Source organism: Cheilinus undulatus, linkage group 11, assembly GCF_018320785.1.
Source record: "Cheilinus undulatus linkage group 11, ASM1832078v1, whole genome shotgun sequence".
Lineage (NCBI taxonomy): Eukaryota > Metazoa > Chordata > Actinopteri > Labriformes > Labridae > Cheilinus > Cheilinus undulatus.
Window position 1 is genome coordinate 39,586,857 of NC_054875.1, and position 118,870 is coordinate 39,705,726.

General features: G+C 38.1%; 6 protein-coding genes across 8 annotated transcripts; 3 read left to right on the top strand and 3 right to left on the bottom strand.

The window, feature by feature from the left end:
* The first annotated feature begins 264 nt into the window (after positions 1-264).
* LOC121517773 (transmembrane protein 198-like) lies at positions 265-14,784 on the top strand. The gene is made up of 5 exons (XM_041799791.1): positions 265-399; positions 3,220-3,531; positions 11,527-12,102; positions 12,226-12,347; positions 12,976-14,784. The coding sequence occupies exons 2-5, from the start codon at positions 3,378-3,380 to the stop codon at positions 13,123-13,125; spliced, it is 1,002 nt and encodes a 333-aa protein (XP_041655725.1). The 5' UTR covers positions 265-399; positions 3,220-3,377; the 3' UTR covers positions 13,126-14,784.
* A 1,616-nt stretch (positions 14,785-16,400) lies between these two features.
* Positions 16,401-26,815, bottom strand: LOC121517345 (matrix metalloproteinase-19-like). Its single transcript, XM_041799046.1, has 10 exons — positions 26,769-26,815; positions 25,171-25,291; positions 21,670-21,758; positions 21,434-21,564; positions 21,114-21,326; positions 19,202-19,447; positions 19,016-19,114; positions 17,496-17,660; positions 17,238-17,365; positions 16,401-16,640 (listed from the first exon to the last, which is right to left on the bottom strand). Exons 1-10 carry the CDS (start codon positions 26,813-26,815, stop codon positions 16,401-16,403), a joined length of 1,479 nt encoding a protein of 492 aa, XP_041654980.1.
* Positions 26,816-30,371: 3,556 nt separating this feature from the next.
* Positions 30,372-35,359, bottom strand: pym1 (PYM homolog 1, exon junction complex associated factor). 2 transcript variants are annotated; one of them, XM_041798541.1, is made up of 4 exons: positions 35,089-35,359; positions 31,893-32,041; positions 31,685-31,778; positions 30,372-31,366 (listed from the first exon to the last, which is right to left on the bottom strand). In XM_041798541.1, the coding sequence occupies exons 2-4, from the start codon at positions 31,945-31,947 to the stop codon at positions 30,841-30,843; spliced, it is 675 nt and encodes a 224-aa protein (XP_041654475.1). In that variant the 5' UTR covers positions 31,948-32,041; positions 35,089-35,359; the 3' UTR covers positions 30,372-30,840. The 2 variants fall into 2 exon arrangements, with proteins under 2 accessions (XP_041654475.1, XP_041654476.1); XM_041798542.1 differs by lacking the exon at positions 31,893-32,041.
* A 1,526-nt stretch (positions 35,360-36,885) lies between these two features.
* On the top strand, positions 36,886-72,552 carry spats2 (spermatogenesis associated serine rich 2). Its single transcript, XM_041799358.1, has 13 exons — positions 36,886-37,018; positions 42,986-43,275; positions 46,279-46,358; positions 49,889-49,997; positions 50,539-50,588; positions 50,831-51,053; positions 51,420-51,599; positions 51,737-51,872; positions 58,732-58,790; positions 63,901-64,010; positions 64,268-64,370; positions 68,069-68,217; positions 68,323-72,552. Exons 2-13 carry the CDS (start codon positions 43,251-43,253, stop codon positions 68,572-68,574), a joined length of 1,476 nt encoding a protein of 491 aa, XP_041655292.1. The 5' UTR covers positions 36,886-37,018; positions 42,986-43,250; the 3' UTR covers positions 68,575-72,552.
* A 4,112-nt stretch (positions 72,553-76,664) lies between these two features.
* Positions 76,665-91,788, bottom strand: pan2 (poly(A) specific ribonuclease subunit PAN2). 2 transcript variants are annotated; one of them, XM_041799442.1, is made up of 26 exons: positions 91,690-91,788; positions 90,951-91,256; positions 90,373-90,542; positions 90,115-90,235; positions 89,921-89,998; positions 89,348-89,618; positions 88,234-88,579; positions 85,679-85,775; positions 83,541-83,660; positions 83,310-83,429; positions 83,082-83,210; positions 82,677-82,876; positions 82,386-82,534; positions 82,169-82,275; positions 81,964-82,062; positions 81,762-81,850; positions 79,952-80,093; positions 79,712-79,849; positions 79,527-79,586; positions 79,343-79,433; positions 79,105-79,262; positions 78,778-78,921; positions 77,980-78,159; positions 77,749-77,842; positions 77,004-77,195; positions 76,665-76,880 (listed from the first exon to the last, which is right to left on the bottom strand). In XM_041799442.1, the coding sequence occupies exons 2-26, from the start codon at positions 91,236-91,238 to the stop codon at positions 76,846-76,848; spliced, it is 3,618 nt and encodes a 1,205-aa protein (XP_041655376.1). In that variant the 5' UTR covers positions 91,239-91,256; positions 91,690-91,788; the 3' UTR covers positions 76,665-76,845. The 2 variants fall into 2 exon arrangements, with proteins under 2 accessions (XP_041655376.1, XP_041655375.1); XM_041799441.1 differs by having other exon boundaries at positions 76,992-77,195.
* A 15,749-nt stretch (positions 91,789-107,537) lies between these two features.
* Positions 107,538-113,728, top strand: ormdl2 (ORMDL sphingolipid biosynthesis regulator 2). The gene is made up of 4 exons (XM_041800423.1): positions 107,538-107,607; positions 109,769-109,942; positions 110,196-110,347; positions 113,021-113,728. The coding sequence occupies exons 2-4, from the start codon at positions 109,769-109,771 to the stop codon at positions 113,154-113,156; spliced, it is 462 nt and encodes a 153-aa protein (XP_041656357.1). The 5' UTR covers positions 107,538-107,607; the 3' UTR covers positions 113,157-113,728.
* Positions 113,729-118,870: the final 5,142 nt, after the last annotated feature.

Sequence of the window (118,870 nt, forward strand, 5' to 3'; positions counted from 1 at the left end):
TTACAAAAGAAGATTAATTCAGATTATTTAGAAAAGCTCCAGAAGGGAAATGTAAAGGGTGAAAACAAGGTCATCAGTCATATCTCTTCACCTTAAAGCGTCTTTAACCTGCAGGAGAAGTGCCACTCTGCATGAAGTAAAGCTGGGAGGTGATGATGCAGACACAGAGGATCATGGAGAGTGAGAGCTGAGCCCTCAGCTGGCTCGGCCTTGGACTTGGCAGCAGATGGTCTCTCTCTCAGACTCTGGCGTCAGCTGCTCACATGCAGTCGGACGCTGAGGTTCACAAAGGGAAGCACACATTCACACTCCTGACAGCTCGCACCAAGTTCACTCTACTGGAGTTTAACAGACGACCACCTGAAGATCCTTATTCCCTGAAGATATGCCTCATTCCAGGTAAGCTGCAGATACACTGTTTTACTTCAAATGCTCTCATTTCTTAGAGATGTATCACAGCTGCTGTCGTGCATTTATTTAGGATGATACAAATGAAGTTCAACTGAAAGAAAAAACCTGCAAACAAATGTATAAGGAGTGAATTTGGCAGCTTTTCCTCCTGCACAGAACTTTCTCTTCAGTTTCATCAGTTGGAAAGTGTGAGTGTTTGTAGATTTAACGTTCACTTTAACAAAAGGACAGCAGTGCTTGCTAAAGCTCCTTTAATTCTATTTGCTGAGTGCAGGATCTGCCTGAACAGATTATAAAGGTCTTCACAGTAAACAAACACTGCAGAGAGATGGCAGTAGTGTGGGCCAGTATGATAAGAGTGTTTAAACATGCTTCATGCCTTTACACAAGACTATTTTTAGTCTCTTTCAGTTATGTATATATACATTTATTTATTAACCCTATTCTAAAAAATGCATTATTCTTTAAATAAAATCTCATGTGAGGAGTTTGTGGTTGTTAATGACATACTGAAATGAACTCTAATGCCTCTATATGACCTACAAAAGTCAGATCAACAGAGAACATCAACAGATTATCAGAGAGAGCCTGATTATCTCCTTTAAGTTATTTTATACCCATGTTGCAGGGTAGGTGTCTAACAAGGCAATACACCGCTCACTGCCAACAGAGTTTTGTCATTTTGCTCCATAGGACAGGAAACAGATTCAGATTTCAGAGTGAGAAAGAGAGGGGAATAACGTGCAGGAAAGGGGGTCAGACTTAAACCTGCACAACCTGACTGCCAAGTTTAATTTTGATCTACTTCAACAACATTTAAATAAAGTAGATTTCATTTTTTGGTCAAAATACCTGGCTCACACACGGACAGAAAGAGAAATTTTCCTATTTTGTCCTCAGTGCATCAAAATCAGAATGATCCAAAAAATTTTGACAGTCTGGCTGCAGACCCCAGATCTCAGACGCCCTCTCTTGCAGACTACTACAGTGAGACGCCACCTCTGTCAGGACGGAACTGACATAATTTGTCAGAGCAACATATTTCCCATTTTAGATTTTTTAAAATTCAAACAAATTCTGTCAGTTTTTTAAATGACCTCATAGAAAACATTGCAGACTAAGCAACATTTCATCACTGAAACAGCAGGGGAAAAAAAGTAAGAGGTCTAAAATGAGATAAAATTATGTATAGACCTGTTATGAAAATGGCTTGCTTTAGCTTTGTTAGCTTTAGGTAAAGCTAAAGTAGCTATGCTAGTTATGTAGTTGACTTTACAACATAAGCCACTGTAGCTATGGTAGCTTTAGCAATGTGAGCTTTAGGAAACAAAGCATAAGATAACATAGCTAGCATAGCTAATATTGCTTCCTTAGCATTAGCTTTATCTACGTTAGCTAAGCAGCTGCAATGCCTACATAGCTAACAAAGCTTTGTTAGCTTCATTATTAGCAATGTTAGCTTCGGTAGAGTGATTTCATAAAGAACAACCTTTATTCCTGCAAGCAGACTGTTGACTGAGCTTAACATTTTATAATCAGGTTTTGCAGATCAGATTTTTGAATTCTAACTTTTGGTATTCTTACGGTTACCTTAACCCTTAACCCTAACTGGAAGTCTAATCCAATTTTATTTTGAAGGTTTTGGTGTTTATTTCCACACTGACAGAGACTCTGTTTGACAGTAGTTGTCTGAGCAGTAAGACCGCCTTGTAAATTCCACATAGGAGCTTTAAAAAATATTGAAGACTTGGGTCTTAGTAGATATCTGCAACTTCATCACTCTAACCCTAATCCAGTGGCAAATATTGCCCCCTTTACTTTGTTTACTATTCTAAATATTTTAATACAAATTAATTTTATCACTGAAAATGATGAGTACATAAATAATGTGTGTATAGGCTAAGACTTAAAGCAATAAAAGTGCCCCTATTTCATCAGCTATGCAATAACAATCAGAACTCAATATTTCTATATGATCTGTACTTTGAGGCTGGTTTGCAGGCTTCTCGTAGCTCTTTTTTGCATCTCAGTATGGGAAATTTGCTTTCTTAAGTACTTGAAATAGTCACTTTTGAGATCTTATAAAGTCCTGAAGAATAAAAGAGGATTAACAGTGAATGTTTACACAGGAATGAAACACCTAAAGGATGCTGAAGTGTCAGCTTGGACATGTTAAGTGAAATAAGATGGTAAATTTATGCTATTATTTCCTGTATGTGTGCACACCATCCTTACATGGGTCATCACCCAGTCATAAAAAAGTCTGGCCCTGATACTGAGGATATTTTGATGATCACGTTCTATGATATGATTTAATATCTAAATGCAGGTTATTATGATGCAGAGGAGCATATCAGTATTTTAGTTTTCGTGCCATTACTCTAGAAAGAGTACTTTTTGACCACTTTCTTAGGTCTTGTTAGTGCTAATTGTGAGCTGTTTGTTTTCATTACATTGTCCAGTAAACAGATTACAAAAGCACATGCTCAGAACAATGAGACCATGTGAGGATGGCACAAAGCCACCAGGTCATTTCCTCGTCTGTATCCTGCTCTGGAACCAAAACAGAGCAGGAAAGAGAGACACTAAAGTCAGAGGAGATCCCCAGCTTCCTTCTCTGGTTCCTGAATATGGGAAAGAGCAAAACCCCCTTAGACATCCTCATAAATCTAAAATAATAAAAATGTCTTAAAATGAATCATATTTTGAGGAATCACTTCTCATGAGAGCCATTAACATGATGATTAATAATATTGAAGTTGGCAGCAGATTTTATGGAGTCATAGCAGCTTTTTGTCTTTTTTGCAGGTGCACAACAGGAAACGGTTTAACACAAGTTCTTCATTCAGGAGCTTCCTCTCTCCCTGAGCAAAACATGCGGGACGCCATGTTTCCCAACCATCAATGAACAAAGCCGATTCCAAAGACAAACAACTGCACAACAATAGAAGCAATAATCCTCCAACATGGCAGTCACTTCATTCAATGTTACTGAGGAGCCAGAAGCTGGATTAGCTGAGGTGGACATATGTGCACTTGAGATAAATACCAAGCGGGAAGTCATCCCATCTTTTGTCTGTTCCGTTTGCCTCTCACTGGGACTCATCTACTGCTTTTTTGGTATGTATGCATGAGCTGATGTTAAATGTGCATCTTCACAGGTTACATGAGTGGTCCATCATACTCCCTGAGCGGCCATTTTTTCCTCTTACGTCATGCTAGGTGGAGGAAGCTAAAGCAATGCTGTTTTAAAGTTCTGCTATCATTAAACGGCTAACCATTAGCAACTAAACAAGACGTTTTTTGTAAACATCATTTGGCCAGTTAAGAAAAAACCCAACATATGTTAGCTACCTTTAAAAACAGCTAACATTTAGCAACTTTCTAGCTAATATGAAGGTTTGACAGTGTTACATGATACGACTGGAAATCCTTGAATTTTGTTTTGAATAAGTGTAGCCAGCTTCTTGTTATATTGTAAACCATTGATACTCACTGGCGGCTCTTGAGCCACATGTGGCTCTTTTGTGATGATTTGTGGCTCTTCTATGTTTAATTTGAAATATTATTCCCCAGAAAACCTTAAAAGTGGAAACTTTGACATCAGAAATTACCCATTAATCATCAAATTAATCAGTTTGTTTCTAACACTTGCAGGTTTTAATGGTCAAACTTGATTGTCAACCTTTATTTTTTCTCTCTCTATTTCCATTGCCATTATTTGCAATTTTGTTGTCCTTTTTTAATGTTTTTTTGCCACTTTTAATCAATTTCTGCTGCTTTTAGTCCATTATTACCACTCTTGTAGCAGCTTTTTGACCATTATTGCCACTTTGTATCCCATTTTAACAATTTTTCATCAGCTTTAGACACTTTTTTCTGCTTCGTTGCAATTTTTTGCCCATTTAAGCTGTCTGTTACCATTAAATGCCATTTCCCCCCATTCTCCCCACCTTTTTACAGCTTTTTTGCCCATTTTAGCCACTTTTCACTCATCTTTTGCAGCTTTTTGACCACCTGTAACTTACTTCTTGTGACTTTGCATCCATTTTTGCCAATTTTTACCCAGTTTTCTTCATTGTATGCCTATTTTGCCCCTTTAACCCTCTTTTTGCCACTTTTTTGCCACTTTTTGACCATTTTTGCCACCTTTCACTTATTTTCATTGCCACTTTAACCCATTTTTGCCACTTTTTCACCATTTAGATTGTGGCTCTTTCAAAGGCATTTTTTCAACATTGTCTCTTTGGTTTAGCAGCGTTGAGTAACTCTGTTGTAAATGGTAATGTTAGCTGATAGTGGTTGGATGCTAATGCTAGTCCAGCTGTTTCACAACAGATGCTAAGTGTTTATCAGATGTTTTTCACTGAAATATAACTGCATGTTGCCTCTGACTTAATAAATTGTTTATTTATTTGCTGATCAATCAAAAAGCTGTTTAAAGCAGCAATTAATCAAATTCTGCATGCTTATACAAGATTACAACATTGTAGCATTTGGGCTAACTATGTTGAGCTTGACCTAACTCTAAAAACTGATGAACAACTGAAAATATAATTTATACCGAAAATTCAACAAGACATTTTCCCATATTTGAAGGTAAATTAACATACTGAGCTATGCACAGTAGCTAACATTAGCATTCCAGCCACCTCCTAGCTACTATAGCAATTTCAAAGTGTCACAGTTACAAGAGGAAAGCCATACATTTGTTGATTTTTCATATTTGTATAAAAATATAAAAATAACTGTTAGCTAGGTGGTTACTAAGTTGTAGAAATCAGTTTTCCTTGATGTAAGGCATAAAAAATAAAGAATCAGGCAAGTCATCTAAATGCTTTCCATTAGCAACTCAGCAATTTTTTAGTTGAAATTCGGAATATATGAACATACTGTTATTTTAAATATGCTAGAACATTTTTGATAAAAGTAGTTAAATTTTGGACATTGCGAAATAACATTACCTCCCTGATGTCGTACAGACATGTACAATAGTTTTGGGCATGCGGGGCGCTAAGGATTTATCAAGGGGCCCATTGTGGCATAACTCAGGGGGAGAGGGGGGGACATGTTGGCACATATGTGTCATTTGGCAAGGTCAAGCTCAGCAGCAGTTCTTTTGTCCAGGCATTTTCACCCCTGTTGATATGTCTGGAGGCATGTTGGAGCCCCCAACTGGGGGCTCATGGCACCCTAGGCTGAGGATACATCTACCCCTTACTCTGCTCTAAAGGTGTGGACTTTATTGGAGTGGACGCTATTTTATCAACAGATTATTTTCCGATGCCCCTGGTAATATGCATATACATCTAGAGGACGACTGGGATTGTGTCGATCCTCCTTCCCACCCAATGGTGCCCTCAGGCATGCCATTTAACGCTCTACTTAAGCCTCAGTTTTGGCCCAAACATGCCTTAAACTTCTGCACAGTACTATAAATGTTTAATAGTGTCACAAGAGAGATATCATTTTATTTCCGTTGCCCCATTGTATAAGCATTAGCAAGGAAGCACTTAGATGCTAGCGTTAGCCGGATGAAAGCTATCCAAACTTAAGATACAAATCTTGAAATGTGGCTGTTTTCACTGGAATATTTATTATGCATTCAATATACAGCTCCTGTTAGATTGTGAAGCTATGAAGTTTAAGCTCATCTTCATTTTCTCAGTTTTGTAACCTTGAAAGCAGTTAGTGCATAGGCTATACATGCACATTTAAGTCAAGCTATGCTTGTAGGTCAAGTAGAAGATTTGATTTGATTACTGTCTTTGTCCCGGTGACCATCGTCAGTGAGAAAATCTATTTATTGAAAGAAGATGTTAGGCTCTGCTGCAGTAGATTGTTCTGTGTTCCCTTTTAACTAGTTGCTGTGGACCATCTTTCAGTTGACCTTGCTAACAAGTTAGCAAGCAGCTAGCAGTTTGCATGTGGAGTGGTGAAATGGATGCAATGGATACATCTCTGCACATTTCATACATACTCTTTGCTTTAATTTGAGTACATATGAGATGACTGATACCTCTAGCTTATGGTGATATCCAAAGGCAGATGATAATACAACAACTGCTATGCCTAGTATTTATGGTCTTCAACTTCCAGGTCAAAACCTGGCATGGAAACGAGCATGCACTGAATGTCAAGTCCATTCTGACTGAGATACGCACATGCAAAACAGTTTAATATTCAACTGACTAACATGTTTGCAGACATGCTAACAGTTTACTTTTAGTTAACACAATGTCTTGTTGTATACCTGCATATAAACATCCTGAGTGATACAGCATCGTTTTTTATAGCTGCTTTTCAGCTTCGACAGCCAAACAGCCCCTGTGTGAAAATGGTGCATTAAGGAGCGTAACAGGTACTTAAAGTCACTTTTCCTGCATGTGCCTGCTGTCAGTGTTTTCACAGTCATGTTTAATTAGCTCACCTGACAGCTTAAAGTACCAGAGGCAGGTGTCTGGATGCTGCCAGGGAGTTAGTGTGGATAAGCTGGAGGAGGCAGATGGGATGTCCAGTGTTTGATGCAACACGGACAGCATTAATGAAGCTCCACCTGTTGCTCTGTCTATCAATTCACTGCTTTCACTGACGGCAGCTCATGATGTGTTTGGTAAGATGATGTGGGTGAGAAAATGCAATAAAAGACAGCACATGGTCTCATTACAGCCACTGTTTTCACTGAGAAAATATGTGGACACAAATCCAATAAACACAAACTGTGAGTGTGATTGTGAGGAGTTTGTACTTTGCTCCCAAAAACATGTGACATTATACAAACAAACATGCTGCCAAAGGCTGCGTTCCCACTAACTCTCACAGTGTTAGTGCTGCCTCAGAGGACTTTTAGAGATGTCAATAAATAAAAGTTTGAAGGAAAACAGCATTACAGTGGTGCAGTTGGATTGTTATCGTTAAGTTGTTTGATATTGAAGGAAGGTGCTCTCTCTGCTAATGTTGCATTAAGATACTGTATGTGTACAGGAGATGTGGGAGCGAGATATGAATTCTGGAGCAAATCCTCTTGTGTTTCAGAAAATTGTGAAGGTTCAACTTCTTTAAGGTCAACCAGGCAGATCAGGGTGTTTTCAGTCAAGGAAGTGCCAGTGTTGGCATTCGGCTACCATGCATTTTAGTTGATAATTAGGCTCTGGGTGTATTTGAGTGCCAGAAATGTAAGAGGAAGTTAAAAAATTGAATCAGTTTACTTACCTAAAATATGAGTGACTCTGTCAAATGAAGTTATTCACCCCGAGAGTGCTCTCTAAGAAAGGAATTTGTGAAGACCGTACTGAAAGAGGCATTTTCCATGCACAGGTAGTGGTCTTACAGCACTCTGACCTACAGTTTGGAGCTGTCTGTAAGGGTGCCTCTGTCTGCTTTTTCATCAAAATGTCCAAATATATTCATCAGACCACACAAAGAGGCATTTACAAAAACGCTTTCTGTTTTTAACATCTCATTCTGTTAAAAGCCACGCAGTAATACTGAGATTTCAAGTTTTCGAAACTTTCTGTATACAAAATGTGCACTACACTGGTTGACACCAGTGTTAATTTCGTCGACTAAAACTATGACTAAAAATGTTCGTCGACAGCCTTTTTTTCCATTACAAAAACTAGACTAAGAGTAACAAAAATGGATCTGTGATGACTAAAACTGACAAAAACTGAGTTTAGTTTTCATCAAGATGACTAAAACTTGACTAAAATGTAATGTAGTTTTTGTCGGACATTCAAAATCTGTCAGATTTCTCTACTGTGGGTAAATCTGTCAAAAAACAATCCAGCGGTAGCTATTCTGCCTCTCAGCAGTAGAAAGCAGGGACCCCAGGTTTGGCAGCGTGTATAGAACACACTACCATGGTTTGGTAGATTAAGGCAAGAGATTAAATGCTTGGACTAAAAGTAAAGACTAAAATGTGAGGACTTTTTGTGGAATAAAACTAGACTAAAATTAAAAATAGCTGCCAAAATTAACACTGATTGACTCACTGATTCCTAACTGTGAGGCTCTCCTATAGGTTGATGAGATCACTGAGCAAGGCAGTGTGGTACTCACCGTGTCTGAGCATGTGAACTAAAGTCAGAGTCTTTCAGCTCCTGCAGTCGCATGTTGATATGTCCTTGGCAGGACATGTAAATGGGTATGGATGCATTTGAATGGGATTATCTAATACTGATTGCCAATTCTCCGTAGCAACCTCTGCCATCAGTGTAAGAATATGGTGTGAAAGGGTATGAATGGGTCAGTCTGACCTGCAGTGTAAAAGTGCTTTGAGTAGTCAGATGACTAGAAGTTCAAGTCCATTTACCGTGATGGCCAGAGACATCGATTCTTTTTTTGGGTATCATTGGCAAGATTGTGTGTTTAATGTTGACGTCCTCAGAGGAGGGGGGATGGGAAGGGCCAGCTTGTCAGGAGCAGCTGCATGCATTGTGGAGGGGTAAGCTGATACCTGAGATGGGGCCTGGGCCTGATGCAGATCTGGAGGATGGCCATCAGGAGGCTTAGAGCAGCACAGGTTAATGCAGCGAAGTGCTGATTCAGCTGCTCTACCTCACCTGACAGTGAATTTGTGGATTGGAGTATTTATTTAGCACCAGCACCAACTGAGTGCCACGCCACTTCAGCTATTCTGGTGAGGATGGAAGCAGATGGGACAGATCATGTGATGTCAGATGCTCAAAGTCTTTATGTCCTCATGTAATGTTGTTAGTATACTCCTGCCAGTATATTTAGAAATAAACAAATAAATTAAAATCAATATTTAAGCTGAATAACTTTGTTCCTGAAACCTTTCTGGGAAGTGTGATGTAAAGTGAATAGTATATAAACAGTGCCAGCATACAGAAAGTGGACCCAAATGTCATACATCCTATATAAAAGCAGGTGGCACTCTCGTAACTTCTGACAATCAACTGTTAGCAGTTTGTAAGATTTCTGTGGCTTAATTTTCACTCTGGGTTTATTTTAAGAGTTCTCAAATGCAATATTCATCTTATGATAATGTTGTTATGATAATACATGTCTGCAGGCCTCAGTATGAAAAATAGCACTTAGTAAAAAATTTGCAATCATTGCAGATGTTAATACTTCACATAATCAAGACAACAAAGATTGACTGAAAACAGGACTCTGTATTTTAAAGGTACAGGTGTGATATTTAGTTTAGTAGCATTTAGCTGAACAAACCTAGTAAACAATTTTAGAATAATATTTGTTTAAATTGGAATTTAATCACCTAAATAGATGAAATTGTTTCTTATTAAAGGATAATAAAACATAGATATCTTAATTACACTAACTTCACTAATTGCCACAGTTTCTACAACAAGTGAGCATTGCAATCTAGAGTTTTAAATGTTGCTAATATTCCCAATTTTACACACTGCACCTTTAAGATGAATGTTAAGTTGAACTTTAAATTTAGCTTTAATTAATTTTGAACATTTAAAAAAGTGATCACACTAACAAAATAATCTCTTGAGAAATTTACAAAAAACAACCCTGAAAAGCACAAAACAAAGAAAGTCAATAAACTGTTCTGGAAACGAGTGGGAGGAGGTATAATCGAATCAAATCCCACCTTTCTCTGCTAGTCTGATTCATAACAGTCCAGCTCCCTAGATTATGAAAATTCAAACATCAATTAAATGTATTTAATTGTGTAAATATATAGGAAATACAGTATTGAAAGAAACAAACACCAGATAACCGTTACACAAGGGCTAAATCATAAATAGAATCTGGGTTACATTTGATAAATTTCATACATTTTTTGTTCACAAATCAGTTTAACCACAGTTACACAGATTAATAATGTCAGTAATACTGGCATACTGGAAAAAAGATTTTTGTCTTTTTTGTCATTTTTGGTCCTTTTTTTCCATTATTTTTTCATCATTTTTTTCATTGTCTTTATTTTTTCCATTTTTTCATATTTATTTTGTCAATTTCCTCATTAAAATGTTTCTTCATTTTCTTGCAATTTTTCATATTTTTTAAAAATAATTTCTTTCATTCATTTTTTGTCATTTTTTCGACATCCTGCCATCATTTTTAAAACCACAGCTGTCCAATCACCTTGCAGGATTTCTGCTGCAATCAGTTGTTAAAAAAAAAAGGCACTTAATTTGTTTTTTGTAAATCTGTTCACATAATAGACTTAATGAGAAAAGCATAAATGCTGGAAAACAACAAATAACAAAGAAAGACTGATCTGTATTTAGATTAAAAACTTGTGCCAAAATCAAAAAGAGCTTTATTACCTCCGCCAAGGAGGTTATGTGATCGGCAGGGTTTGTTAGTTTGTTTGTTTTTTTGTTAGTTTGTTAGTTTGTTAGCAACATAACTCAAAAAGCTATGGACAGATTTTGATGAAATTCTCAGGAAACGTCAGAAGTGCCAGAACTGATTAGATTTTGGGAGTGATCTGGATCACCGTCTGGATCCAGAAATTTTTTAAAGGCTTCTTTACTATTGGGAGATAGGGCTAATGGCGGAGGTCCGCGCTCTCCCAAGTGCTTTTCTAGTTTTGAAAGCTGAGCTTGTGAATTTCCACTCACCAACCATTACATTGGTACACCTCCTCAACTGCTCATTACATGACTTTAAGTGATTTTAAAAGGCCCATGGTTGTTGGTGGTCTGGCAGGCATTCATGTTTGTTCCACCAAATTCTTCCCCTACCATTCAAACCTCAGAGCAGAAATCAAAACTCATCAAACCAGGCAACATTTTTCCAATCTTCTTTTGCCAAAATTTTGATGTGTTCATGGGAACTGTAGCCTTAGTTTCCTGTCCGTAGCTTACAGGAAGGGCTGTAAGGGCTGTGCTCCCAGAGAGGGTTGTAACAAGTGATAGATTGAGTTTTTGTTGTCTTTCTATGTGCTGGTAATTCTCCTTTAACCTCTGACATCAACAAAGCATTATGACCTGGAGAGCGGCCACTCACTGGATATTTTCTCTTTTTCTCACCATTCTCTGTAAACCCTAGATATGGTAACACAGAAAATCTGCCTGTCTGTGTTTTAAAGTCAGATTTTTTATTTCATAAGGATTTTCACACTCTACCAAACTTTGTTGTCTTAGTAACTTTTACTCCACCTTTCAGGTTACCGCTGCTTCAAGATGGTCATGTTCTTCTCTGGCTTCATGTTCAGCTCTGCAGCCATTCTCCTGTTTTACCACAAGGAGCCTGTGCTGGATGTGAAGCTAGGAGTAGAGACGAAGGCGGGGATCGGGCTGGGTGTGGGTGTGCTCTGCGGCCTGATGACCATGTTGGTGTCCACGCTGGGACTCCTCTTCAGCGGCCTGCAGCTGGGCAGCCTGCTCTGCCTCCCCCTCCTGGTGGTTCTTGGACAGTTTTACAGCCTCACTCCGGTGTGGGTGCCTCTCAGTGCCTTGTTGGCTGCTGGTATCGTGGCTGCCGTGTTCACTCTACAGTGGCAGAAACTGTTCACCATCATCTACACATCTGTGCTGGGAGCCACCGCTGTGATGCTCTGTGTGGATTACATGATGGGAACTTTCATGCTGCCAGATCAGGTGTATGATCTCCTTTGTCAAGCTGCCCCACAGCAGCTGTGCTGGTTTAACTGGGCCATCACTGGGATATGTCCTGCTTTGAGTCTGATAGGTGTGTTGGTCCAGTGGAGGTTTACTGCCAGAGGAGCGTCACACATGGACGGTGGGTTGAATTCAGTCTTCTGATGCTTTCAAACTAAAGCTCTTAGAGCTCATCACTCCCTCTATGCTCTTTATTTTCTTATTTTTGTTCTCCACTCCACTCCTCTCCATTTTCCACTAGCAGATAAAAAACACAAGAAACATGTGAAGAAGTACAGATGCAGAGAAACCAGGGGAAGACCTCGACCATACCGACAACGTAGACCTCCACTGCTAAAGCGCTATGCTGGGGACGTCCTGGCACCAGTGAGTGACTAAACATTGGCAATAAATGTTTTAATTTTTTCTCTGATGGTGTGAAGAATAGCTTTATGGTCAAGGCAGGTCAAGGAGAAACATGTTCATAACTTCATCTGTGAGGAGAGCCTACAAATACACATGCAAGCATAGATACAGGGAGAGGCCTATGAAGTTAAGGGTTTAAAGGTCATATATTATGCAAAATATACATTTTTAGGCTTTCCTTGCAAAAAATATGTGTCTCTGGCCTGTCCACAATCCCCTCAAGAATCAGAGAAAAAGTGTAAGTGGTTTTAAAGTAATACAACAGGCACTGATGCTGGTTGCTCTTAAGTGATGATGATAGTATTAAATTTTGTTGGACTTGTGGTAAGATCTACAGTATCTAAGATCTATCTATCTATGTTTTATAAAAGATGATAGCAAAGCAATACTGCATGTAAATAATAATGTAATTTGACATTTTAAACCGTCTCTTCTGATGTTACAGTAGAAGATAAAATGACTATGGTATGTTTCTCACAGCATCTTCTCAATAATTGTCCACCAAAGTGATTCCTGACCCGCAGAACGTCATGTTTGTGTGTTTTCATTCTGATAGTCGGTGCGGTAACATCTCCTGTCTCCCTCTCAGAGTTATCTCCGGAGTCTTCAGGAGCGCCAGATGGGAACAGGCTCCTCCACCAGCAGCGTCAGCACCATCACACACAGGCTGATAGACTTTGATTATGAGACGGGCTCCATGGTGCCTCTGACTTCTGCCTCGCCTGTGTTTAGCTTCTAAAGGAACAAGCATCTTATTTTTAACTTTTAAATAAAGACTCAGTTTAAATGTTCGCTCTCTACAGAAACAATTCACCTTGCTGTTATGAATCCACTCTAACCAGCTCCTTTGGATAATCTTCTGCATGCATGAGCTAGGATTTTAAGACACTTGGAGATTATCCTCTTAATGATGACAACACAAAATAAGAAAAACATGCAGTCATCAGTGCCCTGATTACCCTCCTCTTCAACAGTGTAACTCACAAACACTTTGTGTTTCAGTATTCAGATGTTTTGTTTTGTACAGCGGCGTGACAATCTTTGAATCTACAATTATCACTGAATGTACATGAGCTTAGTTTGGGTTGTAAATAAGGAATGCGTACCAACACGAGCAATAAATTATATTTTTAAAAAATCAGATTAATAGGAATTGTTGCACATAAAAACAAATAAACTTCCGATTTGGCAGGAAGAGGAAAGCTTAGCTTTTTTTGGGGTGTTGTCTTATTTTGATGTCTGTGGAAGTGGAATATTCAAAAAAATTGTGCATTTTTTTTTAGGAGGGAAGTGAATCAGCAGTGGCATAGTGGCAGCATGTAAGTGCTTATAATGTTTTGGTTCAAGCTAATATACACTACCTGACCACTTCATTCGGTACACCTGTCCAACTGCAAAGATCATAATCAGCAAATCCATATACCAGGAGTTTTTAACTAGTTTTGAAGTAGATCAAAATCAATACTGATAACTATATGTGGCCTATTTAAGCAAACCAGACTACAAGGAAATTGATAATGTCTGTTTCATGTCTATTTTTGTTTAAATGTTGATAATTACAGCTCACAAAAATCCACTATCTAGAAATATTACATCACAAAACACCACTTAAAAAAGGAATTATAATACAGAAATGTTGACCTCCTGGAAATTCTGTTCGTGTATGTACTTAGTACTTGGTTGGAGCTTTTTTCACACAATTTACTCCATCTATGCAACGCAGCATGGAGGTGATCAGTTTGTGGCCCTGCTGGGTTGTCATGAAGCCCAGGTTGCCCAGATTGCAGCATTCTGCTTATCTGTATTGTTGAGTCTGGTGTCTCATCTTCCTCTAGAGATTCTCTATGGGATTCACGCCAGACCAATTGACAGACCAATCAAACACAGTAGTACCAGGGTCAGCAGAACCAGTTTCAGGTTGTTTTAGCTTCACTGTGGGCAGGTGCCAAGTCCTGCTGGAAATGGAAATCAGTATCTCCTTAAAGACTTTCAACAGATTGAAGCATGAAGTGCTCTAAAATCTCCTGCTAGACTGCTGACAGTGTTGACTCTGGACTTGATAAAGCACAGTAGACCAACAGCAGCGATGACATAGCACCCCAAACCTTCACTGACTGGAAACTGAAAACACCGGACTTCAAGCACCTTGGATTCCATGCCTTTCAGACCTTCTTTCAGACTCTGCAACCTTGATTTACCAATAAAATAAAAATGTACTTTCAACTGAAAACAGGATTTTGGACTACTGAGCAACAGTCCAGATCTTTTTCTCTTTAGCCCAGGTGAGACGCTGATGATGTCTGTGAATCAGGAGTGAACAAGACACTTGTGGTCCATTTCCTGGACCTGTCTGTGTGGTGCCTCTTAATCCACTGACTTCAGCCTCAGTCTACTCCTTCTGAAGCTCCCCAGAGTTCTTGAATCTTTGTTTTACAGTCCTCTGAAGGCTGAACTCCCTGTTGCTTGTGCAACTTCTATTGTTCTCTTCCAGTCAACTTAACATTAAAATGCTTTAAAGCTCACATATTATGCAAAACTCACTTTTTTAGGTTTTTCAAACAAAAATATGTGCCAAGAATCAGACTCCCACCCTTTCTCCACATTTGAGAAAATGTGTACTGTATCAAGCTGTTCTCAGATTTTCCCCTCATGATGTCATGTGGGGAGTTAGCCCCACCCCCAGGTTTGGTTGGTCCTCCCTGCTTTGAAAAAAGTTCTTCCTCCTCTCCTGATCCTGATCCTGATCCTGAGAGCAACATCCATTAAGCCACATCCATTTCCTGAGAGGGGTGTGGTCAGGAGCAGAGTCAGACAGCTCATTAAAATTTAAAGACACCGACACAGAAACAGCTCGTTCTGAGCTGGGCTGAAACAGAGTTTTTAGACATGCAACAATCCAGGACTAGAGAGTTTTTCAGCAACAAACTTCACAGGCATGTTTGGGGACCTCTGTGACCAATATAAACTTAAATATGTGACCTTTAATACAGCCTATCAGTGATTGTCCTTCAGATGTGAGTGAAGTCAGCAGTCTTCCCCATGATTGTGGTTGTGTACTGAACCAGAGTGAAAGAATGAAGCCTTGGGAAACCTTCGCAAATTGGACTTGCCCACAATATTCTAACATTGTGGGATAGTGGATTTTGGATTTTTGTGAGCTATAAGCTTTAATCATGAAGATTAAAACAAAAAAGTCTTGACTATGTCAATCTGTATGATATGACTCTAGAATATATGGAAATTTAACTTCCTAAAGTAAATCATAGGAAAAAAATGAACTTTTACATGATATTCTATTTGTACAGATAAATCTACATCTGAAAACAGGACTAGGTTCTTAAACATTTGTTCAGCTTTTCTTCAGCAGTGGAGTTTCTTGCTGTCAAAGATTTCTCAATGTTCTATTTTAGATGACAAATATCTGTATAAGGCCTGTCAGCAAGTGCAACAAAACAAACAAGGGAGTCAGATGTCAAGGAAAAACTGATTTTCCCTGGTAGAAGGTCTAAATTCCCAAACAGAGAAACATGTTTGTGTGAATCACTGCTATATATAAGCTTTAATACCACTGAAATTCCATACAGAAAGACTTTTTTTAGATAGTAATAACAAAAATACCAATGCCTGGATTCCACTCAACTTTTCAGCTCAAGGTTCTTGTACTGTGCGAACCGGCTCACTGTCATTGTTCACTGTTAGACTGAAATACAACAGAGCAATTATTGTTTACAGCACCTTTATTTTACCTACTATGAGAAGTCAAAATGCCTGAAAGGATGTGTACACTGTGTTTATTTTAGGACTATCAGGCCCTTCATCGGTGGATAAAACATCAAAATTTATAAAATCAAAGTTTTTCCTATTCCACTGCATGTATGTAAACAGTAGCACTGACTTGCCACAAAAAAGCATACTTAAGGGAGGGTTTCAAACAAATAAATAAACATGTCTCATTATTTAATCAACTGGATCAATAGGATGGTTTGTGTTGAATCTCTGCTGCCCTCTGCTGGTTCAGTCATCACAGTACATCCAGCGTGTGGCTGTGCTCTGAGGATACCCCTTATCCACAGCTTGATGGCTTGGGTTGATGCGCCAGTACTCAGAGCCTTTGAACATGTAGATGTAACCGTTTGTCCACGTGAAAGAAGCATCAATGTTGCTGGGCAAACCTGGGAACAGTTTACTAAGAAGTTTTGGATATGAGCTGAAGTCTGTTGGGGTAATTTCATCCCACTGCCAGTACACAGAGCCCTGAAATGACAAGATCATTACTGACAGGAAAGACATTTGGCAGAATGAAGTCTCAAAATCTGTCCAAACAGAAAAATCCTATGGAAGCCTATAACAGCATGGTTGTATTTACATTTTTAATGCAATTATCTTAGGATCATAAGTCAATTAGTTTGTTTAAAATATTTGTGTGCATTTGATTCAGCACTTTTAGAAGATAAAAGAAATTTCATGTGTAATCCAAGATTATTAATATGCGACATTTTCTGGATCAGGAATTGAAATAATGGAGATTAAGAATGATGACTGAGCATTCATGATTGCTTTCATGAATTTAGTGGTGGATTCATAACTGAATTTTAACTGCAGTTAAGTCTGATGGGTCAGTCAGGAATGGTTGTTTACTGGTTTGTCAATTTCAGATTTAAACGTGTTCTAGTGTCAAGATTATTGATGTTGGCGGTTTAAAAATCCTGATTTTGAGACCTAATTTTTGTTATCTTGCGAAAGCAGGCCTCAGTATCTTGAAGTAACAACGTTGTTTACTCTGACTGCATAGTATAGGTTTAAAAAATGTTTATGAATAGCTGTACTCGGCTGCCATACTCTTGCACTTACTTTGATAAAAATAAGTTTTTGGTTCCTGTTGTAGTAAAAAGCCGTGTCAATGTTAGCGGGGATATTTGCCAAGGGTCTGGGGAAACCCTTGTCAAGTTTGAGGTTGCTGTATCTCCAGATTTTGTCTCCTGTGAAGTAAGTGGACAGGCAAAAGTTTTCTTTACACCATGTGAAAGTTTTTAGAACATTTTAACATGCCACTATCCTGTTAGCATTGTTCATCGCACATGCTTAAAGTGAACTTTGAAATGAAGCCACCTTTCAGAAAGTAGGTCTTTCCAGTCCGCTGAGAGTGAACGGCTGCATCGAGGTCCCCTGGCAACTCCTTCCACTGAGCAGAGATCAGGACCGGAGATCCTGCACCATGGCTGGATAACGTCCATACATAATGACCACTGAACACATACGTCTTACGCAGAATTCCTGCAGAGACATAACACAGGAGAAAACACAGATAAGTACAGACACTTCTTCCTGTTGAGGATGATGCCAAACTAATATTAGATTAAAAGATTTTTGCAATGATTTTTGGCTTTGTCTGTGTTTATCTAAGCAATACAAAAGGAATGACAACCTTAACCGGTCTCCAAACACCACAACATAATTTGTTTTAGTTTGTGTAATGCTGGAAACATGACAACTGCAGGATTTTTTTTTTAACTTCTCACAAAAGTTTACTCTGACCCAAGGATGAACAACTCAGTTTTTGAGGTTGGAGGTCAAAGGTCAGTATAATTGAGCCTCAAGTTCATCTCTTACTAGCAAACATAAACCTTTAAGAACTCTTTGAGGGATTTATTTCATAATTAGCACAAATGTCCACCTTGACAAACTGATGAACTGATAGGATTTTGGAGGCCTTACGTCACAGGTGAAGCTCCTTGAACCCCATGATCACCCCTTTCTTGCGTACAAGGGTTTTCCTCAAATTTGCACAAATGCCCTTGTTACATTTTGGAGGTTAAATTTCAGATGTAAAGTTCATTATCACCCCTTTTGTGAATGTAATAGCCTAAGAATGTTTTAAAGGATTTGGTTCAAACTTTTTTTACACAAATGTCCACTCTCAGTGATGAACAGATTTGATTTTAGAGGTACAAGGTTAAGGTTAAAGGTCACATATTATGCAAAATACACTTTTCAGGCTCAGAAAATGTGTGCTGTAACAAGCTGTTCTCAGATTTTCCCCTCATGATGTCATGTGGGGATTTAGCACCGCCCCCACGTTCGGGTGGCCCTCCCTGCTTGGAAAAAAGTTCCGCCCTCCTCTCCTGATCCTGATCCTGATCTGGAGAGCAACATCCATTAAGCCACATCCATTTTCTAAGAGGGGCGGAGTCAGACAGTTCATTAAAAATTAAAGTTATAGACACAGAAACAGCTCGTTCTGAGCAGGGCTGAAGCAGAGAGGTTTTTAGACATGCAAAAATCCAATACTGGAGTGTTTTTCAGCAACAAACTTCACAGGCATGTTTTTGGGGCCACTGGGACCTGTAAAAACTTGTCTTAAAAGGGTAAAATATGTGACCTATCACCACCCTGGCCCTTCTTCTTGAGCCATCACTGTTCCCTTACTGTCCTGCAATTCTATCCTTAACGCAGAGGTTCACTGTAAAAGCACCAGGTGGCAGTTCTAGTTACTAATACCCCATTGAAATGTAAAATTTTGGTATCCTGAAAACCATATTACCATCAAAACTGAGTAATGTCTGAATATAATTAATTAACACTATATAAATGCATGCTTTTATATACTGTATAGTCTAATCTGAGTTTACCCAACATTGCAGCATCCAGAGTGGCCTTGCAAGGATCTGGAGCTCTCTGCGGCCCTGACAGACCTGGATTTCTGGATGGAGGAGTTCCTTTTGGCTTTCCTGAGGAGAAACAAAACCACATATTAGAGTTGTTTATGTTTTTAAGTTTAAAAAAAACCTCTTTGAACAATGATATTCTGCCTCTACCATATATCTTCTGGATCCCCTGTATATCATCAGGATGTAGCTTGAAATTCGTGCGGTACCCGCTGTACACAGGACCCATTAGAGCGGTGTGGTACTGTGAGTGACCCAGACCCAGAGCGTGGCCGATCTCATGGGCTGCAACTATCCTCAGGTTGGAGCCGTATGTCTTCCCCTCTGTCCACATTTCATCTTGGTCGAAATGCACAAGTCCTGACTCAGGAGCATCAGCATGGGCTAAAACATGACCTGAAAAATAAAAGACGGGCATCTTATTTAACAGACATATCACATTTGTAGACCATGTATTTATGTTTTTTAGACACTGTTGTGTGTATAGTCGCTTCTTCTCCTTTCACATGCCAGTGTATGTTTGAGTTTTGTCCAGTACACCACGGCCCAAGGCAAACTTCCCCCAATAAAGTATATCTTACCTTAACTTATCTTATCTTATCATTTATTTGTTGAAAAGTTCAAGAAATAGTTACACATAAATACTGCTGTGGAATAAGGGAATAGCTTATGGGCCCTATTACAAGTTTGCATACATATTTTGGAATTCAGACAGGCCGTCATCACTAATGATAATCCAGCCATACATGGCGCCTCTGTCAGAACGTAAAGGACGTAATTTGCTCCTACAGCATTTTACTTTTTTTTCTAATTCAACTTTATTCACAAACAAAGTCTAAGTTACATTCATGAAATAACCACTATGCAAACATTAGAGACTAAAATAAAACAGAGAAAAGGTCAGGTGTCTAGTAAGGCATTAAATTATGAACAGACCCATTATAGAAGTATACTAGTTACATGAATGGGGACTCACTTTAGCTATGTCAGCTAACATAGCTTCAGTTGCTATGTAGCTAATGTGACTAATACATAAGCCAATGTAGCTAAAAGAGTATAGCTAGCGCTAATTAAGCCAAAGTAAGCTACTGTTTGTGTAACTACTTCTAAAACAAGTCTCAACATAGCATAACTTAGCACAGGTAATGTAGCTTTGTTTTCCTTAGCTTTAGCAAAATTATTTGTATAGCTATTTAGCCTATGTAGTTTACATAACAAACATAGCTTCAATAGCTTTAGCCTTGGCTACACTACCTATGAAGCTTTCGAAGCTAATGTAGCTTTGTTAGCTTTAGATTTAGCTATGTGAGCTACATAGCTAAGTTATCTTTGTAGCTAACATAGCTTTGTTAGCTTAAGCCTTGGTTATATTATCTGCCTAGCTTATAACGCTATCATAGCTTTATTAGCTTTGGATTAACCTATGATAACTGCATGGCTACATTATCTACATAGCTAATGTAGCTTTGTTAGCTCTAGTCTTAGCAGCATTAGCTGCGCTAGAAGGATTTCATGGAGGACAACATTTTTTCCTGTAAGTCAACTGTTTACTCAGCTTGATTAAATGTTTTATTTTGATTTAACAGGTCAGGTTTTTTACTTTTTAACTTTTGGTGTCCTAACCTTTACCTAAAATTAACCCGGAAGTTTAACCTGATATTATTTTTTAAGCTTTTAATATGTATTTCTGTTCTGACAGATGCAGTGTCCCACCGTAGTCTTCTTTAGCCTGACTGTCTTGTAAATTTTGACTCAAGGATAAACTGAATTTATTGAGGTGGTACAAGGTCAAGATCAGAAACCGCTATCCCCTCTCTGCTCTACCCACCACTGCACTTTCACCGGCCAGTAATTGTTTACCTCATGAAGGAGTCTCACTAGGTGGTAGCTCTTGTTTTTATACTCTACTTATTTCACTGTTGTTTTTCTATTCCTTTTAATTCTTAACAGGGATCTGTTTGCCCCCTCTCAGTACAAATGTGATCAGAAATGACAATAAAACCTCCTTGAATCCTTAGAGATTATAAAACTTTTCAGAGACATTCATTGTTAGTGCCCCTACCTCTCCCATCAAAGGGAACAGGACACGACTTGTCCTTTCTGTGAAAAGAGATTCTGATGTCTGCTCTTCCCTCCTGCAGCTCCTTAAATTTCAGAGGTGTCACATCACTCCAGTACTTAAAAGCACTCTGGATGGCCAAACGTGTCTTTCCTTTACCAAGGTCAGGAGCGTAATTATAGACACGGTAGGTCAGCACCTTCTTACGCCAGTAACCTTTGGGAAAAAAAAAAAAAAAAAAAAAAAAGAATTTCAGTGAGATTTTCTAAGAGTTCTTGCACAAATTCAACCAAGAAAACTGCAGTAAGACTCCAGTTGCTCACCCAAAACTCGATATTTGAGAGATCTGCCTGTGAAGGAGTCTTCTACACCACATCGAGGTTTGTTCATCATGGCCAGAGTGGCTGAGTCCAGTTTTCCTGATATTTTCAGGTTTGTTGCCCTCTGAAATATTCTGAAATACAAAGAAAAAACTAAAAATTAGTAGGCAAGTGTAGAGAAAAGGTAAGAACAGCAGAGAGGATTTGTCAAATAGGGGGAAACGTTAGGATATGGTCACCTGAGGGCTTCAGCTATCTCCTCAGGTGGGGGGGGTTTGGCTCTTCTGTCCAGTGGGATGTGCAGGTAACCATACTTCCTTAAATACGCCTAAAGAAAAATAATAATTGTAACAGCAGAGGAATGAATGTTCAGGTTAGACCTGTTCACAAAAGTAATGACTGAACCCTTTCCCTTTATCTTAAAGTTTACAAAATCACAGCAAAGCATTTCAACAGAAAATAGTGAAAGAAAAAAGATCATTAAATTTCCTGTCTTTCATAGTTAAATAGAACACTTTTAATATGCTGCTGTTGGTTGAGGTGAAGTTTGAAAAAATGATTTTATAATCCTGATTGGTTATATTTACAGCTAAGCAAATTTCAAACTGTTTCTGATTTTTTATTTTTGTAAAGCTTTGTATATAAAACAGCATCATGTCTTTGGAAAATGTATGCAAGTAGATTGTAAATGGGCTTGAGCTTGTAGCACTTTAGGGCACTGATGGGGAGGATGTTATTTATAATTTCCATCAGTTTAAACTATTCCCGATCACAGACCTTTATACACTTCCACACACCTCTGACTCAGCAGTTGGAGCAGTTTGGGGTTCAGTGTTTTGCCCAAGGACAGCAGGACCTCCCGGCTGAGAGATGGCAGACTCTGTCACTGTTTCACAGCCAACCCATTATTGTAAGAGTGCATAGTCTATAATTCATTAAAGTTAAACAAATCAACATGTTTGACGTGGTCCCTATACAAATAAAATAAATAAAAATCACCATCTTACAAGACGCAAAGCTTGCAGAAGAGTTATCTGTAGCACCTAAAAACCATCCAGACAAAACTATGCTTAATCTAAACAGCTAAATACAACAAAGAAATGTCTTAATAGTTTGTCTCATCTTACTTGTGCTGCTTTGAACCCAATGGATAATTGATGCTAAGAATGTATGGCCTAAGTCCAAAATCACTGTTAGTTATTCTTAAGTGAATCTACAAGCTTTAACTTGAGCTGCTATCATTATTATCAGTCCTTCACATTTATTATTATTATAGTTTTAAGTTAATATAATAACCAGCGAGGTTTCTGCTAAGTATGATGGATTGGCCAGATTCCACATCTGCCATCAGGCAGAATCGTGATGCATGGCCACTGCGGTCCTTGTAAATAATAGCGTGGTCCAATAAGAATCCACCTGAAAGAGCCAACTCCCAGTCTAACAGCCAACCACCTATAGAACGAAGACCATCTATAGATAGATGTAGAAAAACACCAAACAATACATGCAGCACAGAATCAGGATGGTATCCTTTACTCAACAAAATACTAAAAATGCATTTTAATTTTATACTTGTCTAAAAAAAGGCAAGCTGGACATAGCCCATAACAAAATCCTGACCTTCAGAGAGTGCCCCCTTCAGACAGCTGGTGCAGAGACTGGCAAGAATTGACCAAAAAAAACAAAAAAACTGGAATGCTATTTGTCCTTCAATAGGGGATAGGCAGTTGCAAGCTTAAGGATTGTGAGTGATCCATGATTGAGGAAATGTGAGAGAACGCTACAGACAAAGCTGGATGCTAAAGAAGACAGACTGTGAACCCACTGCAGCCAACAGGAGGCGGAAACAGGGCTGCACTGTCTGACCACCCGTCCCTCAGACAAGAACAGAGACAAGTTCTTTACACGTCTCACCAGCAAACAAAAATAATTTATCAACATGAAGAATGAACACAAGCTCCATATCTGCTCAGGCTGCCTATAGAAAGTATTCACCCCCTTGAATGAGTGAATGTGTCTAAAGTGGCTGTAGTATTAAGACACCTGTGTCTGGAAGGTCTAGTAACTGGGTAATCAGTGTTGTTGGCTGCCATTACACCACGAAGACAAAAGAACACTCCAAGCAACTCAGAGAAAAGGTTATTGAAAATTAGAAGTCAGAAATTCCAAGGCACTGAACAGCCCCCAGAATTCGGTTAAATCCATCGTCAAGAAATGGAAGGAATATGGCACATGTGTTAATCTGCTTAGATCAGGACGTCCTCACAAACTGAGTGACCATTCAAGAAGGAGACTAATGACCAAGCACTGCACATCACCACAAACACACCATCCCCTCTGTGAAGAACGGTGGTGGCAGCATCATGCTGTGGGGATGCTTCTCTGCAGCTAGCCCTCGAAGGCTTGTAAAGGTAATAATAATAATAATAATAATAATAATAATAATAATAATAATAATAACGTTATTTATATAGTACTTTTTAAAACACACAGTTACAAGGTGCTTCACAAAACCCAAAATGGACAGACAGATAAGCAAACAAACATAACGTAATAAAGTAACACAACCAACATACTGAAAGTTCAATTGCAACACATGTGCATGCACACAAAAGTAAGAGTGGGGTAGAGATTATAAAAAAAGCTAATCTATAAAAATGAGTTTTTAGCAGCTTTTTCAAAGAGACTACAGATCTGGCAGACCTGATGTTACCAGGAAGATTGTTCCAAAGTTTAGGAGCTACCACTGCAAATGCACGATCCCCTCTGGGTTTAATATTTGAACGAGGGGATATAATGAATGCGGCAAAATGTAGGAAAATCCTGGAGGACAATGTTATTCCATCTTCATGAGAACTACAGCTTTGGAGAAGATTTATTTTCCAGCGAGACAATGACCCGAAGCATTCAGCAAAAGCTACACAGAAATGGTCTAAAGGCAAGAAGGTGAATGTTCTGGAGCGGCTGAGTCAAAGCCCAGACCTCAGTTCATTAGAGCATTCATGGCTGGACTTGAAAAGGGCTGTTCATCTTGTGCAACCTGACTGAGCTTGAGGAGTTTAGCAAAGAAGAATGGAGTGAAAATGCAGTGTCCAGATGTGCAAGCCTGATTGAGACCTATTCACACAGACTCAGTGCAGCCAAAGGTGCATCTACTAAATACTGACTTGAAGGGGGTGAATATTTATTCAATCATTTTATTTAAGATTACATATTTGTATTTAATTGATATTACTTTGTAGAAATCAGTTATCACTCTGACTTTGAAGAAGGTTTTTTTTTGTAATTTTTTCCTTGTCATCCAAGGGGGTGAATACTTTTAATGGGCACAGTAGATAGCATAAATCTTTGGTTGGGGGCACCCCTAGTTAATAGGGTAGCAAACAGCATGGTCCCCTGTTCTTTCTGTAAAGTGTCTTGAGATAACATGGGTTCATGACTTTCCCCTGTACAAATAAAGATCGACTGACCGAGATTGATTGTTGTTTGACAGCTAAAAACATTTAGTAGCTGATCATTGCTGCTGTACTGACAGTTTAAATAAAGCATTCATGAAGAAGCTATTCAATTTTATGATTACATGATTAACATTACACCACTAGGCAGGATTTAAAGGGAATGATTTTTGCAGTCCTTCCTAATATTGTATGAGAAGACTAGGCGAAATGGTGAATTTGATCAAAATTAGTCTGAAAAGAGAAATTTTGTTTCACCATCTCTGAAAAAATGCATTTCCTTACCACTGCTTCTGCAGATTCTTCTTGGCTCAGAGCAAACGATGGCACCGTTGTCAGAAAAATTAGAAGAAATATTAACTCCACTTTATAATCCATCTCCAGGTCTGGACCTTCACTTACATAACTAGTTAAAGGAGTTATATCAATCCTCCAGGGTCACCTTTGAAACTAATAGAAAGTTCTGGATGTTTCTAAGCATCGTTTACAACCACAGCTTGTCCGTCTGCATCCATCCTGAGCTGAGGCTGTTGCCTCACTTTAAGGATTCAGTTTTTATACCACCAATTGTTTGTTCAGCAACTTCCTCAAACCACAAAATCACCCTAAAAGAGGAATGTGATGAACACAGAAGAAAACATGTTGGAGACTCTCACCACGGGATCCCACAGTCTTACACCCCCACTGAGACAAAACTGTCCTTTAGTGTTCAATAATAACTCAGAGTGGGTTTACCTACGTCAAGAAAGAACATAAATTCATTCTTATCTGTGTTAAAGGGTGAGGATGACCTACCCACCATCTATAAAAAGGGGATTAGTTAAAACCTGTTATGTCACTGTGGTGGAAAAATTTCAGCTGCTGGAGTTTTTTAGGTGAGTTATCACCCAGACAACACAGATAAAGATGTGAGACATGAGCAGATGTTTATGTTTATGATCATTTTGCACATAAATCTGTGCATAGTTTACATAGTTAGAGCACCATGAAGAAAACAACCGACCGCACACCCTCAGTAAGACAACAGCTAATTGTATTCTTCACAATGCTGGAGTGTATTCAAGGAAAAAATAACACTCCCTTCTCAAACCAGGGCTACAAATCGTCTTCAGCCAGCAGACAGTGAACGCCTCCTGGAGTTTCAAGTCATAAAAAAGAGCAGACAGATGTAATCAGGGGGCCACTTCCGCCTGTGTGACTAGATCAGAGTTATGTGAGTGATTCTAGAAATAGATATATCAAAATGAATTTATACATTGAATTAAGTTTATTAAAAAAAAAAGATGTTCTTTTAAAAATTGAAATTCAGGAAATTTCCTGAAATTCTGGAATTCAGGAAATTATTATCCTCCTCAGACCCTGCATGAGGACATTACATTTTGGCTTTCCAACAACACATTAGTAATTTCTGCTATATACATTTCTGAGATAATGTTCTAAGGAGTTTAAGTAATTAGCTTGAAGTGTTGCGAGAATTTGCTCTTAAATTTTCAGGAATTTTAATGGAAATTTAAGGGAATCTGTTTGGATATTTATTTGGGGATTTTGCTCTCATTGGAGTCTTGCTGAAGACCGTACATTTCTTAAGGCCGCTCCCACAGACTGTTCATCTGAGACGCCGTACATCACAGAAAGGAATAATTTGTCAGTGCAATGTATTTCCAATTTAGATTTTTTTTTTTTTTAAATTCAGCTTTATTCATAAACAAATTTTGGAGCTAGATTAATGATATAACCACATTGCAAACATTACAGACTAAGAAAAATTTTATCATTTAGAATAAGAATAAGGAGAAAGCTCATCTGGAATTCAATTATGTATAGACCCGTTCCAGAAGCAGTTGCACAAATGGTGGCTCACTTTAGCCATAGACATAATATACATAGACGTCGCATTGGCCAGTGGGCTGTGTGTCAACACCGCCGCCATTTTGCAAGAGGCTTTCCTGGGCAAGATACGTGGAATAACATTTCAAACAATAACAAAACCCTTCATCCCTCATATACTTGCATTTGTTCATGGAATGGTCTTGCCTCTGGCAATATGGCGGGCACGTTGACGTATAGCGGCAGCGGGCAAACACAGTCAATGAGGTGTCTACGCATATTATGTCTATGGCTTTAGCTTTGTTAGCTTTAGTGAAAGCTAAACATAACTACATGAGCCAATGTAGATAAGTTAGCTTAAGCAAAGTTGGCTTTAGCAAACATAGCTAAAGCTGACATAGCTATGCAGATAACCTACTGAGGTAGCTTATATAGCTGCTTTAGGAGCTTAGTTTTAACTATGTTAGCTACATAACTACATTATCTATAGATAAGTAAGATTTAGCAACATGAGCTGTAACAAATGTTGCTAAAGCTAACCTAGCTTTAGCACTGTTAGCTAAGTAGTTCTGTTATCCACACAGCTATTGGAGCCACATAAGTGACGCTTGCTGCGTTAGAATGTTTTTATGGAGGATGAGTTTTTTTATTTTGTAAACGATGTTTACTCAACTTTATTAAATGTTTTGGAATCACGTTTGCTTACTTGTCAGGATTTTGACTTTTAACTTGTAGTATCCTGACCCTTACCTTAACCTTTACCCCAACCCTAAACGGAAGTTTAATCCAATGTTATTTAGAAAGTGTTAGCATGTATTTCCGTTCTGAGATGTGTCTCAGATGACTGGTCAGACATGAACAGGCTCCAGTCTGACTGTTTTGGAATTTATTACGTATTTTCTTGAGATTTTTGGGGATATGTTGGTACATTTTGAAGAGTCTCATTGGAAGTTTTGAAGAAAATTTACTCTGGAATTTTTCCAGCATTTTCGTAGAAATTTGGACATTGGTTAGGGGGAATCTGGAAATACTTCAGGCATTTTCATGGAAAACTTTGAAATGTAGTCCTAATTTTGGGGAAATTTATTTGAAGATTTGGGGGCTATTTGCTTTGAAAAAAAAATTCATGGAAAAATTTAGGAAATCCATATTTTTTAAAAAATCATTCTAGACACGTTGATAATCAATCGTTATCAAAAGCTTGAGTTTTTGTCATGAGGTGTGGCTGTTATTGGGGACCAAAGATGGTTGACATTTTTTTGGCTGTGTGCCAAAAGAAAGGCATTATAATTCTGAGGTGATTATTTCTATCACCGTCAGACTTCACAGGTCTCATCATGCTTATTTTTGAAGATTATAATTTAGTCACAGCAATACTTGCCAACAGGAAGACACTTTTCTGAATTATGATTTACCATTCCTACAAGAATAACCATACCTCCCTTAAAACTGGTGTGAAATATCACAACATGTTTGCCATACTACCTTCAAAAACTCAAAGGACAGTATGTAATCATGTTGCATTATTTTCCGTGAAACAGGAAGTTGCTTATGCAAGGGTTTAACATACTCTTAAAGAGACAAAACTTAACAGACGTGAAAATCTTGCAAAAATCTTGTCAGGTCACCCCCTAAATTACACAATTTCTGTATTTACCCCTCTAATTCTGTTGAAAATATCAAGCTCAGAGGTGGACAGAAATGTCAGAATAAGGGGAACTGCCTCTGACAGAATATTCTCAACAGCTGATGAGAGTGAACGGAGGTAGCTTCACCAGATAAATGTTGCATGTTTATACTCACAGAAATAATTACAACTAAATGTTCAGTCAGGCCAGGATTTCATCCATGTTCTTTTTATTATTGTTTTTTTCCTGCAACTGTAAAAAATGCCAGGGCAGTCTATTGTTGGACAGCCAGCTGAGGATTTTGATTATCCTCCATGTTTTTCCTTTGAAGTCACCTTTCACGCAAGTTTGTCAGACCTTTGAAGCTGTCCTTATGTCTGTGGTCTCCCATATTTTAAATCGTTTAAGATTCTAAAAGCATCTAGTTTGTGGCTATCCAGAGGAACTTCTAGTAAAGACACTTCACATCTCCTTACCATAGCTCAGAAGTTTCACTAACGGCTGCTTTGCTAAGGAGAGGATATTTTAATGTCCTGCCATGAAACAGGAAGTTGTCTGAATACATTTTGGGCAAGCTCACACTAGTGCCTAAATACTTGAGACTGGGTTTGAATCCCAGTCCTTGTTTTTTTCAAGAACGACATTCTCTTTACATGGGCGCACAGACATAAACACGCTACTGTAATTAATTAGTTTTGCACAAGTTCCCAAACTTTACCAAAATATACGATTTATTAGCTGAAGGTTATCTTAAAATGGTGCCTTAGAGCAGTGATTCCCAACATAGGATCCAGGCATCCCTCGGAATTTAACCAGAATTTAATAATACTTGGAAAAAAAAAAGTGGAGAGAATCTGTTCATTTTTCAGCAAGAAAGTAATTTTTTTTTTTTTTTCCCTCGGGGGGGGGGGGGGTCTTGGAGATTTTAAAGTCATATATTTAGTGGGGGGAAAAACGGAATTGCCTAGCTTAAAAAGTTGGAAAATTAAAAGGAAAACTCAAAATTCCTGAGTTTAAAAATTCTTGAATTTTGACATCAGACATTTCAATTTACAGCAGTATAAAGTTAAAAATGTATAAGGAACCAAATTAAAAACAATGGTTTGATTTTTGACTTTTTAAACTTTGTAATCTCAAAAATTCTAAGTTGTGGTTCACTTACATTTACAACTTTTAAAGTTAAAAGTTTCTATTTTCCTCATAAACTGACTTTTGAAACTTAAGAATTTCAAGTTTGTTTTGTTAAAATTAACAGATGGTCTTTGTTTTTTTTGTTTTAATATGTCCCCAGTTCACTGTCATAATAATGGATATTTTATACATTGTTGTTTTGATAAGTATATATAGGCCTATTATAATGGGGTGTTCACAGTGATAACAATTGAAATTGATGTTAATTTTTCCTAGTGGGTCCTAGAGGGGCCTTAGCTTTTCTCAGATATAAGTACAAGGGTCCTAAGGAAAACAGGTTGAGAACCATTGCCTCAGAGACTCAATTAGAGTAAAAAAATTCTCATCACTACAGAAGCTGTCCTGCAAAATCAGCTCATTTATTTCAGAATAATGTGAAGGAGAGACGCTCTTTGCTTTAAGACTCACTTTAAACATTTAAATTGAGATACAAATTCTAAACTCTTAAAATGTTTGAACTGAAACATAACTTTTAAAAACATTTTCTTGACTTTACTGGTTCAAAAATGGCCCAGTCAGGTGGTTTAACAGCTGCATTCTGTGCTGTAAATGAAACAGCAGTAAATAAAACTATCAGGCTTTGATGGCACAGATAATACTTTTTGAACATGAACAATCCTTGTGTGTTGAAGTCTTTTGACAAAGATAATACATACGATATTGTCTGGCATAATTGCTAATTATGAAACTCTTTGAAATACCCAATCATACCAAACTACAGAGGGTCTTTTTAAGTATTTATGTCCTGATTTCTAAATTAACTTAATACAGGGAACTCACAGAGTTCCTGGTTACTCTACCACTCAAAAGCAGCATGACATAAACATTTTACACATGATGTAGTTTTAATAAATGTAATGACTGTAAAGACAGTTCCTCAACATTAGTGCGACTACAGGAGTCTGTTCAAACATTGACAACGTGTTACTTCTCAGAGCAAACAAACAATTTCATGTGTCAGTAATACCTGATGATGCTATGAAAGGTACAAAATGGAGAGGACAGACACACATAACAATCACAATGATGTCATTAAAAGATATTTATAAATGAGTGACCTGGCCAGTACAAGAGGAGTCATTAGAATCTGAATGTAGAAAACAGGCTTATCAGTTCTGGTGATGTGCTGCCTGCTACGTGGACGTCCCGTTATTCTCAGCTTGCTGGGTTTGTAGCTGTATCCAGAGTTCATGATAAATATCAAACAGGTCGAATATGTTTAAAGGAAGCTATGATCAATAAGCTGCAAAGGTCCCCTCCTTGTCTTTCAGTATGATTAGTCTGAATCTTCTGCTTTCCTTTTATTGCTTCAAGAGTCGCGCTCGAGTTGCTGTAATTCCTCTTTCAAGGCAAGAGCTCGACCCAGCTTTTCCAACTGATCCTTTGTCGGCTCTTTAATTTCCCCTGAGTCCACTTTCTGCTGCAGTTCCTCGACTTGTCGCAGCTTCTTTTTCAGGTTTTTGATCTTCTTGGCCTTTTCAGCTGCTGCTGTGGAATCATCAGCTGCAGAGACAGACACTGGTGCTGCTGTCTTGTTTGAGGATTCCCCGCTCGCTGAAATTGACACATTCTCGACGGCATCGCTCACAGAGTCCACATCCACATCCCCATCCCCATCTCCGTCCCCGTCCCCATCCTGGCCCTGCTGCTGCTGCTGTTTTCTTTTTTCTTTGCGTTTCATGTTACGTTTGGCGGACTTTGAGAGACCGGCGGTGTCGCTGTCTGCGCAGCCAGGGATCTTTTGCTGCTGCTTTGGTGGCGCTGACTCAGGTGGGCTCATCCCAGGTGGCAGGTCTGGTTTGCTTTTAAAAAACTTCACATATTTGTTTTCATAGCTGAAACAGAAAGAAAGAGAAAAATAAAATGAAAATGGCCGTTGATTTTCTCAATTATCCTGGCATCTGTCATGAATTAAAGAATCCCTCCTTCAGGAACATCAGGATAAGGTGATGCTCCTAGTTACCATGTTTTAAAAAGTTGCAATCTCTATTATTTCAATGATTGTTACGATCTTAAAGTACTCAAGCTTAAAAAAAACGACAGTAAAAGATGCAATAGAAAAGAATGATATCATCAAAAATTGCAGGCTAGCTCCTTGTTTATATTGCAAATATTTTGAACAGGCCCAGTAGGAAGGTAAGAGCCACACTTACACTGGTACTTCTTCCTGGGGGACATAGCCATCCTTCACTCGCCGTGGTTTCCTCCATGTTCCATCAGGTCGCTGAGTGGCAGCAATGTATTTCCCTGCAGAGCGACAGGTAAAAATCTTAGCAAAATGCTGATAATTCATTGCATGAGTAACCCTGCAAATTCTAGGTCAGCAGACCCTTAAATCCATCCTGTCTGCTGTGGACTCACCTGGACATTCATCAAAACCAAGACGGTTAGAAGTTTGTGAAAATGAGAAAAACATGAGCGCTGGCAGCCTAGTGCAGACAGAGGGTCCCACCCATTTTTCCTTGGAGCCCCCTTTACATGTAGCTAACAAAAACTGAGCGCCCTGGGACCTGGGAAAAAATAAGTCATACATTGCTGTCAAAAACTGATAGAAATTTGGAATTTTGTTGATAATATTCTGACAGTAAAGGCCTAGTAATACTTTTACTTGGCAAATGATCTGTATTAAACTGTCCAGGGTGTATGTATAACTAGTATTTTGGTAGCATAATAATTTGAACAATCCAAAAGCAGGCAGAGCCTCAGCCCCCTGAGGTCTTTGGCGCCTCCCCTAGGGGGCCTGGACCCCAGGTTGGGAGCCAGAGTCCTGGCAGTGGATATGTCTGCATGTTCCATGGACAGAGGCTGTTGTCCCCTGAGCCAATTTCTCATTTCCTATTTTCCAACTCTATCCACTGTCTCATCTGATTAAAGCTGTAAAAGCTTACTGCTTTAAACTTCAGTCAGTTCAGCAGTTTATATAGAGAAACTACAAACCTTTGCTATACGTGTAGGTAAAAACAGAAGCATGAAAAATTGAGATGTGGTTAAATATGCACATTATTTGATTTAGCCAATATTTCATAAGTGGACATTTAATGCATTTCAACAGATATTGATATCAATAAATCCATGTAGTTGAGATCTAAAATGTAACTCCTCATAACACATTTTAAAGTTGAAGGATGTACAAATAAAGAAACTTCACCTGAACAAGGTTTGTTGGTCCTTCCTGAATCTCAAACTTACATACACTCCATATAGGCTGATATTTACAGGTGGTAAATATCAGCAAAAATGCTCATATCTCTATAATTCGTATATTTTTCAACAATGTATTTAGTACTTCTGAGTGTTTCAGGTTGAATAATAAAAAAGGTTTTGTGCACTTTTGAAGGGCTGCTGTAACTTTTTCCTACCACCAGATGTCACTGCACATCTTAACTTGAGACTAAAAGGCTCAACAATAAAAACATAAAGAAAATACTTCACAAAACATCCCTTTCCCATCACTGAAGAGCTGTATACTGTGTGGGCATGTTAATTGTGAGTTAACCTCATCAACATTAAATACAACCCCAGCTTAAGGAGCATTTTGGCAAAAATAATAATGTTGTTAAACCTGCTGTGAGGAAATTTTGGGTACCCCCCTTCCCTTGGAGAAACATGTCTTAGTGTTTTGGTATTTTGTTGTCCATTACTTTGTCCTGCTTTCTTCTATAAAATGTTTCAAATAAAAGGACTGGTCCATTTAATTACTTTTATTCAATCTACACCACAACATTCACAGGCATTAGCTATGCAGAATTACTCAGCCTTTATTCTAATGGTCTTTTCTTTATTTTATAGGTCATAGAGGTACTCATACTAACATTAGCCTTAACCTAATGGTAGCTAACGGGTTATCAAACATGTTTTTTTTTTACATGAAATATGCCCTGATCTCCCACTCTCTGAATTTTAGTATCCATTGTCCTTGTAGTTGCTTTTATATTGAAAAATAATAAAATAAAAACAGTTAGAATCTCATTATTCATAGGACAACTAACCCTGACTGTAACAGCATGGCATGATAACAATACTGTGAGTGTGATGTTGCAGGAAAGAGGACACGTGGGAATTTGGTCCCTTCAAGAAGTTCCACATCTCAACAGGAACCAACCCAGCCAAGCTGATTAGCTTAATGTACATTTATTTTTGATACAGGTGCAACAACTGTGAAAATCAGGGCTGGTACAGATGTTCTGTCACTGCGTCCTTTAGTGTAGGACTTTCATAACTATCTCTTATGTTTGACCATGAAAACAGATCAGCCCTTGTCCAACAGGTTACTGTCTTTGCCAATTAAAAACCTCCTCTCTGATTCAGCAAGTCAGTAGTTTACTAGCTTGAACTGAAAGAGCATAACAGACAAAAGTATTGACACTTTTTATGCCTCATCATTTCCCTACAGGTGGATGTCCGTTAGCAGAGCTGAAATCAGCTGATACCGATGTGGAAACCCATACACCAGTGCATCCTTTTTAAAAAAAACAATCATGCAATGAGCTCAAAACAATTCTGTTTTGTGATTTAGAGGTACCAGCTACATTTATGAGGACAAACTCCACCTGATGTAATTTATTCAGAACTCCTCCTGACCTTACTCTTAATGATAAACATTGTGCAAAGTCCCAGTGATGTACTCATACCAGCACTCATGTAATGCCTCTTATCCAATCAGAACACTTGGTTGGGACGATGTGTTGTACAACATGATTAACAATGTCACTGTATAGTAAGTGTTAACAGTAGGTGTTTTAATACAAGTATCCATTAAATGGAGCATGTGTTCTATTTCATAACAGACATATCTGCTTTGGCATATAACACAGTTACCCAACAACAAAACTGTGGCTAGCAGAAATACTGAGTGGCTAGTGACTTTGCAAAACCACTAGCTACGGTGGCTGGTGAGCAAGAAAAGTTACTGTCAAACCCTGGTTGTAGTAATAATGTCTGGTTCTATAAATTTACACGGTACATCTAAACACACCATTTGACACCACTGTCTCAAACTATTGGCAAACACTGATTTGTATTCTCCTTATAAACAATAACCAAGAATAAACATGAAACCACTACATTAGGGATTTGTTGTAAAAGCTATGATAGTTTCTTCCTGTGAAGTATCAAATTTAAACCCACCGTCCACTCACAGCAGTTATATTTCAGTAGCGTTCAGTCAGCTTCTGTGGCAGCTGACTGGTCGTTTATTAAAACTTAAGGTAACTAGCATGGTTTAAACTCTTTAAACTCTAAATTTACGTAGTTAACGAGGGGAGGGCGGCCCTAGCTGCAGTATATATCCCACACTATTCTCTCGCCGACAAGCAATTATGTGCGGTAGCTACAAGCTAACTAGCAACCGTGCAGGGTCTTGCTTTAGCCGTTTGAGCTAAACTAGCATTTGCCAACTAGCTGCAAAGCGAAACATCTACACCAACAACGAAGCGGGCTGCGTTCACGATCAGGATTTGGGAGGGGAAATAACCCTGTCTGCCTTGTATGTGTTCGCCGTTTAAACATGAGGACTGTTTTCATTCAGACAAAGGTCTTGCACATGCATTAGCCTTACCAGATTCATCTGTAACATAGGGGGTTGCCATTTTGGTGTAACGTGTTGATCTGCTCCCCTCAGTCTATCAGTCCGTCGCTGTTGAAGTCTCCAAACGTGCCCTCGCTCACTATGATCTCTCGCTGCAGCAAAATAAAACTTTTTCAACGTTTGCCTCTCTTGGTGTGAGAACTGTCATGGCAGCTTCTATATACAGCTATAGGGGCATAGACTTTCTGTGGTGCGGGACAGCTAATGCTAAACAACGGTTTCTTAACTGTGAGTACATTCGGGCGACGCTAGGCGGCAAACCAAGCGAACCTTTTAATTTGACTTCGGAAATGACGACGTGGATAAAACGGGTTGCCAGGTTTTGCTAAATAATTATAAAAAGCCCGTTTAAATTGGTAGCATTGGCGTATGACAGCAAGATTTTTGCGATTATTTATTATTTTCAACTTTTCCTTGCACTTTGCACCATTATTGTGTTGTTGTGCTGTTTTCACATAACAAGACAGTTGTGTTAAACAGTTTTTAGATGCTAGGTAACTGGTACTCTGCCATAGGTTTTGCTTTAACAAATGTTCTATAAATCAGTGTTTCTGGCTGGATTTCTGAAAAAATGTTACTGAATTGTGTGTAAATTAGTGAGATCCTAGTTAGAAAAAAAGGTTATCCTAACCAATGTCATATTGGGAGGTATTAATTTTTGTCCCTCTTACATGTACTAGAGTCCATTTCAACATCTCTAATGAAGACAGCGCTAAATGATGTAACTGTAAGATGTTGAGCTCTTTTAGCTGTATTTTATAAGAAAGCAGAGCAGTCAAAAAAGCTCAGCTACCATATACATTCTGTTAAAACTATCAGTATTGAATGCAGAAGATATTTTTTGTTTCTCTCCAAGTGAAACCTTACAAAAGTACCACATGCTGTTTTAAGATAAGCACAGCAGACATTACAGACCATGTAGTCAGTGGTACAACAGACGTTATCTGTCTCTTCCTGAGATTTCATCTTGCTTTTACCTGTTAGTGTTTATTTAGTGTATTAGGACAATCTGATCTACTTTTTCCTGATCAGTTCTTAACATGAAATTCACTTAAACCTCATACTGATGAATCTGAGTCAGAAATATGTTGTTAATGTCAGTGATGGAAACACTCTTGTATAGAATGTAAAAGTGTTAACACATAAGGCACAAACTATATATAACACTGAGTAAATTCAATGTCAGTTATTCAAGATCCAATATATGAGACAAAAATTGTTCATTTATTGTTATATTTCTTGGTGGACTTTTTTGGGGACAGGGACTATAAACCAGATTTTTTTTACAACCTGATTTAAACACAACCATCTGATCCTGTACAGATGTTTATTTTCAGTTTAGAAGAACTTTTTAAAATTAGAGAAACTGTTTTGCTGAAGGGAGTTAACATTATAAAAGCTTAAGTCTTTGGCTGTTTATGAGTAATAGGTCTTCTGAGAGAATATATTTAAGCAGCTGTATTTGCTGAGCATCAAAGAGAATAATACGGATTTTATTATCTATAAAAACAACTTAGAAGACATGCACATAAAAATTGAAAAGAAACACAATAATGCCCTTAAAAATCTGATATTTAAAGTTTATTGTAGAGCAATTTCACTTGTGACATGAAAAAGTTTAAGTTTTATTGCTAGTTACTAGCTTACACTTAATCCTGAAAGGCTCCACGTGGATTATACAAATGATGTGGCAGGTTTCCTTTGTCAAAGCCTGGAAACATATTTTCAGGGCTCAACTGCGTTAAAGGAGGGTTATTCGAATCCAACCTGGCAACCCGGCGGAGCCTGGTCTAGGAAAATATTGCCCACAGCAGACTACTTGGCAGTGAAGACGGCTGGCGGTAGGAGCTGCGGTAACCCGTTACCAGAATCTGCTGTGCAGTTTTCTTGCCAACACCAAGTACGTATTTAATTTTGTGTTGCCTCTAACATAGATAATTAATAACTGCTCTTAAAAACGCTTTAACATTTGCATTGCTGTTCAGTTGAGAAGCAAAATGATGGCTAACCGTACAACACCATTGAATAATAAAAGCCAAGCTGCTAGCTAGCTTTGGGTGCATTCAAAGGTCCATCCATAAAGAAAACGTTTGTAGTTTTGACTATTTCTTCTCATTTTCAGATTTTCTTTTGGGTATTTGACATCGTTGAAAGCAACCATTTATGTTCAGCAACGCTGGGTGTTACAAAGCTAATCACATTCTGTTATATTAGGTAATGTTAGCAAGCTAAGTAACGTAAACGTAACCTCCGGACTTTAGACAAATACATGAAATAACGAGCTGATTTCAAACTAGGCACCCTGCCGTGCAAATATAAATACACCCAAAGGGTGTGATTACAACTTGTAAGAACTAACATTTCAAACAGTCATGTTTCATAATTAATTCACACCGCAAGGCAGGGGTTTAGTTAGCTAACATTCACACGAAGTTGCCTCTTTAGTGGCTACTTTAAATGGGTCTAACACAATACTATAACTGTAAACTTTGATATTATATTAATGATAGTCAAAACAAAATATAGATACATGTTTGACACCACGACAAAATAGAAGTCCCAGGTACCAAGTATTGTATAATTCCTTTTTTTTTTAATTTAAATAACAAAATTGCAAGCAAATTCCTCCACACTGTCTGAACTGCACGGATACTAAGGCAGTGCTTCGATATGTGTTTGTGCAATTTACACAGAGATGTCCCTGAAAATTGATTATAATCGACCTTTGAATTTAAATGGGCCAACACTGCTCTTATTCCCTCTTTCTCTTTGGGCAGCTTTTGGTAAAAATAAGACCGAAATCTTGAGCTTTTATGTGAGATTCTACATTGTCATTACCTTTCCTTCACACTTAAATGAATGAAGACGTTGGCAATAATTCATTACTGAAATATTGTCTAGTATTTTTGCAGTCTAGACACCACTTGTTCTCACTGGGTTGAATATGACTGAAGAGCTGTAGCTTTTGCTACTTAATATTGCCATTTATATACATATATATATATATATATATATATATATATATATATATATATATATATATATATAAATGACAGATTGTGTCATTTCAAAATTTTTGGTATAAAAAATGTCATCAATCACATTTATAAGTGGTGAATCTCTTCATCATAAGTAGTTAGTTATATTCATATGTTATAAGAAATGTTGACCAGTTGCATACATCTACAAAGCTTATCTTATATTAAAATAAGGAGACTAATATGAGTTTTGGACCACTTACTTTTCAATGCTACTTTTTTTTCACTATCTAAAATAGAACTAAAAGTTGCTAGATAAACATGCACATTAAATGATGTGGATCCCAGTTTAATTAGCAAGTGTTACATGGAAATAGAACAATTTTTAGAAAAATATTTCTTCAAATAGGAAGGTATTGCTGCATTTTTGATCGTATGTGATGTGTTTCTGTTACAAAATAATCTCTTGGTTTCCGCTTCAATGTTTCCCACAAAGCCACCTTCTTTTTAAGCGTTTTACTTCTTCAAATTTAAAGAAACGTTTGCAGCCCACAGTCCCATTCAAGTGCTGCTGAGTTTGCACTTCTTCCTCGCTGCATCACTCAACACAAGTGCACCTGGCTCTCTTGCGGATTCAAGCACCATCCCTCTTGATAAACATTAATGCATCCTTCTCATGGTTGCGTGAGTGCCCTGTTGCAGTGTCACTTGTTGATTGTCCTTGTGTGCATTTGGTGTCTTTAAAAGGTGTGGTGGAACCAGGACCGTGGCATGCCTGAGTCCCAATCAGGAGGGTGTGGGGTTGTACAGCTTTTTAAGTTTCCCTTTCTAGAGAAGAAGGCCAGAAAGAGAAACCGAGAGGAGGAAAACAGCTGCTAGCCATTAAAAACCAGGCCAGTTTGCCATAGGTCCGGTTGACACATTTTGAGGCTAGAAGGGTCATAAATGAAGCAGACTCAGTTTTGGCAGTAGTCTGAGAGAGCTTAAGGTATCAGGAGAGTATTGATTGCTCAGCAGGGTGATGACATCTTTTCCAAGAGGAATTCAGATTATTTTAGATTCACAGATGTTACTTTCTCCTGCTTTAAAGTAAGAAATGGCAAACATCCTCTTTTATTGGAGAGTTCTGGTACAAAAAAAGCATTTCTGTGCTTGTAAAAGCTATTAATTTAATGCATCTTTAAAGGGCAAGTCTGGCATTCTTAAACCTGGGATATAATTTCATAATTTTTCACAGAGTTTTGGAATTTCTTCAGTGACTGCAGTGAAACATTTGCAGAACGCTAAACCCAATCACACTTATATTGTTCGTCTTAGTTTCTTGGGGGTTTTTTTTGTGACCGACCAGCTCTTTACTCTTAACATTACCCAAGTATTCGGATCAGCTGGATAAGGAAAGTCTCTCTGCTCTGAATCTCCTCTGACGTCGTCTGCATTGTTGGCAGACTCATTTTTATCCACGTTGCATCAATTTCTCCCTCTTGGACACAGGCATTGCTTTTTTTGACGCCTCTTCACTGCAGTCGAGTTTTTCCTCTCCTGTGTTTCATCTTGAAACTTCTTTCATATCGTTTTAGTCATTTCACATTGATCAAGCATTACATCAGCTGATAGATACGACAAGGAGCTGACTATTTCATGTGCACTTTTTCCGTCTGTTAAGCTTGGAGATGTTGTTGATTTTAGGGCTGAACAATTTTAGCCAAAATGATTATCATTATTATTTTGATCAACGTTATATCTCAATTATCATCTACAGTTATTTTACATTTTGAGCTCTTTTGTACTGTTTAAGATTTGATTTAAAAACCAAATATTTTCTGCTACTCATCTGTTACCAGGGCTGGACTGGGACAAAAAACAAGCCAATATTTTGGGCCAATATAGTCTGATATTACAGCTGGTATGTAGAGCCACTGTTGGTTTTCATAATCTATCAGTTGTAGTACTGGCAGAAATTTTCAAACCTGTCAGCATTGTTCTGATTCCAGTACAAACATTGGAAATTATCCAGTACTGCTGAAAATGCCGGTATTGGTATCGGCGCCTCTTACTTTTTTCCCCTCTTGAAGCCATTGTTGAACAGCAATGGCTGCCTTTATGGAAGCTTTTCTAGCAAGCCTAGAAGCTCAGTGACTTTTTGAGTACTTTATAGATTAAACCCACTCTAGTAGAGCCAATAATTAATGTCTTTTATCCATTTTTGATTCTTTATTATACTAGCTTGAAAGCTGACGGCCATATTGTTTCCCAGATTGCTTTGTGGGGGGATGTCAACCAATGGCAGGTTGTTTCATCATCACGTCATGTTCTGTCAAACTGCGCAAACTGGCCTGAATAGTGCACAATAGAGAGTAAGACAGATGGAGAGCCTGTGATGTGGCCCTCTGTGTCATTATTTTAATATTTTTTAGTAAAACTCAAAATGATTAGCATGAAAAAAAACTTGAAGTGTCAGAGCGGTTGTATACTGTGTTTCTAATTTTTGATCAATGTCCTGAGTTGGAAATGGGTGGTGATACAGTAATAGCATATCCTGGGGTAAAGATAGCCATGGTATAGTTTTACCAGCGCATACGCTCACACGCGGCTGGCATCACCCTATGGTCTTCCCTTAAGTCAAACATTGTAATGTGATCTGGCAATGTGAGTTAAAAATCACTTAAATCCTTCTTACTGCGTGTAGATCAGTGATGAGAAATGATGGAGTATAGGTTATTGATGAGGTGCTGCTGTAATGTCAAGCAAAATTAAACTATCAACAGGTTTTAAAAACATTGAAACAGATGTAAATCCCTTTTTATATGAAATGCAGATGACGTTTATCAGTGCCTGTTGGTTATTTTAGGCTCTAAAGTAGTCTGTAACTTTTTATAAGCTTCCCCTAAAGCGAACTCACGGCAGGATGGAGCTCACCAGGCTGCACAACGCAGAAATAAACTATAATTAAGGCCAAACTTAATCCATTTAGAATCACACATAACATTACTTCACATTCTTTAAAACTGTATGGTATTATAAACCATGTTTTTTTAATAGCTTATAAACATGGTTTTTAAACACCCAGTGGTAATACTGTATACCCCAGTAAAATTTGGAAAGGTTTGACGGTATTTAAAATCAGATCCTATTCTGAGTAGTTTTCCACAGCACAGTGGGTCCAGAAAGTTGACACGGGTATCGAACCGACACTCTGAATCAGCTGATACCCAAGGCTCTGGGATAGGAATCAGTATCAGGAAGGCAAAAAAGGTACTGGAACATCTCTACTGCCAATACCGTTAATTGACTTTTAAAGCAGATATCTGCTGATACCAATATCATACCTGTAATGTCTTCATACCAGGCTGTCCACTTTGATGACAACAGTCTCTGTACATGCGGCGCATGGATGAAGTCACTAGACTACCAGTACCCCTAATTAGCTGAGTTAAAGCCCAGGGGGTGCAGAAGACATAAGCCATCTGAAGTGAAAAAGTTTGGAGTATGAGTCAGAATGTTTGATACTGTGATACTTTTTGGTACCGCATTTTGAAACTATACAATTTCTGTTATTCTGAAGAAGTATAGAAGCTTTAAAGGGAAAAACCGAACATTGTTCTGATCTTTCGTCATATTTTAAAACACTTAAAGAGAGAGTATGGTCTAAATTGAACAAACACTTTGGCAAATTTCCTGTAATGAAATGCATTGCAATTTTTGAGAGATACAAACAAGTTATCTAACATCTAATACCTAGAACTTCTATCTTCGCTTCTGTGGTATTAAAATGGGTATCAAAGTTGTTTTGACAAGTAATGTTCTGGTATGGTGACACCCCTACAAGGTACAAATATCTGTTTTAAGGTGCAAATGGTTAGAAAATAATTACTGAGGTTAATTATGAGGTTTGCTGGTGAGGTGCTTAAGATTACAGTCATTTTAAAATCAGAAATGTGTGACAGATTTTCAAATTTTTGGGCATTTTTGGAAGTAAATAACTTGTAATAATGTTGGTGATACTGCAAGTTGGCTCTCTTTTAGTGCAGTTTTGTAGTTCAGTAACAGTAAGGACCATGACCTAATGATATTGAAAGCCATGCTAATCCATGTCAAAAGGCACACAGTCTAGAATCTCTCATTTCCAGTTGTGACTCTGACTTCATCTCAAACCATTTGTGCCGTCAGTTAAAGTTTGGCTGCAGTAAAACCGTAAATACCTACCATAGCTGTCAATCATGCCTATTAAAACACGTCAGTGAGTGAAATGTTTGGACACAGAGTCATCCAAAAAGCCTCAACTATGAGGGCATTGTTGATGTTCTGTGTTACCCTTATAACATTATCACCACTCTCCCCTCCTGCTGAGAACAGAGAAAGAGGAAATGCCCTTTAAAGATGTGCGCCTCTAACTTTTCTTCCTCCAAACTAAACTCAGCATTTCTGCCAAGGACAATATCAACTGCAGACCTTTTTTTTCGAGAACGCTCTGCCAGACAGACAATAACTTACTGAAATCTGTTTTTCATTTCTAATTTATAGCCCGAGGAAACAGATTTCAGTTGATTTATATTCATATTTTCAGATCTAACACAAGTGCAGATTTGGTAGCTGTGCATTTTGCACCATGACTTGATGCAATCAGTGTTTGTTTTATGCATTTTAATGTTAGTGTTTTGGGGGATTTTTTTCTAGAAATGTGCATGATTACAGCTATTAGATGTTGTTATCTTAGGAATGCCAAAACTCCTGTCTGCACGGCAAATTCACCTTTTTAGGTATAAAAGGACCCTCTTGCAGTATAGGTGCAAATATTTAAATGCAGATGTTTTTCTTCCCGCATTCTAAATATCTCCATCTCCTGTGTCTGCTTATTTTAACACTTTTTTTTTCTTCCTTCTCCCCCACAGATTTGGATCGACTCAGTGGAGAAACAGGAGGAAATCCTGAATCTTTGCCTAAATGGTGAAGGCCTGATCTGATCCTCATTCTTCCGACCTTCCTGCCAGATAGTTAAAAGCCTCGCTGGCATCTTTTGTAACAGGAAGAGCTCAAAGTGAAAGCTTCCAAACAAGGAACCCATATTCAAACAACAGCTTAAGCTTATTTGAAGGGTTATTACAGTCTAAAGAAGTTTACAAACCAAGCATTTCCTGGACACCTCTGTGTGAGAACATGGCAAAGAAGAACAGCCAGAGGGGTAAGTGTTTGCTTTGTTAACTTGCTGATAAGAAATAAGCAAACTAAAAGTCTATATTTTTTTTTGCAAATATTAGTTTATAACACACATTAGTAGCAGCATTTTTTCTTAATTGTTAAAGCAAGTAAAAGTATGCCTAATTTTTTGCCTGGATTAAATGGAGTGCTATATAATCCAGGGAATAAACCACACATTTAATCAATTTTTCCATCTAAAAAGTTAGCTGCAACCAATATACCAGTGCAACTATTACACCAATATGAAGTGCTAAGACATGTACATTTTAATGACCCCAAACAGCCATCACCACAATGAAAGAAACCAGATGTCATTGAAAATGTACTCCCAGTCATTGTATATCACAAGCAGCTGCTTACTGTTAACAGCAAGCTGTGATACAAAGCAATACTACACCAGACCGGTGTGGATGGTGCCACTTTTTACCATCTTTTCTCCCTCATTTTGTCACAGTTCTGCATTTGAAGAAAACAGGGGTGTACTGATTACTGTGTAAAACTTTTGGAGCTGTGTTTTTGTTTCAAAGACTCCTCAATTAATCATGATAAGTGACAGAGTAGTTGGCAGAGCAGCCAGCAGGCTGTGTGCCTGTACTTCACAACTATCACCGCATGCTAACAGCTCAGCTACCATATTATAGCTAGCAAAGGTTTAAACTCTGGTGCACATGAACTGCATGTGGCTTCTTCTGAATTGGCTAAATGCAATGGAAATTGTCACATAGAAGACTATTTCCTTTATACCCACTGCTCAAAAATAGATCTACCGGTGCAGCCTATGATCTGGATTTTAAGGTGCATTAGTAATCCATTTGGGCCATTATAGTATATTGGAACTCACTTACCCGCCTGATATACGAGCAGCACCCCATTCATCATTTCTGTCTCTCTTAGCTTGATTCAGTATTGCCACATGTTGTGTGCAGTGAAGCCACTGGCAATAAGAATTAATGAGGTAACATTAGCCATGAGCTAAGACGTTAATGGTGCCTCTTTAACAGCTTTTCCCCCTCATTCTGTCATAAACATGCCTTTAAAGGACGTGGTAATGTGCTATGTGGCAGATTAATCCTGTGGTGCACTGGTTAGATTAAAAAGACAACTCCATTCAAGACAGCAAGTTACAAGGGAGTTGTGATGTATCACTTGTGGACAAGCTGTAATAACTGGCTCTTGTCGTAAATGACTTCTGTTTAAAGATGGTTTCTTTTTTTTCTCCATTTTTTTGTTTTAAAGATATAAAAAAGGTAAAATGGTACCGAACAAAGAGCTGTTCAGGAGCCAAAAGACTTTTTCTTATTAAACTAAGTGGTTAAATTTGGATTCCTTTGTCAGCAGCACCAGAATGAGACAGTAAATTTAAAACTAACATTTGTTTTTTATCAGTGCAGGCTCACAATCCTGGTCAAATGCCTCATCCATATTCTATTGAAGCTGCCTGTTACTAGTAGACACTGTAGTTGTTCTTGATGACTCATGCTTCGCTGCCACCATGGTCAGAACTATTTAATTTAAAATATTTTGATTTAGAAAATGGGTATAAAATGCTCATGTGGCTGTGTCTGAAGCACTGAGTGATGATATTCAGCTAAGGAATGTGGAAGTTAACCCGCAAAAAGGATCAAAAGCCTGTGGTGCTAGCACTGCTAACTTAAGCCACATTTTGCAAACCAACTTTGCATCATTATGGTGTGACATTGTTTTACCATTGCAATGTGAGGCTGGGTTTGCAGAATGTTTTTGGCTTTGGCCTATTCGACTGAACACACTTATATTTTGCATTTAATTAGATGGAAAATTGTTCAACTAGGAACATCACTAGCTCTTGTAACTGAGCTGAGCAAAATAGTGCAGATCTTCAAAAAGAGCTTGAATTTCCATCAACCCAATCGAGACTACATGGACATCAATAAAGCCACGTTTTTTTCTACTATCGGAATACCACAGATCATGTCAGGGTGGTCTTAAATGTGTGCCAATGCGTGTTGCATTTACACAACCAAATCAATCTAGATGAAGGCATCCCAGACCACCTCTGTGTGCAGCCATAGTTATCAAATATCAAACTGTTTTCTGTCTGCATTGAGATTTACCACTTGGTATCAGTGTGCCCAAAACAGACATGAATCCCTGTTATGTATGTTTTAAACAGGGTGTATGATTGTAGTCTAACAGATGGCAGTACTGTAAACTAAATAGTTATATAGGAAATTACTGCAGACATTTACAATGAAATTAACCTACTTTCATTTACATGAAAAACACTTTTACAAGGGCCCCATATTCCCTCCTTTACTGTCTTGTCTTTTTAAGGTCGTAGATTAACTTTGGACTTTACTCTGCTGCTCCACACTTAGCTGTTGGCTTTTGTTGATCAATTTTAAAAAGAAAGGTCCTCATTTATTCCTCACCTTCACTCAGCTGGTGATTGAATTGACTGGTTTTATTCTGCATCTGATAACAGAAACCCCCAGGTCTTTCAAAAGCCTTCACTAGATATTAGTAATTTAAATCAGATGCAGATTTCAGGCTGTTCAGGCTAAGATGTGAGGAGTTTTTGTTTCTTTGTCTTTTCACAAGTTCTTGCCTTTTTGTGCTGGTAGCTGGAGTGGCTGTGCGCACAAACGTCTAAACACAGTACAGTGTGCAGTGAGCTGTGCAGTGTTTCCTTTTTTTCTTTTTAATGCAAATGATGCCTACAGAAACGAATCCATCTATTCCCAACTCATTTGATCAGTTGAAGATGTTTGATTTGTTTGAGTTGTCAGCCTTTATGCTAGGATAAATGGCTTCAAAAGTACAAATCTGCCATCGTAATATGATTTTGATACATAGACGTGGCTGACTAGTCTTTCCAGGAAATCTCCGTGCAGATGTCTGGCAGTTGTTTTGTTTTGCAAATGATGTGCTACAGTGGTTTTGCAAATGTGATTCAAGACCTGCCCTGAATGGATGATAGAGTTCGGATTTTGTTGTATTTTTCCAGATACGTCTGGAGTTGTGTTCGACACTCGCTCAAAAATGGTGATGTCCCAGGGTGGAACAGCTGAGAGGATGAAGGAGAAGGTAAGGAACCTGCTGCACATGACTGGACTGAAGGGTTAAATTTACACATAAAATTTAAAAAATGTAATATCAAGGGCATCTTATCTGCACACAAAGTAAAACATTTCCACTCTGTGTTGGTGGTTTTGTTCCTGAGCGTTGACGTTCACTTACAGTACTTCTGGACAGCAGTTTCACAGTGGGCTGATATTTGGCAACAGAAAACATGAGAGGGCAACTTTTAGGAGCATGAGCAGCAGTTAAAGTAATACTAAAGAGAAAATGACTTTTTATATTTATTCCTGCACTGATTGGCAATAATTTATCAGCATCTGTAACAATACTGTGAAGTTCAACAGTGAGACACCTGAGATAACCTGATATCATGAGGTGTTTTAACTGTATTGTGCAATCTTATCTGAGACTTGTCCTTTTAAAAGCTGCCAATCTATAAGGGAGCAATTGAGGGTAAATGAAACAGCACAGTTTATCACTATGGTGCCTCAATAATGCCATAGTGGGTTATTTTTTGGGTTTGTTCTCTATTATTTGTAATGGGTTTTGAGCTGCATCTATGTTTTCATAATTTTTTACTCTTCTATTTATTTTTCTAAATAAATCAATAGTGGTTTGACCTACAAGTCATCACAAAAGATCAGTAATTATAACCAAAAGCTAAAGGTTGGTGTTTTAACCGAATTTTCCTTGGAGTTGGTCCAAAATCAAATCAGAAATTTAGAAATATTCAGAAAATTTACTCTGAGGCAAGAAGGAAATGGGTAAACTTCATTTTGATGAATCCAAACGATCCTAATTCTGCATTTTTTCCAATTATTGACCGGCATATAACTTCTCTTTGGTGATATATTTACTTAATACGAGACAGTCTCACTATTAGTTCATATTTTGAGCAAAATGACCCTAAGTAGCAGTATTTACAATTCCCAAAAAAGCTGAAATGTCTTCTTTCTTGGACATGATGTGTGCTATAAATCAGTGGATTTCAAACTTTTTTTTTCTCCCAGGCACTCCTAAGATGAAACCAAAATTTCATATCAATGTGAAATAGCCTCCTTTAACACACATTGTGCTATCTTTAGTTACTGTGTAGTAGTAACAACATATGTTTGTTCAAATTCCCAAGGCACACCTAGACTTGCCTCAAGGCACAGCGATTGAGAACCACTGCACCAAAAAAATGAAAAATAAATATAAGCATTCATGAAAATATTTTGTTATAGCATTGGGATTGTACACATTAAGGGTTGACCTATATTGTTTATTCAGGGCCATGTCAGTACCTATTGTTAGTAGTGCATGTGTCCAATAATCAATCAATATGCATTTGTTATGACAAACAAAATGCTCTTAATGTGACATATATAAAACTGTATTTTAAGAAATTAAGAAAAATAGATGATTTAGTATTAGCTCTGTCCACATGAGAAATAGCATAGAGCGATAAAGTAGCAGCAGGAAACAGGAAGAGATGCCGTTCACTCCCTGTGTCAGTGCCACCCAGGCCTCATTGTTGATTGGCTGGTAATTGTGACATCAAGCCAGTCAGATAGTGTTGTGGGCAAGGACATTAGGTGAGACTTTATTGAGTGAAAACAAAGCCAGAGGAGAAGACACGTCTTGCAGTGAAGTCAAAAGAGCACATCTTTGAATCAATAGATTTTGGACAATTTTCTGGAAAATAAAACGCCAATACTAATTATCATCTAAATGCTAAATATCAACATCAATAACCAGCTGCCGATAACTGGTCTACCCCAAGTAAACATCTTTCAAACTTTTTAAGAGAATAATTTCAAGCTGTATGTTGGCATCATACACTACATAAAACATGGTGGCAGTAACCATACTGGAAATCCTGACTACCTCGACTTTTGTCTATCTGGAAACAGGAAAACAGTTGAAGTTAAGGTAGGCCTTTCCCTTCCACTGAGTGCCAGGAGACCACTTGTCTGTCAAATCAGCAGCAATCCCAATTATGCAAAAGTATTTACAAAAAATGAGATTTAGAGACAGCGTTATTTTACCAGGCTTTATAACACACGTAGTTTACCCACACGTAGTTTGTTGTAAGAAAGCTATAGTAGATAATGAACTGTGAGCTGCTACAAAGGCACTTCTTTAAAATGTTGCTTATTCGGCCTGTAAAATAAAGGTTTCTTCTAGGTTAATGTCCAGTTGAAGAAGAAGCAAATGAATAGAGCTTTCCTTCTTACAGAGCAGTATGGAGAGCTTTTTCATTCCCCTGTTTAACTGAAAGGATTGCCTATGACCAGTCTCGGCTACACTCTGCTGCCTTTTTCCTAGCTTATATTTACATATATACAGCTGAGACTCAAAGTTTTGAAACCATATTGCATTCTTTTACCACAGATGCACCAATAGTGAAAATCAGGACTGATACCAGATGTTTAAAATAACAGTTTGGCCAATGCTGATACTGATACTGGTGTTTTTTCATTACTCCCACTGTGCCAACATTTTCTCTTGTGTTCGACAAATTTACCTCATCAGCTTGTCCAACGTGTCACTTCCACTGCTTAATAAAAACTCCTCTTTGAAACAGTAGTTAGGTGTTCTAGATGGCAAGATTAAATTGATATGCCACAACTGGTAAAACTTGCCTTAATTATATCTGTTTATGCCTAATTATTTTCCTATGGCCAATGTTTGTTGACTTAACAGGGCCGACATTGGCCAGTGCTGATGCTAAACTGATGCACTGGTGCATCCTTAACTATAACTACTGCATACTTAATACTGCATACTAAGGTGGTTAGCATGCCGCTCCACCATACTTAAAAGCCCATCTTCTCCACATCAAATGACTATCAGTTGTGTATTTCCTAGCTGCACTTTTTGCTAAGCTAGCATGACCATCAATCCTTAACTAGAAATCAACAGCAATAAACATGCGTTCATTTTTAATACAACTAGGTAATTATTTCAGTGTGTTCATTTTGAGCAGTTAGTATGTTTGCTTTTATTTTTAATGCTTATAACTCCCCACCAATCTGAAGTACATCCAGGGATTTCTCACAAAATTGCATAATATGAATTTCCCTTCATATTAGATAGTCATTGTGACATCACATTTAGTAAAAAGGTGTGAAAGTATACAGTTTCAGACACAGCCAGACAAAACATTAAAATATATCATTTCTGGGTTTTAACTCTGCATGAATGAATGAATGACAGAACTACTGTAGTAAGAAGAGCACAGTATGCTAATTCAGACAAACTAAACCTACAACAACTGTAGGCTTATTCATACTATTTACCTAACACTGAAAGGTAAATATGCCTTTAAAAAACAGTAAAAAATATCTAAGGAGGTTTTGTGTGCCTCCACATTTTGAAATACAAATGAGGCCTACGTAAGCTGCTCTACCCTTTAGCTAAATGTTAATTAAACTAATTAGATTCTGAAAGTCATTTAATTGAATTTACTAAAGAGTGTGAGTCACTTTGGTTGTTATTTGAGATGACGTTGAAACCTGTTCCTCTCACCCTTTTCTTCTTTTGTTTTACAGATTAGTGCTGTCAGGGCGGTCGTCCCCAACAAAAGTAACAATGAGATCGTGCTGGTGTTGCAGCATTTCGAGAACAGTGTGGACAAGGCTGTCCAGGCTTTCTTAGAAGGTATGAGGACTTCATTGTTGGGCCTTTCTTTTAAGCATTAAGTGTCTGTGCTTACATGATGTCCAAAAGAACTGGTAATATTGCATATTTAAGGACAATAAAGGCTGAAAGACAAAGGTCATTACAGAATAAGAGAAATTAAGAGATGTGTGTTATGCTCAAGTTATTTGACACACCTCCACCTATGAACGTGTATTGTCATGGGGCCACAAATTTCACAGCACTAACTTGTTAGTTAACTTTATTTTACTCAGACCTTTTGTCCAAGCATGAAGTCCACATTGCTTGCACTAACCTTGACAGTTTTTGTCATGCATGCCATGCTTTGCATTCATAACTCTGAGCGTCATTTGCATGCCTCTTTAGTTTCAGGAGTTTAATTTTAGAAACATGAGGTTGTCCCTGCACGTCACACTGCTTTGTTACTTTTTTTAGCGGTATCTTAACATCGCCTCAGGGCAGTCAGATTTTCAGATGGGTTATTACAAGATTTTAAGCCTGTCAAGCCTGTGTACTTCCGTCATCACTGTTTCCTTCACAGGCAGCGCAGTCGAGATCCTGAAGGAGTGGAATGTCACCGGTAAAAAGAAGGTGAGGACAGGAACGCCTGTAACTTGAATACCTGAATACCTGTTGAGTAAGCGCTATGTTCAAAAGAAACCTGTAAAATGCGCTACATCATTAGTAAACAATGGATTAAGGCAAAGAAGACTTAAGACTTTTTTTCAACTGGCTTATATCAAAACCTCTTTATTCTCTGTGTGCTCTGATTGGTTTAAAGATAGTGGAAAAAAATAATTTAAGATGTTTGACTCTGATATCTCAATGTGCAGCCCAAGAAGAAAAAGAAGCCCAAGCCTCAGGCCGAGGCTTCAGCTGAGCCTGCCCCTCCTGAGGCAGCATCACCAGAGGAAGGCAAAGATGAGATGAACGGCTTTCATGCCAACGGATCAGTAATGGACGGGGAGTCTCTCGATTCTCTGAGTGAGCAGTTGGACTCTGCCTCCTTGGATGCTGCTGAGCTGGACTCTGAACTCGCCACATCTGAAACCACCGGTAATCACAGCTCTGGTACATGAAGGCAAAAAAGAGCGAGCTCAAATCAGCCCTGATCATTTAACAAAATCTAGTATGTAAACTGAGCTACACTAGTCACTGAAAATTTAACAGGGAAGTCTTGGTAGTGCATTTTTAGGACCTCAGTCTTGTGTCTCTATATGACTGCCTATCTCCCTTTATACTCAATGACCACATGAAAAATGCCTCACAATAGCTTATCTTGTGTTTAGTGCATCTCAAGCAGCTAATTTTCAACAAAGAAAATAATATGTCGAAACACTCTACAGCTGGCTGACTTACTATTTTGAGAAAGTAAAGTTTGGTTAACTATTAATATACTTGTTTCAATCTCTCATCTTATAGGTCCAGAGGCAGAAAGTGTTGGTAGCGCTCCTAGTCCTGCCTTACCACAAGCAGGGAGGAATCATCAGGGTCCCAGAGGCAACAAGAACCGACACAGAGCGGGCTCAAATTCACAGTCATCTAGTTCATCATTAGCACTGACCCCTGATGAGCAAGGATCATCAGGAGTCAAGAAGATGGGTTAGAAACTTTTCTCTAAGTTTACCCACACGTAGTTTGTTGTAAGAAAGCTATAGTAGATAATGAACTGTGAGCTGTTGCAAAGGCACTTCTTTAAAATGTTGCTTATCCTGGAGTGTTTGTGTCTACCTCTGCAGCTCCAAACATTGACCGCTCTGTGAAGGACCTGCAGAGATGCACTGCCTCACTGACTCGCTACAGGATGGTGGTCAAGGAAGAGATGGACTCCTCGATCAAGAGGATGAAGCAGACATTTGCTGAGCTCCAGAGTTGGTGTGTAAATTTCCTCACTTTATTTCTAAACCAGCTCTTCTCGTTGCTGTGGTTAAATGTTGTGGAGTTTGTTTTACTTTCAAGTGAGTTGAAACTGAACTTTGGGTTTGCACACAGTTCTCTGAGCATATAGTCCCAGGAACTACTTTTTAAAGAACAGTGGTTGCCTTTTAACAAGATCAGTGAAAGTTAAAACAAAGGAGTTAAATAATGTTTAAAAGCAAAGCTGTGTTTACACATGCAGGTATACAACAGAGATGAGCAGTTACACTATTACAGTTACACTATAGTAACTTATTACTTTATGAGATTACTGCCATTTAGAAGTAACATGTTAAATTCATTTAGGCTAATCAGAACAACAAAACATGACACAGTTGATGTGCACCACTGAGGAGTAAACTACGTAACGTGAGCTTGACAGGCAGCTGCTGACATGTCGATACACGTTTTTTCACTGTCAGTGGAGCCAGTTTTTAAATAAAACCCATTCTGAAGCCAGTCAGGAGAGGAGCAAAACATCTTTCCACCAATAAAGACTTGTAGTGTGGTTCTTTGCTCTGCAAAGAAATGTTGCAAAGAAAAGTTTTTATCAAACTGCTGCTATAGTGTCATCCATGCATTCTCTTCACCATCTGCCATTGTTAAAAGGCTTGCAGCCACTTCAACCAAACTACATAGCTACTGCCTCTTTCTCTTACCTATTCTCTGACTGGGAACCAGCATTTCAGCTTGAAGCTCTGCAAGATTCTGCTTTGTAAAATTACCATATAATGATATCAATATGACAGTGAACTGGGACAAGACATACTGAAAAGGTACAGCGGTTTTTACCATGAACAACAGGATTTTGAACTTGTTTTTGTCACTCGTGTTCAAAAAATGCAAACATAATGGGGATGTTTCTAGGAAGTAAACACCATTCTCTCTTACATCTCACTAGTTGAATTGGCTAGCTACACATGCTAGCTACCATCCACAGATATGAGAGAAGCCATGTTGATGCTTTTGGGTTCCCTTTTTTTCTGTGGGGACAAAAGGATGAGGGAAATACAGCATTTTTCCAGTAATGGGGTACTTTTTACTAAAAATTACAAAACAGTTAAAGTAGTTAAATTGCAGAACTTTTGCCTTAAGTTACTCATTACAACAAAAAGTAATCTGAGCACTGTTACAGATTACTTTATACCTCCAACATTGATTGAATATTTTCTTTTCAGTGTTGGGGTTCTAATTGCACCAGATTCATCCTTTGATTTTCTATTCAGTGGGACCTGTGCTGTTTTAGGCTTTCACCTGTATCTCTAATGACATGTAAGCACAGCGATCAAATATGCTGGTTATCTATGGCAGACATTGATTTTGATTTGGGAAAAGATGCCCCATGAACTTAATTGAGGCGCTTGTCCCCCAAATTGGAGATGGATCATATTCCTGTAAAGGTTCCTGGACTGAAGGAAAAGTTTCTTTGTCAGAAACTGGGATCCAAACACAGCTGATTGAGTGAGCAAGGTAATAAATAAAGGAGAAAGAGCAGTGATAAATGCATGGAGAAGGTAGAAGATTACACTGAATTTCTCACTTGTTCAACCATTAATGACACAGAACATCAGAGTGAAGCAACACTGATGTGTTGCATTTCAATCACCATGGTCTTTTTGTTTAATATGCCATTTCGCCACAGTAAAACTGAGGCAGAGCAGTAAAAGACTCTTGGCTGATATGCAGTAACGTTTCAAGGCATGATAGTTACGTCCTGGTGACATTTCTCCATCGTCATGATTGTTGTAGAGGCATAATGGAGGGATTGAATGGACCCTCTTCTGTGCTGGCTTCAGAGGTAGTAACAGAGGCAAGACCGCGATCAGCAGAGCCAGCAGGGGAGTGCATTGTAAGTTAACATAACAGGACACTAAATATATTTACAGAATCAGTGTGAATGTCCTAGAGTATAATGAAAGTAGAGCTTCACACTACGTCTCTGTTGAGTAAATACACTGTAAAACAGCTGTTTAGGTCCTGTGTTTCTTTTCTGTGTCAAGCTGTGTGAGTGCTTTACTAGCATGTTTACTGAAGATGTCTTAAGAGTTATTGCTTTTTATAGGTTATACTGCACTAAGTCAAAGGGCACTTCTCTTACCTTTGTCCTACTTGATGACACTTGAACATAACTTTGCATAATAGGAACCTATCTGTTGTATATGTTGGAGCTTTTACAGAGCCCCTAATGACACTATAAACTATTATAGACATACTAAACACTACATTTAATGCAGGACTACACATTTTACATCCACTCTCACTAAAATATTTTAACATTTTCTTGTGTCATTGTGTTGTTGCAGACTTTAAGCTGTCACCAGGCTAGACTGTACATATTAGTTATAACTTAAAGCAAGCAGAGCACAGAGGACATAGTTCATCCACTTGTGCCTGTTCCCTGATTAGATCGCAAACCTCGCAGATACAGCCAGACATAGAGAATAACCAGCTTGATTATAAGCAGTAACACTTGTTTAGGGCATGATTATTCAGCTGGATAAGATGCTTTTACTAATGATTGGGAGTATGATGAATGGAGCCTAGCAGTATAAAAACACTTCCAGGCCTACTGACTTTAGAGTGTTGCAGATAAGTATTGAATCCAGTGTTTCCCCTGTGTATGAGATGTGCTATATTAAGTCTGACTTGGCCATAATAGTTGCAATTCACAACAGTATCCCAGCTAGTCTAAAATATGCTCTGAACTCTTGTGAAAGTGATTAAAGGGGTTGGAATTGACTTCCTCCAATGATTCTGAAGAAAAAGCTGCTGTATGTAATAAATACTGACTGCAAAGCCCTTGTGCACTGCAGGTCACACTTAGCCATTTATATCCATTAACTTTGCATTGGCACATTGATGGTGAAAGTTTCAATGGAGAGTGGCAGTCAGTATTAGCTAATCCCATTCATATGCATCCATGTACATTCACATGATCACATGCCATCAACACAGTAGAGGGATCAACTTGAGGTTAGGTGTCTTGCCCACATCGACATGAGGCTCAAACCCATGACCTTAAAGTTGAGACAACTGCCATTTCTAGGGTTTTTCTTTATTTATTGTACTGTAACTGAGAAAGTATAGGATTTTGCTGGAGCTAAGTACATTCAGCAAATTACATTTGATTTTTTAACACTGCATCCCTGCATGGTCATTAGATATTTAGTTAATATAGCATTCATCAGAGTCCTCATGAGTAAGAGGTGAAGTGCTATTTGTTGAAGAAGGAGTGCACATCCACGACTTAAAAGCATGCTTCTTTTTCAAAGGTTAAGTAACCATTGTTCATACAGTTTCAAGAGTACATAACCATTCGTCATCAACTCTGAGCACACAATCAAATATTAGACTGACCTTGTGAATAACTTCATTTGTGTAATATGACGCAGCAGTCAGAGAAACACCTAGCCAAGTTGTACAGAGCGATGCTGTTGATGTAGTTGTGGTTTGTAATTAGAGAGGTACTTGGCAATGTGGGGAAACAATGACCACAAGTACCGGTAGTCTGAGTTGTGAATAAAGGTGGAACAGTAAACAGAAGTAATAGTACAGTCAACTTTGGTTTTTGGGTCATGGTTTCTTGCGTCAAGTGAATTACATCTTGTAGTGCATTTAACCTAGCAACACACAGTTTAAGGGAACAATTAAGCTCATACAGGCCATTTATCAAAATGTCATAATGATGAGCATAAGTGTTAGTTTAGTTCATACAGCAGAGCAGATGTCACAGATTCAGAGACAGAGTTCTTCATTCATGTATGACCATTTGGCTCATATTGTCCCTACTCTCCTCTCTGCCTTTGCTCTCTCTCTTCAAGGCCTTAGCCCTACTTGCTCATGTGTACCAGTAGAAGTACAAACAAAAATGCTCCTTTCTGACATGGATTCCTGACACTTTTTAAAGACAATTTTCAGACAGCCAAGTCCAGAAATTTTCTGGAATTTCTTTTCACATGTGTACCTCACAAGAGTGTTGTAATACAGTTTAATATAGGCAAAGGTTTTGTATCACCAGAGGCTGCAGGAGGACCAAGAGTGTTCTGTATTAGTGGCTGTTTCTTGTTTTATGTCTCGATCATATACACTGCCTGGCCAAAAAAAAAAGTCGCCACCTGGATTTAACTAAGCAAATAGGTACGAGCCTCCTGTTGGATAATTACTGCATGGGCGATTATCTTTCAGCTGGCAACAAGTTATTTAACCCCAGCTGATGCAATGAGTAACTTCTCATTTCTTAAACAATCATGTCGAAAGACACATCCTGTGGTCATGGAAAAGATGTTAGTCTGTTTAAGAAGGGTCAAATCATTGGCATGCAAAAAAGGCTTCAGTTTGCTAGGGAGCATAAAGATTGGACTCTGGAGGAATGGAAGAAGGTCTTGTGGTCTGATGAGTCCAGATTTACCCTGTTCCAGAGTGATGGGCGCATCAGGGTAAGAAGAGAGGCAGGTGAAGTGATGCACCCATCATGCCTAGTACCTACTGTACAAGCCTTTGGGGGCAGTGCTATGATCTGGGGTTGCTGCAGTTGGTCAGGTCTAGGTTCAGCAACATTATGTGCCCAAAGAATGATGTCAGCTGACTACCTGAATATACTGAATGACCAGGTTATTCCATCAATGGATTTTTTCTTCCCTAATGGCACGGACATATTCCAAGATGACAATGCCAGGATTCATCAGACTCAAATTGTGAAAGAGTGGTTCAGGGGGCATGAGACATCATTTTCACATATGGACTGGCCACTACAGAGTCCAGACCGTAACCCCATTGAGAATCTTTGGGATGTGCTGGAGAAGGCTTTGCGTAGTGGTCAGACTTTCCCATCATCAATACAAGATCTTGGTGAAAAATTAATGCAACACTGGATGGAAATAAATCTTGTGACATTGCAGAAGCTTATCGAAACAATGCCACAGCGAATGCCGGCTGTAATCAAAGCTAAAGGCGGTCCAACAAAATATTAGAGTGTGTGACCTTTTTTTGGTGGTGACTTTTTTTTTGCCAGGCAGTGTATAAAGTTGTTTTCACAAGACAAAAACAGAAGCATGGAACATAGAGTTTAATGATATTATTAGCATGGTATTAGTATCAGCAGATATTAGCTGAAAAAAGTGAATTATCAGTTTTGGTAGATATGAACATTTCTGCCAACATTAAAACAGATATTTTGGCTATAAACATCTGCCTACATCAGCTGTAAATAGTGATTGTACAAACAAATAAGTTAGTGGCATTTAAGGCGTGACCAACTGGCCCACATCAGCTGAGGTCTTTTCTTCATTCACCATCATTCCTTACACTAAAGTGTGTTTAAAAGAATATATTTTGTTTATCCTCCTTTTTTAATTGTATGTTTTATTGTCTGAAGTAGATTTAAATATCAACACTGATAGCAGTATCAGCTAAAAAAAAAAAAAAAAAAATTTGGATATTGGCAAAAATACCATATCAAGCATCCCTAAACACATCATAAGCAACCAAGGAGAACAGCAAAGGGCAAACAAGCAGAAAAACTGCTCAATGTGAAAGTCGCCATCAGCCTGCCCACTTGCTCATGTGTAGTTATCCCAGATGATTACCTGCTTCATTCACACATCAGCTAATCCCAATGTACTGCAGAGTTTTCTTACTTCTTGGCAGGAAAAAGTCTTCATTTAGTTGAGATGAATAACTTAAGCTATTTGCCTTGCACACTACTTGGACAATGTGAGGAAATTTTTATTAGTGGAGTGAAGATGTGAAAGGGGCTATAAGGAACATGAAATAATGTGAAACTCATGATTTTAATGTTGTTCATGTGAAATTTGAAACCATGTAAAAGATCATTCACAAAGTCTCAAATACATTTCAGTTGTGTTACCTGTTTAAAGTGAAGTGTGACTGTACAGGAAATGATCACTCCTACTCCGTTGTTAAGACTTATCTGTTCTTAATGGCCAAAACAGGAGGTGTGGTCATCATGTCCTCCCTCTGGCTGTAGTCTTGATGCAATAAATACCAAACATTTTTTTCAGTTTCTTTAAAGGTATTTAAGGTGTTTTCATTTCTGCTTGATTTTATGAGCAAGAAGAGACAAAAGTCTGAAAAAGACTGAAAAAAACAGAGCCTTGGGGAAATTTAGAAATATGAGTGTAATCTCAATTCGGAACATCTTTCTGCATAAGAGATCATCTTTTGGGAACATTTAAAAACCATGAAAAGCCAGACCTACCATGTAATTAAAAAGCAGTTTGAGATGCTGTCAGATGACACAACCACTGCTTTGTTTAAAACAAACTTTCTATCAAAGAAATAATTTCCTAAGACTACCCTATGCATATAAATCCTGTAACATAAATGTCATGTCTGCTTGTTTTCATTGACATGGGAGTTTAAAAAACACTGCTCCATCATGGGACTTATTTCCTCGCATCTTTAAATGTTGGTTCAGATTTTTGTTTTTTAGTAGCTGAAAAATCAAACTGTTATAATAACATTAACAGGGTAGGTTATAATGTACTGTGTTAAAACTGAATCCCAAGGTGATCTAGAGCATGAATTGATTTGTTGTGTATTACTGATAATATAAAAAACTTCCTTGATTTTGTTAATGCTTGTTACTGCTCTTGTGTTTGTATTGCACTGGCTGTTTTGCAGTGTCATTCAGTGACTCGGCTGTATTTCTGCTTCCAAAGTGTGCAGCTGCCTCTTTGTTTAATGTTATTGGAATTGATTCTTAATCTCAGTGCAAAGTCAGCGTTCACAACATTTCCTCTTATCTTGACGTGAGCAAAGAAAAATAACCCCCCTTCCCTCCCGTTCTTCTTTCCAGTTTAATGGACAGAGAAGTGACCCTACTGGGGGAAATGGACAAAGTGAAAGCAGAGTCATGTAAGTACTGGTATTTTTTTTTTTTTTTTAAGTTTGTAGCCTGAATTTAAAACATTCCTTCCTGTGACTCACCACCCCAGAGTTGTTAGTATCCTTCTCATAATATGATCACCAGACTCAAGGGCTTCTGACCTAAATCACTTCCGGAAAGGTAGTAAAAGAGATTTCCGCAGAACAGCAAGCCCCAGTTTCTTCAAAAATGCAGTAGCGCCCTGAGGGCTCAGGTATACCTGGAGCATACCTCTGTGTATGTATGTGTAACATGACAGAGCAGGACCGCATAGTTGTACAAGTAGGCCATTCTCTCTCTTTATTCTGTCCTCTCAGTGTGGAGTGTTGTGTGTTTCAGGCCTGGAAAAAAAGTGAATAGTGTCAGGTGTCAAGGGAGACTCAATGCTGTCTTTGTGCGAGGTGTGTGGGGAGTAGAGAGGAAAGCGAAGAAATTCGAGTGTTTCTTCGGCTTTACAAAAGACAGGTTTCCTCTAAATTTGGCTTCTGTTAATCTGCATCCTCTGAAAATCCTGTGTTCCTCTCATAACACTGAAAAAATACATAACTGATGAACAGCTTTGAATAGATGTCATGTCACATCAATTAAAGAACATTCATACAGTAATTTATGGGATCTAATGAAACAATCATTCTGTAGCTGCTGGTATTGTTTCTATAGCTGCAATTGATGATGTATTTATTAAGCTATCCACCAGTTGCTTCCTAAATTTATCAACTATTTTTCATAATCCATAATTTCCTAACTTCAAGATGACATTGAAACATTGCTTACTCTGTCTGCAAGCAAGGGAACAGTGAATGCTTTTGATCGAATTTAAAGTTTTGATGGAAAATGAATTGAACATTAAATTGATAATTTATTACTAAAGCCCAAAGAGGACAGTCATCCATGTATTTAAGGAATGCGCTGATACCAATACTGGTATCGGTGCCAATATCAAGTCTAAATATTCATACTCATTAAACACTGCAGATACTGTACAGCATCATTTTAGAGCATGAATTTAGCCTATGATTATGTGAGTTTGTAGTCAAAGTTGCAGCCATGTCTGCAGTCTGATGATATTAAACATAAATGTCAATGAAAAAGTAGACCAGTAAAACTATGCACTGATAAATTGTCAAGAGAAGGGATGAAGAACATCTGATAAAAAAAAAACAAAAAACAAACAAAAAACAAACTCAAAATAATTTTAAGAACAGTTATGGTATTAAGTATTAAGTTAGTATTAAGTATTATTGGAAGTGTTTTTATACTGCTTAAGTTATTAAGTTAGTATTAAGTATTAAGTATAGTATTAAGCTTAAGTTAGGTTTTTTTTTAATTTGACCAAGCAACAACCTCGAGTTTAAAAAGGAAGCCAATACAGAAGTGTAAAAAACTGCAGTTCCTCAAGTGTCCACCTGAGGCTGGCGGCAGAAACACCAAAAGCCACATACACACCCAGATTAAAATGCCTAGCTTTTATTCCTTTAAATTTATTTATTTACTATTTATTTAAATGTCTTTAATCAAGAAAAAAAAACTCATTGATATTAAGAATCTCATTTACAAGAGTGGCCTGGCTAAGACAGGCAGCAGCACAGTCGACAAAGACATAGACATAAAAAACAAAGCAATTACAATCACAGAGAAACCAAATCCAGAGTCACAGGGCAGAAAGTCATCAGTTAAAACATCTACAACCTGATACATCATCCTCCAATGCCTTCAATCTACCTTTAAAAAGATGTAAAGAGGCCAGCTCATCAAGAAATAAGGTCTCCCTGAAACTCCTTTTACCCATCTCAAGACGGACTTTGGGAACAAAGCGCAAAGGTAAATTTTGTGACTGAGTCACAGAGCGAAGACTATAGCTTCCAGGACTTTTCACATAGATTAGATCACACTAGTATGATGGAAGCAGATCTAGTAAAGCCTTATAAATGAGGACATGCCAAAGATTTCGCCTACGTTTGGTCAAACAAGGCCAACCAACTTGATCATTCAGAGTACAATGATGAGTTTTACAGGAGAAATCAAATGTTTACAGGCTTGTTAAAAATTTGATCCGAACAGTTTACATGAACAGTTTATGCAGGTATGACTGCAGGCTGCCCTGGTATAGCTGTTTGTCAAGAGGCTTAAAGTCCACCTCAGCTCCTCCCCTTTGACTGTTGACCAAAGTAAGCTTGAGACAGTTGCTGTGTCCAAAATCCTGCGCTCATACCATATTACCACCCATCCTTAATGCTCAACCAGTAGTTAGACACCACTACAAAATGGCATATTTACTGTACGGCACTATGCAGTGCACTATATTGTGAATAGGGAGTAACATCGCACACAGCCAGTGTTTTCCAACCATCCCTGATGGCTTCAAAAGACAACTTCAATAACCAATACATGGTCACTCAGATTTTGTAGGGTATTTTATACAGTCTATGATTTTGACTTATCTCATTACCTTAGAGTAACACCAGCTTTACAGTGATAACATGTTACTTTTTCCAGAACTTGAAAAAAACAGCTGAAATCATCCATTATCATGGGGGAGCCAGCACTGTTATCTAAAGATAATGGAATATAAGTCCAGATGACAAGAAAACAACATTTACTTGGTTCTCACAGAATACTTTGGTAACAAAAATGTACTGATGCATGTCCACTTAAAGCTTGTTTTAATTTTAATTTTGTTGTTGTTTCCAATAAATATGTTGTTGATAAGTATAAGGAATTCAGTGATTCTCAACTAATCTGTTTATCAGCATACGTGTTCTCTGCTCATTGCTGGTCATTGTCTTTAAAATGCTATCAAATAGTAGAGGTCAAACTCACCATAAAGCCCTAGATATATGAAACAATATGTCACTTTGTCAGGGCATCAGTCCAAAGTCGAAAAATATTATTTTTTTAGAAAAAAAAACACAAAAGAGAAACACAAATTCTCATCTAAGAGACGTCAGGGCCTAAAAATCTTTTTTTTTCTTTTTTTTTTAAAAATCATTTTTTTCCTCTTGAAATGTCTTTAATAATCATTATTCAACTTTAAAAATAGGGGTTCAACATTTTGTTTTTCAGGTAATCTGTTCATTTGGTGCATGTGTTTACAACAGTTCTACATGTTTCTGCTGACGGCTTCTCAGGATAAAGAAACAACCACTCTAACTTATTATTTTCTTCTCCACTGATTTTCAGCCTCAAATAAAAATCCACCACACATTTTAGGGGCAGCCGGAGATTTCTTCAGATATTATCTAGCAGATCAGCAGACAGAACAAACCCAAGATATTTTTTTTTAGACGTGAAGCTGTTCTCAAGTAAATGAATAGCCGCTGTCTAAAGAAATAAGAGCTCCTCTGTTTGAGGTTCAGTCCTGCTCCAAAAAAAACTCTCTCCGTTCAATGAGTTCAAATATGAAAATATATTTGTATACGTTTAGCGTGTGATGACACTTGTTTCAGTAACTTGTGTGTCTTTACATCAGCACGTACAGAACATCTTGATTTGAAATCAGCTTTATCTCTGACTCTTGTTTACCTTTGGATGCTGAGTCAGACACACTTTGTACTTTGACTTTTCAAAGGGTCACAGCTGAAACTTACAGGAAAATGAAACCTACAGGGAAGTGAAACTTTTGGGATTGCAGACACAGAAATGATATGTTGATGAATGGATTAATTGCCAATAATAACTGTAGCTGTTTTAATGTCTTAATAAAATAAGTCAATTTGAAAATGTTACACCAAATCTCTAAATCCAGTTTCTAAGCTGTGATTTTGCTAGTTTTCTTAGTTGTAATTTTTGATTTTGGAATTTTGTTCAAACAAATATGTAAAGTGGGGTTTTCTGGGCAAATGGGGGGGCAACCTCATTGTGGAATCTGTGAGTTTTTTAAATATAATTAATCACTGCATATCAAACACATATGTGTTTTTAATGCAAATCTTTGATTTGAAAAACACCATTTTATCTAACCACAATTCAGCAGCCACTATGACTGTCACTTATATTTCAAAATTGATGTGCTGCTGGAAGGTAGCAAATTTCCTCTTAAAATTCAAAATTTTTTAAAAGAATAGCAATAGAAATCATAAGACTGCTTCAATATGACTTTGAATAAATTGAAGATTATGGTTAAATACTAATGAAATAAGTCTGTATTTAAAAGTTGTATGTTTATTTTTTAATTTGCCATTGACTCATGGAAAAGTCTGGGAACCACTGGTTTACAGAACAACTTTAGAGGAATGTGTATTAGTTTGTTGCCCCTATGAATGTCCCAGCCCCCCCCCCCCCTCGAAATAACAGTGCAAGAGAACAAGGACCCCACACTAACCTGACGTTAAACATATAACGCTGTGCACAGCCATGTAAACACAATATTGCTGGCTTAAAAATGACTCTAAAAGAACACAACAGCCGAACATAATATTTTATGTAGTAATTTATTGTTAAAAAAATAAATAAATGAAGAGCTGGAAGTAAAATAACATTTGAAATAAAATTCTCTTTGTGTTTTGGAAGGCATCCCACAACCCCCTAGGGGGTCCTGACCCCATTTTAGGGACCCCTGCTCTAAACTGCTAGTGTAGCTGGATCTCTCTGATTTGTTTGGCCAATACATGAAAGTGACAGCACCACAATGAACGGCTTAAATTGACTGATAGCTCAGCCAATTGACTTACTTATTGATATTGTACTGTGCTGTTTGGTTCTGGCCAGATAATGGAATATTTACAGGTTTTTTTTTAGTTAATATGTCTGAATAATTCCACGTGAGACTGGTCATGTAAATCACTGAACACATAAATAAAATATCCATTCATTCATTCATTCATTTAATCGATAGCAACTTTTTTTGAAACTCCTAGGGCATCTCATAGACTGTTAAGTCTTTGGTTTAATTCCTTTTGTTTGCAAAAACGTTAAAAAAAAAAAAATTAAGTTGTGAGTCACCCCTTGACTAGACCAAATCCGTCAGAATATTTATTGCACTTTTAAAATGTCAACATGAATTTATTGCACCATAAATGAAATAAACCCAGAGGCCATATTAGTGGCATTTTAGTTCTATATTAAATTTATGAATAAAAATGACGTTTTTTTGTGTTGCAGTGATGAATTTGGATGCCCGGCAGAAGAGAGCAGAGGAGCTCAGACGGCTGACAGATAAGTCTGGTTCAATGTCAGAGGAGCAGTTGACTGAACTACGTGCAGACATCAAGGTACTCTAACAATACTGCAGCTCTAGTTTGGCCTTGTATGTCTCTATCTCCCCGTGTTTGACTTGGTACACAGCTGACAAAATGTAGAGTGGGTGTAGATTTTAAGCCACAGCTGAATACAAATGTAAAAGCTCATATTTTCTCCTTCCAAAGTGAGCAAAAAAGCTGAATAAATATAGGAGAGAAAATAAAATCCATTAACCTGCTCCATTTTTTTACATACTGGTGATTAATGTTTTGTTTTTTGTATTCTACAGCACTTTGTGAGTGAGCGTAAATATGACGAAGACCTCGGAAAAGCTGCAAGATTTACATTTGATCTTGAACCGCTAAAGGCGAGCATCGCTGAGTTCGGATCAGGTACAGAGTCCTTTTCATCTGTTTTATCTTCAGTTTTGTTTGAGTTAGAGTGAATTTTCTAAAAATAAACTCCCCTCCTCCATCTTATTATAAATTATAAAAACACCTTCCCCACCAATCACGAAACACAAAGGCAGGCATATAACCTTTACAGATTCAGGACTTTATCAGCAGCAGCTGTTTCCAGCAGACTGCAGGTACACTGACATGGTAACATGCTCAGTATTTACATAAATGAAAATCAGGAGTTTCACAGGATTTGGAGTGAAGATAAAAAGCTAAAATTAGAAGTACAAAAGTTAATCAACCAGAATCTAAATCAAGCTTAACCTGTTCACCTCAGACAAGAAGAATGAAATCAAAATATGCTACACTGCACTATACTATATTCTGCATCGTTATGCTCCTATGCTACATTAAGTACATTTCTACAGAATTGCTCCAGTGCCACAGATCTTATTGGGATCACATTTTACAAACAGAAATGTGTCTTGACCTCACATAACTCTGCAGAGCTCAAGCGGGGCTTTGTTTCATAAAGTCTGAATATTAAAGCCCCTGTAGATTTAGAAAACTAATATCAGAGATAAAATGGGATTTCTGTACATCTTCCAGCTGTCTGCAGCTCGATCTGCTGCTTCTCAACAAACTTGGAACAGCATGTCTCAGCTCATTGCCATGCTGTGACCAAACGTTTTATTAGACTAGTGTCACAAAATCTGCCTCAGACTGTACAACATCACTCTTGAGGCTTTTCAGATGGCGCTTAGAACGCTGCATGAAATGAATCATGTCGTAAGATTTAACTTTTTATACTACAAACAATAAACAGGCAAGCAGAACGAGGATGTAGTCATCTTGCATGTTCTACCTTCTGAACCAAACATCTGATAATATTTAGGAGCAATACATTTTAAAGCTTTAAGGAACCAGTATAGAAGTATGCTATTTGAATTAACACAGATCATGTGTGTCCTTTAAAAACAGAATAGTAGAGAGGAAATTGCTTTAGACAGATTGGTGTCTAGAGCAGCCATTTGCGCAGGAGGGTGTAGATACCCCCTGTCGCCATTATATTTAAAAAGAATGAAAAAGAAATGAATGTGTCGACAGCACTGCAAAAACACAGACTACGTTCGCTTGTTGGTTCAAACAGAAGTCATCACTACTGTCTGCTTCTGTGTGTCAGCTACTCTCTTCCCCCTCTTTTTAGAAAGATGTGGATTAGGCTGTAATTTGAAAAATACTGTCACAGACATGAGAATGCTCTGTCTGAAAAATTAGGTGGACTCAAAGACTTAAACTTTTATCAGGTGGTGAGGAGAACTCTTTTGAACTTAAGAAAATCAAAGAGGTTGGCAAGCGAGGGATGTCGCTTTGGGGTAAATGGTGAGAACCGATGAACAGTTTGAATAGACTTTGTGATTACAACACAGTAGAGCTAGGGCAAAAATACTCTAAAACCAAGTGGAGAGATGTATGTAGAAGCAGTATTTATAATGAGTGAACAATTATGAGAAAATATTGAATTGCATTTATTTTGACTTTGGCTTTGATAAGATTTATAGTATGAAAGAGTGGCAATTTTTACATCATCACTCACTTTATGAAGTGTTTATAGAAAGAGCATAAAAGTGAGTAAGATTTTTTTTTCAATCTCTACACCAGAGATACTTTTTTTCTTACATCTGTGTATGAACTGTACACCAGAATAGTTCTGTCGCAAAATATTTAAACTAAAATGGTACTTGGACACAACTTTGACCTTGAAACTCCACTGGACCTCCTCTAATTAAGAACATCATACTGCAGTTCCAATTAAATTTGGATTAATTGTTTAGCCGTAGTATTTATTGGAGTTTACATTCATCTGGCACTCCTTTAACAATTAATAAAGAGTTGATAATAACCCTGCCGTTCAGGTGCAGTTCATCATCAGTAGATCTTTGATTTGCTGGTGATACATCTTGTCTAGCTGCATTTAATGCCCTTGCTTCTTGTGAGGCAGTACAACAGTTCCTAATACACTATAATCACCTGGCAAACCTCGGTATTCAATGTTCAATTTCAATATGACTAAAGTAAAAAATTGTATGCATCAAGAGATTTGGAGGCCTCACGTTTCCTTTATTATACACACTAAGTTTTTACACAAGGTACTAAGATATCCAGATATATCGTTGAACCACTGACCTGACTGTGGGTCAGTCCCTTTTGTAACTTTTATTCCTTTACCTGGTTTTTGAGTGCCCCATACTCTATGAAACAGAGTTATGAGGGCTAATGGGGAAATCTTCCCCTATGAAATGGGACGACCCTTCAAGTTCTCGATAAGTTCTTTAGCAGTCATTGACATCATTTGAAACAACATGAAATTATGATACATAATACATGGGGTGAAATTTAACCATTAGGCTATCTGCATCCCATAAGATGTTTTTCACTGCTAATCAATCAAAGTAATAGTAGAAGTAGGGGTGAAACGGTATTTGTATTCATCCCGTACCGTCATGGTACGGCTGTCACGGTTTGGTGCACGCAGTAATACAACGAACACGTCTGAGTGAGTATTAAAAAAAAATCGAGTTCTCACTTCAGTCCAGGTGGCGGCAATGAGCCGAAAAGCTTCCAGCAACCGTCATTACAGAAGAAGGAGCAGTTACAAAAACAAACGAAGAAAAGTGATGGCACGTGTGGAGTTAGAAGAGCCGCTGGCTTCATTTAAAACACCCGTATAGCAATAGTGCTCTGGCTCTGTGAGTCATATTAACTTTATCTTCAACTATCAGCCTCAGAGGCGTGAGAGAGTGACTCTGCAGCTGTGTCATAGGTAAAGTTATCCTCAGATTTCGCATAGCTTTAACCTCTTTATCCTCCAAGATGGGCTGTAAAAAGTTCTTCCAAACTTTGTAGTAGGTCCCATTGGTTAAAAAAGTAATCCAGTGCTGAAGTCTGTGTTGAAATAGGCAATAAAGACCCTAATTTGCATACTTAACAAGCTACTTTGCGGTTGTGTGATGATGTGTTCAAGTTGGCTGAGAAATTTTAGTGTTTAAAGAATGGGTATAAATATGCCAATATATCAATGAAAATAACCTAGTTATTCAAAAATGTATTTATCTATTAATATTTTTAATCATTGAAGAACTTTTGGAGGGAGGTCGCAGCATTATTAATAATTTAAATGTAATATATTCAGCCTATTTATTTTAATACAATTTAATTTAAAAATTAAAATTAAAATGTATTTATCCTCTTCAATCACTGTATCGGAAATGTACCAAACCGTGACTTCAAAACCGAGGTCCATACCGAACCGAAATATTTCTGTACTGTTACACCCCTAAGTAGAAGGTGTGGATGGTGACCACAAGCAACTGCTAGCTAACTTTCTTCAACTAGTTGGGCTTTACCCACAAAAACTTCTCTGTGTAAAAGTGCAACGGCAGTTTATAGATACAGTAGAGGAACCTTAAAACTCAAGATTAAAAAGAAGTATTTCACTCCTACAAAAGATATTGCTAAAACTGATGATGATGAATGCAAGGAATGAACGAAAATAACCTAACTTGAATATCTGGTGTGATTTCAACACAACCCAGAGTCCCTTACATATTGTGAGGCCTATTTATTCATACTGAATTATTATGATTCCAATACCAGGTTTAAATGTTTCTAATTCATCTTTTTTTTTTCAGTTTACCATCCGCGTACAGGCTACTCAAATCGATCTCGGTGCAGCTCTACGTCTTCTTCTGTCACTAGCCCCAGCCTCCTGGAAACTCCTCCTCCTCCTCCCGTGACCCAAACTGCCCCTAGTGAAAACCGCCCTCCACCAACCAAACAGGTCAGCTGGTGAACCGCACAGAACCCTCAACAATAACAGATATCTGTGTGTCTGTGTGTGTGTGTGATCAGCGGTGTTAACAATCCTTTCTACCTCTCCTCTCAGATTTTCCAAGGCAACAGGCGTACTTTCCAGGGTCAAGGCTATCACTCAGGTGGTCAACGGTATAACGGCGGCTCTTACCATGACAGGAACCCTGGTCGTGGGAACCACCGCTACCATGGTGACGGTGGCTCTTCTTCGCATCATTCTAACAACTCGAGAGGTCCCCCGCGCTCCTCTTCGTCCTCCTACAACCAAGACCGACCCTCTCATAACGGGCTGCCCCAGAGGCCTCCGCGGACGCACTGCCCTTGACATTGGAAATGCTTGTCGTTTTCAATCAAACCTGTCTACTTTCCCTTGCACTCCCCTCCCCGTCCCCCTCCCTCCCCACCACGCCCCCCCCCCCCCACCCACTAACTCCTTTCAATGAAGAATAGAATACAAGTTTACATATTTCTGTCAGTTGAGCTGTAGTGCCACCTCTGCATCGATCCATTCATTCCTCCAACTTGAAAAGCTCTCACTGCTCTGTACTCGCTCTTCCTATTACATTTCTCCCATCCTGGTTAAGGTAACAGCTTCTATCTTTAGCCTCCTTTGAGAGATCTCATTGCTATGCTATAGTCAGTTCTCTGGCATTAATTTCTGCAGAGACTGACAGGACTACCTGCAACAACTTGTGCACTATTGAAGTCGAGCTCTTAGTACTCTTTCTATTTTTGCTGTGGCTTGTGTCAGCTCTCTGATTTTGCACCTCCGTTTTTTTTCTTTTTGTCTCCCAGAACCATTTCAATGCCTTCACCGTGGAAAGTGAAGTGAAAGCGTAAAAGTAGTTCTAGCATTAGCTGGGCATTTCTGTCATCAGGAGAGTAGACTTGCAATCAACACTACAGACTATCGTTAATCTTTGTAGGGTAAAAAAAAGAAAAAAAAAAAGAAAAAAAAAAGAAGAAACATATCAAACTGTAATCCAGAGATTTTCATATGGCTGCTAAAAACTTAGGGAACTTGTTAATGCTCAACAGACAAAGAAGTGTTTGAGGGTAACTGTGAACAGAGAGGGTGCTGTCTTAAAGGGATAGTTCAACATTTAGGAATTAGCTTGTTTGCTTTATTGGTGAGCATTAGATGAGAAAGTGGATACCACTCTTATGTCTGCACTGTCAGTTTGAATTTGCAGCTGGTCACTTTTGTTTTGCATGAACACTGCAGGAATAAAGTAACTGGGATGTATGCAAGATGACAAGAAGAATGTTTTATGCCATGTATTGATGATTTGAAATGCTGATAATTGACTTGCTGTTTATCAGCCTCAAATAGTGACAGGTTTATCTTGTGAAAAACTACAAATTTTGATTCAACAGCTAGTCATGCTAATGCTAAACCAATATGATCAGCTGCTAGCTCTGGCGTATTGTTTACATTACAAATATAAGAGTGATATCAATCTTTTCTTAACTCTCTGCAGGAGTGTTAACAAGCAGATTCACCCAAATGTCGCTCTATGTCTTTAATTGTTGCCTAAGTCAGAGATGAATTGCCCTTCCTCCCGCCAGCGGGACTATCATGTGTGTTGTTGTCCTCGGCTTGCTGTCCATTCTTTTATAACAAAGAGAGGGCTCATTACCTTTTGTAGAATATTGTTCGATGATATGTTAAAACTCACAACAAAGGAAAATGTCCAACATGCTGTGTCTTGACATGTATTCTGATGGATTTTCTTCCACTCACACCATTTGTTCTTTGTGTTTTGTTGTTATATGCACATGAATGGCATATTAATGACGTGCTTGCCTTTTAGTCACAGAGAGACTTCACATTTGCCTTTCTAGAGACGTGGATGTCCGCATCATGATGGCTTTCTAATCAGATGGTACTTATAGAGCAAGGCGTGCCGTTTATAAATATATGTGAGAATAAATGCAAGGTCTTTTCTTCCCCTTTTTATATTCTCACTTTACCCAAGATGTGACAGTAAAATAATCAAGCTGATGAATGAATTGGAAGGATGAGTTGATTTTCTGATCTTTTTCTCTATGGCTGCCAAGTAGACGCTTCATGGTTGTTTGTAGGGGTTAAGTCTCTTTTTTTTTTTTTTAGTTTGTGAACTAAAAGCTGGTGAATACCTCATTGGCGATATTTCACACGGCCTGTTTTCTTACAGTGGGCTCGTATAAAGGGACAGAGACCCCTGGGGATTCCTTATCTTGTAGTTATGTACATACAGTTTGTGGAGCTGCAAGGCTGTGGTGTGAAACTGGTTGTTACATTATTGCTGCATCTTCATATTGTGTTGTCTTCCTTGGAGCAGACTTTTGGTGAATTTAAAATATTACGTTTTCTCTCAGTCCCCTTTTTTGTTTCCTTGTAGGTTTTCTGATTACTTTGGGAGATTGTTCTTACTATTAGAGATTAAAATATAATCATTACTCCAGTAATTATATTACTGAATTTTGTGGAGAAAAGGGCACCATCTAGTTTGCTGTCTTTGATAAATATGTGCTGTAATGACAAAAAGTGTTTAGTCTTTGACTGAAAGAAATGGTTTAACATTTTGGGAAATACTCCATTTACCTTTTTACTCTGAAAAAAACTCAAATGTAGAATAAGTGTTATTTTACCTCTTCTATCAATTGTAGGCTGGTCTCATTGTTGCTGAAGATTTTAGCTCTTTATTATTAAGGCACATAATGCAAACAGAGAGAAACAAAAGAGAAAAAAATATGGTGTATCTTGAGACAATACTGTTCTGTCTTTGAAGGATAAAACATTATTTTTCAGAAGTAAACGTACGTATCCCAGATGTTGAAGAGCTGAGACGTCGGACGTAATACGTAGACAGCCTGAAAATGAGCCAAAAAACAAGGGGAATGTATGTTTCATGTCCCAGTAAAATGACCAAAAGCAAACTAAAATTTCATTTAATGCACTACAACTCGTTTCTTATCACGGTAGTTTATTTTAACGTTGGACTCTCGACCATTAATCTTTATTTGCCGGCCCCATTTAGAACACAGACAAAAAAGGAGAAAAAAACTCGGAACGCAGACAAGCGAACAGTACAATACCATACTACCGTAATTACACTCAACATTTGCGCGTTTCAGCCTTAGTATCAGATGTTTAAGAGCAGTTGACGGTCGACGTAACTCAAACAGAAGCTAGGGACAGGGGGAAATGTCTGGTTCACGTCTCAGTCAGATAAAATACCTACCAACAGCAACCTAAAAAAAAACAAGAATATGTTGTATGTCTTGACAATAGTTTTAGTGTTTGACTCTTGACTGTTGTGTCATTCGCAGACATTGCCAAGCTAACTACCGTAATTACATTTAAGCTGCGCCTTTCACGATTTCCGCGTTAACGTCTCATGTATACAATTATTTAAAGAAGCATCTTTTTTGTTCTCTGCTTAGTTTTACGCTGGCAGTACACTTGAGTCCAGTCTTAATGCTAAACTCTTTAGCTTTCTGTCTCCTTTGCTACATCTCACCAGAAATGTGGAAAACGTATTTCCAAAACTGTTAAACTATTCCCAAAGTCCGTTTTCGAGGTGGTGTCAAATATTATGAAGTCACAGAGAGATGCAATGACTGACATTGAAGATATTGTACCAAACTTTCTTCCTCATGTTGATATTTTCTGCTGATAGCAGGCCGCAGTTTCCAAGTAGCAGATGATGGACAGATGAAAAAACAAACTAGCTTTTATTCCAGCTTTCTTTGACGTTGGACTCGTTCAGTCAACAATCAAAGAGAGATTTTGTCTCACTTTAACCACTTTTTATGTTTGTTTTACATTCCAAACTTTAGGAGTTTTAGTTTATCGCCAAAGAAATGATTTTGTCCCGTAAGTTGTTGCCTTTTTCTTCCTTTTTTTTTCCAACCTGTAAAGATGTTCCAAAGGGGATAAATCCAACACTTCACCTTCTCTGCTTCTTACTCCCAACCCTCTTTAATTTCCCATTTCCTGTATATACATATATGTAGCTATATAATTTTGTGCTCACATGGGGCATTTTGTATGTGATATTCATATTAGGCATAAAGGAGGTTAAACATTTAGTTTGTTCATTCTTTCAGTAATCTATATGTCCTTTCTCTCAAGACAACCTTTCTGAGACAACTGTAAACTCAAGTGCCTTTTCTCGTCTCCCACTGATTCTTCAACACCCCCTTCCACCAGAATATGGACCAAAGACATCAACCGTCCCAAACAACCCTCTCCTCTCTTTCTCCCATTCACTGAATTGCACACTTTTCATTTACTACAAATAAACAGTTTGCAATATTGAATGTGCATGTTTGTGTTTTTTCAGTGATTATAATCAGACTGACCAAGAAGACAAGAATTAGGTTTAACAGCATTTCTGCCCATGAAATGAGTGCAGCTGCAGCTTGGGAAGAAAATCAAGATAATAGCTTCTTTTGACTCCAGCGGTTAAGTGACCTAAAATAAAATGCATGATTCCAGATAAAGATTGGTCATTTTAATGCAGATGAGAGCGTGACTTTTGGAAATCATGCACATTATGCCTGTATGGCCAGCAGAGGGCCCCCTTACTCCTAGTAACAGTGATGTAGCAATGAAATGTTGCCCTACGTTCACAATGTTACCTAAGGTCAGTAGTTCCCAACTTTTTTTCCTTAGGGCCCCCTACTCACATCTGATAAAAAGCTAAGCCCCCCAGGATCAACTTGGAAATATTTAACATAAATTTTAGCATTTTCGTGACAAAATCCCAACATAATAGGCCTACATACACCGGTTCTTGACAATAGATAAAGTATAAATTATCGATTGTTACAATGGTGTATTAAGGCCACTCTTGTGGAAAAAAAATCAAAAGTTGTTAATTTGTGAAAAAAAAAATGTTTTGACTTTAAAAGCTAAACTAAACTGCAGAATTTTTTACACTATAAAGTAAAAAAAAAATCCAACCATTGTTTTCAGTTTGGTGTCTGTAAATTTTTTACTCTACATTGTTGCATATGTACGATTTTTTAAAATGGGCATTTTATGTTTGTAGAGTCAAAATTTAATACTTTTTAAACCTGGAAATTTCAAGGTTTTTCTTGTAAATTTCTGACTTTTTAAACTGAATTTCTGAATTTGATTTCTTGTCAGCATACGACTTTATAATCTCAAAATTTTTTTTTTTTTCCCTAAAAGTTTTAAATATTTTTGCATTAAAAATAGCAGCTTCTCCTCATTTTGTAATCTTTCAGGTTGGCCCTAAAACATTGGTGTCTAGTAGTGGTTTGGAAAAATATATATCGGTTCATATAATTTTTGTCAACATCAGAACAGAAAGGATCTTGCGCCACCCTAGGGATACCCAGACCTTAGGGGAAAAAACTGGGGGAAAAACGTAAAGACCCAAAGGAAAGGGAAAATGGCTCTTGAGTAACATTACATATAGTTGAGAACAAAATTATTAGCCCCCCTGTGAAAGTTTGATTTTTTTCAAGATTCTCCCAAGTGTTTTTTTTTTTTTTTTAACAGAGCAAGGAATTTTCAACATAGCATTTATAAACATACTAGTTATCTTTTGAGGGCATAAATTATTTTTTATTTGCATAAAATAACAACTTTTTCAGAAAATGCAAAAATGACCAGGGTCAATATTATCAGCTCTCTTCAAGAACTGACCTTTTAACTGAGCCATAACACTGTTGTGCAGTATGTTTTAAGTTTACAATGCCCAAAGCTTGTAAAATCAAGTTAAAAGTGTTATTTCCCAGCTTACACACAGTATAAAAGTGTCAGAAAGGGTTTGAGCGATTACTTGAGAAGGCACCATGCCAAAACCGAAAGAAATCGTTTAGACTTGATAAAAAACATAGTTGATGTTCACAAAGCAGGAGGATATAAAAAGTTATCACAGCATTTCCAAGTGTGAAGAACTAGAGAGAGAAGTATAATCAGGAAATTCAAAGAGAGCCACACAGTCCAGAACAAGCCTGGCAGAGGAAGGAAGAGAAAAATTTCAAAGACCCTGGAAAGAAAACTAGTGAGAGATGTGTCTAAAGACCTAAGAACAACAGCCAAGACACTAGTGGATGACAGCTAAGTCAGGAACTGTAGTCGCAAAGAAGACCATCACTAGAGTCCTGCACAGGAATGGACTGAGAGGTTACAGACCAAGAAAAACTCCCCTTTTGCAGACAAGACACCTTCAAACCAGACTGAAGTCTGCTAAGAACAACCTGGAGAAGGATTATATAATACTGGAAGCGTGTCCTTTTGTCAGATGAAACTAAACTAGAGCTCTTTGGCCATAGAGATGTTTTATTATGTTTGGAGAAAGAAGGGAGAGGCATATCACCCAAAAACCATCCCCACAGTGAACACGGTGGTGGGAGTATTATGATGTGGGGATGCTTCAGTGCATCTGGAACAGGAGACCTTGTCAAGGTGGAAGGAACCATGGAGAAAGAAGGATACATGGAAATTTTGAAGAAAACCTGAAGCAGTCAGCAACAAAACTGGATCTGGGTCATCCCTTTGTCTTCCATGATAACGACCCAAAACATACGTGGCTCCTGGTAAAGAACCACATTCAGAAGACTAAAGTGAGAATGACTGAGTGGCCTATGCAAAGTCCTGACTTAAATCCCATTGAAAATCTGTGGGATGAATTTAAGACAAAGGTCCATGCCAGAAGACAATCAAATCTGTAGGAGCTTGAGAGATTTATAAAATAAGAATGGGCTGGGATTGCTCCAAGAATGTTCTAGCTGTTCAGGAGTCCTGGGTCTTCTTTGCTGGATTTTTTCTTTAATTGATGCACCAAATGTTTTCTGATGAAAGGTCTGGACTGCAGGCAGGCCAGTTCAGCACCCAGACTCTTCTACTGCAAAGCCATGCTTTTGTGATAGATGTGGTACGTGGTTTCTTACTGTCTTGATGAAATGCGCAAAAAAAGTTGTCTGGATGGGAGCATATGTTGCTTGAAAATCTCTACATACTTTTCAGCATTGATAGTGCCTTTCCAGAAGTGTGAGCTGCCCATGCCATAGGCACTAATGCAATCCCATACCATCAGAGATGCAGGCTTTTGAACTGTCGGCTGATAACGAGCTGAATGATCCCTCTCCTTTTAAGTTTACAGGACATGACGTCTATGTTTTTCAAAAAGAATTTTAAATTTTGATAAATCTGACAACAGAAAAGTTAAACTTTTTGCCTCAGTCCATTTTAAATGAGCTCTGACCCAGAGAAAACAGCAGCTTTCTGGATTGTGTTCACATACGGCTTCTTCTTTGCATGGTACAGCTTTAAGTTGCATTTGTGGATGGTGCAGTGAACTCTGTTGACAGACAATGATTTCTGCAGGTGTTCCTGAGCCCATGCAGTGAGTTCAGAAGATCATGAGAACCCAGTATTGACCTTCTGCCTTGTCCCTTGCACAGAGATTTCTTCAGATTCATTGAATCTTTTAATGGTATTATGTACTAAAGATGGCTGGGATATTCAAATTTGTCACAATTTTACATTGAGGAACATTTTTCTGAATTGTTCTACCTTTTTAGATACAGTTTTTTGCAGATTGGTGAACCTCTGCCCATCTTTACTCGAGACTCTACCTCTCTAAAATGTTCCTTTTAAACCCAGTCATATAACTGACCTGTTGCCAATTAAACTAATTAGTTTCAAAATGCTCACTCCAGCAGTTTTTCATCACTACCACTTACTTTTCAGACTTTTGTTGCCCTGTCCTTACTTTTTTGAGATGAGTTGCTGCTATCAAATTCAAAGTGAGTTTATGTTTCATGTCATGGTAAAAATGTCTCAGGTTCAATATCTGATGTGTTGTTAATGTTGTGAATAAATTTTCTGCTTATGAGATATGAAGATTGTCGCTTTCTTTTTAACTTACATTTTACATAACGTAACTTTTTTGGAACTAGAGATGTCGAATCATAGCAAAGTTCTAAAATCTGATATCGTGACATCTCTAAAGGGCAGTTTGAAGTTTCGATAGTAAACTATCAGTGTGACACCTTGTTTATCAGTTATTTCCTTTAAACAAAACTATGCAAAAAGACTTTCACAGAAATGTTACCTTTGTTCTTTAGATCGTGTTTAAAATGCTAACAGAGATATTGCATCACCGTGGAACTGCCAGTAAATGTTACTGAAGCTGACAGGAATATTCACAGGTGAAAGTGAAACTAAATAGACCAAACTTCAAAGAAGACTGGGAAACAAACAAACCTTGATTCATTGATAAATTTGAATGGGCTTTTCTGACGCTGTAGCATGAAAACTATTATATATAAATGTGAAATATGGTTCTCACTTCCTGTTATTACAACACAACCATTCTTCTTGTTCTCATGATTTATCTAAAAGACTGGCTGGATTTAAAGAGATTCCAAATGAAAATATTATTAATTTCATTACAAATTTAATCATGATTAAAACAGTTTGGTCACGCTGCAGAAGCAGACTGTACACGCAACAGACATTCAAAACACTGTACACATAAAAAATAATGGAAATAGTGAAAAACATAATGTTAGCTGAGCCGACAGAGATGAGTCATACGTCTGGGTGGGAGTTGTATCACAGTGCAGCTCAGAGCCCCATCACAGAGGGAAACACAGCAGCACCTGCAGGAGGAAGAAGAGCAGTTTCAGTCCACTCAGGCAGTCCTTTCACATAAACTCATTATTTCTTCCTCATCATCATCAGCACACATCTCATTCTATGTAATGCCGTACTTTTTGGGCTACCTTGACCATCTCCTGTGTCTGAATCCGGGACTTTCCAGTCCAGCTGGCGACCTTTTTCGTAGAGTCCTTTCAGGACCTTCCTCACTTCATCACTCCCTCCTCCTCGACTCAGCTCCAGGTATTTCCTGTACAGCTGCAGCGCCGTGCGTGCGTCCTCTATGCTGTCGTGGGTTTCCCCCTGGATGTTTAAATCTTTGAAGAAAGAAACAGTCAGAAACAACTTGTAATGATTCATTTCAACTGTTAGGAAGTAATGCAGGTCTTTGAACACCTCAGCACAAACATGTTGGTGTTACCTGAAGAGTAGAGATAACTGAAAACTACCCTACGTTTGTCAAAACATATCAACAGCTATGGATCAAGAACATACTATGAGGAGGAAAGTGTCTGATTATCGACACAGGAGCAGATATGCAGTTGTGTTTATTGGCCCTGAACCTGTGCTGCAGACAACTGAGTTAGTCCTATTTAATATTAGCATTAACAGATTCAGCCTTTCTCATTTTCAGTTGTTAGCAAACAGTTCTTTAATCAAACATCCATCAGTAGTGGAGGATTATTGTCTTTCATAAGGAATCATGATTTAGGTTTAACTGGGTAACTAATGCTTTTTCTGAGACAGTTGGCTGTAAGCTCAAGTCACTGGTTGCTGAATGATATATTTGTAACTATAGATTTCTTTTAGGTTATTTGAAGACAATGCTCAGAGCAAAACTTAATTCTCATAGTCATAGCTTTGACTTACCTAGAAAGTACCAGGCAAGAAATCTCAGAGAAATCATCCTCTTGCGTGGCAAGTGGAAAAGGTAGACGGTGTCAATGACTTGATCTTTCAGAACCTTAAAAATAAGAAAAAGACAATTCAAGTCATCACGGTAAGATTTATTTCTTAATGTAACTTAAACTGGGAACTGTTCAGCACAACAGAATAAACTGTAATTCTAAAACATTCATCTACAGTTCAGAAAAAACATACCAGTAAATTAATAACCCTGAAGTCTTTCTGTAAGCCGTGGCCGACAAAGCGAACTCCTGTGTCGATAAGAAAGCGCAGCTTCAAATAGGTCGACTTCAGCGTGGTCAGATGCTTCGAAGAAATCTTTGCATCCAAGTCTCCTGGTTTGATGCCAGAGTATTGTGTCAGATAGTCGACCACCTGAGAGGAACAAAGATTCAGAAATGCCAGTGGTGAATATGTGAGCAGATAACTAAAAATAAAAATACCATCCATAAATGTTGCCTGATTTGGGAAAAAATAATAATCATGATTACTTTTACTGATACTGAGATCATAATTATTAAACATGGTTACTCTGTGATTTTACAACATTTGCACCTGTGCATGGAATTCAAATTCGAGGGAAAATCTGAATTATTTTGTTCAAGGTGTGACTCCTCAAAAATAAACTGGCTCCACATAATTGAGGTCATTTGGCCTTTTATTTCAAGTAACAGCTGCCTTTCTGTCAGCATGCAGCAGAGTAATCATTAAACCTAAATTCTCTTGCTTTCATTAACATGGGAAACTAAAATTTGTGTCAAAATTGAAGCCAGCATGTGTCTACCCCACTCTCTCATCCCTGTTTCCAGCTCTATCCACTGTCCTATCCCTCTATTAAAGGCAAAAATGCCCCAAAATAAGTCTGGAAAAGAACTCTTTTAAATGCCCTGCATTACTATAACCAAAATAATTTTAGTTTCCTGCCTGAGAGGCATAAAGAGATCAGAAAATATTTCAAATAAAGAAGCCATAATCAGACTGCAGTTATATTACCTGCTCCTGAGTAGAGATGTAGTCGTCGATGAATGGCACTCCCTCGTTGGGGCCCTGACCCCTCACACAGGTGATCCTGGCCACAGACATCTGACTGGGCTTGATAGTGGACTTTGTGCCATCACTGCGCAGCTCTGCCTCCTCCTACAAACAAAAACATAAGCAAGATTTAATTTTTGGAGCTTTGGCTTTAAATTCTATAAATAGAGTAAGATGAAGTATTCTGGCTAGATTTCAGCTGGTGAGTATGAATTCATTTTTTATTAATCAGAGTGCATGGTGTTCTAACAGGATTTTTCTAACTGGCATGTACATGAAGTAACGTACCTGGTTGAGTGTGACAAATTCAGCGTCCAGCCCCACCAGGTCACCCGCCTGTGGCATTTCGCTCACCATGAGGGGGATGAAGGTGGCGTGACTCTTCCTCTGCTTCCGAGCCAGTGAGGCCTCAGTCAGCAGCACGCTAGCATCTATGGGGTTTTTAACTGAGACAAACAGTGAAAAATGAGCAGCTGAAATAATGCACTTTACCTTTACTCTTAAGTTTTTGAGTCCCAAAACTTACTACGGAGGTCGTATTTGGTGTGATAGTTTCTCTTGGCATAGTACAGGATGGCCGGCACTTTCCAGCTCAGGTCAAACTGAGCAGCTTCTGGCTGTGACAATAAAAACAAAAGGAATTACTTTACTCAGCTGTAAACACTGTCTGCCTTTAAGCAGCATTATATGTCAACAAATATAAATATTACCTTGTCGATTGGCTCAATTAAGAAATCATTGAAGAGGTACCACTGCTGATGAGTAACTCCCTGAAGGAAAAAATGTTGGGATACTAATTTTAAAGCACATAATTAATGTAACAAAAAATACCACAAAAATACTAGTAGAAGATGGTCATTGCTGGGCTGTGCTGTGAAATCAGATATCGAGTCACCTCTTTTCTCTGATGGTACGTCTCTCCCACTTTGATGTGTGCTATTAAGTTTCCTCCTGTGCGAGCATCCAGGATGTGAGACACCGTGACGACCAAATCATAAAGAGAAGCGCCCTCCGCCTCCTCAGCAGCACTCAACTGATCAGAGACAAAAAACAGTGCCATGAGTCATAGTGAGCTGGGAGTCTGGTTAATAAACAAGCAAGAACAGATCATCCAAGTCAGTGTTTCTTCCCTTACCTCCTCTCCTTCAGGCCAGCTGCTGATCTCCAGGCCTTGACTTTTACTGATGGACATCTTTAGAGTGAGAGGGATCCAGACGTGTCGCAGATCCTCCGCTCGGGTGTCAAAGGTGAAGCCCTCCATGTTGCAGTCCTCCCCACTGCAAGAATGATAGAGGGGCAAAAGGAAGAGCTTATCGATTCATCATTTCCCAAAATATTGCTTAACTTAAATACTCAGCATGTCACCTTCTGATTTTAATGTTTATTCTAAAACTAAAGAGGCTGAAACTATCAAACAATCCTTGGAAATGCACTTTTTCAATCAATTATCTAAAAAGTTGCCAAATATGTTTCTGTCAAAAGACAAATAAATAAACGGAATGACATTTGAGTCCCCGGTTGTTATGTTAAAGCATTTTCAAAGAAACCAAATATGTGTGATTTTTTTTTGTTGTCAAAGATCGAGAAGATTATGGACAGAAAATGAACTAGGATCTAATGGTGCACTCACACTAGGAAATCTGTACCATGCCCGAACATACCTAACCCCCAAAGTCAAGCTTGTTTGACTAGTGTGAGTCCTCTGTACTGTGCTCAAGCATGTTAGACTTCCCTAGCACTTGACAGAGGTAGAAGAGGTGGCCATCAGCACAGTATGATTGCACATGTATGCAAACAGGCATGTGAGGGCAGTTTCAACATGAAAAATAATCGATGACACTGTTACTTTTGGCAATCATTTCAAGCAATGGCAGTGTTCAAGTGCTGTATTCAAACTAAACTTCTCAAAATAAGCCACAAAGTGAGCAAAGCTGTCGTCATTATCTGTGTATCTCTCTGTTGTGCTAACTCTGGAGACCATGCATCTTGTAAACTACATGTGCCACAGATGTTACAGCCTGATCTCTCCTCAGTCGCCTGCTAAGGACTGGTTGGGCTTGGAGCAGTATGAGTGCAGGCTAGCAGGAGACTGAGAAGGGGGGACAATCATGCTTCAGAACAGTGAAGGGCAACTGGTTCTAGTGTGAGTGCTATAAAACTGTAGGGTCAGCACTCAAAAATGTGGAAGAAAGCTTGTTAAAATGAGTTTGTTGTGTCTTTTGTACTGCCTTAGCCAGAATTTAAAAGAAAGGACATTTTTGAATGCCAACCCTTTAGTTTTCATGCAAGTCTTTTTTGGTCACACACCTTCAGAGGTTGGATCTGTCAAGTGTGCTCCTATTTTGTCCTGTCTAGTGTAAGTGCAATCTAAATAATCATCAAATCGAACAATTTTGATCAAACATATCACAATTAAATGGCTTGAGATACAACTCTCTTTTTCACCAATCACTTTTTTAACATTATTTTTGGTCTGTCTTTTTTTCGTCAGAAAAGCTGAAGGTGGACAGGAACCCAGTGACGCTGATAGAGATTACATGCAGCATGTTATGAAGAGTTTGAAAAGCTTTTGACACCGCTAACCATGACTTTATGACTTTTTTATAATTCTGATAATTTGAATGCTTGGGCCTTGAGTTACTTGAGTTCAGTTTTTTGTATAAAAGGAACAATAAAGTTCTTGACGTCATTCTACACCAGAAAGTGTAAAACAAATCTCTATTGAAACAGAATCTTTCTGTTGTAGCTTTTTTTTCTTTTTGCTTGGTATATTTTGATATTTTTCAAGATGTTTTAAATAAACAAAATTTAAGAAAAAACTGTGTTCAGATGTTAGTGAACTAAGGAGTCATAAGTTGTGACTTTAAAAAGTGGTGAAAGAAAACATGCATGTCTTTTTCACCAAAAATAAACCCTATTCATGGATATTTTGAAAGGGATCTTACTCTATGCACCACTCTGTGGGCATGGGCGGAGGTTCTTTAGGTTTTGGTGGTTCCATCGCCTCCTTTTGCATGGCCTTGTTAAAGGCATACTGTTAAAGAAAACAAAATATAAACACATTTAACAAGAGGAACATGGCCACAATTTAAAATTCCAAGTACATCTAAACATGGCAGTGAGGAAAAGTGGCAAAATTCAACTTGCCTCTGCCTGAACTTTCCAGAATTCAGCCTCTTTAGCGCTGTTCACCTCACAGTTGATGACCAGAACATCAGGCAGGCAGCGAATGTTGCGTGTCTGGACCTAAATGAAACAATCAGACACGCTTATAATGCAGAATCATATGAAACCGGAGTACAGATGTCTGGTCATATACTGCTCATGTGGCTGAACGGAGGCTGTCACTCACTGTGGGCTGATACTTCTCACAGTTTTCACACCAGGCCTGAGTGCTCTGCTCCAGACAGATGCTCTTCTTCAAGATCTCAGCAAAGTCGTATTCCTTTATTGTTTTATCTGATGAGTCAAAGACAGATAAATGTTTGTTGAGCAAATAACAGAACCAGTCACTCTGAGTTTGAACTTCTGTGGGAATAAAGGAGAACAAAAGAGGACTATAACGTCACCTTGGGAGCTCTGTTCAGGATAGTGCATGGTGAAGAGTAACGTGAGGGAGGTACGGACTGTCTCTTTGCCGCAGCGACACAGACTGCTGTTCTCCACTTCACAGCCAAACAGTTTTCCAATTTCTGACTCACCAGAGGAGCCCAGAGAGCTGGACCAACACAGCACAAACAAATAGGTGATTCCTCAAACAAAGCTTTGGGTTTAGAATAGCTCCAGACTTTACGGTAGTAACTTTTACAGATTTGTAATTTTTTGCTGTAGTGAGACATGTCTGTGTTGGCTGCTCTGACCTGCTGCTGGCTCCCCTGTAGGCCTGTGGGCCCTCCTGCTCCTGCGTCTCCTGGTGGAGCTGTGTAAGTATGAAGCGGTTCCAGCTTTGGATTAGACGACCGAGTCTGGCCTTCCCTGTTTGCTCATCTGAGTCTGCAAGGATCAGACCCAACGCTGAGGCCTCAGGGATGGTGCGAAATGCTCGGAGGAAGTTACTGGCCTTGAAAGAGGAGGAAAGCATGCATGTCAGCCAATTAGCAATGACATCTAAACACCTCTGAAAGGACATTTTTGAGTGCCGACCCTTCAGATTTCATGAAAGTCTTTTTGGTCATGCACCTTAAGAAGTTGGATCGTTAAAGTGTGAAGTTTTTCCGCAGGGATCATCCTAGTATTACCGGGACTAAGAGGAACAGATAACCTACCTGGCATGGATCTCCACGAGACAAATCCAACATGTGGAAGAGGAAGCCGAGCTCACAGGCCAAACAAAACTCCTTCTGGCACAAATGATTCTGGACTAGACAGCGGATTGGCTCCAGGAAATATAAAACCTAATGTGCCAACACAGAAACAGAAGAAAAACTCCACTTACTTGAAATCTAGCACACTTAAACAAAAATGCCTGAAAAATAGTGGAAAAAACACCATACCTGAATCATACAGTTGCAGTAGGCATTGGGGATGTGAGGCTCCAGACCAGCAAACAAAGTTCTGTTGTAGTGTTTGAAGTCAAAGTCCTCCAGCCCAAGTTTCGAGTATTTAATTGTGACCTGATCATGAGCACAGACATCATTGCATATTCAAACTCAACTTGTCTTCATACATAGATATTAAACAGATAGTTGTTAGATTACATAAAACCACACAGAGATCTGTCGAACCTTTCTGTACTTTTTGGGCACCATGTAAAGGTGTGGCTCTTCATCTCGCCCAATCGGTGATTCAGGGACCTGGTTGTAGTTATCATAATCAAGCTCCACATCTTTTATTTTGTAAGGGACCTGGAAAAAAGAGAAGTGATGTTTCCCATCAGGAAGCTGTAACTAGTGCTGGACAGTTGATTAACATTCAATTTCAATTACCATTCTGGCTAAGAATGATCATGACGTAAGATAATCAAGATAAAACAATTACTATGCTACATGATGTGTTGATTTTGTTTAATCCAAAGGTTTTGTCATGTGTGGTAAATGGAGCACACCCTTACCCTCTACAGCAAAGCGTATGCTCTTCCCCTCCCACCAAAACAGCTCTCACTTGAATTTAAGTGAGGAGCAGAAGGAGCATGGCATGTACTCCAGTTAGTTCAAAAAGAGCTAAAGGGGATGACCGAGAGGCAGCTGCTGGTTACTAAAAAGCTAAATTAGCCTTAGTTATATCAAACCACTCTGGTTTTGAGCAGCTGTACAAGGAACAATGTAAAATAACTGGATTAAAAATTTGAATCGTGATTAATTTCAGAATAGCTGTAGTTAATTGTGATTAATCACACCCTTTTTATTACATTTTAAAGTTCCATTATTTTGCATTTTAAACTGTGTTTGTGGGGTTTTTATTAAGTTTCACTGTCTTAAACTAAGGGTATCCGACTTCTTGACCTGCTTTTTTAACAGGAGATTTTAACTTTAGACCTTGATTAATCATGATTAACTTGATTAATCTTGACAGCCCTAAAAATAGTTTGCAGCATTTGTTGTAGCTGCCCTTCAAGGCAGCACAACAAATTAATTTTGTCCCACTCTTCTTTGCAGAATTGTTTTAACTCAGCCATAGTGGAGAGTTTTCCAGCATCAACTGCTTGTGTAAGGTCACACCACAGCATCTCAATTGGATTAAAATCCGACTTTGTCTTGGTCCCCTCAAACCTTTAATTTTGTTTTTTTTTAGCCATTCGTCGTTGCACTCTTAGAGTGATTTTGGATGGCCGGTCACACCTAGAAAGGTTCACCACTGTTCCCAGTTTTCTCCATTTGTGGATAATGGCTCTGACTGTGGTTCGCTGGACTCCCAAAGCATTGGAAATAGCTTTATAAACTTTTCCAGACTGATAGATGTCAATCACTTTGTTTCTCATTTGTTCTTGAATTTCTTTGATGCATTTCTTTTTGAGATCTTGTAGCCTACTTCACTTTGTCTGACAGCTTCTATTTAAGTGATTTCTTGATTCAACAAATCTGGCGGTAATCAGGCCTGGGTGCAGCCATTGAAATTGAACTCAGCTTTCCAAGAGTTGTGGTTGATCAAAGTTAACTCGTGATTTAACGTGGGGGGGGGGGGGGGGGGTAATTACTCTTTCACATAGGGCCAAATAGGTTTGGATTCTTTTGTCCCCCCTTAATAAATAAAATCATCATTTAGAAAATGCATTTTGTATTCACCTGGGTTGTCTTTGTGACATATTAAAATTGGACCGATTATCCAAAACATCTAAGTGTGATGAATATGCAAAAAAAAACCCATCAGGAATCAGAAAGGGGGCAAATACTTTTTCACAGCACTGTAGCTGCATTCATGTCTGACTTTCTGTAACACTGTTTCATGATGTACCCAGTTCCCCTTTTCTGCTTACAATTTTAACCTTTCATTATCATAAAGGCCCTTCTAGGTACGACTGTTGCAAATTAGCATTTGGCAAAAACACCCTGAAACATGCATGTGGTGACTATTCCCAGTTTGTCTATGTATACTGTATCCCTGCCAAAATAATAATCATAAATAAATAGATTTCCACACAAACTTGTATAGTGGTTTGTAAACTGTGATCTTAATATCAATAAAAATGTATGTTTTTAGGGTATTTTCAGTGAAACAATTAAAAAAAATGTTGTTGTTTTTTTTTACAGCTATGTGACACATTTTCTTTACGTGTGGGTCTTGGGCAGGCTCAGCTTTTCTTTGGTACATGTAGAGGGGCCTCAAAGGAAAATGGTTGGAAAACACTGCCATAAACACCATAGAAGCCTTCATGAATAAAACATCTGAGGTAAAAAGATCCACATTTCTTTTTTTTTTAACATGCCTGGTTCCGTGGGCGGGTACGAGGGTTTGCTGCATATCCAATAAATCCGACAGTTTTCATTGTGCGCAGGATTTCTGGGTCTACAGGAGGAGCTCGTCTGTGGGAAAGGAGAGAGAAAAACGCTTACAACCCTTTCAACAAAATACAAAGTCACACTTGCCCAAAAAGAAACACCAATTTTGAATAGTTTCTACCAAAAATAAACACCATAACTCTCTTAAACAATCTACTAGCAGACTGTGGCATCTATCATACTGGCAACTGAGACTGAAAAATGGTGGATTGTCCTGTTTTCAGTAAAAAAAATAAATTAATAAATTTAAAAAAACTCAATTACCCTACATGAAAAAATGTTGGTTGTTTGATAAAATTGGCTACATTAGGAATTACAGTCCATCTTCAAAGTTTGGTGAAAATTAGCTTAATGTGTAACTTAACCATGTTTATAAAATCTAGTGAAATATTTGAAAAAATGAGAAAACAACACGTTTCTAGGGAGATTTGAATTGATAATTCCTGGATGTAGCCATCTGAAGAAATGTCATCAATATGACATAATCTAAAAGACTGACATCACCTCTGAGAGGTCAGTCAAGGATGAGTGCAAAAAAGGGAATAAACAAGTTCCTCATTATGCATAAATGTTTTTTATGAAAATGAAGATGATTCACGTCACGTTTGGTGTTTTGGTTTCGTTCTGTGAAGTGGCTTCACCATACGAAAAATAAACCAGGCTGTAATCTGTAGTTCTGCATTTGTCAACAAATCCCACGAACAGACATAAACCAACAATGAGCTTTGTTTGTCCCTAAAGTCTTTCCAGCTTCTCTCTTCTGGTCTGTGGGATAAAGCCTGAAACCCACAGGTTCCTTCCTAAGAAATAAATCTTGAAAAACAGTCAAGATGTTTACTTTTTTCCAGTAGATGCTCATTAAACTGTCACAGCTGCGATTTATAGATTTTATAATTAAAAAGCACAAAACTAGAGTGAAGTAGATGGAAACTATTTCTAGGTATTTACTTGTGAAGTGTTGAGTATTTACAGCAGGACAGTGCCTGTAAAGCTGAATTATCATAAAATGTTAAAGGTGAGAACAGCAGAGGTAAAGAAAACTTTGTAACTAAGGTTGCATACATTTTAATACTTTTGATTACCACTTTTAAATTGATCTATTAACAACTTTTTCAAAAGATAAATTTAACTGAAAATCAGCTTTGCTGTCAGGTCCATCCAGATTCACAGATCAGCAGATACTCAAAACAACATATACTATATCAGGGGTGTCAAACTCAAGGCCCGGGGCCAAATCTGGCCCGTGGTACGGTAATGTCTGCCCAGCAAGATCATAGCATATTGCCATTATAAGTGGCCTTCCAGTATGAGGTCTGCAGATTTTCTCAGGTATAAAAATGTAAACTTAACCTTGATGATTTCAAATATCCTTGTTAAAGTAATCAAAATCTGAAAAAGTAAAGAGTGAAAATCAGAGATAAAAAGACAAGAATTTTGGAAAAGAAAATTTGTGTTTTCATTTCATCAAAATTATGACTCATACTTATGATTTTGACTTTTTATTGCATATTTTGACCTTTTCAATTTGAATTTTTTACTTTTTATATCATATGTTGACCTTTCAGATTCACAGTTTCAAATCTGAAGTCATGTTTTGACCTTTTATCTCATTATTTCAAATTGAATGATGTTTAATGAGGGTCACCAGCTAATCCAATACCAGGTCAACTGTGACAGCAGTTCCATACATGAGACAAAATAAAAATTTATATGATTTAAGTTTTTGTAAATGAACTCTCGCAGCCTACCAGCGGTACTCCCACACTTTGGGAAGCACTGCTCTACAGAATGAATGGGCTCAAATTCCCCACAGAAACCATTAAAAAATCTTGTGTACATGTATTTGAATACAATGCCATTGCATGCAGTTTAGAAAGTGTTGCCTGCCATTTTTGGTGATTAAAGCAAAAATTACCCTATACTTCGTTGCTAAAATGTATTTTTGTCGTTGTAATATCAAAACAGATATTAGTAATTTTAATTAATTTTCACAAGAATCACACTAAAGTCTAAATCTTAGAGGTGCACTGATCGATCGGCCAAAATCAGTATCGGCGCCGATTTTCTTAATTTTAGGAGATCGGCGATCAGCCGATCCTTATACATAAGATCGGTGGATAAGATTGGTTTCATATGCTTCTACCTACTAAAATGTGAAAAATGAAAGACTAAAGGAACTGATATAATTTAGTAGTTTGGACAGCAATGCCTTAAACTTTTCATTTATATTTGAGAGAACTACCTCATGTGCAGTTAAAAAAACAAGCTTGTATTGTTTCACGGGTATTGTTCAATGTTATTCAATAAAATAAGATTGGAACATTGAAGGTGTATGCTGTGAGTTATAAAAAATATCGGTATCATCCAAAATCGGAATCGGCAGGTCAGGCTTTTTAAAGATCGTTTATCGGTGATCAGCCAGAAAATTGCAATCGGTGCACCCCTACTAAATTTGTGACAGCCCTAATTGTGACTGTGTTACCTGGGGCTGGGTGTAGCCAGTGAGGAGGGCCAATCAGACAGCAGCTGCTCAGTGCTGGTCAGCGGCATGGGGATGAGTGAGAGGGGCAGCAGGTCGTGGTTCCAGTCTAACTGAGGAAGAGTGTCCACGAGACAAGGCAGGGGGAAATCAGTCTCCCGAGAGTAATCATTAAAAGAAACCTCCGGAGCATCTGACCAAAGGTGCACACATCCCCCAGAGTCCCCGAAGGCCAGCGCTTGTTTGCTGGAGGATACATCAAAACTCATGAGCAGCTGACCCACAGTGTTGACGTGAAAAATGTCAGCCACGTTGGCGAGTCCAGTTGGCTCACAGAACTGGCACTGACCTGGAGAAAGAGGAGGTGGAACACTAATTATAATCTATATGAAAAGGTAATTTTATAAACCTGAGGGGCTGGAATGGAAATAACGTTAAATACTTGTTTATGTGGTGTTGACACTTATTTCCAAACACCAACAATCAGAGACACAGGTGGAACAAAATACTGATACAGCAAAATATCAATATCTCTTGAAGTAAAGTTATTGAATTGCTGGTGTCTAGATTTTTTAGGGGAAAATTCCATGTTGAAGGATAACGGTCATCCCTCCCTATTCCACTGCTGGCCTGGACTCAAAAAGGTGTGTGATGTTATTTAAAGAATGATGAAGGGCAGGAAGGCCATCCCTAACAGCCAAGTACAGTGTCATTAAATTGGAAACACTAAGACACCTCTGTTTAAAAAGGTAGAGATGCGGGCGTGCAGATGATCGAGTGGTTTAAGGCGCTACCCATGTACGTGGGCGGCCTGGGTTCAGATCCAGCCTGAGGCCCTTTACCACATGTCTCTCCCCACTCTCGTTCCTGTTTCCAAGTCTAACCACTGTCGTTCCTCTATCAAATAAAGGCATGAAAAGGCCCAAAAAGAAAAATCTTTAAAAAAGAAGAAAAAAAAAAGAGGTAGTGATGCAAAAAAATAAAAGTCTTATTGCAAATAGTCTCTATTTTTTATGAGGTTATTTAACAAAACTCCCTAAGAGGCAAAAGTGTAGGTCTACAAACACACTGACCAATAAAAACAGTAAAAGGAGGCCCAGCATTGTCCCATTCATACCTGTCTGTGAGATGATCGCCAGCCTTGATGTGTAGGTGGGAATGAAGCGCAAGAAGAGAGGGTCCACATGCACCTGTAGGGGTGTCACTGCACGCATCATACGGAGGTCATACACCATGAGGAAACGGTCGCATGCCAACCCATTCAGACCTCGACTGGAGAACCCGCATGCAGCCAAAAGGTTTCCATGAACATCGAAGTCTGAGAGGCTGCCGGAGAACGCATCGAACTCATGCTCCATCTTGAAGCTGCGCAGATCCCGCAGGGTTACCTGTTTTTGACAGAGGGACATGTGAGTTTGGTGTGAAGGGGACAATGCATCTGTCACCAACAGATTTCTTTACATAATTTTTTCCTTTAGTCTTTTTTTTTGTTAGTTTTTCAAATCAACATCATGCAAATTTCCAAAGCAGGATATTAAATGAGTTTGAAGGTAAGTTTCAGACTGCTATGACAGAAATGAAGGTATTGCATTTCCAAATCCCAAATCATGCAATCACTATAACAACAGCATAAACTCTTTGAAGAAACTCTGAGCACAAAATAGCATTTTAAAAAGAAGAAAACACAGACTTTGCCAGAAGTGTGCCCACAGAAGAAGAAACGGCTGGTTTGTCGCATAATTGCCACTCCTGGTACCTCAACATTGAACTGTAAGTACAAAGAAAACCATCAGTGTAATGTTTTAAATTGTTATTTATAAGTTATATGTCAAAGTTTAATGCACAATACAGTGGTACAAGCATCAGTTGGACTTACTATCTTACCTTCTGAGTTTCTTGAACAGTATTTAAATCAACTTCAACCACATAGTTTTGTAATCCACCCATGAGCAAGGTGTTGTTATCTGTCATGAGAAGACTGTGCATGTCAGCACCTTCTTCCATCCTGAAATAAATACACATAATGTCAACAAAATCATCCTAAATCCATCTGCAGAATGAGAAATCATCTTTAAGCTGCAGTTTTTTAAATCCTATTTTGGCACAAGAGCATTTGTCTCTGTCAAGTTTTGTGTCACTTACGGGTAATCAAACATAATAAGGCCCCCACGAGTGTGACATCTGAGGTTAGATTTGGAGAGGAAGAGGACGCCGGTTTCCAAACTCTGAATGTGTCGAATGTCATCCGCTGCGTTCACTTGGAAAGAAGAATGGCGGACCATCGTAGGTCCGAAGAATGAGGTTACGTGACCCTAAAGAGAGTAACACACAGAAATGAAATTAATTAAATGTAGGTAAAAGACAGAAAACCAGAAGTTTTCACAGAAATAATGTAGTCTTTCCTTTTTAAAAAATGAAGGTACTTCTACAAAGTGAAATAGTGGTACTATTGTAAACTGTAAGGCTTTTCTGCAGGGCTTTTAGTAAGACATTCAAGTATTACTTAATACAAAAATAATTACAGCCATTCCTTCGATGATGTAATTGCACGGCCTGACATTGCAACTGTGATTTGATGAATTGTGCAACTCTAGAAGTCCCATCTGCCCTGACTTTCATAATCAGTGCATCACTATTTACTCGGAGAGACGGAAAGCAACCTGCATGATTTATTAACAGCTTTTACTAACTTTATATTAACCTATACTCATGTCTCTTACTCTGTGGTTTCCCATCCAGAGCATTTCCTCCTGAAGATCAAAATGTGTTGCAGTGACCGGGATGCCAACTTCTGAAACAGCACTGTGCAGCTCTGAAAACATGCCCTCCACCAGGTGCACAGGCTCGGGGACTGTCACGGCCAGCCCCTCTGGATCAAGCTCCACACCTTGCAGTAAGTTGGGGTTGAGGTGCGGGTCCATGGAGGGTTCCATCCCCGCGTCCAGGGTCCCGTGAAGGCCGGCTGGATACTCACCCATCCCAGGGTCGAGACCGTCAAAGTTCATCATGGATATGGCTAAATCAACCTGCAGATAGATCAAAACTTCCATGAATGGCTTGCGTATAAAAGTCAACAAATAAACCGTGTTTATCGTGGCCCAATTATTGCCTCCCAAGTTCAGACGGACTTTGTTGTTAGCTTCATTTTGCACCCCAGTTGCTAAACCCGACAGCTAACTGCTACAAAAAAGCCTCAAAATCAGAGTGTTGCTCGTTTAGTACTTTGATGTGCATTGCAACGTTGTCTAATGCTTCACATTTCACAGAGGGAAATGTCATTATCGTTATTTGGTCCACTGAGTGTCGTTAACCGATGGCTAATAATGCTAACGTTAGCACACTGTTGTAGCTGTAACTTCGCTTCCTATATCCCATAACCCGCATTACTACACACTGTAGGTTACTTTTTTCAACCCAAATCGTTAGATCTAAGTATAAATGTATAAATGTCACACTAACCTATTACTGTATAATTATTTACCACACAGGAGTCCATGCTCACTCCATTCACAACAATAACACACAAAAACAGAACACTTCCGGTGCAAACAGGGTGCGTTCAAGAGAAGCCGAGAGCTCCGGTGTTTCATATTCTCATGTAAAAGTCACTTTACTTTTGCACTGCGGCGTTTTTACAGTTTTTGTGTACTTGTATATGAGAGTTTATAAATGTATGTACACACACTTTCCATCAACCAATGTTATCGTATATAAGTTCAACCTCTTCGTATGGAATGAATAATGAAAGCTTCTACGCCAAACCGGGCCACATGCTCTGTCAAGAACCCTGAAGGCACCAAGGTTCACCGTGTTACAACAGTAAACTAACTGTTAATTTGCAAAGCTGACCTCATTAGTCGACTAGTCGACTAATGAAACCAGTTTGTTCAAGATACACATCTTGTGTCTTTTGTTATCTTCTCAAAAGTAATTGCTTCTTTATACCACACTTTCTACAGTAATTATTAATAAGAAGCTTTAAAAAGCAAAGAGATAATGCAATGCTCCCCAAAGTGTGGACCAGGGCCCGCTAGTGGGCCGCAAGGGGTCAGTTATAATAACTTAGCTCATAGACATTAAAAAGGTATTGAAATTACATTTTAAATTGTCACAAAATACTTGATAACATATGATTTTAAAACTCTGACGCAGAGGTGGAAATTAACAAGTAACTGTATTTTTAGCTGAGTAGCCTTCAAAACTCAGCACCTTTTCACCTCTGTTGACTACACAGTAGCACATAGCGAGAGAATGATTCCACATTACATTCCAAAACAGCTGTTGTGTTTTACTTTATTATAGAGGTGTGACTTCACCTGTCTGAGATCAATATTCTCATATTTTTATTGGCCAGTTCTAAAAGTTTATATTGTACTGTACAACTCCTCAGTAGCTACAAAGGCTAAGCAATTAATCTAAGTCTAGATAAAATAGCAGGTTGAAGATATCTCTTCGACCTGAAATGTGTGCCCAAAAAAAAAAGTTACGAGTCAATATATGTGAGTCAAAATACTCAGATATTTTTTCAAAATTGCTCATACCTAGTTTCAGTGGTGATTGCTACAATGTTTAAAGCAAAATCAATACACTTTGATCACATTAGATTAATAGAGATATGTAACTCACACTGATTCAGGCGTCATGTTATGTCATCCTTCAAATATGCCTGGCCTACAGAAAAGAACAGTTTAAGTTTAATCCGTCTGATATTGTGTTGGTTAGAATTTATAATGATGTATTGCTTGTATTTGTTAAGAAATACATACGATGAGCTTAAAACATAATTGCACTTCAAATGCGATACTGAAAAAATATTGCAAGTCATTCAGCTATAGAAACTACTCAGTACCCAGTACTGAAAGTAAACTTTAAATCGGATACTTTTTACTTTTACTAGAGTAGATTTAAAGACAAGTACTTTAACTTTCAGTCAAGTAGGTAACTGTTTCACCTGAGTACAACAGTCATGCACTTTTTAAACCCTCTGCTCAGAAGTAACAAAACATGTAACATGTCATCTTTCTATCATTTATTTTGACTGATGTATACATTTGGTGTCAAGTGTTAACTGGTGGGGTTGGATGACAAAATATATAAATGTCAGTGGCTTATTAATAGTACTTTGTGGCCCCACAAACAGCTTTTCAAGTAATGTTAATTTATCTTTAAGCAAAACATTTGCATTACAATTCTCTGTTTATGAAACAAACAAGTGATAGATATAAAGTGAATGCTTGAGTTTAATGTTATGGTTTTGGTGGGCCCCAGAAGATTTTCAGGTCTTGAATTGGGGCATCATACGGAAGTTTGGATAAGGCTGATGTAATGGATGAACATACCCCGTGGCAGTTGTATGTAAATAGAAAGCAGTTATGAAATAGAAATAGAAACTATTAGGATGTTTGAAGCTTATTTGGCAAAAACTTTTCTCTTATTAAAGTGTTCAAATACATTAAAAATTACATTTAATTGATCAAAATATCCCCTGCAAGAAAACCCAAATTGTAACTGTATATAACAGACCAGGAGCATTGGCTTGTGCCTTTTTGCACGTTTACTGTAAGATACATTTACAACACTGACCAATGTATTTGCACAGTGACAGCTTTGTGTAATGTAACAGCACATTTACAACTTTGATCGCTGTTTTTACACCTCTACCTCCCAGCACAGCATGTTTACATTTCAGGGAGAGTATATGTAGATCTTGGTATACTTTTTGTATGGCTATATTTCTGGATGTTTACTTTTTTTCATTATAATGAAAAAAAATGAGCACAGGCTCATCTGCTTTAAGGATGAGCTAAATTATTATTATTGTTTTTATTATTATTTAGTTCTGTGGTGGGTTAATAAAAATTGCAAAAATAGTAGGCTAACATTTTTAAGGGGGTTGTGTAAATAAAGTCAATTAAAACTTTTTATGGGTTTTAACACACATTGTATGATAAGGCACAAAAAAGCACAACGAAGAACAAAGAATACGTTTCGGGCAGCATAGTTACTATGAAAACTGAAAAAAAAATAACGCCTGACACGTTTTTCGTTGGAAAAGAAGAGGGGCAAATTACCCAGTCATTATGGAAAGTTTATCCACTCTGCGGAGAACTCAGCTCATTATCAGCCTCATTTGTTTCAAAGGTTAATCTCACTTCCCCGGCAAATGCTCAGATTTGAAACTTGATTAGAACTCATTTGAGGTTAAATCATGCAACTATCTTTTTCAGATTTTATCGCTAGATCTAAATGGAGTAAAAGATTTCAGAAACAATAGAACCGTAAAGACGTAGGCATATGACGCTAAAATCAGACGGTTTCACAGTCAAGATGTTCAAAATAAAGATTGTTCCTGAATTGACTTGAACCTTCTCCAAATTAGGTCGATAATTTCCATGTGAATACTGATTACAACACGAGCTTTCTCTTCCCACTTTTTTTTATTCAATTACAATTAGATCATGTGTCCATTCATGACTGACATTACTCACAGTGTCTTCCTGCAGGTTTGATTTGCACTCCGCGTGAACTCTACCTGAGGGATGCCCTGGAAAACCCTCCCTGACTCAGCGTCCCCTCCTCCTCTTCAGCATCAAATTTAAAAGCAGGACTAACGTCGCATCATATCACAACACAGCACTCTTAGGAGAGAAGAGCACAGAAGAGACCCACTACCAAAAAAAAAAATAATAATAATAATCAATACACTCCAAGATGAGTCTAGGCTTCGCGACTTTTGCTGCTGCTCTTTTTTGCCTCCTCTCGGCAGCATCCTGCGCTCCGGCTGGGCACGCATGCGCAGCTGTGCAGAGCAGCTCTTTGGAGCTCAACCACCAAGCTAAGATTGCTTCTGTAAAAGTGAGTTTTAGTCATTTATTTAATTCCAGTTGTCGAATCATATAAATTATTGTCCTGAATTTTTACTGTTACACCTTTTAAGATATATTTTTGCTTCTATTAGCCTAAAATACTTTAGCATGTCTTCCGTCACATTATACGATATTAATATTTTTTTTATCCACTGCTCCATTAAAGAGTTTGAGTGTGCATCATAAGTTTGAATAGTATAATTCAGATGTTCAACTCAAGCATTTATTGCATTGTGTCTTTATTGTTTTATACATTGCAAACAGTGCACTGATTTTGTGTTTCTCTGGTGTTTTTAGGCACGAAATGGTGACAGATCTGAGTCAAATTTCACCACCTCCCTGGCTTGGATCGAGGCTAAAGACATGTGTGATCCTCAAACCCTCAAACAAGAGCCACTGGTAACTATCAAACCCTCCAAATATCACATTTATTGTATGATTTCATGAGCTACAATGAGAACTGGTGGTTTAAATTGGGGTTTTTCCACATTGTGACTCTTAAATTTTCTCTCTCCTTCCTCAGACATGTGTTGGGAAAATGCTCAGTGTCCTACAGAGCTACAGCTCTTATGTGGAGATGATCTCTGGATTTGAGTGCTGCTCAGAGTTTGCCAACATAGTGAAGCCGGCACTGTACAACCTGCTCAGAGACATGAGCAGCTGTATGAGCTTGAAGGCCGGGATGAACCACCAGACGGTAAGTTGAGATGCTCAAATGAATGTCCTAGACAAGTCCTGAAGCCTCATAGTGTGGATTAAAGATGATCAGATGCTTTATGTATTTCTTATTCTGATCCCACAGGAGTCCCACAGCAGTGCAGAAGACACCCAGTCCCTCAGTGACTCCATGAAGCCTCTGCTCTGTCACTACACTCTGGACAGACTCTTCTCCTTCTCCATCCTCACCGCTCGCGTCTTTGCAGTAGGAGACCCGACCCATCATTCAGACGGCTTGGCACAAAAGTGCATGTGAAATGTTGCAGCTTTGAATTATTAAAAAATGTTTATTTGATCATATTGATCAAAGTGTATTGTAAAGCTTTCAGGAGCTGATGACATATCTGCAAAAGTGTTTTCACTCTTGTTTCTCTCATGCGTGCATGGGAGGTATTTCCAATGGAATTATATCTTTCTGACATATTTATTCTAATCATATTTATTCAATCATATTTATTGTATTTATTTATTTATATTTATTGGAATCATTTAAGTATTTTTGATTGTTTGAATGACTTGTACATGCAGATAAAGTGACTAAATAAATTAAATTTTAATGATTACATGTGTGGTTCATGGATGATATCCCCTTTTTAGTGTCCATTCCTTCCACTGAAAGCAACAATGATGAATATTTCCTTAGTAAAAAGTAACAGGTTAACCTGACCAGAGATTTTTCCTTTTCTCTGAATGAATTTCCAAAATAAGCACACAGACAAACTCACAGAGGTGAGGAGGAAGCTGTAGAGTCCTAAAAGATTCCTGCCACTATTTGGCGATCCACAACTTCCTGCTTACTTCCTCCCAGACAGGCGTTGTGTCCTTTAAAGTAGCTGTTCCCTCGCACTGATGATGCAATGCCAAAACAACCATTCAAAGCATAAAAACAGGAAGATGTTGGGCATGAATGGGAAGGGGAAGTAGCTCCGTGTTACTGCACAGGATTGCTCAACAAGGAAGTTAGTTGTAGTGACTTCATAGTCTGAGTTCAGTAAGGGCCCAGGAATCCTGTCTGACAGTGAAAAGTTTGCAGAGTATACATTTGCATCAGTGATTAGTATCACCTCATGCTCAGATGACTCTAATTGGTCAATCCCTGACTGAGAACAAGCATTTCAGCTTGAGGCTCTGCAAGATGAATCTGCCTGATAACAGACATGGAATTTTGCCAACCATCAGCTTTGCAAGGCCGGGCAAAAAGTGCTGCTGATTGAAAATTATTTCTAGTTCACTGCTGTTGAGCATATTACCACTGATAAACCAATCTCACTAACAGCAACATACTTGAAATCCTTTGAGCCCAATAGAAGTTGCACTTAGAATGCATATTCTTGGTTTATTTCAGTTGACAAAAGGCTGCTAACCATCTGCATTTGAGAGGAAGTATTTCCTTTCAATGGTTGCGTCTTGGTTGAAAAATCATGCTGTTATGTTTTGTGACGTTGATGGTGCTGTGATGGTTTTGTTTCATCTCAGACGATATTTTCCATTACATAAATGCTTGAATGAGTTCACGGTTGTCTAGAGACAGTGAGAAATAAACACCATGACCACATCTTAGTAAGGTCCTTAGTAAGAGAGGTGACCAAGAACCTGATGGCCACTCTGACTGAGCTCCAGAGATCCTGTGTGGAGATGGGACAACATTCCATTTTTAAAGAAACTCCATTTGAAAGCCAAGTGTGTTTTCATGTGTTCTGCACTGAGGAAAGGCTTCCGTAACCACTCTACCATAAAGCCCAGATTGGTGAAGGGCTGCAGTGATGGTTAAATTTTAAGTGTTTTTGCATAGGGACTTAATACTTTTGTCAATGTGATATTTCAGTATTTTTCTAATAAATTTGCAGAAATTTCTGTTTTCACTGTGTCACGTTGAAATACTGAGTTTAGATCAAGCTTTGTAAGATCTTCATTTGCAGTTTAGTGTAAAACAGGTAAACTTACATCATCATCAAAACAATTACCCTTCTACAACAATAGAGGAATTGTGGTTTGGGTGAGGAACTATGAACGTTTATTTTCATAATCTGTGATGCAGATTTCTTTTGAAGAAGAAGAAGAAGAAGGACACCTTCCTTAACCAGCTGAAAAACAAACTGTGAGAGAAAGCTTTCATTAGGTCTCGGCAAAGTGTCTTAGTTTTGGTAAGTGTTGTAATAAATTAACCAGAGGAAACTTTCCAATCATTCACAAACGAAATGAGCATGGTTTATCTTGTTGAGAGAATGAAAAATAGCGTCCATGGCTGTACTTCATGGATTGTTTGTGTAGGTAATATAAGCAGGAAGGTCAGTCTGTTACAGTAAGTCACTTTTGATATTTACAACATGATTTACAGTGTTTGCTGAGCGAGCATACGTGAAAGTTTGGCCTGATTATGGTGCCAGATAAGACAACAAGTCACCAAAGGGATCTCACTCTTGTCCGAAGGACCAACAGCTGCCAAAACGATAAATGAGACCATATAAAAACATTTACTGAAAATTACAAACTCAGCAGGTCAAACTTCCTCAGGATCTCCTGCACCTGTTATCCTCAGGTCATTTACAGGTGTGTTATATCACTTCATTGTTTGATTTTTTCACACTCCTCCTGTGCTACTGGGAATCAACCTGCACAGCATGCCCAGAAACAGCACGTTTATGTGTTCATTGCTCTGCAATAGTCGTTTGCAAGTTCATGCTTGAGTTTATATTGACCTTCCCGCAAGTCAGCAATGTTCAGTCTCAGAAATTTGAGCCGACTTTTACAATCTAGACCTTCACAGCTGAATAAAACAGTTAATTGGGCTAAACTGCATGTTTGCTTAAAGACCTTAAGAACTTTTTTTTACAGAAAACTGGTGCAGTGAGGCGTGGTGTCGATTTCTCTTTTAATTGTTGGAATGGAGTCTGATGTGCAAATGCTACTTTCATCATAGTAGACAGGTGTTTTCAGGATACAGTGAAAGCAAACATTTTATTATCTCTGTTTACAGGTTGATTGAGAGAGGTCTGACTGCAGAATGTACGTCTCTGACGGCCACTCTCAGAGACCGTTCAGCTGAGACACTTTATATCTCAGAAAGGAAATGCTGTAATTTGCCCATACAATGTATTTCAAGTTTAAGATTCATTATAAATTTATTGTTACTCAAAAAATGTCTGGCAGCTACATTAGTGAAATAACCAGGCTGCAAATATGTCATTAATGAAACAGAAAGAAATGTCAGTGGTCTAATCTGGGATCAAATTATGTAAAGACCCCTTTTACTAGTACTTACACAGATGGTGGCTCACTTTAGCTTTATTAGCTTTAGCTAAAGCTAACATAGCTACACTGGCCACATAATTGACGTTGCTACGTTTCTACAGAAAGCTATGTTTACAATGTGAGCTTTAACAAAATGAGCTTAAAATAATGTAGCTAAGTAGATAACATAGCTACCTAGGTAATGTAGCTGCTTTGTGAGATTAGCTTTAGTTACATAGCTCTGTAGCTTTGCTATGTACAGCTAAGTTAGCTTTAGCAATTTGAGCTTTAGCACACATAGATAAACCTAACTCAGCTACATAGATGATGTAGATACGTAGCTCCTTTGTGATCTAAGCTTTCGCTAAGTTATCTGTAAATAAGTTAGCTTTAGCAACATGAGCTTTAGCAAACATTGCTAAAGCTTACTTTGGTATGTAGATAAAGTAGATACATAGCTTATGTAGCTGCTTTGTGAGTTTAGCGTTTGCTACATTAGCTATGTTAGCTACATAGCTTACGCAGCTTATGGATTTGCATAAGCTACGCTTGCAATATTAAAAGCTTTTCATGCAGGATGAGCTTTTTTTCCTGTAAGCAGACTGTTTGCTCCACTTTACGAAGTATTTTGTAATTAGGTTCTGCGGTTCAGGGTTTTAACTTTTGGTATCCTAACGTTAGCTTAACAGTTATCATAAACCTCAGCAGAAGTTTAATCCAATTTTATTTTGAAAGTTTAAGCAGCTTGAACAGTGTGAGAGTGGCTGTCAGAGATGAATAGTTTGCAGCTGGACTGTCTTAGGTTATTTAATGCATCGCTGACTGTTGATTCTGAGCCCTGTAAATGGTTCTAGGACTAGCTGCCACAGAGACAGTGGAGTGTGGTTTAAAGACAAGGATTATCTATTTCTACCAAATGCAGTTCCACAATTTCCAATACTGGGTCCTGTTTTTATCTACATTGTATGATAAACATTACTAGAGCTGCTTTTAAGAACTTGTAACTATTATGTGCTATAAGAAATGATGAACTAAGCAGGTTGTAGTTCCTCAGGATGTCCCGCACATGTAGAGGAATATATGGGTCATTTAAGATGTGAATTACATCACTTCCTTATTTAATTTCTTTGCACACCATTCAGCATGCCGGTAACAGCCTGTTTGTTTTTGTTTTCATGACTTAGCTATCAGATGTTCCTCCTTTCTGCATTATCCTTACTTCTCTTGTGTAAACTGATCATATGTTTATTAGGGAGAAATACTCTGAATTCATTTGAAATTGTATTAGGAAGGTAAATAACTGATCAAAACATGCCCCTACTAACCCCACCGTTCATTTAGATCAATGTGTTGTTGTTGCCACTTCCAAGCTTCCATAAAGTCTGGTGCAACCATTCTGAAAATGTTCAAGGAAAATGCATACAGAGAGCACTCGATAAATGACACTTAAAGCTCCTAATGAAGCTCTATTTTGATCAATTTCCATCTGCAGCACAGTGTAAAAATGTTGGTCAAGAATGCAGGATCAAATATATCTAATGTTATACTTAAGTGGTTTAAATATGATGGGGCATTTAAAGGAAACACTCCTAAGCATGCCAGAGCTGTACTTGAGAACAGTAATTCAAGAATACTAAAGACTTGCTTCATTATATATTACTATGGATATACAATATTAACAGTATGATGTCGGTATTATTTGGCAAGTGATCTGGACTTTTCCACTGATTCCATGATCCTTGATCCTTGTGATCCTTCAACCGCAGACTTGGACTCTCACACTGGGTAATGGGTTCACCAAGCAAAGCAGTGCGGACTCTTTTGGCCCTCGTCCTTCTGGTCTTACCATACTCTTGTGAGGCCTGGACATTGACTGATAACCAGAGGCACTGGCTGGACTCCTCTGTGACAACTTATCCTCTGCGCATTTTCAGGTATCGTTGGCAAGACCGTGTGTCTAATACTGATGTGCTCAGGAGAGCAATGGGAAGGGTCATTTGCTTGATACGGGAATGGCACCTCATACTGGATGCCCAAGACCTGGTGGGCTGGTCCAGAGCATTTGGGAAGATGCCTGGAGAGATGGGGCATGGGCCTGGCATGGGCCTGGACAAAGGCCATCAGGAGACCAGAGCAGTACAGGACCAAGGTTGATGTGGCGAACTGGCATTTCTACCATTCCTGGCCTGACCTGATATTGGTATCAGTATATATCAGCTTCATACGTGAATTATTGTTATCCACAGATACAAAAATACCAACCAATATTTACAACCTATATTTTGAATATAAAAATCCACTGGTATCAGCTGTAAATGAACACATACGTTTGTGGAGTTTTAGGCTGGACCATCTTAGCACATTTTACCCAAAACAGAATTTCTCAGTTCTTTAAAAACAGTTCCCTTCAAAGGCACATTAATGTATTAAAACAGCTAGGCATTGATTAGAAATTTCCACCCAATCATGAGTCAATAATAAGTGACTGTATTACACTAAACCCCCCCGTCTGAAGGAGGGCTGGTAATTCTTGCGAGGGATTTTTAGGCTCTTTGTTCATTTTTGCCGACACAGTCTGTGAAAAATGCAGATTTTCTTCAGCAAGTAGTTGGCTGTGGATGACAGCTGGCACCTATAGTATGGCATGCCAAAATATTAAATTTTTCTCATCTCAAACAATGGGACTACTGTCCCTGTCATGTGTGATCAGGACTATTTTAAGGGAAGGACTTGATAGTTCCCAATATGCCTGTGGGTATCAGTACAAGGGAGCATGTCGCCCAATGCAACAAACTACAATAAGGCACTTTGATTTAAAGGGAAGTTGTACACATGAGTGGGATATGTGAATAAAAACTACAGAATGTGGTGAGACACAACAAAAGTACTTTCCAACAATGGTTTCAAATCACGTTTGTATTAATGCTGTGTGCCAGCAGTTCACTGACCTCTGAGGTGCAGACACAGCAATTTTTTGTGGCGTTTTTTTTTTTTTTTTTGCGGTGCATATCTTATGTAACAAATGGTGAAATGTATTAATACTTAATTTTAAAAAATCTTGTTTCTTAAAACAATTAATCATATTGTCAGGTTTTTTTTTTTTTTTTTTTTTTTGCTCTGACTGACATATGTTTTTGTGTCTAAGCAGCAGCAACAGCCAAGACAGGGGACATTATGTTTTGGGGTTTTTGGTGAGTTCCTCTGAGGCTGTTCTTGTGAACATTATATTAAAAAAAAAACTGTGAGGGATTTTCTTCAAACTTTGAAATAATGTCCTCTATGGCTCAAGGATGAACTGATTAGAATTTGGGAGGTCTTTAAAGCACTTTTTAAAGCGATACTTCAAGAGTGCTTCAAGGGAATTTCATAACTTCGAAAAGATGTCAACTCAAGAACAATATCTAGTGTTCAGAGATATTCTTCAAACTAAAAGAAATTCATGAACAGATGAGAAACAAAGCCTTTGACATCTATCAGTCTGGAAAGGGTTACAAAACCATTTTCAAGGCTTTGGGACTTCAACCGACCACTGTGAGAGCCATTACCCACAAATGGAGAAAATTTGGAACAGTAGTGAACCTTCCAAGGAGTGGCGAGCCCACCAAAATAACTCCAAGAGCACGTCAGTAGCTGGGTTTCCATTACATTTGGAAATGCGCAAAATCGAAATAGCACAATAAAAAACTGGTAATGGAAACACGTGAATTTCGAAAAAACCCTAAAATATCGCTAAAAAGTTTTCACGCTTTCATGAGGAGGTTTTTCAGGCATTTCAATATAGAAATATATTGCAAAAGTGCAATGGAAACACTTTTTCACTTTTTCGCATTTACAAGTCATGGGTCGTGACGTACGGTGTCACATGACCAGTCACTCCAAGACAACATGGCACAGTACTTGTAGACAAAGAAGAGAGGAGACTTTTCTTAACATCATACTTCTACCCTTATGCATGGCTTTTGCCATACATACGGTCTTTACCTCTGAACTATCATCCGTTACCTTCGTCTTTTGTTCAAAATTACCAAGGCAACCGCTGTAGATGTAACCAAAACCGTACCAGCATGCAACAGGTTTTGAGCGTCAAGCTTCCCTGCAGCGGATTCACGCGAGATGAGATTTTACGAGAAATGCAAGGCCTATGCCCAAAACTCCCTTCAATGGAAACGCATTCAAAGCACAATTGTACTTAATTGAAAGTTAAGGAATATCGCTTTTATTTTGCGAAAAACTGTAATGGAAACCCAGTTAATGACTCATCCCAAAAAAAAAACAGAACAACATCCAAAGACCTGCAGGCCTTACTTGACTCAGCTAATGTCAGTGTTGATGATTCAACAATAAGAAAGAGACTGTGTGATTGGCTGAATAATTCTAAAGTGGCAAAAATGAAATGGGTGTAGAAAAAAGTGTCAAAACGTGGGAAAGCAGTGGTGAAAAGGGTTCAAAAGAGGCAACCGTGGGATTAAAATGGCAAAAAATATATAATTATAGAAATACAACAAGACAAAAAATGTGAAGAAAATTGTGAAAAGTGGTTAAAAGTGACAAAAATGGGTTGAAGAGGCAAAAACAGCTGAAAAAGAAAAGCCGGATAAACTATTAAAAACAGGCCAAAAACTGGCAAAGATGAGTTTAAAGTGGGGGAAAAAAAGAGTAAAAGTAAAAAACAGTTGCATGTTTTTAAATTGGCAGAAATGGGGAAAAGTGGCTAAAATGACTTACAGAAATGCAAAAAGGGTGTCAAAATGGGTTAAAAAGTGGCAAAAAGGTAGAAAGTGGAAAAAAGTTGCAAAAACTGGCTAGATGAAGGAGGGAAATTGGGTTCAAAAGTTCAAAAGTAAATTAAAAGTTGAAAAAATGGGCATAGGGTGGGGAAAAGTGGCATAAATGAACAGAAACAGTGGTGAAAAGGGGTTAAAAAGATGCTCACTGGGGTTTTGTGTTGAAAAAGCCCCTGAAAAATGATAATTGTTGTTAAATTGAGTTGATTTTGACTTATGCTGTATTATTTTTCCAATAATCGATGATAATAAATTAACCATAAAAGCCCAATGTGACATATAAGTAACATTTCCTATCCTTGACATTAGAGATAGATGTAATTTTAAGTCAGAAATGTGTTGTACATGCTCTACTGAGTCTGTGTAATGCCTTGCTATAATTTTACTATGAGGAGAAATGGGTGTGGGCTCTTATGGGTTAAACATTTGCCCCCAGAATTCTGAAGAGAAAAATTCAAGGGATAAGGGACTGTTGGATACGGACTATGTTCCAGAATCCTACAGTAATTCAGACAGTTCAGGAGAACGTTTGTTAGATCTTTCAGACTATGAGCATACCAAACAGCAATCTGAAAAGAAAGATACTGAAGAGCCAAACAATGAGGTCATAGAGGAAATTAGAGAAAAGCAAACACTTCCATGAAAACCAATGTGATGATGGGATGTTGCCAATAGCTGCAGACAGCACAGCAAAGCTTCAGGAGTCTCATAAGAAAGGCGAGCAAGCTCAAGTAGCTGAATGTGAAGAAGTGATGATTCCCAACACTGCAGACACAACTGGTAATAATGAAGCTGAGAAAGAGTCATGTGTGCAGTCATCAACAATCTCTTCAGCAAGTCATAAAAACTACTGCTACATGAGTGGAAAACCACAGTCAAAACTGACACCTCACCTAAAAACGCATGAGAAGAACAATATGGATGTTGGCCAGGTTTTAGCACTGCCACAACACTCAACAGAGCGCAGGAAAATGCTGACCAAACTCAGGAACAAAGGAAACAACAAACACAACAAAGATGTTCTAACAAATGGTACTGGAATGCTTAAAATCAGGCGCAAACCTCAAAAGTCATTTCTACCCTTTAAAGTTTTAGTTTTAGTCCATAAAAAGTCATCACGTTTAAGTCTTTGCTTTCCAATCATTTATTCTCTTGCCTAAATCTGGTGGTGTGTTCTCTGCACTCTGCCAGACCTGGGGTCCCTGCTGTCTACAGCTGAGAAGCAGAAGAGATACAGATGTGTTATATTTTGACAGATTTACCTACAGTGGAGAAATATCATGGATTTGAAATGTCTGACTAAAAAAAAAATTACATTTCAGTCTAGTTTTAGTCATCCTGACGAAAACTAAATTCACTTTTAGTCTGTTTTAGTCATCACAGATCTATTTTTTTAGTCATGAGTTGGAGCATCTCTGCATTTAGGTTTGTAAAGCTACCTGTTGGCAGCATTAAGACTGTTAGTGAATGAACTGACTGAGGATCATACGTTCAAGTAGGTAAAGAAAGTAGTAAAACTGTTGTCCTTATAATTTGGAGAATTCAGCTCACATCATCTTAAAATATTTAACATTTCCAAATGGGGATAGACACAGTTCTTTTAAGGGTAAATCTTGATCAAGTTTTAAGTCTACAGGGGTAAGTCAGAGTCAAATCTCAAGTTTTTGAAAGCAGTCCAAAGTCCCACTTAACCCTTAGAGGTCCAATGGCTATTTTGCCATTTTGTTAATATTTTTCTTTTGGCAATATAAACCACTCAGAAAATGTATACCATGCTCATGTTTGCTATCATTTTGCACTTCCTCAACTTAATGAAATGAAAACTTATTTTTTTAGGTTTATTTTACTGTATTAGATACAGGACCAAAAATCATAACCCCCCAAAAATGGATATTTGATTTTTTAAATTAAAAAAAAAAAAAAAATGTGGTTTTTAAAAAGAAAATACAAAATGTTAAAACTATGAAAAAATACCATTGCCAGTCCTGTACAGTATGGTCCACTTCCCCGGTATGGTCCTCTGTGTAAAGTTATTTTTATACCAAATTCAAGTGATTGTATTTCCTGTTTTACTTGGTCCATTGACAAAACAGAAAGAAAGCTTAAAAACATGCTCTCCACTCTAAATAATTGCAATGCAAAATAGGGATTTATTTTCATGCTATCATGGGACAAAAACTGCGGATAATGGAAACACTGGCGTAAACATGGACCCCTGAGGGTTAAGTCTCTAATGATTTTAGAAATACTAATAAATGGCTTAATTAGCTGTAAAGTTCCATTACTCAGGGTAACAGTAACGTAATGCAAGTATTATTAAACATGTGGTCCAGACTAGTATGAGCACATCAGTTGTGTAAACGTAGATTATTCCTAGGGTCTAACAAATGTTTATTGTTTCATTTTTTCTCTCACTCAATATCACTCTGTAAACCCTTGTTTTTTTAAAAGTGCTTGACAAAATTATTATTATTATTATTAGTAGAAGTAGTATTGTATTGGTATTATTATTATTAATATCACTTGTTTTTATGATGTAATGTCATTTTCATGGACAGATTCATCAAGCTTCACAAATGGTAACCTAAAAAGGAGATGACATCATGGCTGATGATTAATAACGTTTTTCTTTGTATTTTATAATTATAACATGAGATTCTGCTGACTGGGCTGTAACATCCGCATGTCTTTAGTCATGGCTAATGACTAATAAAGTTCCTCCATATGCTAATTATGGTCAAAATGATGCCATTTGGTGGAGAGTACTAAAAATGATCAATTTCAAGGTCAAAGGCCAGACTGACACCCAGATATAATAAAATGTATGTATGAGGCTTTCATGGCAGACTCAAAAATTACAGTTAGAATGGGTTTCAATGGCGCATTTTAGGCGCTAAAGGTCCCAAGTGTGAGTATTTGTCACTGCACAAAAAATTAGGATGCATGAAAATCAATGTTGCTGCTAAACATAGGCATATCCCAGGCTGTAAAAATCCCCCCCAAAAAAGATACTTTGCAACTTTGCATGTAGTATATTGAAAACAATTTATATTTTCTGTTTTTTCCACCTGAAAACATGGTGCCATCATGACAAAAACCTGGCATTTAAAGGGTTAAAATCTTTAAAAATTCAAGAATCCTTGATATCAATATTTAGGTCAGATGAAGCTGAACAAAATAAGCTCCATGAAAGTAGAATAAAATATTAATGTATAATATATTTTTTTTAAATAGATACAGTCTGAGGAGCTAAAGGTCCCAAGAGTAACACATATTTGAACGGAGGGTTAAATCAAGAATAGTGTTTTGAGAAAACATAAGATAACATTTGCCATGCTTGTTATTTCATAATAGGCCTACGAAATATTTATTCTGCGGGATATGTTAAATAGATGAGTAGCTGGTAGGATGAGGAATGATAAACCAGTTCCTACAATGAAAAGAATTTCAAGCCCGAGGGTGGATAGTAAAACCTGTGAAGTACAGGTAAAACATCCCTGTGTATCCTTTAACAAGGCTGACATTTGGTATTCATGATAAAGAAATGTTGTGTAACTTTAGTTACATTTATTCGTTTCTGGGGGTGTGCGGGAAATTCTGGGAAGACAAATGATTTCTCGTAAACTTGTTTTCTTTTTCCGTCTCACCTGCTGCTCACCTGTATACCTGTCGTCGGCCGGCTGGAGTTTTGACAACAGAAGAACCAGCCCAAAGCTCAACGAAGGCGGGGTTAAAGAAAAAACAAGGAATTTCCTGGTGAGCTACGACAACACAGGAAGGTAAAGTTAACTCCGTTAAAATGTCAAGTTTCAAACTTCAGCAGGCTGCATGGACAGCATTTTCCCACTTGAATCAAACAGAGACTTGAAACTCCACCGGTGTTTACCGTAATCTGCGGCCGTTACAGTCTAATAAACGTAACCTTGAGTTAATGTTAGCATGTTAACCTGTAGATAGCAACTCAACCGTTGGCTAGTTTTCAGACGTTTAACTTTGTCTAAAGTTAAATTTTAAGCTACAGTTGAATCTTATCACCATCGTACACACAATAACCGCCATGTCATTGTAGTTTATGTCGCGCTTTAACATAATTTGTACTTTATACAAGCTTTCTGTAGCGGAAAGTGTCTGAATGTTGCGGCTAGCTTCAACGTTAGCTGAGTTACAGGGGAGCCTGTGAGAGGAGGCGCGTGTTTAGTCACTCGGAACAGCTCAGTCGGGCGGGGTCTTTCCCATTTAATGTAGAGATGCCTTTTTCGATTAATCGATCACACGATAAACGTTTCTATCTACAGGCTACTAAAGAAGATTTTATCAAAGTGTTATCACAGACTTTTCTGTGAGGCAACATAAAGGTTAAAACTTATGAATATATTGTAAGCAAAATAGGTGAACGGTATTTTAATTTCTCAGAGTGAAGTGGGACTTCTTTAAGTTTGTTCATTGATAAATCAACAGTTTTTCTGTCTTTTTTCATATCTGTCATACTTATGTGTTTCAGCTATTCAAACAAATTTTGATATTAGACAAAGACAACCCAAGTAAACACAAAATGCAGTTTTTAAATGATTTCCTTAATTAGGGGTAAAAGGCAATCCAAACTTTACTGTTCCTGTGTCAAAAAGTAATTGCCTCCTAAACCTATTAACTGGCTGTGCCACCCTAGACGGCAACGGCTGCAATCAAGCATTTGTGATAACTGGCAATGAGTCTTTTACACTGTGGGTGAATTTTGGCCCATTCTTCTTTGCAGAATTGTTTTAAATCAGCCTCACCGAGGGTTTTCAAACATGGATGACCTGTTTAAGGTCATGCCACAGCATCTTACAGCACTGCAATACTTTATATCTTCACATTCAGACCAGCAGATGTTTTCTTTTATATTTTTTAGGGCTGACAGTCTCAAGTCGATTGGTGGATTAATCGGTCAGTGACCTCATTTTCAACCAAAATCCAATTGGTCAAACAATCACACATGCTACTTTAATTGGAAGAATCCATTTTTTTTTTTTTGCAGGGGTGAGAAGGGAGACATCATGTGTTTTTATTTTTTCAGTTATCTAGTGTTACAAAATATAATTTACCCCAAAAAATAACTATGAATATAACTGTTCTAATATATATATATTTACACGTGCCTTTAAGGGTAATTAATTATAGGTTTAATACCCAGAAAGTCAAAACAACGTCACTAGGACCCTCCCACCTTAGAGGAGAGCAAAGCCCCTGAAGCATGCTTATACTCCGTTTTGACAGCATGTCAAAAAAGTTAGCCGTGTGGCAACATTTTGTTAAAAAGGATGATTTTGGTCTGTCCCGTGACCAATCGATTACTTGATGATCTGGTACGATTTTAGTCGACCAAGTTTCTCTTTGGTTGACTACAGCCCTAATATTTTTGCTTAAAGTGTGATTGAAACATATTTCCGTTTTAAAATAAGTTGGTTTAGTTTTCTATAAATTTACTACGTTTCAATCAACTATTGCATCTCAAATATAAAAATGAGCAGCTGATGAACTAATGAAAAATCTTGGAGTTTTCCCCAATGAATCAGTTATCAATTTCAGATGATTATTTTTCTCTTGATCAGTCTACCAAGTGACAACCAAGTGTTTCAACCCTAGATCTCACAAATGTCAAATTTGCAGAGTATCTAGGTCATATGAAATTGAACAGAAATGTGATGCACTACTACACTTGTAATAGTGATAGTCTAAAAAACTTGGGGTTTTTACTAGCAGAATTTTGCATATGACAAATCAGCAGCCTCACCATCACTTCTTCAGATTTCCAATATGTCTGCATTTTCCTAATTTTTAGGCTGCAAGCTAATGTGAGAGCAGGATAACTCAAGTTACAACAGTGTGTGTGTGGCCCTTATAAAATAGCCCTGTTTTGATATCTTGAACTCTTAAATGTTACCTCTTTCTGTTTTATAGATGAACGTGGGCGTAGCTCACAGTGAGGTGAACCCCAACACAAGGGTGATGAACAGTAGAGGAATATGGCTCACCTACCTGCTGCTGACTGTCGTGTTGCACATCATCCTGCTGAGCATTCCCTTCTTCACTGTGCCACTCGTCTGGACTCTCACCAATGTCATACACAACCTGGTCAGTGCAGGGGAAATATATTATAGGCTTTCTTAGAAGTTAGACAATCACTACACTCAGACGTCTGTCTGTTTAATATCAAGCTAGTGCTTTAATTTCAGATTTTAACAGATGCTTGCATCACTGTGGTGATATCCTTATTCCTGGTGGTAGAAGCAGATTCTAAAGAAAGCTAATAATCTGCATTTATGAGGATTTCATCTTGAAAGACATGTATCTATTTTTGGTTGATTATCAATCTTTTTCTGCTCAGGTGATGTATCTGTTTCTACACACCGTGAAGGGAACTCCCTTTGAGACACCGGACCAAGGCAAAGCTCGTCTGCTGACACACTGGGAACAGATGGACTACGGTGTCCAGTTCACATCTTCACGCAAATTCCTCACTATCTCACCAATTGTTTTGTACGTATGTCTTGTGCTCTCATTGAAGATTCATTTACAGTGCTGGATGATTTTTCCTTTCGGTCTGAGGTTCAGGCTCATATAGAGCCTGCAGTCACACAATCCTGAGAACGTATTAAAGTCATGAGGAGTTTTGTACTGTGCTAAGAGGCTACATGTGCTGCTTTAACCCTCATTTTATAAACATGCATTCAATGGAATTGCTGATATACTATTAAGCAAACAATCCTTGTGGGGTAAGCAACCAAGTAATGATGTGTCATTTGCAAATGAGTTGGTCCTTTTACATGAACAAAAGGGTCTGGCTCCCATTTGAGAGCCAGTTTCCTTTTTCCCTTTTTTCCTTTTTGTAGTTGTTTAATAGCATTTAAAGCCAAACTGAAAAGTAAACCATTTAGAAGCCAGAAGACCAGCTCTTGGATGAGCCAAATAATAGGGATCTCTAAAAAAAAAAGACAGATTCTTCATCACAGTGAGCGAGGCTGGAAGGTAATTGGCTGTGGAAACAAGAAAAATCAGAGTTTACCATGCTAAACTCTCACAAAATTGTATTGAACCATTCTGGACTACTTGGTGGAAGTGGACCATGCTCCACTCCTCTGTAGTTAAGACAGTTTTATAATCGTTGTCTGACCCTTTTTTTTTTTCTTTTGCCTAAATGTGTCACTACTTTTAGGACTGGAAAGTACCTGAAGATTGTTATTTTTCCTGTACAATTTGAGTGGTTGGCATAGCTTATTTGTTTACACTTCTCTCTGCAGAAATCCCATCTTGCTCCCCATCTGGAGTTCACCGCTGTGACTTGACATCATCTGTAAACAATCTATTACGACTGTTGACCTACTTAGAATTCTATCTAACTGTAAAAACAACAGGGCCATCAGTTTTAAAAAGTGGATTCTTATTTCTAGAGAGTTACCACTGATTTGATTGGCTTAAATTAAGAACTTTATGACTAGAGTTCGTTACAGAAGTCAAATATTGTCACGACTGCTTTAACTGTGATGTCGTGTAAATGCTACATAAACCGGGAAACACATCCTTCACTAGGAGTAGCTCAAACATACTGACTATGAAACATGAATGCCTCTATTTGACCTCAATAAGCAAACAAGGCAATTGTGACTCTGCAGTTTTTTTGCATGCCAGCAAACATCTGATATAAAATCGAAGACCAAAAGCACTGTGGGGCACCCATAGGAAATTGCAACCCAAAATTTGAGTTGTGTTGAATGGAAATGCTACAGTTTGGAACTAGTTTTATTTTGAATGCTTACATTGTTTTACTTTGCACACAGAAACAAAAATTATTTCATAAAAGCTACCAGGATCTAAATTATTAGTCCCCCTGATGCTGATAGTCAATTGTGTGTCCTTTTTGCTGGATAACAGCCTGTAGTCGTTTGATGTTGTTTTCAACAAGTCTTCGACACGTCTCCTGAGGAATCCCAGCCCATTCTTCTTTAGCAGATGTCTCAATCTTCTCCAGATTTGATGGTCCTCTGGCATGGATCTTGATCTTTAGTTTACCCCACAGATTTGTGCTAGCCAGTCAGTAACATTCACTTTGGTCTTCTGGAGGTAGTTCTTCACCAGGAGTGACGCATGTTTTTGGTAGTCGCCGTGTTGGAAGACAAAGTGACAACCCAGACTGTTTTGCTGCCGACTGCTTTAGATTTTCTTTCAGAATCTGTACATATCCTTCTTTCTTCATGATTCCTTCCACCCTTATGAGATTCCCAGATCCAGATGCACTGAAGCATCTGCACAGCATAATACCTCCACCACTATGTTTTATTGTGGAGATAGTGTTCTTTGGGTTATACGCTTCTCTTTTCTTTCTCCAAACATAAGCAACATCTCCATGTCTAAAGAGCTCTAGTTTCCGTCTGACCAAAGGACATGCTTCCAGTATGTATAATCCTCCTCAAAGTTGCCTTTAGCATACTTCAGTCTGGCTTGTAGGCGTCTCTTCTGCAGTTTTTCTTAGTCTGTCACTTCTCAGTCTATTCCTGTGCAGGGCTCTAGCGATTTCTTTCGAGACTATTTTCCCGACTTGGCTAAGTCATTCACTAGTTTTTTTGGCAGTTGTTCTTGGGTCTTTAGACACATCTCTCACTAGTTTTCTTTCCAGAGTCCTTGAGATATTTCTCTTCCAACCTCTGCCAGGCTTGCTCTCACCCCAGTTCTTGACACTTGGAAACACTGTGATAGCTTTGTATATCCTCCTGATTTGTGAGATCAACAATTCTTTTTCTTAAGTCCTAACTGATTTCTTTTGTTCTGCCATAATGCTTTCTCCAGTGACAGCTCAAACCCTTATGGAAGTTTTTAGACTGTGAAAATTGGAAGACAACCCTCAGTTTTAACTTGATTTTACAAGCTTTGCTAAAGCACATCATTGCACAAAAGTGGTTAGTGCAATCGCACAACAGGAAGGTCAGTTCTAAAGGGGGCTAATAATTTAGGTTTCTGTTGTTTTTTTGTGAAATAATGTTCCTGTGTGCAAAGAAAAATAATGTAAGTATCAAAAATAAAACTAGGATGTTTGGAAAAGCAGTGTAAAACATCCTTGCTGTATTAAGTTTTGTGTTAAAGCTATGTGCATTTTTGCTCTATACCTTTATATACTGTGTTGATGCTAAATTGACAGTGTTTTTTTCTTCTTCACAGGTATATCCTTGCCAGTTTCTACACAAAATATGACCCCACACATTTTGTAATCAACACAAGCTCCCTCCTAAGTGTCCTCCTTCCGAAGTTGCCTCAGTTTCACGGTGTACGGATATTTGGGATCAACAAGTACTGACAGAACTAGCCACTGGATTTTAACCATAGACACTGGACTTGTAGTTTTCTGTTTCTGCTGAACTTTTTATGTGAATGAGATGAGAGGAAGAGGACCAGATTGTCTATTCTGTACGGACTGTGTGGAGTAATATAGGAAAGACGCGGTCTGTGCTGCTTGCTGCAGCCTGAGAAAACAGTAATGCCCTGCCGCTGTTTGGTGTTTCAGTAATTATTCTTTAATGACATTTCTGATGTAAACTTGTCATATCTCTTGGATGTAATGTTTCTGCATTTTTTTAATTAGCTTGTTTTTGAGTTCTGTTACAAACTGCACTGGCTGCAGGTCTGTAAAACTCAGGCTGTCGCCTTGAATGAGAATGATTTCATTGTGGCAGCATGTTTCATTTTCTATTTGTGCAAACATTTCTTTTTCATGCTTTTTGACATATTTTACTATGAAGGATTTACATGCAGCATGCATTTACACTCCTCCAGTGAGAACTGCAGTCTTGATTTTGCTATGATGCACATTATGTCATGTTATTTACTGTTTGCTATAAAAGCCGTTTTCTTTTCCTGCTTATAAAGTGAGCAGAAGGGCGTGTGTGCATGTGGTTTTCTGATCTTTATTGCACAATATGAAAAATCATTGTAGTGTTAACGTTAGATCCAGTAAATGATTAAATAATCAGGTTGTAAGATGTGGGACACTCTAGACACTTTACATGAAGTCTCTATAGAGAGAATGTCACAGTGTTTGCCGTATGCTCATATATCCCAGGGATTTCCCCACTCCTGCTTGTAGTGTTGTCCTTTTTCATTTCACCTGCAAGTGTAGCCTGTTTGGAGATTATAGGTCACAGGAAATGCAGTGACATGCTAGTGAAAGCCTGGGAAGCATGCAAATAATGCTTGGTTTATCAGCAGTTTCATACACGTTTGTGTAATCTAGTGTAATCATTTGAAAACCACATCATCAGGGGTGTTCCCTGGCTTCAGATACAGATGCGTTAATGCTAAGAAGCCGGCAGTGGGATGCAGAGGGCAGCTGGGCTAAATGTCATCAGATATGATTCTTTGAAAGTAAAGAGTGGGAGAGAACCAAGAGCACAACATGCTTTTTCTCCAACATGCACTGAAAAGTACCAGATTCAAGATAACACTATCTCATTTACACAGCAAATTTGGTCTTGAGCTGCAGTTTTTTCCTAGTTCTGCTTCCACTTCATGAAAATTGTGAACTAAGCAAACTTTAAAGAAAGATGTATGTTTTATCCAGGACTCAGATTGAGGCAGCACTGAAATTCAAACAGGCTACGGTTGTTGGTGCCAGATGGGCTGGTTTGATCTACTGGGATTTTCAAGCTCAGACATCTTTAGGGTTAACAGAAAGATCCAAAATAAGAGAAATTATTCATAGAGCAGCAGTTCTCTGAGTTAAAATGCCTTGTTCATGGCAGAGGTCAGAGGAGCTGGTAAAAAGGTGGCAAGTATGCAGAGAAGCATCTTTGAACGCACAACTCAGTGAACCTTGTAGCAGCAGAGGACTACACAAATACTACTCCTGTTAGCTTAGAAAAGGAAACAGGGGTTACAGTTTACAAGGGCTCACCAAAATTGGAAAAGGAAGATTGGAAACACATTGCCCGGTCTGATGAGTCTCAATTTCTGCTGTGACATTTGAATAGTAGGTCAGAATTTTGCGTAAACAGCCTGAAAGACCACCAACAACCATGGCATTCAGAGCCACATAAATCCCCTTCCTAATTTTTTTGTTTACTCTTGCACATTGTCTTGACCATGTCTACATAACAGAATGCAATTATAGCTGCCATGTGATTGGCTGATTAGATATTTGTGTTAACAAGAAGCTTAACTGGCGTACCCAATGAAGTGGTTGGCGGTTGAATTTTTAGACTTTTGTCAAAGATGGTGAAACAAAAACAGAAGATTTCAAAAGGTACCTGAGGATGACAACAAATCCAAAAGGGATGGGGTTTCCATAAAATAAATTGCTGTCATTTGTGATTCTAGATAGCACAGTTTGACTCATAAATCTCTGTTAGAATGACTCATTCTGCTTTATGTAGATTCAACATTTTACTGTGCAGTTACAGTGAAATGTAGCTTCTCTAAGTAGTTTGATACAGTGTCAAAAGTGGAAACTCCAAAGATTATTTTCATATAACCCCACCAGACCGTATCTCTAGTCTTAACTACTTCACATACTTTGGAATATTCCTAAGTCAGTAGTTCTCAAATGGTGTGCCTTAACTCAAGTGTACTGCAGGCATTTGTATAACCACTTTTTATTACTACAGTTATACAGTAAATATAACATGTCAAAAGAGGATATTTTGCATGGATATGATTTTTGATGTGCTGTGAGATTGTGGCTTTAGCTTAGGTGTGACTTGGACAGAAAGTTGCAAAACCACTGGTCTAAGCTATACTGAAACATAGATTTAGTCACAGCCAAACTTTTAATTGCAAAGTAGAGCTTCATAAGCCAGATAAATGTAGTATAATAGATAGTACATTACTTAGCCATGAACTGAAGCAAAGTAGAATTTAAAAGAAGAAAGTTCAGTAGTTTGTACCTTAATATGCACTTTGATAAATAGATTTTACCCATTAATTACCCTTATTAATGTATTCAGCCCAGATTCAAGACATTCAACAGGTTCTCATTAGAAAACTGAGAAAAGTGACCCTGTTAGGCCACTTTCAGCCTCCTTAAATCTGCTCCCAGTATGTTTAAGAAAGAGTGTTAATGCTCTTACTGCTAACCTTTATGGATAGTAAAGGCTAGGGCCGTCACTACACCACATTTGTAGACTTTGAAGTGATTCTAATAAACCTTGCACAAAAAGTAAGGACATCTGTGTTTGGTAGATTATTTCATTGTTGCTTCTTGGTAATGAATCTTGCACTGTTGGAAAGCCGGGTTATTTCCCTTTTAAATGGTGCCACATTTGTAAGGAACATGCATTTGTGGGATGAGCAGCAGAGCTGAGTATGTGGGTTGCTCTCATGAAAAATGTGCTAAATCTTCTCTGCCAATGTCAAACAGCTTATTCTGCCATTGACTTTTGTTTGGTGTATTGGATGATTGAAGTCAGAAGAAATGAGGCATATTGACAATTTAACATTTTATTCATTTAATAAACCGGAGCAGCAATCAGCATAGCGCTCTCTGCATCTTCACACTTTGACCCTACGATCCACCTGCCATAGGCAGAATCTGGACTTACTGCTGAACATAACGTTCCTCCACATGTTCAGGTGCTTGTGTTGCCAACAGTGCGAATGGGCCTGGCGGTGAAGGGCAGTCATGGCGGCCCAACAGGACCAGAGATTGACTGCATTATATTGAACTAGGCCTTTAGTTTGGAGATGGTACTAGGGCTCACTCCAAATAACTTGTTTTTGCAGAACACCTGCTTGACATTGCCCTCTCGCACAGGCCCTATCCAGATCAGTCAAATGTGGCATGCAGATTCTTGGAGCAGACACCTACTGACCACTGTAGCAGAGCCCATGCTCACATAAAGCAACAGCAAAAAAAGCTGTTCAGCACTGGCAAAGATTTGGCAGTTTTTTCATGGCCGCAACCCAGATACTCAGCTCTGCTGCTCATCCCACAAATGCATGTTCCTTACAAATGTGGCACCATTTAAAAGGGAAATAACCCGGCTTTTCAATTGTGTAAGATTTATTGCCAAGAAGCGACAAAGAAATAATCTACCAAACACTAACTTCCTTACTTTTTGTGTTAAATTTATAAATGAGTTAAAGCTGTTTCAATGTTAAAAACAGAAGAAGTCCTTGTCACCGTATATTGGGCCATTTCTTGTATAAATTACTGCAGAGAAATTATAAGCACTCTCAAAACAAAACCTTTTTAGGTTCACAACAAAAAGAACCAAAAAAGCAATACTCAGAAATGTGTTTTTAGCGTCTAAAGGGGCAGCAAACAGATGACAACTATCACATTCTAACCCAAAGTCTTCTGAAAGTCCTTGGATTGGATTGCACTAACTGTGACTGTATGCTACAACTGCCCAGAACAAAAGATGCTAAAAGGACATGTCTTGGTGATGACTGTTCAGTTTTTCTTCTTTTAAAATACCAGAATGTCCAAAACCCTTGTACAAATTGCACAAAAGAATCTGCAACTTTTCTTATTAAACCGTGCCCATGTTTTGGGGGAATTTAGGGAGTTTGATGGATTCACTCCTCTCTTAGACACCTGCCTTGAGAAATTAAAGTAGACTTTTTAAAGCCTCTGTATCTTCTGATGCCAATTATCAATATGACAGATGCTGTATTATTTAAAGTAGCAGTTTTGAAAAGTACCAAAAAGTCATGAACATTTTGAAGACCTCTCTGCATGCTTTATCTCTCTGGCCTCCTGGTCATATGAGCCAGTGCACAGCCTGAAATCCTTCAGCAGAGGTCTTTATGTCTTTCTAAATACGGCTGAAAACTTGAAGTGCCAGAGGAAATCAAGTCAGTACAAGGTTGTCAACATCTTAAAAAGTATTTAAATACAAGGTCAGGTCAGGTATGGAAGAATGTGCCACACACATCTACTGCTCTGGCCTCTTGACAGCCATATCGCCAGGACCAGTCCCTATCACCTAAGCTGCAGCCAGCCACAAGGGGTTGATAGAGATATTTAGTCCAGTGGTTCTCAACTGATCGAGCAGTCCAGCATTATGACCTACCACCACCCCATTATTGATAAATCCCAACCCAAATTTCTTGCATTTCTTAAATCAAAACCAACTGTTTTTTTTTTAATGAAAAAAGGGCAGTTTAGATTTGAAAAGGAACAAAAGTCGTGATGGAACAATGGCATGGAGACATATCCTTCACAATAAAAGCACATTACAGGCTTTTTGGGACGTTTCCCTTCCAGGGACAGATCCACAACTTACTGAAAATACCTTCAACCCAGTAGTTGAGAACCAAGGATTAAGGCCATGTATTTCTGGGGCTGACATGTAGGAAACAGGTCTGTTTTAATTCTCAGGCAGGGAAAAATAAACTCTCCAGCCCCCTGAACTGTTAAATTTACACAGAAATGATAAGCTTTTATCCAGAATAGAGTTATGAGTATGTGTGTCATCCATCTTATTTGCTAAAAATGGTGATTAATAGTTAGATTTTTGTAAACCTGCTAAAATATCAAGCCATTTAAAAAAAAAATTGTTTAATGTTACTTATTTTGGGAGTTACTTGAATATCTATAGGGAATCAAAGAGGGAAAGAAAGAAAAGATACCCTAAAGACAGCAATATTTTTTTTTCCTAAGCATATTTTCTGAATTAAAGCAAGCTTCTGGGGGCTGGTTGTGATCCCCGGGCCCCCAGCTGATGATCAGTGGCGTAGGGGCTAAGACACACTCCTGCTTCACCCTAGAATTTCAACATCATGTACTTTAAGCAATACACTATTATTTTAATGACTAAGCCAAAACACTGCCAATATTTGTGTAAAATTTAAGACAGTGCACAGAAATGACTCTATGTTGGTGTGCATAGCTTATACATTTGTTTTTATCGGATCAAAACAGGAATAAATATTGTCTTATTGTGCTTGTATCATACTGCAGTTTAATACCCTAGAAAAATCTTGACATACTGAAGTCTGCATACTCAGTAATCACTTCATATTTGCTTCTTAAAACATCTTAACTAAGGAGTTTTTCATGATTTGATAAAAGTC

Excerpts from the sequence above, each read along its gene's own strand:
- ormdl2 (XM_041800423.1), top strand. The coding sequence starts at position 109,769 with ATGAACGTGGGCGTAGCTCACAGTGAGGTGAACCCCAACACAAGGGTG. Across the intron at positions 109,943-110,195 it reads CCAATGTCATACACAACCTG|GTGATGTATCTGTTTCTACA; the intron begins GTCAGTGCAGGG and ends TTTTCTGCTCAG. Across the intron at positions 110,348-113,020 it reads ACTATCTCACCAATTGTTTT|GTATATCCTTGCCAGTTTCT; the intron begins GTACGTATGTCT and ends TCTTCTTCACAG.
- pym1 (XM_041798541.1), bottom strand. The coding sequence starts at position 31,947 with ATGTTTTTCTCATTTTCACAAACTTCTAACCGTCTTGGTTTTGATGAA. Across the intron at positions 31,779-31,892 it reads TGGTTTTGATGAATGTCCAG|GGAAATACATTGCTGCCACT; the intron begins GTGAGTCCACAG and ends GTCGCTCTGCAG. Across the intron at positions 31,367-31,684 it reads CCCCAGGAAGAAGTACCAGT|CTATGAAAACAAATATGTGA; the intron begins GTAAGTGTGGCT and ends TTTCTGTTTCAG.
- pan2 (XM_041799441.1), bottom strand. The coding sequence starts at position 91,238 with ATGATGAACTTTGACGGTCTCGACCCTGGGATGGGTGAGTATCCAGCC. Across the intron at positions 85,776-88,233 it reads CTGGCTACACCCAGCCCCAG|ACGAGCTCCTCCTGTAGACC; the intron begins GTAACACAGTCA and ends CCTTTCCCACAG. Across the intron at positions 79,587-79,711 it reads CGTACCATCAGAGAAAAGAG|GGAGTTACTCATCAGCAGTG; the intron begins GTGACTCGATAT and ends TTTTTCCTTCAG.
- spats2 (XM_041799358.1), top strand. The coding sequence starts at position 43,251 with ATGGCAAAGAAGAACAGCCAGAGGG. Across the intron at positions 51,873-58,731 it reads TTTGCTGAGCTCCAGAGTTG|TTTAATGGACAGAGAAGTGA; the intron begins GTGTGTAAATTT and ends TCTTCTTTCCAG. Across the intron at positions 64,371-68,068 it reads CATCGCTGAGTTCGGATCAG|TTTACCATCCGCGTACAGGC; the intron begins GTACAGAGTCCT and ends TTTTTTTTTCAG.
- LOC121517773 (XM_041799791.1), top strand. The coding sequence starts at position 3,378 with ATGGCAGTCACTTCATTCAATGTTACTGAGGAGCCAGAAGCTGGATTA. Across the intron at positions 12,103-12,225 it reads AGGAGCGTCACACATGGACG|ATAAAAAACACAAGAAACAT; the intron begins GTGGGTTGAATT and ends TTCCACTAGCAG. Across the intron at positions 12,348-12,975 it reads CTGGGGACGTCCTGGCACCA|AGTTATCTCCGGAGTCTTCA; the intron begins GTGAGTGACTAA and ends TCTCCCTCTCAG.
- LOC121517345 (XM_041799046.1), bottom strand. The coding sequence starts at position 26,815 with ATGGCGGCGGTGTTGACACACAGCCCACTGGCCAATGCGACGTCTAT. Across the intron at positions 21,327-21,433 it reads TCTCAAATATCGAGTTTTGG|GTTACTGGCGTAAGAAGGTG; the intron begins GTGAGCAACTGG and ends TTTTTCCCAAAG. Across the intron at positions 17,366-17,495 it reads AAAGACCTACTTTCTGAAAG|GAGACAAAATCTGGAGATAC; the intron begins GTGGCTTCATTT and ends CTTACTTCACAG.